The 144,179-nt window shown below is 41.8% G+C and overlaps 1 protein-coding gene across 9 annotated transcripts; it reads right to left on the reverse strand.

Moving 5' to 3' along the window:
- Positions 1-36,027: 36,027 nt before the first annotated feature.
- On the reverse strand, positions 36,028-120,220 carry NDFIP2 (Nedd4 family interacting protein 2). Of its 9 annotated transcripts, none has more exons than XM_045011108.1 (10): positions 120,106-120,220; positions 79,676-79,762; positions 75,142-75,295; positions 73,065-73,198; positions 71,954-72,013; positions 68,352-68,439; positions 48,675-48,799; positions 45,242-45,308; positions 39,792-39,897; positions 36,028-37,815 (listed from the first exon to the last, which is right to left on the reverse strand). In XM_045011108.1, exons 2-9 carry the CDS (start codon positions 79,718-79,720, stop codon positions 39,794-39,796), a joined length of 777 nt encoding a protein of 258 aa, XP_044867043.1. In that variant the 5' UTR covers positions 79,721-79,762; positions 120,106-120,220; the 3' UTR covers positions 36,028-37,815; positions 39,792-39,793. The 9 variants fall into 9 exon arrangements, with proteins under 9 accessions (XP_044867043.1, XP_044867024.1, XP_044867017.1 ...); XM_045011089.1 differs by lacking the exon at positions 120,106-120,220 and adding an exon at positions 115,735-115,782; XM_045011082.1 differs by lacking the exon at positions 120,106-120,220 and adding an exon at positions 107,831-108,087.
- Positions 120,221-144,179: the final 23,959 nt, after the last annotated feature.

The following is a 144,179-nucleotide window of genomic DNA, read 5'->3' on the forward strand; positions in this document are numbered from 1 at the left end:
CGGTCCCCAACCTTTTCATCTGGCGGGCGCCAGACAAAGGACCGTGGCGGCGGTGCAGCATCCGCCGAAATGCCGCCGAATTTCTGAGGCGTTTCGCAGGCGACGCCTCTCGATGACGCCACTTGCCGCCGACAGAAATTCGGCACAGAAATTCGGCAGCATTTCGGCGGATGCTCCACCACCGGCCAGGACGCGGGCACATTTAGATGCCCCTGCGGGCACCATGGCACCCACGGGCACCGCGTTGGGGACCCCTGACTTGAGGGGTGTTAAGGGACAATACCAGGACTATTAACTTAAGAGATTTTGCCTCCTGTGCAGTTAACCTACAAAACTGGTTTGAACCAGGACATGAAGAGGGCCACACTCACAGGAAATTTTAAAAAACCATGGCAGGTTTAAAAAAGAACTTTCACTCAAGGGGCGGGGGGAGAGGGGAGTGTTTGGGGAAAACTAGACAGACACAGAGACCTGACAAGGGTGACTGCAGAAGCTGGGATTGCCAAGGTTATATTTGCCAACTTCAAGATGAAAAATCATGAGCTGAACCCCCAAAATCATGAGATTAATAAAAACATGATTTTTTGGCCAAAGACTATACTTTTTATTATAATGTTTGAACTCCTCTGTGCACGCATGTGTGAGAGAGAGAGAGAGAGAAAGAGAGACTTATGCCCACTCTCCCAAATGTATTAGGTAGGATTATTTTGGCCCCCTGCTGAAGGAGTTCTCAACCCCGCAATCTACCCATCCCCTGCTCATCAATTAATTCTGCCTCCATCCAACCCCTGCCTCCATTTAGCCCCTCAATTTAGCCCTCCAGCAGCCCCAATTCCACCCCAACACAGCACCCATCAGTTCAGCCCCCCAGTCTCCCTTCTGCTCCTGCTGGGGTGCTTCAGTAAGGTGACCAGACAGCAAATGTAAAAAAATCAGGACGGGGTGGGGGATAATAGGAGCCTATATAAGAAAAAGACCCAAAAATCAGGACTGTCCCTATAAAATCGGGACATCTGGTCACCCTATTCTTCAGCCTCCTTTCAAGCCTGGAGTGACTACAGCAGGATCTTTTCTCCTCCTCTCCAGACTGGAGGAGGCATCTCCAAGGGCTCTTTGCACCCGGCTCTGTCCCTTCCCAAAACTGGATGTTACAGGGAGTGGGGGAAGAGCAGAATCATCATGTCCCCATTGATCCCATGAAGGGAAGGGAAGGGAAGGGAAAGGAGGAGTGGAAACAGCCTAAGCTGACGTGTGTCTAACTTTGCCCTGGTCCACACTATGAGTTTAGGTCGAATTTAGCAGCATTAGATTGATTTAACCCTGCATCCCTCCACACGACAAAGCCATTATTTTCAATTTAAAGGGCTGTTAAAATCGATTTCTCTGTTACCTTGCTGTGAGCTATCTTCAGCCTCCCTGACAAGAGGATTAGCGCTGAAATCAACATCGCCGGGTTGAATTTGGGGTAGTGTGGTCGCAATTTGACCCGGCAAGGTCACTCCATTGTGACCGTTCTGGACAGCGCTCTCAACTCCGATGCACTGGCCAGGTAGACAGGAAAAGGCCCAGGAACTGCAGCTGCAGGTGAGTGCAGATCTCATCAACAGAGGTGACCACGATGGAGTCCCAGAATTGCAAAAGAGCTCCAGCATGGACCGAACGGGAGGTACAGGATCTGATTGCTGTATGAGGAGACAAATCCATGCTATCAGAACTCTGTTCCAAAAGACGAAATGCCCCAACATTTGAAAAAAATCTCAAAGGGCATGAAGGACAGAGGCTATAACAGGGACCCGCAGCAGTGCCGCGTGAAACTTAAGGAGCTGAGGCAAGCCTACCAAAAAAACAGAGGCAAACGGCCACTCCAGGTCAGAGCCCCAGACATGCCACTTCTATGATGAGCTGCATGCCATTCTAGGTGGTGCAGCCACCACTACCTCATCCCTGTGCTTTGACTCCATCAATGGAGTAGCACGCAACAGAGATGCGGGTTTTGGGGATGAAGAAGATAAGGAGGAGGCTGAAGATAGCTCACAGCAAGGTAGCAGAGAAACCGTTTTCCCCGACAGCCAGGAACTGTTTCTCACCCTGGACCTGGAGCGAGTACCACCCAAACCCACCCAAGGCTGCCTCCAGGACCTGCCAGGCAGAGAAGGGACCTCTGGTGAGTGTACCTTTGTAAATATTATACATGGTTTAAAAGCAAGCGTGTTTAAGGATTAATTTGCCCTGACATTCGTGGCCAGTACAGCTACTGGAAAAGTCTATTAACGTGTCTGGGGCTGGAGCGGAAATCCTCCAGGGACATCTCCATAAAGCTCTCCTGGATGTACTCCCAAAGCCTTTGCAAAAGGTTTCTGGGGAGGGCAGCCTTATTCCATCTTCCATAGTAGGACATTTTACCACGTGAGGCCAGTAGCACGTAGTTTGGAATCATTGCATATCAAAGCATGGCAGCATATAGTCCCAGTGTTTGCTGGCATTCAAACAGCATCCGTTCTTTATCCCTCTGTGTTATCCTCAGGAGAGTGATATCATTCCTGGTCACCTGGTTAGAATCATAGAATATCAGGGTTGGAAGGGAGCTCAGGAGGTCATCTAATCCAACCCCCTGCTCAAAGCAGAACCAATCCCCAGCTTTTTTTTTTGTGCCACCAGATCCCTAAATGGTCCTCTCAAGGATTGAACTCACAACCCAGGGTTTAGCAGACCAATGCTCAAAGCACTGAGCTATCCCTCCTCCCACATTGCCTGTTCCTGCTGGGCTGTTTGCCTATGGCTGAACAGAAATGTTCCCCACTGTTAGCCATGCGGATGGGGGAGGGATGAAGCAACCATCCCAGAAAATAGGGGGCGGGAGGGAGTTAGTTGGGTTTGTGCTGCATGTTAACCCGAAAACCACAATCCCTCCTTTTAAATGGCCAACCCAACGGCTGCTTGGTATGGGAAATGAGGGCGCTGCTGTTTGAAACCATTCCCACATGTTATGAAGGTTAAAGAAGCCAAAAGACTGTATCTTACCATGGCTGCCTGCAAGCCAAAGTCTGTTGCCCGGCCCTGCGTGAATGATCTCTCACACCAAACCGGCATACCCTCAATAAGAGGCAAAATGTGACCTTGTACCAAAAGCACATGTGCTATGTAATGTTAACAGCGAGGTTTATCGGGAAAGAGAGTCTTTTTAACTACCACTCTCCCTTTTTTTCCATCCACCAGCTGCAAATGTTTCAGTGCTCACACTATCTTCTCCTTCCCAAAGGCTAGCGAAGATTAGAAGGCGCAAAAAACACATTCGCAATGAAATGTTCTCTGAGCTCATGCAGTCCTCCCACACTGAAAGAGCCCAGCAAAATGCGTGGAGGCAGACAATGTCAGAGTCCAGGAAAGCACAATATGAACACAAGGACAGGTGGCGGGCTGAAGATAATAAGTGGCAGGCTGAAGATGATAGGTGGCTTCAGGTTGGTGACAGAAGGCAAGAGGCAATGCTGAGGCTACTGGAGGAACAAATTGATATGCTCTGGCATATGGTTGAGGTTCAGGAAAGGCAGCTTGCGCACAGACCGCCACTACAGCCCCTGTATAACCAACCGCTCTCCTTCCCAAGTTCCATAGCCGCCTCATGCAGACACCCAAGAACGCGGTTGGGGGGGCCTCCGGACACCCAACTACTCCACCCCAGAGGACTGCCCAAGCAACAGAAAGCTGGCATTCAATAAGTTTTAAAGTGCAGCGTGGCCTTGTCCTACCCTCTCCCCCACCCATCCCAGGCTACCTTGGCAGTTATCCCCCTATCTGTGTGATGAATTAATAAAGAATGCATGAATGTAAAGCAACAATTACTCTATTGCCTCTGCAAGCAGTGATCGAAGGGAGGAGGGAAGGGTGGTTAGCTTACAGGGAAGTAGAGTGAACGAAGGGCGGGAGGGGGTTCATCAAGGAGAAACAAACAGAACTTTCACACCGTAGCCTGGCTAGTCATGAAACTGGTTTTCAAAGCTTCTTTGACGTGCAGCGCACCCTCCTGTACTCTGCTAACTGCCCTGGTGTCTGGCTGTGCGTAATCAGCAGCCAGGCGATTTGCCACAACCTCCCACCCTGCCATAAACATCTCCCCCTTACTCTCACAGATATTGGGGAGCACACAGCAAGCGGTAATAACAATGGGAATATTGGTTTTGGTGAGGTCTATCCAAGTCAGTAAACTTTGCCAGCACGCTTTTAAACATCCAAATGCACATTCTACCACCATTCTGCATTTGCTCAGCCTAGAGTTGAACAGCTCCTGACTACTGTCCAGGCTGCCTGTGTATGGCTTCATGAGCCATGGCATTAAGGGGTAGGCTGGGTCCCCAAGGATAACTATAGGCATTTTAACATCCTCAACGGTATCTTCTGGTCTGGGAAGAAAGTCCCTTGCTGCAGCTTTTGAAACAGACCAGAGTTCCTGTAGATGCGAGTGTCATGTACCTTTCCCAGCCATCTCACGCTGATGTTGGTGAAACATCCCTTGTGATCCACCAGTGCTTGCAGCACCATTGAAAAGTACCACTTTCTGTTTATGTACTCGTTGGCTTGGTACTCCGGTGCCAAGATAGGGATATGGGTTCCATCTATCGCCCCACCACAGTTAGGGAATCCCATTGCAGCAAAGCCATCCACTATGACCTGCACATTTCCCAGAGTCACTACCCTTGATATCAGCTGCTCTTTGATTGCGTTGGCTACTTGGATCACAGCAGCCCCCACAGTAGATTTGCCCACTCCAAATTGATGCCCGACTGACCAGTAGCTGTCTGGCGTTGCAAGCTTCCACAGGGCTATCGCCACTCGCTTGTGAACTGTGAGGGCTGCTCTCATCTCGGTATTCCTGCTCTTCAGGGCAGGGGAAAGCAAGTCAAAGTTCCATGAAAGTGCCCTTACGCATGCAAACATTTTGCAGCCACTGGGAATCGTCCTAGACATGCAACACTATGTGGTCCCACCAGTCTGTGCTTGTTTCCTGGTCTCAGAATCGGCGTTCCACGGCATGAACCTGCCCCATTAACACCATGATGTCCAAATTGCCAGGGCCTGTACTTTGAGAGAAGTCTGTGTCCATGTCCTCATCACTCATCACTGCGCTGCTGTCGCCTCCTCACCTGGTTTTGCTTTTGCAGATTCTGGTCCTGCATATACTGCAGGATAATCCATGTGGTGTTTACAGTGCTCATAATTGCGGCAGTGATCTGAGCAGGCTCCATGCTTGCGGTGCTATGGCGTCTGCACTGAAAAAGGGCAAGAAACGATTATCTGCTGTTGCTCTGACGGAGGGAGGGGTGACTGACAACATGGCTTACCGGGTTGTCACACAGAATGGCCCCCCTCAAGGATTAAACTCACAACCCTGGGTTTAGCAGACCAGTGCTCAAACCACTGAGCTATCCCTCCCCCCACTATTCACAGAGGGAGGAAGGGAGGGGGGAACAAATGAATACAGAACAAATCTGGTCTCTTTATTGTTTTGATCCACTCCATCTCTCTTATACATCTTAGGCTCGCAGCAGACGATGTCATCTCCTGGCTGCTTGCCAGAATACAGTGCAGTACGACTGCTGGCCATCGTCTTCTCCCATTTATGTCCAGGCGCCCCCAGCCGACCTCACCGAGGCCAGTCAGAAGTACACGTGTCTGCCCAGGTGCCCCCGACCGACCTCACCGAGGTCGGCTAAAAGAGCACCCAGGAGACAACGACGATGACTACCAATCATAACGCACCGTCTGCTGCCAAAAGGCAATGAGCTGCTGCTGTGTAGCAATGCAGTACCACGTCTGGCAGCAATCAGGAGACATACGGTGATAGTGAACTGAGCAGGCTCCAGGCTTGCCGTGGTATGTTGTCTGCACGGGTAACCCAGGAAAAAAGGTGAGAAAGGATTTATTGCCGTTGCTTTCATGGAGGGAGGAGCGGGGCTGATGACATTTACCCAGAACCACCTGCAACAATGTTTTTGCCCCATCAGGCTTTGGGAGCTCAACCCAGAATTCCAATGGGCAGCGGAGACTCTGGGAACTGTGGGATGGCTACCCACAGCTACTCACAGTGCAATGCTCCAGAAGTCGATGCTAGCCTTAGTACTACGGACGCACACCGCCCAGTTAATGGTCTTAAGTGGGGACACACACAATCGACTGTATAAAATCGATTTCTAAAAAATTGACTTTTATAAATTCGACCTAATTTTGTAGTGTAGACATACCCTAACTCTCTCCTCCCCTCCTGTGAGAATGACTTCAGGTCACTTGCTGAGAGGCGGGAAAGAGAACCTTGTATCTAAGCAGCTCTGATTGGTTGCTCAGCCCTAGGAGACTGCTTAATAGGGCAGACAGCCATTCACTGGAGGGCTAGAGCTTCTCAGGTCACTTGTGAAAACAATATTGGAGCTGTCAACACTCAAGTTATCAGCAGGGGAGGACAAACCTTTAGTTCAGACAGATGTGTATTGACTGTTTTAAAATCCTTTTTCTCAAAATGCTTTGATCCTACTGTTAAATAAACAATACTTTGGTTTGAGAAAGCTGTCTGGTCACTATACACACCACTGGCCACACTCCACAAAAGGGAAGAGATGCAGATGCCTGCACTCAGTCCGATCTGCTGGGGAAGCAAGATTGATATACTTGAAAGATATTGTAGTCCAGGGATTGGTCTAGGAGTGGGAGAATTCCACATCAGGAGAGGTAAAAGCACGAGGTCTGACACCTGAGGGGATCCATTCAAAGAGACCACAAAGAAAACGTAGGCAAAGCTGCCCTGTAACTGTGACACAGGGCCCAACCAAGATCTGGGTACCATTGTTCTATATAAGCCTAGCAAAAGACACACCTTGCCTCAAATTACTCACAATCTAAATAGACAGGACAGAAAAAGAAAAAGAGGAAGTGACTTGCCCATGATCAGACAGCAGGTTAGTGGCAGAACCAGGAATAAAACCCAGGTGTTCTCACTCTCAGGTGCCTTATCCAGTGGTCCACACAGCCTCTCCCCAGATGAAAAGTAAAATATTAATGATATCCTAAATATAGAAATATAGAAAACCATTACACAACCATTTGAGGGCTGCAAAATGAATTATTTAGGTTCATATGTTCCTGTGGTTCATGTGCAGCTTATTTCTAAATTATGCTCAATGTTTCCATACCTGTACCATAAGATGGGCCCCCAAATCAAACCTAGAGATGATGATGCCACTATAGACTATCTGAAAAAACAAAATCTAATGGAGGTGTGGCCTAAGGGAAAGAGGAAGGCATGATGGGAAAACAAATACTATGCAACATTTGATGCCCTATATGAAACCCACCATAATATACAAGTTAGGCTCACCTTAGGCTACCGATGTAAGTCAAGGGTGGCCCCCATAACAGTACTACCTCCCCGCAGAGAAGTTAAGAATAGAAAAGACTGTTTCTTACCTCTCTGTGCAGCAAAGAACCAGTTCAACCTATTGCTACGGGCCTTTTCTGAGTTACTTCTTAGGCATAGGATATTGGGTTAATAGGTACCTCCAAGAATGCTTCACTTAATGGTATGGAACCCTGGGGACAATGTAGGCAGAAACTCCACAGAGTAGGCTAAAGTTCTCCTATGTCTGTTTTGACCTCAGTTAACCTTCTTTCTGACTCATTCTGTGAAAACCTATTTTCAGATGCAATGGAGACAGAATACGCTTCTGAACAAAGCCGAGAAAGCTCTGTAGAAAACAAGGGTGAGCAGGGAGATCTTACAGCTCTGTAGCGAGTCGGTGTGGCTCCCCTCCCGCCAGCCGGAGAGTTGAGCCCCGACCAACAGCTTACAAGCTCTTAAGACCAAACTATTGGTTGTATCCTTGTGCCTGACATGTAGTGAGGGAAAACTACACCTCTACCCTGATATAACGCTGTCCTCGAGAGCCAAAAAAATCTTACTGCATTATAGGTGAAACCGTGTTATATCAAACTTGCTTTGATCCACCGGAGTGCACAGCCCCGCCTCTCCCCAGAGCGCTGCTTTACCGCGTTATATCCAAATTCATGTTATATCGGGTCACGTTATATTGGGGTAGAGGTGTATATGATCAAATAGCTCTGGGTAAAACAGAAGAGAAAAGATCCCAGAAGCTCTTCAGGAGCAGATGAAAGGAAAATATCTGTACTATCCATCTCACTAATACCTTCACATAATTAGATTACTGTTTACTGCTGGATTCCCAACATTCATTACTCATTAAAGAAAAAGAGAGAGTGGACTAGAGAGAGAAATACTCACCCTTGCTCTGACCCCTTTATATTGAGTAGAAGGGCCATGTTTTTAAACTTCAGCAACAGAATTCAAAGAGAATAGCTTTCCAGCAGAGTACAGCAGACAGCAGCTTCCAGTGATTAAGACACTGCTCTAGTAAGACTTGGGATAAAATTTTCAAAAGCACCTTCAAAAGTGTTACTCTCACATCTCAGTCACTATAACATCCTTTTTTCTGGGTTTGACAAATGCAATTTTTACCCACTTATATCCATTCAGAATACTGCTGCAAAGATCATCTTCCAAGCCCATCGCTTTGATCACATCACCCTCTCTTTGCATCCTTCCAAAGATAAGCTACTTTTCTTCACGGCCACAATGGGTCAGACCAAAGCTCCATCTAGCCCAGTACCCTGTCTTCCAACAATGGCCAATGCCAGGTGCCTCAGAGGGAATGAACAGAACAGGTAATAACCAAGTGATCCATCCCCTGTTTCCCATTCCCAGCTTCTGGCAAACAGAAGTTTCATGGCCTATCATCTCCCATTCAGTATTGAAACATCAGCTCCTGCCTCCAATCAGCCCATGATATCAGATTATATTGTCCACTTGATACGTTTTCAAATAAACACCTTCCTGCTTTATTCTATGCTGCCCCTCACACCTGGGACAAGCTCCCCACAAAACAAACTCATTATCAACCTTCTAAACCCTGCTTTGCCATGAGACCTACAAAAACACTGACAATGGCTAAGCTGCTGGTATGCTGAGACCACAGCCTACCATGTTGTCCATTCCATCCTTGTACCACCTTGTTTGTCTATATCCATACGTTGTCTCTTATCTTATACTTAGGTTGGAAGCTCTTTGAGGCCAGCACAGCACCCAGCACAATGGAGTACTCGTCCACAACTAGGGGTCTTATATACTATGCAAATAATAATAAAAAAATAGTAACAACCATTTGTAGTTCACTATAACCAAACTATATACGGTCAGATGAGCTTCTTCCTGCTGCAAAGTCACTGCAGCTCTGGGTCAGCCACAGGTCTGCTCCTACCCTGAATAATTACATTCAGAGCTGTGCAGAGAATGGAAGTTCTGTTTTATGAAGGATTCTGAGACTGAGATTTCAAAATTTGGCTTCATTCTGAATTGGATCAAAACCCTAACATTTCTAAGTTCTCTGAAAAAATTTTCAAACAAATTTTCATTTTAACTTTATTTTGTGTTTTAATACAAAATTTAAAAAACTCAAAACAGTCCTATCAAAAGAAACAAAACGTTTCATTTCAAAAAATGTCAAAATGAGACATTGTCAGAGCTTTCCCTCCTTCACCCCCCACCCCCCAAGTTTTCTTCTGAAATGAAATTCCAGCAAAATCGTCCTGTTTTGATTTTAACAGACCCAGGCATTCCAATGGAATATGGATCCACTGAAGTTTCTCCAAGCGCTACTTAAAATAATAAAACTCTCCTTTCCCCCACTATAAGAAACCACGAAGACCAAACTCCAGCAAAATATGACATTCCTACTTATAGATAACTAAAGTAATACAGTACAGGAAATAGTGACTCAGTCTTTGCTTCAGACAGGTACAATCCTTGCAATATTTCTATAAATCTGGATTCCCCTTCCCCTAAGTGTGGTACACAGTCTCACATTCCAGCAAGTGTTAAGTTTACAGAGAAGTCTGAGGAGAATGGGAGAGTCATACAGACAATTGACACTCAAGGGGCTGTCCTTCATGAATGACACCCAAAGTCTGATTGATTTTTGAAGATGTAAAAACATCCATTTGGGATATACACAAATAGCCCTCAAAGCTGGGGGAAAAAAAAGAGAGAGAGAGAGAAGGAAGGAAGGAAGGAAAAAAGAAAAAATTTTCTTCCAGCTGGTAGCTGACCCTCCATGAAATGTCTGCACCTACTGCAGGTGTATCTGTGGTTCCAGGATCGGACTCCTGAGTCATCTCAGGATCCATATGTAAACCTGTGATAGAGATCATCCTCAAATCGAGGGACTTTCTGAATAAGTTTCCCAGACCTGAAAAAGACCTCTGTGTAACTCAAAATTTTGTCTCTCTCACTAACAGAAGTTGGTCTTCACCCACCTTGTTTCTCTAATATTCAAAAGAACGCTTTTTGGTGCAACCTCCCATTCTAGTCTGGCACTGAGAGCAGTAATGCCCCTCGACACAGCCATACCCAAAAGCTAAGGCTGAAGTCATTCCAGCATGCTTATTTGACCTCTCAACTGGCAGCACAGATCACTTTCTGATAGCATAAGGAGCTAAAATCTAAGGGTATGCATTGTGTAGATCCAAAATTAATTCTAGAACTCTGCTATTCAGTTTCAGCACAATGCAACTGGTATCGTTCTTTAAACTTAAGGCAATAAACACTCCCCGATAAAAACAAAAAAACAAAAAAAAGGAAAGAGCTGCAGGATTAAAAAAAGAATGCAGGCAGAAGTTCAGCAAGAGAGTGGGGGCTATCCAGTTTATTGTGCTGAATGCAGCATGTATGATTACCTGACTTATGGATGGGTTGCATGTGTGCGCATTCAGTGCAAGGAGCTCCTGGCCCTCAGACTGCACACAGGCTTTGGAGTCCAGAGTGGCTGAACTGGAGGAGCTTACAGTGACAGAGAGATAAATAGATGAGACTTTCCGGGACACAGCAGAACGGTCCCACCCATCCTCACCCCCATCTGACAACTTCTGTGCTGTTGAAGAGGATGAAATTCTCAGGGAAGGAGAACATCAAACTGGAGCAGAGGGAAATGATCCCATAATTGGGACCTTCCTTCCAGATGATGTCATGATATCCTCTTGCACGGAGGATACGTCTCTGGGGAAGGGAACTCCAGTTATTGGGAATTGGATTCGATCTTAGAAACATAGATAGCTGGGGTTGCAATGACCAGGAGAACCACATGGTGACTTGCCTGCCGAGTGCAAAGGTTGCAGATATCTTGAGCCATCTAGACAGACTTATGTGTCGTGCTGGGGAGGAGCCAGTGGTCATAGTACAAGTAGGTTTATTAGGAACTGGGAAACCTTTTGGGAAAGGGGGAGCCAATATAGGAAGGATGGGCTCTACCTACAGCAAAATGGAACAGTATTGCTAGCACGTAAAATTAAAATGGTCATAGAGCCGTTTTTAAATGAAGGGTTGGGGAAAAGCTGACAGGTGCAGAAGAGCACATGCTTCTGACAGAGACATCCCTTAGGGGAGGATCTATTAATGAAGTTTTTCTATATTGTAGTAAGGATGAGAGGATGGAAGATAAAATACAGGTAGGATCTGATGAGAAAGTCAAATGAAAGTGTTCCATTCAATTACATCACATAATGGCAGACAACTAAAAAAATGACATTTTAAGTGCTTATATACAAATGTTTGATGTTTAAATACTAAGATGGGTGAACTAGAGCAGTGGTTCTCAAACTAGGGCCACCGCTTGTTCAGGGAAAGCCCCTGGCAGACCGGGACAGTTTGTTTACCTGCCACGTCTGCAGGTTCAGCCGATAGCGGCTCCCACTGGCTGCAATTCGCCGCTCCAGGACAATGGGGGCTGCGGGAAACAGCGCAGGCCAAGGGATGTGCTGTCTGCCCTTCCTATAGCCCCCATTGGCCTGGAGCGGCGAACTGTGGCCAGTGGGAGCCGCTATCGGCCGAACCTGCAGATGCAGCAGGTAAACAAATTGTCCCGATCCGCATGGGGCTTTCCCTGAACAAGCGGCAGCCCTAGTTTGAGAACCACTGAACTAAAGTGCCTCATATTAAATGAGGATATTCATATAAGAGGCATCACAGAAACTCAATGGAATGAGGATAATCAATGGGACACAGTAATACCAGGGTACAAAATATATCGGAAGGACAGAATGGGACGTATTGGCGGCAGGGGGTTGGGGGGGAGTGGCACTATATGTGAAAAAGCGTAGAGTCACCCGAAGTAAAAATCTTAAATAAACCATGCTGTACTATAGAATATCTATGTATAGTAATTCCATGCTTGAATAATAAGAATATAGCAGCAGGGATATACTACCGACCACCTGACCAGGTTAATGATAGTAACTGTGAAATGCTCAGGGAGATTAGGGAGGCTATAAAAATAAACAAATAATAATGGGGGATTTCAACTATCCCCATACTGACTGGGTATGTCACCTCAGAACAGGATTCAGAGACAAAGTTTCTTGACACCTTAAATGACTGCTTCTTGGAGCAGCTAGTCCTGGAACCCTCAAGAGGAGAGGCAATTCTTGATTTAGTGCTAAGTAGAGCACAGAATCTGGGCCAAGAGGTGAATATAGCTGAACCACTTGGTAATAGTGATCATAACATAATAAAATTTAACATCCCGGGGTGGGGGAAGGGGGCGGGAAGACACCAAAGCAGCCCACCAGAGTAACATTTATTTTCAGAAAGAGGAACTATACAAAAATGAGGAAGTTAGATAAACAGAAATTAAAAGGTGCAGTGCCAAAAGTGAAATCTCTGCAAGCTACATGGAAACTTTTTAAAGGCACCACAATAGAGACTCAGTTTAAATGCATACACCAAATTAAAAAACATAGTAAGAGAACCAAAAAAGAGCCACCATGGCTAAACAACAAAGTAAAAGAAGCAGTTACAGGCAAAAAGGCATCCTTTAAAAATGGAAGTTAAATCCTAGTGAGGAAAATAGAAAGGAGCATAAACTCTAGCAAGTGAAGTGCTAAAATGTAATTATGAAGGTCAAAAAAGAATTTGAAGAACAGCTACCCAAAGACACAAAAAGTAACTTTTTTTTTAAAGTACATCAGAACCAGGAAGCCTGCTACACCATCAGTGCAACGGATGATTGAGATGCTAAAGGAGCCCTCAAAGACAATAAGGCCATTGCGGAGAAAATAAATTAATTCTTTGCATCAGTCTTCATACCTGAGCATGAGAGGGAGATTTCCAAACCTGAGCCATTCTTTTTAGGTGACAAATCTGAGGAACTGTCCCAGATTGAGGTGTGATTAGAGGAAGTTTTGGAACAAATTGATAAATTAAAGAGTAATAAGTCACCAGATGAGATGGTATTTACCGTAGAATTCTGAAGGAATTCAAATGTGAATTTGCAGAACTAATAACTGTGGTATTATTTAAATCAGCTTCTGTACCAGATGATTGGAGGATAACCAATGTGATGCCAATTTTTTTTAAAAAAGCTTCTAGAAGTGATCCCAGCAATTACAGGCTGGTAAGCCTAACTTAAGTACCAGTCAAATTGGTTGAAACTATAATAAAGAACAGAATTATCAGATACATAGAAGAACATGATTTGTTGGGGAAGAATCAATATGGTTTTTGTAAAGGGAAATCATACCTCACCAAACTACTAGAATTCTTGGAGGTCAACAAGCATGTGGACAAGGGTGATCCAATGGATATAGTGTACTTAGATTTTTCAGAAAGCTTTTGACAAAGTCCCTCACCAAAGGCTCTTAAGCAAGGTAAGCTGTCATGGGATAAGAGGGAAGGTCCTCTCATGGATCAGAAACTGGTTAAAAGATAGGAAACAAAGGGTAGGAATAAATGGCCAGTTTTCAAAATGGAAAGAGGTAAATAGTGATGTCCCCCAGGGATCTGTACTGGGACCAGTACTGTTCAGCATATTCATAAATGATCTGGAAAAAGGGGTAAACCGAGAAATAGTAACATTTGCAGATGATACAAAACTACTCAATAGTTAAGTTCAAAGCAGACTGTGAAGAGTTACAAATGGATCTCACACAACAGGGTGAGAGGGCAACAAAATGGCAGATTAAATTCAATGTTGATAAATGCAAAGTCATGCACATTGGAAAACATAATCCCCACTATATATATAAAATAATGGGGTCTAAATTAGCCGTTACCACTCAGGAAAGAATTTGGAGTCACTGTGGATAGTTCTCTGAAAATATCCATTCGATGTGCAGCAGCAGTCAAAAAAGCTAACAGAACATTGGGAATCATTAGAAAGGGGATAGATAAGACGACAGAAAATATCATATTGCTTCTATATAAATCCATTGCATGCCCACGCATGCAGATCTGATCATCCAACCTCAAAAAAGATATATTGGAACTGGAAAAAGGTACAGAGAAGGGCAACAACAAAAAATAAAAAATGGGGGTCTGGAACAGCTTCCATATGAGGAGAGATTAATAAGTCTGGCACTTTTCAGGGTGTAAAAGAGACAACTAAGGGGGGATATGATAGAGGCCTATAAAATCATGACCGACGTGGAGAAATTAAATAAGGAAGTGTTATTTACTTCTCATAACACAAGAACTAGGGGTCACCAAATGAAATTAATAGGCAGCAGATTTAAAACAAACAAAAGGAAGCATTTCTTCACACAACCATCAAGTCAATCTGTGGAACTCTTTGCAAGAGGATGTTGTGCAGGCAAAAACTATAACAGGGTTCAAAAAAGAGCTACATAAGTTCATGGAGGATAAGTCTATCAATGGCTGTTAGCCAGGATGGACGGGGATGTAAAACCACTCTCTGAAGTGTCCCTAGCCTCTGTTTGCCAGATGCTGGGAATGGGCAACAGGGGATGGATCACTTTCCTCAGATCATGGAAGATCATCATGTCTGCATGGTAAATTTTGATCTCCATCTTTAGACAAATATTATGCTTCATCCATGCTCATTTCTTTTGTCTGATGAAAGAAAGACTTTTTAGCATAAACAACCAACTTCCTGGCCAGTTGTTACATGACTGGATAACTTGTTCCTGAGAAGTTCAGATTTAAAAATGTTATTAAAGTAAATGTTTGAAATGAAATACACACAGGTTGAGAGGGAAGGTACTGTACATCTGGGGTCAAGCTTGGGTCATGGGGGGTTACAGATATCGTTTGCAAGGATGAAAAGATACATATCGCATAACCAGTATAGACCCAGATTGGGGTGCAAGGGTTTTTAAAGTGTCAGTGAATAAGTGGGCTCGGGTACGCCACCCATGGAATGAATAAGGAGTCCAAGTCGATATCGGTGTAGCAGGTAAGTACATAGGTGGGGTTCGTCCCTTGGTCTGTCAGGGAAGGAAGTGTGTTATTTCCCTGGTCGGCTGTCTCGGTTACTCGGTGTGGTATTGGCGGTGTCCGGTGATGTGTTCAGCATAAATGTCTCTGAACCACCTAATGGTGTCAGACACCATGAGCTGTCTCATGAGCCGAGCATAGCGTCGACCGACCCCACATGCTCTCAGAACTGGCTCGTTGCGGGAGTCCCACGAGCCCAAGGCTCCCACGATCAGGGTGTGTACCTGGACTTGGTAGCCCTGGGCTCTCAGGGTCTCGGCCAGCGGGGCATACTTCGACTCCTTCCATGCTCGGGCCTCGTGGAAGGCTGGTGACCGGTTTTCGAAAGGCACCGTGATGTCTACCAGGAGGGCCACCTTCTTTTCTGCGTCCGTCACGGCGATGTTGGGTCGCAGTCAGCTGTCTGTCCCGGGGATGGTGGAGTCGACGGTGATCTTCCCCAGGGACGGTGGGATGGCTTTCACTAGCCGGTTCTGGATGGCGTTGTGGTGCCGCCAAGCTCCGGAGTGCTGCTTGCATCCACACAGGACGTGCAGTGCTTGTCCCAGTTGCCATGGCAGATGGCTCCGTTGAGGGGAATGTGGAGAGCCAAGTAAAATTGTAGATTAGACAGATACACACTGGAATCATGAGTAAGTTTGTTTATAGTAATATTAAGTCCACTGGTGCTGGTTGGTGCAACATTTCAGTTTTCCCCTCCAAGTCTGCATCATTTTATTGAGGCTTCAAAGTGGTGTATGCTTACTTAACTTGTGCTAGATGTAGGCCAAATGAGAGCCCAGTTGTTGGCAAACAGGAGTTACACTCAAGGCTTTGTGTATTCCATGAGTCCCCAAAATTCACCCCTTGCTGTAGAACTATGCTCCAGAACCTCAGATTACATTGAAAACAACGTTGTTTTTCTAGCCTTTCTGGTGGCAAAGAGAAGCTTGAAAACATGAACTTGGTGTAAAATTACTGCAGTGATGTCTGCCTGTGCCTGCAAACATCCTGAAACAATAGCTCAGACATATGAACTGCTCCACTCAGCTCCTTCAGGGTCACAGCGGGTCTGTGATTCTACAACCATGACATTTGGCATTTTTCCAAGATCACAAGGAATTCACCAATTTGCTGCAGGTAGTTCACAATATTTAATTTTCAATCTCCCTTTCTCACGTGGAAATGCCTGCAGCTGCCTCTCACTCTCTAGCTTTTCCCACAAGTGATTACACTGTGTGCTCCCTGCATTGTTTCATGGAGCCAGGCAATAGGTGTCTGAGGAACCAAAGCTCGTCTCCAGCTTGTAACCAGTGAGTGGAGGAAGCCAGAAGTATAGGCTGGCCAGCTGAGGCCCAGGGTGCTGGGGAGAAGAGCTACTGAAGCCAACAACAAGTTTCCCCACATGAAGGGAAAGAGCGTCTGAGCTGTTCTGTCTGGACAACATCACTGCTCCCTCCTGGGGAGCCTGAACCATTGGAGAACAGTGAGGGGAAAAAAACATCCACAGTAGAAAGCATTGTTGCAAAAAAGACATCAAGGAATTATGTCCCATGAGTTTTTTTAGCTATAAGCCATAGCTGTGACTGCTTCTGTGGGAGGGAAGATGGTTACAAAAAGGTCAAGGTGATGAAATAATGGTGTTGTATAATTTAGTTCATGCAGCAGAATGCGGTCTCATCATGTCATGGACTGTACAGGCCTCTGCTCATGGTAAATTTTGCTCTGACTTTGGAAGCCTGGAAAGTTGCCATCAGTTCTCACTTGACAAAAACTCATTTTACCTTTTTCATTTATTATAAGCTGTTTTCAAGTTGCGTTGGCTCAAAATGTGTACAGGAAGCAACAGTTAATTTCTCCAGCCAGCTAATGCTGACAACATATGGAAGAAGGGTCTGCCGGGCCAGCTCTATAAATCTAGCTTTGTCCCCTTCGTTTTCTCACTGAGCCTCCACTCTATTACCTCATGTTCCTGCAGAGAACTTCACGAAGGCTTTTGACAGCAAAGCTCCAGAAGACCTTACCTGAATCCAAATACATGCACACAGCAGGACAGAAAGGGTCTGAAAAGGCTGAGTCTTTCCCCCTCTAATCCCCAGATTATTGATAAACCTCATCTTTCTTTGCAGTTTTATATAAACGTTGACAAAGTTGTTGGGGTTTCCTTTATTTTTTTTTTTATTTGTGGGTGCAGACCTTCTTGTTCATGACAGTAAGGGACTGTTGGTACTGGCTAGAGCCAGAAATGCTGTGGGGAGGTATTGTGCAAGCTTCCTCACAGCTCTGCCAATTGACCTCAATTCTTGACCTGCAAAATCTCAGCTATTCATGACCTGTGCCAAATTATGCAGTGGTTTTGAGAGGCACACAACTAAACCAGCAAACTCTTACTGACATATGACCAAACTAGTATTTGAACTCAAGTTTCAAGGTGACAGACAGCTACACAAACCCCGGCATTACATAGCGACCAAAAAGTTGGCATCTTAGGGCCAAACTTTCAAAAACTGAATCTAATTTTGTGCCTGAAGTCAACTGCTGAAGGAATATTCAGACACAATCAACTGTGCGTGCAAATCATCATTTAATACACCCAGAATAAATATTTTTATATCGTACTTCCTGAACTGCTGGTGTACACACAGGGCTGCTGACTGGAGGGAACTAGATACTAAGACAGTGTCTCAGTGGATATTTAAAACAGGCACTTTACTCTCGTTGTGTAAGTAGAACCTCAAGGCAAGTCTGGATGTCTTCTTCCCTATTTCCTGTCCATGATATCAAAGCACTTACCGGTAATTGTAAGCACTTGTGCAGCGATGCTCTTCTTGCAATATTTGATGGAGTGCCATAAGATATGTTGGCTGTTCCATTCGAAACTACTTCTACCAGAGAGACTAACAAATTTATCTGGGCATAAGCCCACGAAAGCTTATGCCCAAATAAATTTGTTAGTCTCTAAGATACCACAAGTACTCATTCTTTTTGCTAACATGGCTATCACTCTGAAACCTACTTCTACCATGTTTTCCTGCATAGCCTGAAACCAGGGCAACTCAACTATTTTTTTTTAAAAGTCATTTTTTATCCATTATTCGTCTTTATTTTTAATTTATGGTCCACAATACCCATTTAAGCAATTAATATACTACCTCTGAAGAATGTAAGTGTACAGTAAACAGTACCACAGGTAAAGAGCCTTTTCTTTGTATGGACAAACTAAAAAAAAAGTTTCCTATGTTTGCAGCAAGAAAAAAAAACGCTGTTTTTAAACATTGTTATCCCTATCAAGATGAACACTAGTGCTTTCCTTTTAAAGAACACATTCCATCTCCAAATCCATTGCTCTTTTAGTTCCAGGAGTCACTAGCACCTTTAAAAAAAAAAAAAAAGGAATCAAGCACTGAAAGAAAACACTGTACTCTATGAATGCTGCTTTATCGTTATCAACAATTGCACAGGGCCCAGCATTTAGCAAGAGCTATTTACTTTCAGCCTAAAAACTTCCACATAGACTGAAGCAGACAGCACACACATCATCAGGATCAATACAATGTGCCTAATTTGCTGCACAGTGAGAGCAAAGTGCAGAAATGCTGTGGACAGCTGTTGTCAGCACTATATTTCATTGCTGTTAAGTTTACTTTATGCTATTCCTGCCTTGGTCATGTTCCAGCCAGAGGGGAAAGAGAGGAAAGGGAGGTTACAAAACAAAAGGCATTAGAAGTTCCATATCAACTCTTATTTGCCAATCCGGAAAAGAGTTTCGCAAATAGGTCACTCATTAAAAGTTTATATAGCTGAATTCAGGAAGGCCACCTCTAAGTTGAACAACCGTAAAGAAAAAAGGGTTTTATTGAGCCTTCTGGGTGGGCACAACCATCAGGCAGAATCCAAAGCTTACATAAAACATTACCTTTCAGATACTTATCTAGCCACTCAGTAAGCATTCAGTTATTATTTACCCTTATGCAAACAACTCAGTAATCATTTTTGTTCCTCTTTACAGAAACCTTAAGTAGTAAAACTTGGCTACAATATTAAACAAGTCACCTTCATGCTGCTTCTTACCAATAAGGGAATGTTATAAAGCAACCTGAAAAACAAAGGAAGGATCCTAACAAATTAGGCCCCAATCCTACACACACTTACCCTTGTGCTTAACTCTACGCACACAAGTAGTTTCACTGACATCAATAAAAGCTAAGCATGCGTGTAAGTGTTTGCAGGATGGGGGCCTTAGAATTTGTGAAACTAGATATACAGTCTCACACTGGAATTTGAAACTTTCCCTATTTGAAAACAATCAGCACACAAGTTACTCTACATACTCTCCAAAACAATGGCCCCAGTATTAGTGCTGCCCCACTGACTTCAATGGGGCTATGACAAATTTACACCACCTAACATTCTACTCCAAGAATACTGGTTAGGAATTGATGCCACAGAAAAAGATTTGGGGCCTGATAGTAGATAACATGCCTATCAATCTAGACTGCACAATGTGCATCTCCTGCTACCTGACTTGCGTTTTGCAAACTTAATGGTTTTGGAGGTTTTGAAATATTCTCTAACCCTGGTTCCCATACCATACTGACCTTTGTGGAGTACGGCTTGACATCTCTCCCTGCTTTATGACAGTATTAGTCGTTTCTGTCTTCATGCTCCTTGACCTTGGTCTCATTTCACATACAAGATTAAAATGTTCAGATTTAGTCATTACAATACACAAAAGCATCTGAAGAAATACCTTCAAGAAATCTCTCTTTTATTAGTGCTGGTTGTATTCAACTTGATATTGAATTGGCTCCCAGTAGCTCAGAGAGACGGGTTTAAAAGTTTTATTGTTACCTATTTAATGCATGTATGGCCTTGCTCCAGGATTACCTGCCTGAACTTGCAACTGAGTAAATTCACAGAATAAATTCACAATAAGTAGACAAGGGTCTGAAAAAAGACCCCCAAAACACATGCAAAAACTAGTTTTACTAGTAACAAACAGAACATTTCATACCTTCCTAAACCTTGTCCATACACTGTTCACTAATATTTTCAGAGCAATCCTTTTTCAATAGGATTCAGCAATCCCTATATGACAAGCTGCATGTTAGGACTCATCACTGGCAGAGCCCTTGCCTTTTTTTGCAGTGAGATTAATTCAGGAATCTAAGGGACCTGCGGCATCACAAAGACTTGGATCATTTTAGATCTTAAATTTATCCAGCAAGTGAGCAATAACAGTTAACACACGCGATTAAATAAAAAAAAATTAATTGCGAATAAAAAAAATGTATCGCAATTAAACAATAGAACACCAATAAAAATTTATTAAATATTTTTGGATTTTTTTTCTACATTTTCAAATATAATGATTTCTATTACAACACAGCATACAAAGTGTACAGTGCTCACTTTATATTATTTTCTATTACAAATATTTGCACTGTAAAAATGATAAACAAAAGAAATAGTATTATTCAATTCACCTCATACACATATTGTAGTGCAATCTCTTTGTCATGAAAGTGTAACTTACAAATGTAGATTTTTGTGTTACATAACTGCACTCAAACAAAATAATGTAAAACATTAGAGCCTACAAGTCCACTCAGTCCTACATCTTGTTCAAGTTTGTTTACATTTACAGAAGATACTGCTGCCTGCTTCTTATTTACAATGTACCCTGAGAGTGAGAACAGGAGTTCGCATGGCACTTTTGTAGCCAGCATTGCAAGGTATTTACATGCCAGATATGCTAAACATGTGTACCCTTTCATGCTTTGACCACCATTCCAGAGGACATGGTTCCATGCTGATGATACACATTAATTAAATTTGTGACTGAACTCCTTGGGGGAGAACGGTATGTCTTCTGTTTTACCCACATTCTGCCATATATTTCATGCTATAGCAGTCTCAGATGATGACTCAGCATATGTTGTTCATTTTAAGAACATTTTCACTGCAGATTTCACAAAATGCAAAGAAGGTACCAATGTGAGATTTCTAAAAATAGCCATAGCACTCGACCCAACATTTAAGAATCTGAAGTGCTGTCCAAAATATGAGAGGGACAAGGTGTGGAGCATGCTTCAGAAGTCTTAAAAGAGCAACACTCAGATGTGGAAACTACAAAACCTGAACAAAACAAAACAAAAAGATCAACCTTCTGCTGTGGCATCTGACTCAGATGATGAAAATGAACATGCATCTGTCCACAGTCCTTTGGATTGTTATCGAGCAGAACCAGTCATCAGCATGGACACATGTCCTTTGGAATGGTGGTTGAAGCATGAAGGGACATATGAATTTTTAACACATCCGGCCCGCAAATATCTTGCGTTGCCAGCTACAACAGTGCCATGTGAACACCTGTTTTCACATTCAGGTGCAGGGGCAGCTCCAGCGCGTGCCTGGGGCGGCAAGCCACGGAGGGGAGCTCTGCCGGTCGCCACGAGGGCAGCAGGCAGGTTGCCTTCAGCGGCATGCCTGCAGAGGGTCCGCTGGTCCCGCGGCTTCAGCAGACCTCCCGCAGGCTGCCGCCGAATTCGCGGGACCGGGGACCTCCCGCAGGCAAGCCGCCGAAGGCAGCCTGCCTTCCTGCCGTGCTTGGGTGGCAAAATGCCTAGAGCCACCCCTGTAGCTGGCAACGCAAGATATTTGCGGGCCGGATGTGTTAAAGATTCATTGTAAACAAGAAGTGGGCAGCATTATCTCCTGAAAATTGTAACCAAACTTGTTTGAGCAATTAGCTGAAGAAGGACTGAGTGGACTGGTAGGCTCTAAAGTTTTACATTGTTTTAATTTTGAAAGCAGTTTTTTTTTAATATAATTCTACATTTGTAAGTTCAACTTTCATGATAAATAGATTGCACTACAGTATTCACATTAGGTGAATTGAAATATACTATTTCTTTTGTTTTTTACAGTGCAAATATTTGTAATCAAAATTATAAAGTGAGCACTGTACACTTTGTATTCTGTTATAATTGAAATCAATATATTTGAAAATGTAGAAAACATCCACAAATATTTAAATAAATGGTATTCTATTACCGTTTAGCAGTGTGATTAATCACGATTAATGTTTTTAATCGCTTGGCAGCCCTAATTACAAATATCATCCAAAAATTGGGTAGGAGTCTTATGAGATTGTAAATTCTTAGCAGAATCTGAGCATCGGAGCAGTTATCAGTGGTTCACAGTCAAGCTAGTAAATGACAGTAAATTAACACAACTATGACATAGTTGGCATCATGGAAATTTGGTGGGGATAATATGCATGACTGAAATATTGGTACAGAAGGGTACAGCTTGCTCAGGAAGGACAGACAGGGAAAAAAGGGAGAAGGTGTTGCCTTACCAGGAAGAAGAGGTGGATGAGGCTTTTTTTAAAAACTAACGAAGCACAGGACATGGTGGTGATGGGGGACTTCAACTACCCAGGTATCTGTTGGGAAAATAACACAAAAGGGCACAGATTATCCAACAAGTTCTTGGAATGTATTGGAGACAATTTTTTATTTCAGAAAGCTACTGGTGGGGAGGCTGTTCTAGATTTGATTTTGACAAATAGGGAAGAACTGGTTGAGAATTTGAATGTGGAAAGCAACTTGGGTGAAAGTGAATTAAGGGCACAAGAGTAAACTATCCCACTGTGTAGGAAAGATAGGAAGTATGGCAAGAGACCACGCTGGCTTATCCAGGAGATCTTCAATGTTCTAAAACTCAAAATACAAATACATAAGAAGCAAGGGAAAGACCAAGGAGATAGTAGGCCTGTTATTCAAAGAAAGACAATAACAGAAAATGAAGTAGGTTTGTTTCAGCTTAAAATAGGGAAAGAACAAGTCAAAAATTACTTAAGGTATGTCTACACTACCCATTGGATCGGCAGGCAGTGATCAATCCAGCAGGCTACGTTATTCACGTAGTTGAAGTTGCGTAACTTAAATCAATTCTCCCCACCCCCCAAGTGTAGACCAGGCCTTAGACAAGTTAGATGTATTCAAATCACCAGGACCTGATGAAATGCATCCTAGAATACTCAAGGAGCTGACTGCGGAGATATCTGAGCCATTAGCAATTATCTTTGAAAAGTCATGGAAGACGGGAGACATTCCAGAAGACTGGAAAAGGGCAAATATAGTGCCCATCTATAAAAAGGGAAATAAGGACAACCCGAGGAATTACAGATCAGTCAGCTTAATTTCTGTACCTGGAAAGATAATGGAGCAAATAATTAAGAAATCAATTTTCAAACACCTAGAAGATAATCCTAGAAAATAATAAGGTGATAAGTAACAGTCAGCATGAATTTGTCAAGAACAAATCGTGTCAAGCCAACCTGATAGCTTTCTTTGACAGGGTAACAAGCCTTGTGGATGGGGGGGGAGGAGTAGATGTGGTATATCTTGACTTTAGTAGGGCTTTTGATACTGTCTCATAAACAAACTAGGGAAATACAACCTAGATGAAGCTACTATAAGGTGGGTGCATAACCAGTTGGAAAATCATTCCCAGAGAGTAGTTATTAGTGGTTCACAGTAATGCTGGAAGGCATAATGAGTGGAGTCCTGCAGGGATCAGTTCTGGGTCCACTTCTGTTCAATATCTTCAATTATTTACATAATGATATACAGAGTACACTTATAAAGTTTACGGATGATACTAAGCTGGGAGGGGTTACAAGTGCTTTGGAAGATAGGATTAAAATTCAAAATGATCTGAACAAACTGGAGAAATGGTCTGAAGTAAATAGAATGAAATTCAATAAGGACAAATGCAAAGTACTCAACTTAGGAAGGAACAATCAGTTGCACACATACAAAATGGGAAATGACAGCCCAGGAAGGAGTACTGTGGAAAAGGGATCTGGGGGTCATAGTGGACCACAAGCTAAATATAAGGCAACAGGGTAACACTGTTGCAAAAAAAAGCAAACATTCTGCAAGAGGTCCCCGGTCCCACAGATTCGGTGGCTTCGGCATACCCGCCGCCGAATCCTCGTACCGGCGGACCTCCCGCAGGCGCGCTGCTGAACACTGCCTGACTGCCGCCCTCGCAGGGACCGGCAGGGCACCTCCCACGGCTTGCCACCCCAGGTACACGCTCGGAGTGCTGGTGCCTGGAGCCGCCGCTGATTCTGGGATGTATTAGCAGGAGTGTTGTAAGCAAGATACAAGTAGTAACTCTTTCATCTATTCTGTGCTGATTAGGCCTCAATTGGAATCGTGTCAAGTTTTGAGTACCACATTTCAAGAAAGATGTGGACAAATTGGAGAAAGTCCAGAGACGAGCCACAAAAATGATTAAAAGTCTAGAAAACATGATCTATGAGGGAAGATTGAAAAAATTGGTTTGTTTAGTCTGGAAAAGAGAAGACAGAGAGGACATGATAACAATTTTCAAGTACATAAAAGGTTGTTACAAGGAGAAGGGAGAAGAATTGTTGTTCTTAACCTCTGAGGACAGGTCAAGAAATGGGCTTAAATTGTAGCAAAGGAGGTTTAGGTTGGACATTAGGAAAAACTTCCTAGCTGTCAAGATAGTTAAACCCTGGAATAAATTGCCTACGGAGGTTGTGGAATCTCCATCATTGGAGATTTTAAGAGCAGGTTAAATAAAAACCTGTCAGGGATGGTCTAGATAATACTTAATTCTGCCTTGAATGAAGGGGACTGGACTAGAAGACTTCGAGGTCCCTTCAAATCCTGTGATTCAGGTTCACAGGGGAGATTTAGACATCCAAGTCCAACATTTAGGTACTTCTGGTACTCACAAAGCCACTGGCTCAGCTGCTATCTAACCTTGTAGGCACCTAAAGACATGTTAGCATTTGGTGTGATAGAGGATAGGACATTGAACAGAGCACCTTGGAGGGAGAGGACTCAGAGTGGACCCTATTGGATGTAGGGTGACCAGATGTCCCGATTGTATAAGGACAATCCCGATATTTGAGGCTTTGTCTTCTATGGCTGCCTATTACCCTCCACCCCAATCCCGATTTTTCGCACTTGCTCTCTGGTCCCCGTAATTGGATGGGATTAACAAAAGGAAGATGAGAACTAGTATCTAGAAGCCCCAAAGTAAGATCAGGGACCGATTATGCTAAATATTGTACAAGACACAAATGCTTTGCTGCAAAAAGAGCTTTTAGCCTAAATAGTGAAGACCTAAAAATGGTGGAAGAAAGGGAGTATTATTATTCCCATTTTAGAGATGGGGAAGAGAGGCAGAGAGAGATCACATGACCTGTTGAAGTTCACACAGGAAGTCTGGAAATGAACCCAGATTTCCTAAGCCCCCGTCTTGAGTCAGACAAAGGCCTCTCTCTCAGAAGCTAGTTTAGGCCTTTGTTTTCAGTTTTTACTGATTTTCACCTGAATTTTGGACCAGTTACATACATGAAAATGCTGATTATGTTATGAAAATCCAATACTTTACATTACATACATGTGTGTATGTCAATAATAAATCAGTCCAAGTGCAAATGTGAGGCTGTATGCTAAGATAAGGCAACGTAGTGGAAGATACACACATACATGTACTATTATGTACAATCCATGAAATAAACCATGCTTAGTCACAGTTTTAATTGCGCTGTAAAAGAATAATAAAATACCACTTATTTAAATATTTTTGGATGTTGAGGGGAAGCATGTGTGTAGGAGAGACTGTTTTGGGAAAGTGGGTGAGAGAGACGTGTGTGTGTAGCATGTAGGAGAGAGAGTGTGTAGTGGGGGAAGTGCATGTCAGCATACTGCCTCTTTAAACAGAGCACTTACTAGCCTGAAGGCTTGTTCAGACAGCAGCAGCCACCAGCAGCTCCCACTCCTGACCCACCGGCAGCAGCAGAGACAGGCTCCCTGTCCCTCCACCCCAGCTCAGTGGAGATCGGTCACATAGGCAGGGGATGGAGACACCCTGACATCGGCCCCCACCTCCCTCCAGCAGACAGGAGACTCCTGGTCCCAAGCAGCTTGGCCAGGAGCAGCTCCAAGTGGGGGGGGGGGGGGAGAGAGAGGGGTAAGAGCAGCAGTGGCTGCAGAGGGCAGCAGAGCAGCTGGGGGGTGGGGAAGGAAGGGCACCCCTGGTCCTGAGGCACCCCAGGCCTTGGCCTAGCCCTACCCAACCCTGCTCCTGAGCCAGCAGCAGACAGAGGAGAACACTTCAATCTCTCTGGACACTCAATAACAGACTTAAAAGTGGCAATTCTTCAACAAAAAAACTTCAAAAAACAGACTCCAATGAGAAACTGCAGAACTGGAATTAATTTACAAACTAGACACCATCAAATCAGGCCTGAATAAAGACTGGGAGTGGATGGGTCACCACAAAAACTAAAAACTAATTTACCCATGCTATTTCCCCCCTACTGTTACTCACACCTTCTTGTCAACTGTTTGAAATGGGCCACCCTGATTACCACTACAAAAGTGATTTTTCCTCCAATTGATAATGGCTCACTTCCATTTTAATTGAATTGTCTCATTAGAACTGACCCCCCACTTGATAAGGCAACTTCCATCTTTTCATGTACTGTGTACATATAGTCTGCCTACTGTATTTTCCACTCCATGCATCTGATGAAGTGGGTTTTAGCCCACAAAAGCTTATGCTCAAATAAATTTGTTTGTCTCTAAGGTGCACAAGGACTCGTCGTTGTTTCTGCTGATACAGACTAAACACTGCTACCCCTCTGAAACCTGTCACTTTGCTAATATAGTTATACTTGGCTATCTATACCAGCAGAGGCAACGTATGGGGGAACATACGGGATCATGTGCCACCCAGATTTGCTGCTTGGCTCATATGAAGCATGCTCAGTAACACTGCTGAAGCCAGCTGCCTTCACTCTGCCGCCTCACTATCCGCAGGCCTGGGTCATCTCTGTATACTAACAAATGCTTTCTAGTGTAGACAAAGCCTCAGAGTACTGGGCAACAAATGGGAGGCCTCCTTCAGTGTCCAGAACAAAGGGCAAGGTTGTTTCATAGCTGGTCTCCAGCAAGTCAAAATTACTGCTAGTTATTTATTTTGCACACTTCTCTGATACAAAATAGTGGAAAATAAACTAAAAGCAATATCTAAGGTTTGCAATACCCTAACATATTCAGGATGCGTAATGTGACAAACTTAACACTACATGAGAAACAATGTGCCAAATAGGGACCTGATGTAATTCCACCAGGTCTGAATTTGGTCCCTTAACTGAGCTTCCTGAATACCTATACTGGGATTTCTCAACCACGGCATTACATTAACATTACAAAAGTACGTATTAAATGAAAAAGTCCAAATGTCATGGACTTCATTAAACAGTGTTACAGTGCTGAGCGCCAACCTAAGAAACCTAGAGTATCCATTCAAAATATCTATCTAACCAGCGAATTTGAACACTTGACTCTCTAGCATGCTAACGGCAAAAGTGACACTACTTCAAAAACGCAGGGAAATAGAATGTTAGCTAGCTAGTAACAAGATAATTATTTATAAATGCAAATTCTAGATCGCATTGAATCACAGACCCAGACCATGTTCTGAAATAGTTTATGACTTAGAACAGACTTTATTCTAAATTTACAACAAATACATGTCTTTGGGTTATCAATGAGATGCACAATGACTTTGAAAAGCAAGAAGTATACAGAAAATGAACACATTGGTCCAAATTCAGCAGTACTGTATTACCACTGATTTAACTGGAGTTACATAAGGGATGAATTTGACCCAGGCAAAATAATTAGCTCCACCTCTCTTCATTCATATAGATCGGAGTGGGCAAAATACAGCCTGGATCTGGTCTAACATTTCTGTCCAGCCTGCCAGGCTCTTTGGCTGCCCCCTCGCGATCTCCGGGCTGGTAAAAGTCCCCCGTGGCCCCAAGTTGCTCCCAGCAGTGGTCGACTACTGCTAGCATGTCTCTGCATGCCCTTGGGGAAGGGGGGGTGAGAGGAAGGTTAGGCAGGTCCATGCACTGCCCCCACCCCTAACACCATCTTCACAGCTCCCATTGGCCAGAAATTGGCCAATGGGAGCTGCGGGGGTGGTGCTTGCGGGCAAGAGCAGCGCACAGAGACCCGCTATCCCCCTGCCCCTAAGGGACACGCGGAGACATGCCAGCAGCAGTGCAGCTGCTTCCAGGAGCAGCGTGGGGCCATGGCATACAGGCAGCCTGCTTAAGTCCTGCTGCCACCAGCTGGAAGCCCCCTGTGGTAAGCACCTCCCCGCCAGAGTCTGCACATCGCACCCCCTTGTGCACCCCAACCTCCTGGCCCAGGTCAGAACCCACTCCTGCACCCAAATTCCCTCCCAGACCTCGCATCCCCTCCATTAATATAGTAGAAATGTGCAGCCCATGATGACCAACCAAAATTCATGGAGTGGACCCCTCTGTGAAAATTATTGCCCACCCCTGATGTAATTATAAAATAAATCTGCACATTGTTTCCTGCAATTTTCTTAGAAGCTTATTCTCAAATGCAAGGGTAAATAAGTTAAAGAAAAAACCTTGGAAGACAAAACTGAGCTGCAGACTGATCCCACAGACATTCCCATGAGTTGTTTTACAATAGTTAAGCAGTGACTTCTTCCAATAGATGCCCCAGAAAGGCCTGCCAACTTAACTCTGCAACACCCAGACACCACTGATAGAAAAATATAATACACACGTCAGAATATGGATTGTGAAGCTGCCAAGAACAATACAGTGGCTGCAGCAGCGGCTGACTGATACTACAGCAGACAGAAGGAAGAAGGGGAGCACATTTAACAAAGCGAGCAACGGGAAGATGCCAAATGAGTATTGCAGATGAATGTGTATGTGTGCCAATTTGCTTTATAGCTGTGTTATTTTTAAACTGAACAAATTATGCCAGCAGCAGTCCACATCTTATGAGACCACATCTGGATATTTGCAAATCACAGAATGATACCAATCTACAAAACTATAAGCAAGAGGGACATCCATCTGAGTAGTCATGTATAATGAGGAAGCAACGAGTAACTGCTCATTTGTTTAAGGGTCCCACCCAAAACAAACAGGTCTTTAGCCCACAGGAAAAGAAAAATGAACAACAAAGACAGGCAGACAGAAGAAGAGGTACAAGGTTGCTATATCCAACCAAAAATATTTTAAAATGTGGTCTTTAATCAAGTATCCATTTTCATTTTAATGAAGAGATGGGTATTAACTAGAGCTGTAAAGCCATTAAAAGTTAATCACAATTAATCACACTATTAAACAATAAAAATACCATTTATTTAAATATTTTGGGATGTTTTCTACATTTTCAAACATATTGATTTCAATTACAAGGTGTACAGTGCTCACTTGATATTTATTTTTGATTACTAGTATTTGCACTGTAAAAAATAAAATAGTATTTTTCAAATCACCCAATACAAATACTGTAGTGCAATCTCTATCATGAAGGTTGAACTTACTAATGTAGAATTATATACAAAAAATGGCATTCAAAAATAAAACTATATACAATTTTAGAGCCTCCAAGTCCACTCAGTCCTACTTCTTGTTCAGCGAATCATTCAAACACGTTTGCTTACATTTGCAGGAGATAATGTGGCCTGCTTCTTGTTTACAATGTAACCTGAAAGTGAGAAGAGGCACTCTCATGACACTGTTGTAGCCGGCGTCACAGATATTCACGTGCCAGATGCGTTAAAGATTCATATGTCCCTTGATGCTTCAACCACCATTTCAGAGGACATGCATCCATGCTGATGACTGGTTCTGCTCAATAACAATCCAGTATGGACCAATGCATGCTCATTTTCATTATCCACCAACAGAAGGTTTTCTTTCTTTCTTGATAGCTCATCTCAATTGATTAGACTTTTCCTGTTATGCATACTTCCACCTTTTCATGTTCTCTGTATGTATAAATGTCTCCTGTCTGTGTGTTCCATTCTATGCATCTGAAGAAGTGAGCTATAGCTCACGAAAGCTCATGCTAAAATAAATTTGTTAGTCTTTAAGGTGCCACAAGTACTACTGTTCTTTCTTTTTTAGTGGTTCCGGTTCTGTAGTTTCCGTATTGGAGTGGTAGAGGGGTAGTTTCTGTATTGGAGTGTTGTTCTTTTAAGAATTCCAAAAGTATGCTTCACACCTCATTTCTCTCAGATTTTGGAAGGCACTTCAGATTCTTAAACCTTAGGTCAAGTGCAGTAGTTATCTTTAGAAGTCTCCATTGGTACCTTCTTTGCATTTTGTCAAATCTGCAGTGAAAGTCTTTTTAAAATGAACAAGTCATTGTCCGAGACTTCTATAACATGAAATATGTGATAGAATATATAGAGCATCATTAGCATAATAGCATGTCCTCTGGAATGGTGACTGAAGCATGAAGGAGCATATGAATCTTTAGTGCATCTGGCACCTAAATATCTTGCAACACCGGCTACAACAGTGTCATGCAAATCCCTGTTCTCACTTTTTGGTGCTGTAAATAAGAAGAGGCCAGCATTAACTCCTGTGAATGTACACAAACTTGTTTGTCTTAGTGATTGGCTGAACAAGGAAGTAGGATTGAGTGGACTTGTAGGCTCTAAAGTTTTATATTGCTGTTTGAGTGCAGTTGTGTAACCAAAAAATTCTACATTTGTAAGTTGCACTTTCGCAGCAAAAGAGATTGCACTGCAGTACTTGTATGAGGTGAACTGAAAAATACTATTTCTTTTATCATTTTTACAGTGCAAATATTTGTAATGAAAATATACACTTTGATTTCAAGTACAACACAGAATACAATATATGAAAATGTAGAACATCCAAAATATTTAATAAATTTTAATTGGCATTCTATTAACAGTGTGATTAAAACAGATTTTTTTTAAACCCTATTTTTTTGACTTAATAGTGTGTTACCTGTGATTAATCGACAGCCCTAATATTAACCACTGCTGCGCAGCCTTTGCTATTTGTAATAGTTTAAAATCTCACTGGTAACTAGTTTGCTAGTCTAGAAAGAGGTTACACACAAGGAGCACAAGATACAGAAAAGGAGTATGAGATAGAACAATTAAACAGTGACATTCTTGTGTGATATCAGAAGGCATGAGGTTGACCAGGCAGTGGAAGCAAAGGAAAACCCACCCAAACCATAATTCTCAAGCCAGTACTGACTTGCAGTATTGTGTGGTAACTTAGGCCTGGTCTACACTAGGCGTTTAAACCAAATTTAGCAGCGTTAAACTGATTTAACCCTGCACCCGTCCACACAATGAGGCCCTTTATATCGATATAAAGGGCTCTTTAAACTGGTTTCTGTACTCCTCCCCGACGAGAGGAGTAGTGCTGAAATCAGTATTGCCATGTCGGATTAGGGTTAGTGTGGCCGCAAATCGACGGTATTGGCCTCCAGGCGGTATCCCACAGTGCATCACTGTGACCGCTCTGGAAAGCGATCTGAACTTGGATGCACTGGCCAGGTAGACAAGAAAAGCCCCGCGAAGTTTTGAATTTCATTTCCTGTTTGCTGAGTGGGGAGCTCTGATCAGCCCGGGTGGCGATGCAGTCCCAAATACAAAAAGAGCTCCAAAATGGACCGTACGGGAAATACTGGATCTGATCGCTGTATGGGGAGACAAATCTGTTCTATCAGAGCTCCGTTACAGAAGACGAAATGACAAAGCATTTGAAAAAATCTCCTGGCTATGATAGACAGAGGCCACAGCACAGTGCTGCGTGAGAAGCATAACGGAAAGCCAAAGAATCAAATGGACGCTCAGTCTCCGGAAAGCACTTGCATTCTTGACTGGGCTCCAAATGCCTGAAGGGTCAAAAACATTTTCCCGGGTGTTTCAGGGTGTATGTCGTCAATTTACACACTTCCCCCCACCGCCCGAAAGAAAAGGGAAAAAAATCATTTCTCGCCTTTTTTCAATGTCACCTTATGTCTACTGCATGCTGCTGGTAGACGGGGTGCCGCAGCGCTAAACCGCAGCATCCTCTCCCCTCCCCTCCCTGGTGGCAGACGGTACAGTGCAAAAGGACTGATAGCCGTCCTCGTCATCATCCTGTGAGTGCTCCTGGCTGCCCTCGGTGAGGTCGGCCGGGGGCGCCTGAATCCTGGTCATTCCCAGCAGATGGTACAGAACAGCTGGTAACTGTCCTCATCATAGCAACTGGGGGCTGAGCACCATCAGCCTCTCCCCCCACCCTTTCATGTGTAAAGAAAAGATTCTGTACTGCCTGGACTACCGTAGCAACTGGAGGCTTCCTCCCCGTCATTTTATCTCACTAAAGCCTGTGTTCCTTATTCCTGCATTCTTTATTACTTCATCACACAAATGGGGGGACACTGCCACGGTAGCCCAGGAGGGTTGGGGGAGGAGGGAAGCAATGGGTGGGGTTGTTGCAGGGGCACTCCCTAGAATGGCATGCAGCTCATCATTTCTGCGGGATCTCTGAAGCTCTGACACAGGGCGGCTGTGCTCTCTGGTTCTCTAGTACACTTGCCCCATATTCTAGGCTGGACTGACTATTTTTAGACAAAAGATAGGAAGGGAATGACTCGGGGAGTCATTCCCAGTTTTGCCTATGCGCCCCCGGCCGACCTCAGCGAGGCCAGCCAGAGCACCCATGATAGCAGCAGACGGTACAGAACAACTGATAACCATCATCTCATCGCCAATTTACAATGGCAGACGGTGCAATATGACTGGTAACCATCTCTGCTATCTTGCAAAGGCAAATGAATGCTGCTGTGTAGCAGTGCAGTACCGCGTCTGTCAGCAGCATCCAGTACACACATGGTGACGGTGACAAAAGTCAAAACGGGCTCCATGATTGCCATGCTATGGCGTCTGCCAGGGCAATCCAGGGGAAAAGGGCGCAAAATTGTCAGCCGTTGCTTTCCCGGAGGAAGGATTGAGTGACAACATTTACCCAGAATCACCCGCGACACTGTTTTTGCATTGGGATTTCAACCCAGAATTCCAATGGGCAGGGGAGACTGCAGGAACTATGGGATAGCTACCCACAGTGCAACGCTCCGGAAATTGATGCTAGCCTCGGTACATGGACACACACCACCGAATTAATGTGCTTAGTGTGGCCACGTGCACGCGACTTTATACAATCGGTTTTACAAAACCGGTTTATGTAAAATCGGAATAATCCCGTAGTGTAGACATACCCTTACAGATGTAACAATCCTAGGAGGTGCAGAATGGCAACCACACAGTGGCTATGTGTAAAATTTCCACTTGTTCAAAAGTCACTGGTTTGAGCGAGTTCCCTTTATAAATAAGGATCTATGCATAAAGAACAATACCAGTGTTAGTAAAAACAAATCAAACTGGTGGGAAAATGTTTAACTGCAACCACTGTACTACACCTATCCATGTACCATCACACAAATTATGTTTGAAAATACCTGCATGGATACAAGCCTGACATTGCTAGCTGACAACTGCTTTCTGTTGGTATTATAGAACAGAGATCCATTCGACTAGCTGTCAAGCCAGGAATAGATATATTAGTTCTTGACTAATATTTAAAATGGTTTAACTTTCTATTGTGAAAAATACATAAACATGTGACAAGAGCTTCCTAGATTATTTTGTGGAGTAATAAAGTCTGTTACACTTTAGGTCAAAAGAAACATACAATAATAAAAATAAAAAATAAAAATCAGATTGTGGACCAGAGTTCATTTGTGTGAAGGGTTTCCCCCTTAAAAGCTTAGGTAAGATTTTCAGTAGTAGATGCAAGTTAAAATTAAGCTCCCAAATACATATGTAGCCCTCTAAGTAAGTAGTCTGCTTTTCAAGTGTGCTGATGGACCTAGGAGACTAACTTTAGCTGCCCATATTTAGTATTAGCGTAAATATGTATTAAAACCAAATCAGCTAGAAATTGGTAAAAAACACACACCAATCCAGCCATTTATAAATATGAAAACAATGCAGCAGAGTGGCTGACAGTGAGTAGGCTCCTTCTGTAGTTCCGTTATCAGAACACCCTAAGTATTATCCAAGGCATATATGCCATATGGCTAAAATTCTCTCTACTCCGAACTTCAAGGGTGGGGAAAACTGTCTGGGTCAGTAGGGGAAAGAAAACACTGGTGCACCTGTAAGCATTGCTCCCCTCCCCTTTCACTCCTTGTGGGAGCTCAGCTTTGTTATGGGCATCTGGGGCACTGGGGGTTCCTAATGAACTGGCTGGATGGAAGGGCACATCAGAAGCCCACTGGTTCCCATGCATCCAGGAGGATGATTGTGTTTCTGTAAGCCCTTTCCCCTGCTTGGGGACCATTCTGCAGTGGAGAGCAATAGCTACCATCCTTCCACCCTTTGGGATTAGTTGTTTCTGGTCCTTACAGTGGGCACCATACTAGTTGCTTTTGGCCTGGAAAGAATACTTCCCTCACTGCCTGATTGGCCTGCAGCAACCCAGGACCCAGTGGCTAGGGTCCTGGGTAAAGTTCATGTTCTGGCAATCTGGTAGATGTCCAGAACAAGTCTGGTTCCTCGATAAACCGGAACTGGATTAGGGGAGAGCATCTCTAAAAGAATGTGGAGAATGGGGCTAAGGTTCTTTATGACTGGTAGGAGAGGTCAACCCCTCTTCCCCCACCTCATTAACCTGCATACATGGGAATGGCAGTACGGGGTCCCAGCAACAGCAGTGGGACCATCTTAATTGGGTTGAGGAGGATGGGTGAAGGGAGCCCTCACCAGGTGGTTCGGATTACAAAAGGATGATCTGCATCAGACAAGTTATTGCCAGATGCATTAATAAACTGTGGCCTAGCTGAACCACATTCCTGGTGTCCTGGACAAAGGAAACAGGCAAGAAGAAAGCTATATAAATAGGGTTTGTGCAAGTTACTCAAAAAATTTGTGTTTTTTTCCTCAAAATGTCAAAGCTCTATTCTGCATTCATACAACTGTTTACAGTCAACCTCACTCTATTAGTTTGTTTTCCAACTTTAAAGCACAAAGCAAATCTGGCCAAATTTCTCCAAACCATGGAGGCAGCTGCTCCTACCCAAGTTCACAGGAAATAGCAAGAAAAGTACACAGCATTTAACACATCTGGAAGAGATTGCATAGTCTTTGAAAATATTGTCCTAATTCCTTTCCTCCTGCTGATGAGATTTCAGGATACTAACATGCTACATCATCTATAGAGGATTAGATAACATGTAGGCTTTAACTCTTCCAATTCTTTTTGTCAGAACAAAGGAGAAATGTTTCAAGCTAGCCCAAAAATAACAAACATTCTGATTCAGAAGAAAGAATACTGTGAAATCTACTGGTGTAAACAGAGAAATGAACTGGAAGGTTGATACTTAACTTAGGAAAATTGGTATTTACTGTACTAGGTGACCAAGGTAAATTTAAAACGGAAATCAGCATTACGTGCTTTTCATGTTTGTACTAAGTAGTGAAAAGAAATGTCAATATAGTAGTTTTAAGTAATAAAGCATGGAATGAAGGGGAGAATAAGTATAGAAGGCTGGGATTTGTACTCATTTAGCCAGAAATTTACTTGTAATTACATGCTAAATGACATGCGTGAATACAACAAATGTGTAATTCTCTAATGTAAGGTGCAAAATCCAAAAGCAAACATCATAATTAGCAAAACAAAACGTAATGTCTGATTTGCTCTCTCTCATAAGGACAATGAATGCAAAAAAATACAGATGAAATTCAAAGGGAAATGCAAGTCAGCTATTAAACATAATGAATTTTATTTTATTTTTTTCAGGAAAGGCTGGAAAGAAGAGTTTTCCCCTGAAGTGTTAGTCCATGATCATTTATCTTTTATGTAGTTTTGAAAGATTAAGAATAATGAGCAATGTGACCAGTTTACATATGCATTTTTTAAAACATTCAGTATAGATACAAAATTGAATATAGCACTAACTTAAGACAACATAAATCTCATTCTTTTAATGTTAGCATTAAAGCAAAGCTCCAATACAAAAAAGAAAATAAAATGTTTTTCAAAGAAGCAAAATGTATTGATTACTGGTTGTAACTGAGATTCCAGTTGTAGTAAAGAATTAAGAGGTCTATTCTCCCATTGCGTCAGAATCATAAGTCTCACAGACATTAGTGGTAGTTATGTATGTGTATGAACAGGAGAATGCACCCTTCTAGAGATGATATATTTTAGAGTAATACCACTACTTTTAAGTAAATACTATCCAGAGCCCATTGTTCCTATTTTTGCTAGTACAGCCTTAACAAATAAAAACACCCATGAAGGAAAAAAAAGTTATTTCCAAAGTGACAATAAAAATTTACTCATCAGCTTCATTCTTATGTAACATTGGAGTATTTATTCTAAACAAGCATGGTAAGACAGCTATAAAAGCCCTTTTGAGAAATTTAAATAAAACAGATTGTGTTTATATAACACAAATCTTAAGTAAGATGATCAATGTTACAAACCAAGGAACGAATCTGCAATTGCACCTATGCAGAAGCAGAGGCCCAACTACATGGATCCAATTACAGAATCAGGCCTGATGTCCCAATACTTGCTTGTGAAAGCAGCGCTGTCCCTTTTAATGGGACTTTCCATACGAGTAAGGGTTTTCAGGATCAGGCCCAAATTAGTTATTCAAATCATACTGTGAGAAAACTAAATTGTTCAGATGGACATTTAAAGCTTTTGCCCTCTTTTAGAATTACCCAAAATAAAATTATACTTTAACATCCAAATTAGCAAAAAAATAGCATGTATACATATTGTCCATATTAAGATTAAACAAAATTTACAGTGAATGAGAAAATACTGTGGTTACAAATATATTTTGACATAATTCCTAAGAAGCAATCTAAACAGTAATCTATGCATAGTTATTTACATAGGAGCTAGAAGGGCTATTTCATTTTTAAATCAATTGATATTTTGGTCAGAGTTTGATAAAAGCCGATCAATAGAGGTTTATAATAATCAGAAGCTGCAAGTTTTAGTAAACTTTATAACAAATAGGTTGCATGTTGCACAATCATTAGATGAACCTAAATTATATATATAAAAAAAACCCTATAAGTCTGACCTGGTTAATCTGAATCATTTACTGTATCCCATTTTTACTTTCAATTTAACTTCAGGTCAACAAGACAATGGTACATACATGCTATGAGACAACCCGTCACTTAAATCTTTCACAAACAACAAACACAGATTAACCAAGTCTGACTGTACTTAAGCTCTATAATTAGACTGTATGTATGGTTTGTTCTCATTTCAATCCTATCCTTTAGTTAGCACATATTCAAATGTGCAAAAACAAAGGCAATACTTAATATAAATATTTACTAGAATGAACAGAACTGGCACTTAAGCAAAAACCACCCTGTCATTCATTTTAGAAGCTGTATCTTTTCTTCACAAATTTGTCTTCTGTTTTTAGTAGTCCTCCAAGTTAATAAGATAGAAGGTTACTGATCATCTGGAAATTTCACATTGGTAAAGGAAAGGAATGTCTGGTTGATGCAGTCTGGAGATAAAGAAAGAATCATACTTCAGTTCATCAGACTGATTACCTGTAAGTAACACTGATAATTGAGTTAAGATTTACAGCAGGGGGTGAGGGGAGCAGTTTCTTCTGTTATCCTGATTTGGAGAGTAAGTGACAGGATTAAAAAAACCAACCCTTAACTTTCAAAAATATTCTATAGTTTTTCTCTTGAAAGATGTGTGTATCATGATATTTTAGAGTTGTTAACATTGACAGGTAAGTAACTTTCTGTCCAGTACAATTATTCCTTATATTAAATTAATAAAATTCATTCATTTATGCTTGTTGGCATTTGCTTTGAGTGTATTATTTCAATTTAATACTTAAAACATTTGAACAAATATAAACTCTCTCCAGCTCTTGAAGAGCATTTTCCCCCCCCCACAGTCCTCACTGTGATGAGGTCAGAAGTCTGGGGACCAACCGAGCACCCATTGAAGTCAATGAGTTGACGTCGGCGGATGCTGCATAAATCCCGTCTTCCATCCTATACCAGATTTCAATCCATCACCAAACCATCAAAGTTTCTCCTAGTTCTTCCTCAAAGCCACTGTGTTCAGATACAATGTATGCAGTTAATTTTTAGTACCCCTGAGTTTTAAAAGTTTTATGCCTGCACATATATTTTATTCATCACCCTAACTTAATTATTTAGGAAATAGATACTAGAGGTTTTCATGCAGCGTTTACTGAACTTTTCCTTACTATGTAGGAGGTCACTGTACTGCTCAGAAAATGAAAGATGTTATTGCTATGAAAAGAATAAAATACTGGAGTGTGGACACCACTAACTTAGGCTGATCTTTAAACGCCATATATTTCTTTATTATTAAGAGTTTACCTTACTGCATAGTTTTGACAAAATGGCACAAAGTAAAAACACAGTACATTGCAATTTCGCGCACTTAGATTTATTTCTTGATCAAGATCTGTAAAACACAGCACAAGTAATTATTTCCCATATTTTATCTGTAGGTGTCTAAGTGGATGTCACCATCTTAAATAAAAGACCCAACATTTCTAGACTAAGTGTCTCAGTTTTTATTCCCCCAGACTTCCAATACTGTGTTGCTGGTTACTTCATACTGATCCTGCGGCCAATCTTGAAAAAAAAGTTAAGAAAAATCATCTTTATTAAGTTAAATATAGTTTCTAAATGAAATCAAATTAAAAACCAATACCAAACATTTCAAGTTGTTCATGAAATAAGGAAAATGCTACAATAGTTACTTATGGACATGAAGATAGTATTTAGTAATGCTAAAGGCAAAGGAGTCTCCCTGTAAAAGATCTACCTAATGGATAAAAAGTCTACAGGAGCATAAAAGTGGGCATGTGTCAAACTGATTAGTCAGCTAACTTAAGGTTATACAGAGTACACTGTGAGATACATAATAAAAATCATGGCTCGCAACTGGCTTAAAACAGTCATGTACAGAGTCAATCATGTCAATCAAATTTAATATTGAGATCACCAGTAAGGAAGCATTGATCTGACTGATGAGCCAAATCAGTTCACATTTGCTAATGCCTCTATCCTGACTAGCTGTAGATTGATTATGCAAGATGAACAATTTTCACTTTAATTTCTAAGTTTGTTTTAGTTTTAGAATCCTAGTTTCAAAAGAAAACAATAGTTTGACTTTCAAAATGTAAAGTTATAAAAAGCATCATACTTCTGAAGTACTTTCAGAAGACATGGCACAATTCTATTTTTGCTGACCAAGATTTAATGTTCCTTGAAATAAATCTTGATTTCAGCTTCTTTGTGCTCAGCATTTATCTCTAGAGCAGTGGTTCTCAACCTATTTACCATTGTGGGCCACATGCAATACTACCTGTATGGCCCCAGGGATGTCATGTGGGCTGCAGCTGTGTGCTGATTGGGCCGCAGGTTGAGAACCACTGCTCTAGAGACGCAAGTTTTAATATTAAATATTTACAAAAATGCTTACCTCTAATACAAGAAGAAAAATCTTGTTCTATGAGCAGCTGCCATGCTTTCAGACATGTTTCTGACTTTAAGGTAATTGACAAACCCTCGGAAGAACAGGAGGAGACCTGAAAATATTTAAAATACACATCATGAGAAGTGCTAAGGTACTTAGATTATTAGCTGCATTAAAATAATGCAAGAAGTCAGTATTATTTGTATAACCCTGATCTTCCACAAATCAACTCATGAGCTGAGAGTCTCAAATTTAGTGTCTCGGCCCATTATATCTAGATATACAGATTATATAAATATGATAGTTCTAACATCAGGAAAGAATTTAAAATGAATTTCAGGGTTTTAGATTACTAACCATGTAAAGTATCAACATACAAAACAACTTTTTTCCAAGTACACAGAATGTTTGCAATACAATTTTACAGCATTGCTCTATGTTTCTTCCTTTTTTTTTTTAAATATAGCTTTTAACTCAGAACAATAAAACTGCTGCTGTATCAGAAGACCATCTGAATTCTAAAACATAACCAGAAATATATAGATGATGTAGGAGAGTAAATGTACTTCCAGCCAAATAAATAAATAAAATGCTCTAGCAGGAAGATACTAAATGGCAGTAGCTGACTGCTTGATGTTTGGACAGGTGAAGTTTTTTGGCTGGCTAGAAGAAGAGGCAGAGTGTTGACTGATTAACACAAGATTTGTTGAGCATTAGTTGTAAAGACATTTTTCGGTGCAAGTCATTTAGAAATTAACACCACACTTTCTCTAAATTATTAGAGCTGAAAGATGAGGGAGTTACTTATAACAGTAGGTACAAACTGGTCAGGTGGAAGTTATTTTTCAAGTTTCAATGCATAATTAGATTAACTCACTTTCATATGATGTTGATGACAATTTAGCAATTCAATGATAGACTGGACATTTTTTGACTAAAAAGACTATCAAGGAGTATAAGGCAGGTAGTATGGCCTAGGGGATAAACTATACTGGGACTCAGAAAACCTTGGTTCTATTCCCAGCTCTGCTACTGCCCTGCTGGGTGACCTTGGGCAACTCACTTTACCGCCCTGTGCTTCAATTTCCCCATCTGTAAGATGTGGATAATGATATAAAGGAGATAAATAAAACATTTTGAAATCTACTGATGAAAGGGGCTATTTAAGAGCTAGGTGGTATTATTTATTATTATTACAGTAAATACTGAAAAAAAATAGTTGTAGAAGGTACATCACACTTCATGATTCTGGTTTTAAAGCAATCTCTACCTTTTAGGCATTAAGAGGACACTAATACAACATCTGCCGATTGTGAGGGTTTTGTTTTTTTTTTGCACTTTCTGGCCATTGTCAGAGATAATATAATGGACTAGATGGATTCTGGGTCTGATCTAGCACAGCAACTCCTATGTTCAAGTTGACGGTGCCCCTTTAGGGCTAGCAAGCTTCTTTTAGAATACTGAAAAATTAATTTTACCAGCCCATGTGTACATTTCTCACTAGTACAGCTAAGCTTATATAGAGCAACTCTACACTATAAAATTAAGTCAACCTAAATTACGTCGACATACAGCCAGCAAGGTAATCCAATCTATTTTACACATCCACACTATGCCTTGTGTTAGTGGTGCACATTCTCACCAGGAATGTTTGTACCAATTTAACTGCTAGTGTTGGGCATTGTGGGAGTGTTTCTGAAAGGCATCAGTCGATGTAAGCAACACGGTGTCTACACTAACACTGTGTCGACACAAACTACATCAACTTAAGCGCTATGTCTCTTGCAGAGGTGGAGTTATTACGTTGGTGTTGTGGGAGAGTTACATTGGTCGGAGCTACATTTAGTGTAGTAGATGCTTACAGAGTTAAGTCGACATAAGCTGCCTTAGGTCAACCCTAACTCTGTAGTATAGACCAGACCATAATTAGAGCTGTATGCTCATCTGAGGACTGAATATTTTACATTTGTCTTGAAGTTTATATACCAATGGATCCCAAACTTTTGTGTTAGTCAAAACCACTTCTTGCTCTGGGAATGGCACACTTTCTCCCCTCCCCTGTATACCAACAGGCTATGTCCCAAAACAGTTACTGTAATTGCCCTGCTTTTGTTCATTCCCCCCTCCCCCACTATCCATGCCTAGGACTTCTGTTTCCTTCTCACTGATTTCTTTCCTGTGGTTCCACCCCCTCCCCGCCAAACCAATGAACTCTTGCTTTTTGTTGTGTAGAAATCACCCTACTAAAAAAAGTAAACTCATTCACCCAGCCACCACCAAATGGTGCTAGGGGCTAGGGAAAGTTTTGCAGATTGTTGACTTTGAGAGTAGAGTAATGTGAATAACTTGTTTTTTGGTTCACTGGCAGTTCCAAAAACCTCTGGAAAAAATTAATTTCAGAACAACCCAAATCCAAAGTTTTCCTGAGTGTTCAGCAAATAGAAAAAAAGTTTAGGGTCAAATTAAACATTTGTTTGACCTGAAATTAAATGTTTCATTTCTGGGCATTTTTAACCCTTTAAAACAAAAAGGAAATTTGGAAACAAAGGGCTAAATTCACAAGGGAACATTTACAAGACTGAGTAGGTAGAGATGCCCTCCACATGCCTAATAATGAATCAGGGCACCCACCTGGGATGTGGAAGATCCAGATTCAAATTCCCATTCTAGAGCAAGGATTTGAACCCAAGTCTCCCACCTTCCGGGTGAGTGCCCTAACCACCAGACTATTCTGTGGTGGTGTCTCTCTCTCCCATTGCAGCTGTTCTGCTTTGTATAAACTAAGTATTCATTCGAGCAGGGATTGGAACCTTGGTGTCTCCCCACCAATCCCTAAAGCGTGTACCTTGTTAACTGAACTAAAAACAATCATTCTCACTTAATCTTTCTGGTCCAATGAACATTTATTTTTTTTTCAACTGAAACAATTCACCAAAATCAACATGAATTCTTGAAATATTTCGGTTGATATGGATTCTGCATTTTTCGGTGAAAAAAAGTTTTAGTCAAAACATTTCACCCAGCTCTACCTAAGATTAGGTCATATGTTTTTGTGACTAAGTTGAATGCTGTGGGAACAGAGAAGTGAAGTTTAGACTGGCATTCTACTGCATGAACCTGCAACCATGAACACAAACTGCTTCCATGTCCAGCTGTGAGGGTTGTGCAAGAACAGGAAGGGAGGGCAGATGGCTTTCAAGGAGCCACAACTGAAAGCTCTTTTTTGCACAGCATGTATATTGAGCAGCAGATCCAAGCTCAATCAACGTTCTGCATTTCTCCCAATTGGGAAACGTAGCCAGCAGTGAATATTTGGGGGGGCGGGGGGGAGGGGGAAGTGGTTTGAAGTGAAACAAAGCAATTCTTTAAAAAAAATTAGTATTCTTTTTTTCCAGTGTGTTTACTTTGTGTATTTGACAGTACTTCGTGAGCAGCCAGTCTGACTCTTTTGTGGGTAGTACACCCTTCTCTCCAGACCCTAAAAAAAGAGAAGTATGCATGGAGCAGACGTCTAAACCATGAAAAAAAGAGAAGGGAGATGAGTGAGCCTGAGCATGTTTGATGGTGCTACTCAAAGTATTGTCCAAAAGATCCTTCTGAATATAAGCAGGACAGCAGAAAAACTTTCAGTTGTTTTTCCTTTTTTTAAAAGGATTTTAAAAGAAAAGGACAGATCATGCCCTTTAAATGGTGTTCCAACCAGAAAGTTTTGTTTTTTTTAAAGTAGTAATAAATAAATAAAGTAAAAATAAAAATAAAAATGTCTATGTCCCTTCAAGCTCACAGTATTCTTTTCCATGTTCTGTTAAGAGTCTCTACTTGACAAAAATTACAGGGTCAGAATGCAGTCAATGTAATACATAGCCCAAGATATTAAAAGACTGTAATTTTAAAATATTCACAAAAATTAATGTTTGGACTGACATAGCTATCTTTAGAAAGTGTGAATTCTAATTATTCAATACATCTAAATGCCAGGTAGTGCCTTTCATCCCAAAAGGATTCCAAAAAATATTATAAATTAAGGCCAACATTTTCAAACTTGAGACTTTAGTTAAGCTTCTTAATTTGTATCTGGCATCTAAACAAAAGTGGCCTGATTTTTTTTTTGGTGGACGTCCTGAGTACCCACAAGATGTTACTGAAATTAATGGGAGCTGCAGGTGCACAGAACCTCTGAAAAGCACCCTCCTCTTATATAGGTGGAAAAGATGAGTTAAAAGTCCTTACTTTAGGAACCCACATTTAAAATTTTTGACCTAAAATTATTTTATGTGTGTGCAAGGAATCATTTCATCCACTGCTGAAATGCAGTCACCTCTGGCATAAAACATTAAAGCTATTTAAAGACCTGTTGCTAAGAGATTTTCAGCAACTGCAATTCCCATTGATTTCTGGCCCCAACAGCACACCGCAACAGAACAAAAGCAAGTTGAGGATAAAAAGTGAAGAATACCCCTCACAGCTAACAAAGTGAAAGGGGAAATGTTAAGTTGCTAGAGTGTTCCAAGGATCTTTAATGATCATAAACAGTCAATATCTGGGTTCTACATCTCGCCCAACAGCGCAAGGCCCCTAACATACTGTTGCTGGGTCCCTTACATCTCAGAGGAAAGAGTGCCACCTACTGATTCAGCAACATCACATTTTAATGCATTTCTCCAGTTTGAAAATGGCAGGAATTAAAATAAATTAATGGTATAGACTGAACTCTCACATAAGGAAAAAGCTACAGTGGTAGTAAGTTTATACAGCATAATTATTTAACTAAAGCAGAGACAAAGGAGCAAAAATTAGAAATCTATGAAAACTTCTCAAAAGTCTGTTTAGCTTCATGCTCAAGAACAAACAGACTGAACGAAAGTACTGTGATCAAAAAGCATGACGCCTTCCCCCCTTGCCTGACTGAGTAATGATTAATGTAATATGCATTTCAAAGGCAAAAAAAAGGATACTTTAATGACTCAGACTGATTTTGGACAGTAGTATCTGTCATATCCCTTAAAATCTTCTGAGAACTTTAATGACTGAATATGTACAAGTTACACATGTAGATATTGAAAATTAACGCCTATAGCTACCATGTTTAATTTAAGTTTATAGTTTTAACTGTGTAACTCTATACTCTTATCAGCCATGTTTGTTTATTTTTGTTTTAAAACACAAAAGTTACAAATCACAGACATCTGCATAATTATAATATTTCCAGCATAGAACTCTGAACTGAAGATCAATAGAGCAATCAGAAATTCACACAGGAATAGGACGGCAACCAAGACTTTGGTGAAAGCAATGGGAAAAAAGTACAAAAGAAGATTTTTAATAGATGGAGAAAAAAAAACACAGCTTTCTAGTATTTACTGTAATGTTTTGATTTTTTAAACATATACCCAACTCATCTTTAAGAAATTCTCCATCAAAATAAGATTTGTTTTGAATTATAAAAAAAAACTTACCAAGTACAAGAAATATCCACCAAAGCCAGTACTGTCCATTGAAATATCCAGTAAAGTAGTCTGAGAACTAAAACAGACAAGGATTAACCACAGTAATACACAATATAAATTACATTTAATATTTTAAATGCATCTAGGACAAAAGAAAAAACAGTGAACTAGCACATTTAAATATAAAAAATTGCATTGGAATTATAGAAAAGCAAATGAGTATTTTGAGAAGCTGTAAAATATACAAATAGCTTCAGTGTTGTGTTTTTCAACCAAAGGATTTTCAAGCTCTCGTGAAAAAAATATCATATTACCCATTTGAATCATCTGACATTTTCTATTATAATGAATACTGTCAGCTCTTTCAATGTCTGCCATCCCAAACACACTACAGCAGCCTGCTGCTTTAGATATTAACACTAAAAGCCACATTAGTTTAATCTTATCAGACAGGGATGTTCTGCTGACCCTTCAAAAGAAGAGCTTTTGACCTTCTGTACACCCCCTACTGTTAATCGCTGCCAAGAATACCAGTTCCATAAAGACCCCCAACTCATTAAAAAGTCTTTTCATTTTCAAACTAGATGCTCCAGCATTCAGTTCCCAGCAGTGAACTGAACACAGCTAAATGAACCTTGAAGTGGCATTTCAACTGTTCCTGTTAGTGACTATGGTAGACAGTCTTGTCCTCTCTGTGATGTGGAAATATGAACAGGCAGCTGGAGGGCAGGGTGTGATGGTATTGGAGACCAGTATCTTTTCCTTTACCAGACTGCATGCTTCACTGATAAAAAAGGCTAATCAAATGCCTCCAGAGCTTACTTCAGATCTCTCCAACTCTAACTCTTACTTCCAACTCTAACTCTTCTCTAAAAATTATTAAAACGAACAAAAATAATTTGTTTAGTTGTAGTTCAATAATTTTCTGTACATTTCCTGTCCTACCACTACTCAGCATGTTGTGACAATATGCATCAAGAGTTTGCCTATATAGTCATTTCCAGCACATTTTGTAAAATAGCTAATTAATGTTTAAGTCCAGACATCACTTATACTAAAATGAAGATGTGCTTAGATCCTCACTTGAAGTAAATCAATGGAGTTCTATAGATTTAGATGAGTGAGGTTTTAGTTTATGATTTTCATTAATATTTTTTTCAGAGTAAAAATAATTTTCATTCTTTAAAGTTAATTACAAAAGGTTTCTGTTTCTAACAGCATTCACTCACTCCAAGAAAAAGCATAAAAAAAAAATCAAGGGAAGAGTCAGTCAGTGTTGGAATTGGGCGTTGATAACTGAAACCGTTATAGAAGTGTCTCAAATCCATATCTCATTGATTCCTAGATGGTTAGCATCAGTTGCTTCAGACACACAGAATCATACAAATGCAGGTTGGAAGGGACCTTAGGAGGTCACAAATCCAACCCTCTGCACTGAGGCAGGACCAAGTAAACAGACCATCCATATGCAAGAAACCCAATAGTAGGCTTATTTTGAATAGTCTCAGGAGATCCTCCTAATTTCTAACAAGGGTGAGATTCTGAAACACACACACACACCATCCTGGCCTTTGTACACTAGGTAAAAAGGACCAAAGCAGCGTAAAAGGACTCAAAGTCCCGAATCAGCAAAGAGAAAATTCCCCTGGCACAGAAAGTGAGGGAACAGCTATAGGCTGTCTTTCTCAGAAGCCGCTCACAAGTACTGGAGAGGAGGCATGGCTGGGAGGGGTAGGACATATTAGGGAGAGGCCACAGCATATAGTGCTACAGAGATTCTTGGCAATGATGCTGCATTCAAGGCAGCCAAATAAGGTTGTCATAAATTAGACAATCCTCCAGGGCTGAATTACATCAATAGCTGCTGCAGCCCCTGGAACAGCCCAGAACTGGGAGGGCACAAAAGATGGCTTAATGCCTTAGCCTCCACCTTCCTTGGATTGGGCTGAAAGTTCTGTGCTGTGCCTCTAAAGAGGTGCTGCAGTTTCACAGATTCATAGAGTTCTGTGAATCTATGAATTCACAGAACTGACTTAAGCCCAGAATTGACTATTAGGTCATCTAGGTCTGCCCTGCATATCACAAAATATTAAATTGCTCCCAGTTAACCCTGCATCAAGCCTGGTAACTTGTGCTGTGCTAAAGCGTATCTCCTAGAACGGCATCCAGAGAAGACATCAAGAGAAGGAGAATCTCCCATTTCCTTTGGTAGTTTGCTCCAGTGGTGAATAATCCTCACTGTTAAAAACGTGCCTTTTTTCTATTTTAAATTTGTCTGGCTTCAGTTTCCAGCTTCTTGTAGTGGGAAAAGGCATAACATTAGAAAGACCTTTCATAGGTGTCATTTTCTCCCCATGAAGATATTTATACACTAATCAAGGTACTTCTCCATCTTCTTTTTGATAAACTAAAGAGATTGAGCTCTAAGTCTCTCATGGTAAGGCATTTTCTCCAGTCCATAAATCATTTTTTGCAGCTCTTTTTTGCACACACTTGAATTTTTCAAAATCCTTTTAAAAAATGTTAACAGAACTGGATACAGTATTCCAGTATCATTCTAGCTATTCTTGTTATCCACATAAAACATCCAAATCTTTTTTGAATCTTGACAAATTCTTGGCTTCAACAGCATGGTAATGAGTTCCATAGTTTTTTTTTTTTTTTTTTTTTTAAGTGTTCGTTTAATTTTAAATTTTTCACTTTTCAGTTTCATTTAATGCCTCCTTGTTCTTGTATTACCTCCTCTTTATTATTCATTATTTTATATACTTTACCATATTGTCTCCTCTTAGTCTATTCTCTTCTAATATAAATAATCCATGGGGAAAATCTAAAAAGACAGACGTATAAGCAAGTATCCTAGTGGGAAAACAAAGGTCTGCCAGTGGAGTCACTGTGTTGACAGATTTGGGGAATGTCACAGAAAACAGAAATGGAGCTATTCTGAAAGGGGACAGATGCCTTAAGATGCCTTCACCTCCCAAAAGATTAAAGGAGGCCCTGAACCATTTTTAAAAGTCCTCTATTATATTCTACATAGGCTCTTGTACAGATAGATTTGATGGCAGACAAGAACCTAAACTTATTATGCACCTTTACACAAAAAATCAAATAATCTTTCACAGTTGAATCCTTTTTGACAGAAATAGACACGTAACAAGGTAAAACTATTACAGCAGATAAAAAGTAACAACATTCAGGAATCTACATATTAGAAGACAGTAAAAGCTGTTAAGGGAATTAAAACAATCCAGTTCACTGACAAAATGTTGCAATTTCCACATTAGTAAATATTTATTGCATTAACTTAAAATATTAGAACATCTAATAAAAGTCAATACATCAGTTTAAACTGTATTTAAAGAAACTAGACACCATGAATCATTTTTTCTAGTTTCATTCCGTAAAGACATAGGCACAAAATATCCATCAAGAACCTTACCCGTACAATGAGAATCCATTTGATCAGCGAAAGGCCAAATCCACAGATTGCACCATACCTTCCTGCTATGGTGTTAGTTATACAGAAGGATAAACAAAATCCAATCCAGTTGAAAATAAATGCCACTAAGACCAAGAGAAACAGTAGTTGTGTTAGTGACAGTTCACTCGTTTAGCCATATAAAATATAACTAATTTACTTTAATGTACTAATAAGCAAGATTATTGATCCCTATTACTATTTCAGATAATAAATTGTATCCTTCAGAAATTTAGGTGTATATACACATCTTAAAAAGTACACTAGTTAATATCCATCAACCAGCTATTTTAAAACAGAGAAGAAAACCAAATAAAAGTAGATTCCCTCTTTAAAAAAGTGTTATATCCTCCACAGAACTTTGACTGGAAGCTATAGAACCACAGGAATGATCAAATAAGCACTATGAATTAGATAAATACATGAAGCGATACATGTGTCTTAATCTTGCTACGCTTTTCATAGCTCTAACAATAAGGAAAATGCAATTACAAACACTTGAGTGATTCTATGCAGAGATTTGCCTAGTCTGGATAAAAAATTATATTTATTTTGCACTATAAATTGATAAGATGAAAAAAGATCTATTGGGAGGCTGACATTACAAAAACAGGACTCTGATCACCATGATTTGGTATCAATGAAATCTGATACCAGGACTTGGTGGTATAATACAATCTGCAATATATTATTCAGGTAAAGGGGATACATTTTGATAACATCTCTCATTTTCATGGGAAGTCAAACAAATACCACTGTGCTTAAAATTTTCCATACTGCTCTCACTAACAGACCAATCTCATTCTTCATACAAGTTCTCAATGATTGGCCTTTTACATTTTTAGCAGCAGTCAGCAAGTGAGAATGATCGTGTCTGTGCGGACATCAGCTTGTATGTGATGGACAAAGTGCACGAATTCTCAGTAAAATGGTCTCCAAGCCGTGGGAGTAACTGGAAGCTTTTTGCGTTTTTCTTTTCTTAAAGAGACCAGAACACTTAGAGAGGAGTAGGACAAGAAAGATTAAAGAGTTCTGGAGTGGATGAGACAATAGGAAACTGAAGAGATCAAAGGGTATTGGCTACACTGCAGTTGAGAGCATAATTTCCGAGCCTGGTAGACAGATACATGCAACCTCTGCTCAAGCTTGTGTGTGAAAAAGAACAGTGCGGATGCTGCAGCATAAGCTATTTGCCTGAGTACAAACCTGCCTAAGTCCATGGGTACGTACCTGGGTGGGTAGCCTGTGTCACTGCCTGCACTGCAGCATCCTTGTAACTATTTTAGCATGTTAGTGCAAACAAAGGTAGTACATATCTGTCTACCTGGGCTGGGAGGCATGGCCCTATCTGCAGCACAGACATTCTGTGTCTTATTTCCTGATTCATCAACCACCTGGGAGACACTACAGAGGCTAAGTTGGTCTGCCAGAATGCTTGATTAGCTTAAAGAAAGGGAGATCAGTAAAATCTCCTTACAAATATCTAGCTGTAAGCTTCAATGACTTAGCCATACAGGGCTGATGTGAGCTGCAGGGGCGGCTCTAGAAATTCCGCCACCCCCAAGCAGGGCGGCGCGCTGCGCCGCTCGCACCGCCCTTCCCCGGTCCCGCGGCCAGGGCAGGAGTGTCTGTGGACGGTCCCGTGGTCCCGCGGCTCCGGCAGAGCATCCGCAGGCATGCCTGCGGGAGCTCCGTCCGAGCCCCGGGACCAGCGCACCCGCCGCAGTCATGCCTGTGGGAGCTCAAGGGGAGCCGCGGGAAGAGGGGAGCCTCCGCAGTCATGTCTGCGGCAGGGCCGCTCCTCCTGGGGCTCCGGTGGACCTCCCGCAGGCATGACTGCGGAAGGTCCGCCGGAGCCAAATGCCGCCCTGCCCTGACAATGCCGCCCCACGCGCCTGCTTGGCGCACTGGGGTCTGGAGCCGGCCCTGGTGAGCTGAGTTTGTCCCCTCCTGATTACTGTCTAGTACATTTATATTCCAAAGGGAGCTGTCTTTCAGTAGTCAGAATTTCTAGCTATAAATGAAATCCAGTGTAAAACAATATTCTTTTCACTGTAACTTAGCTGACTGGAGCTACAGTTAATGTTCGTCAGAAAAGCAGCACTTCAAATGCTTGGTTTCTGGATATTTGAATACACTGGAGGTAATTGCATATGTTTTTTTCCCTACTTTTAGTCCCCCCAACACCAATGTTCGAGATATACAGTAGCCCAAGATCCAGGAAGGGTCTGTGATCTCGGCCCGCCCTTTCCATAAGGCAGGTCCTTGCACCCCCAGTCCAGGGTTAGATTAAGGTCTCTGTGCTCAGGAGTCCCTGCCTTCCCCAACACTAAGACCCCTCAGGGGGCTCTTTCCCTCTCCAGTCCTCTCAATATTTGCTCCTCCTCCCCTCAAACAGATTCAGTGGCAAAACTGACTCCTGTCCCGTAAGGGTTAAAGCAACCTCCTGCATAGGGACAACAGGCAAGGAGTACTCTCTGCCCTGAACAGGTCATGGTCACAAGGCAAAGCTGAGTTGATGAGCTGCAGGTGCTATCTTTGTTAAAGACAATCCTTTCAAGCATTTGCTGTGACGTACGTTACAATTGCAAAGTTACAATTGCAGTAACTTCATTGGCAGGACAGAGTAAAAACACATCAGGGTGACTCTTCCCCACAGAATCCCCTAGGGCAATAAAGGGGTACAGCTAGAAGAGCAGGTCTGGGCCATGTGCTAGACAGTGGGAAACAGCTGCCCATTATGCTGTTCAATGGGAATGTCTGTTATGGGTACTGACCAGAGACGTGCCAAGCCCCACTGTCAAGGGACCAGCTCTCCCCACCAGCACAACAGGCCCCATTGGCACCTCCTTGCCGCATCACAGTACTGATGTGGGTCCATGACAGTATCTAGACAGGCAAAAGTTGATAAAGCAGCTACTGCTCTTCTGACATGCTCCTTCTCACAAGGCCTTGGGCTCCAGGAACACTGCCCAGGTGTTCCTGCATTGGGTGCTCTCACTGAAAAATCAATTAACTCTACAATACAGACCACACCTCTTTCAGTTAGTTCAGCTACTCTTTCACTAACGTACTTATATCCTGCTTTCTTTATAGACTGGTGACATTCATTTTAGCACTATATCATTTGTGCAGTCAATCTCGCTAGTTTGCTGCTATTTGTACTCTGAACACAATTGTGAAACACAAAAGGTGCTTTACAAAATAAAATTAATACTTTTGACACTCACTCTTACAACTACATTGATCAAAGCCCTTTTACTTTATTACTCTTTCTTGAAAAGAATAGGTTTTTCAATGGGAGGAGTTATTTAGACAGCAAATTATTTGGTATTAAGTGCAGACTCTTGCACTCAATAGTGAACAATAATAATTAAATAGCACTTCTATAGTATAGTACGATAGAGCTAGATATCAGTACATCTTGGAATTCTTAAGCATTTTTTAAAAAAACTGGTCTAAAGAATTGTATAAAAATCTCTCCAAGGAAAATAGTTTAACTGACAAAAAATAAATATCAAAAGTTGTGGATGTTCTACTTCAAAAATAAAGAGCTTACTTTCAAGCTATTACAAACTTCTGTGCACTCACTTGCGAAAACTCAAGTGAAACTTAAGTATGACAAAAATTTCCCTTCTTGATATAGAATTGCCTAAACATTTTGAAGGGAAAATGACAGAAGTTCAAAGTTATTTTATCAAACATGCATCAAGGTTAAAGAATCTCGCAAGCATACCAATAAGGGGAGGGGGGGGACATACCCTTAGTTTTATTATATAAAGCACTCTTGTTATCTACTGTAGTGGAACCTATTTATCATTACATTTTGTTTACTTTATATGTGAAATGCACACATGAAGTGAAATTGAATTCAACCCAGAAATCTGTCCTGAAAGCCCTCAAGTCTTTACCAAGGTTATAACAAGGCTGTGGAAACAGTTTTCAATGTACGTGATTACCATTTAAAAACTTGCAAGTTCAAAAACAAAACAAAAACACACCACACCACCAAACTTATTTTTGCACACAAAGCCCTATCCTGATTAGAGGCAGTGTTCAGCATTAATTTCCTGACTAAGTGCAATTTTTTTTTAAACCTTTGTAGTCTTCACTTCTTGCCAGTTTTCATTTCTAAATAACATTCCTCCTAGACTCCAGATAATATGAAATTTTCAAGTAAGTATCATAAGATGGATTTCTGAAGTTCAGCAACATCTGTTGCCTTTCTTCCACTAATTCTGTAGTTTGATTTAAAAAAAGATTAAGTTTTTCTGGCATTACTAGTGCTATATAAAGCCCATGCTGTTTCTCACTTACAGTTTAGTTACCCTCTAGGGTTGTACCTCCCAACTGCCATGTCTTGCATAAAGAGGATTGTGCACAGATTTAAGTTGATGGGAAAGATGGAATTACTCTACCCTCTGCCAACCTGGGGACAGGTTGCAATGCAGCCCCTCTTTGGTCCTCTATATAGAATACACTATCTTGTGGGCTAGGAGGCACCACTGTGTAAGGGACAAAAAGGAGTTCTAGGTTCTTCGCTCTCATTAGAAGGATGTTTCAAAATATGATTGAAGCCTATTAGCAGAGCAGCTGTCACCGCTGCGGCTCATACTGTACTGTACCATGGAAAGATTTCAGTCTCCAAGACTGTCCATCCAAGATTTGCCAAAAAACACTACCACTTCACTCAGTATTCAAACAGCTGAATATACCTTAAGAACTCAGAGTCAGCAACATAAGTTGCCACATTTAAAAAAACCTTTACAAGTAACATCTCTCTGGCACTCAAGAAAAATTATGAAGAAACTTTTTTGCCACTTCCTATTATGATCCTATTTGGGTCAAACATGGCCTTCTGTGTCCTTAAGGGCTTGGGAACAGGACAACTTCACTGAGAAGAACTGCATGCAACAGAGGATGCACAAGGTTTTAAAAAAAAAAAAAAAAAGTCATAAGCCTCAAAGTGTCAGCAGTTAAAATACCACTAATATTTTCAGTGCCAAAGGAGCTCTACTCTACTCCCTTTCCATTCTGTTCTACACCGATTGTTATACTATCCCCACCACCATCTGAGTCTCTTTTAGCAGTACACTAAATCACCAGACTAACATCTAATACATGTTTATTCTCCCCCTCAGACCCTCTTCCGGGGGGGAAATTGTGGGTTTCGTTTTTTGGTTTGGTAGGATTTGTTTTTTGTTTTTTAAATTGCACAGGCTCAAATCTCAATATCAAAATTGACAGAAGAGAGAAGTGTGATGGATTCTGGCAGCGAAACCGCCCACAAGAAGCTGGAACTTGTATTTATCAATACTAATAAAACTCCTCTTTTGCTCTTTAGAAAGTTTGGCTGTTGATCTGAGAAACTGAGGCTCAGAAGCTCCTAAATTCATAACAAAGGCAATGTAGTTGCTCTCTCTAATATAGATTTTCTGAGAGAATCAAGCAAGAGTAATATTTGCAAGCATTAGTGGTATGATTATCCCTCACATCTTTAAAACAGCTTTGATGACAACTTAACTTTTATCTATGTTGGGGGACACATTCTGAAGAAAAAAATCTAATACATCAAAGAAAACTAAAAATTAAAAAACAATTCAATGATTTGAACTGCAAAAACATTAACTACTTAAAGAACCAACAGTAATATCAACCATTGAAATGTTAAGCTTTAAAAGAATATACACAAGCACAATCTAAATGGCAATAACATTTCTAGAGTAGAACACAAGAAGTGAGATTAAGTGATACACAACTGCAGAACACTTATAAATATTTATACCTTTAGTGCATATTCAGGAGCTTGTATCCAGGGCTCCAAGTCTACTTGGAAAATTATTTGGATTCATATTCAGATGAGTATACATAATCCAAAAAGTCATGATTTATAAAGAAATGCATACTGACTTTATAAAGATTGGTCAGACAAAATTTACAGAAATGACAGGGATACTGTCATTTGCTGATGGTACAAGGTCAGGAAGCATTGATGACCATGAAACCTGGAGTAACAGAAATGGACTGAAATTCAAATAGCATAAAGTGCAAGATCATGCACTTAGTGCCTAATAATCTCTGCTACTAGCTGGGGGCTCATCAGTTGGAAGTAACAGGAGAAGACTTGGGGTACTGGTCGATCATAGGATGTCAATGAGTCACCAATGGGATGCAGCTGCAAAAGAGGCAAAACGTGATCTGGAACAGCCTTCCACTAGAAGCTGTGCAGACAAACAACGTAAATACTTTTAAGAAAGATGAACAAATTTATGAACAGGGTCATATCACTGGGTTGCTTGCAATGACATGACACCTGGTTCCGCAGCACTAAAATCTTGTGCTTCAGGGCTTCAGCCAGTCAGCTACAGGGCAAGGAAGGGGTTCCAATCCCTACTGCCAGTATATTCTGCTTTTTGTTGTTGTTTGTTTTGGTCTCCTTACTCTGAAGGATGCTGGATGAGTGCTCTGAAGTGGCACCAGTTTCCCCCACCCCACATGTTCAGGGTCTAACTGATCACTATATGTGGGACTGGCAGTGACCATGGAACGTTTTCGCCTTCTTCTTGCAGCATGGAATTCAGATAGTTGACCCCCATTATCTGGGTATATCTCAATTAATTCCTGCCATCGCAGGGGGCTCAGGCATTGGCGCACCTGGGTCCTGCCTAGTCTCTTAATTGAGCATACAATATTTTAGTCTCCTTTGGGCTGTAACACTTTGGTCTAGTTTTGTTTGTTGGGTTTAGTGAGGGTTTAGGGTGGTTTTGGTGGCCTGTAATACACAGGAGGTCAGACTAGATGATCTAGGGGTCTTCTCTCCTGGCCTTAAACTATTACTTTAGCTAAGGTCTCTGCAGCAGTTTTAAAGCCATTTTTCCCCAAAATAGTTTTTGGCTATTTATAAAACATGAAAAAAAAAACTATTAATGTGTAATTGTCTACTAAACTTGCACTATTAAAAAAAGATTCAAAGAAAACTTTTTGTATTAATGTTTAAAACTAGTCTGTAAGTAGAGTAAGAACACCATTAGACTTCAGAGTAATATGCTGAAATTACCCATAAAGCAAGGGGCAAGGCAACCCTCAACTGACTTCAAGACATAGCTGCATGTTAATGTCCTCTGAACTTGCAGTTCTCTATCCCTCACACTCCTGCAGACACGGCCTCTGTGACATTAAAGTTAAGTACAGACTGCCTGTCTTATTCGAATTTCTTGGCTTTTGTTAAAGTCATGCTCTCAGAATTAAACATTTTTTAATTTACCTGCAATGACAACACTGGAATCCGTTTTTTTAAAACAGCAGCAGCAGCCTCCAAGGAGCATGATGCATCACTACAATGCACATGTGCTTCATTCAACATTGAAGAGCTGAAGCAAAACTAAAGATGCCTTCCTGCATATCTGACATTTAAAGTTTTATTTTAGCCAATTCACATGTCAATATGCCCATTGTTAATACATACAAATGTGTTATTCCAGTATTTACATCCAAGAGTTGATACTTGGCAGGTGTATACATTAACTTTTTATACTGTTTAAATTTTTGAATAATAGATACTTATCTATTTATTCTAAAGATAAAGAACAGCTAAAACTTTCACTTAAAGCTCCTACAAAATTAACACCTACCAAAGTCTTTGGATTTCAAAATGAAGACTAAAAAAAAAATATTCCACTCTACTATTGAACACCTGATATATTAGTGCTCAATTCCAAGCCCAGACTCATAAAATTATAGTAGTATAATAATGAGCCATCCTAAGAGGATTCTCACAAAAATGGGCAATGGGTTAAGATTGCCATTTCTATCTGCATCTTTCTTTGAAATAGTACATTAGTAGACATTTATATTAGAGGGGGGCCAGATGTTTAGGTTAAATAGTGATGCGTTAACCTATGAGCCAAGGTCCAGGCTAAAAGTATCAAGGGATCACATCCGCAGACCAAAGAGAAAAGGGATATCAGCAATTTTTCATGAAGTTGTTTCATTTTCATTTTACTCTTCTGTGTATACTTCAGTATCCTATACAAAAATCCTTGCTGTATAAAGAGACTATAAAATTGCTCAAGGAGAAATGAGCACATGAAAATACACCATTACTCAGATTCTCAACCATTCCTTCTCATTATTACTGTACTAAATAATGTAGGGGCCAAAATTAGGACAAAGAAGTCTTCCAAGCAACTACAGCAGGGTGGGAGAACTGGTAAAGAAACAGATCAGACAGGTTTCCCTTGAAAAAACAAAACAAAAGGAAGTTACTTACCCTCCCATAACAGCTGTTCTTCGAGATACGTTACACATGTCCATTCCACTGCAAGTGCGTGCATACTCCAATTGACGGTTCTCAGAAAATTTTTCCTTTAGTGGTACCAGTTGGAGTGGCTCAAGCACCCTCTGGTGCCTTGTGCACAGAGCTCAGGCATAAAGGGTGGAGCCATCTACAATCCCCCGCCCCTCAGTTCCTTCCTAGTGGAAGACGCCAATAGAAAGGGGAAGGTGGGCAGGTTGTAGAATGGACACATACAACATCTCCAACAGTTACAGAAAGGTTAGTAACAGTTTCTTTTTTGAGTGACTGAACATGTCCATTCTACTATAAGGAGCTGCTCACAAGCAGTTCCAACTGGAAGTGGGTTCAGAGTATATTTTAAAGAGGGACTGGAGAACCATTGGTCCAAATTTAGCACCATTTCTAGGTCGCTGAGAGGTAGTGTAGTGAAAGCCAAAACATGACATGATGACCAGGTTGCCGCTTCATCAATGTCCAGAACGCTGGCCAAAAAAGTCATGGAGGTTGCTTGGGACCTAGTTGATTGACCCAACGGTAGCTGGCAGATTCATGTTAGCCAACTTGTAACTGAAAAGTTCAACTGGATATCCAAGAAGAAATCCAGTGAGTGGAAACAGGACTGGCCTGCATTCTGTCCACAAATGCAATGAACAATTGAGTTGAAGACATAAAAGGTTTAGTCCATTCCAGATAGAACACTAAAGCTCTTCGAACATCCAGAGTATGCAGTTTCTCCTCCCCCGTATTATCACGAGTCTTTGGAAAGAAGGTCATTAAGAAAATTGCTTAGTTAATGTGAAAAGTGGAGACCACTTTCATAAGAAATCTTGGGTGATGACAAAACAGACTTCTCTGCATAGAAAATCATATATGCCGGATCTGATATTAGCATCCTCAACTCCACCACTCTCCTGGATGACATTGTTAGGATATAGATATTCAGGTCTGTCTGGAAAGGCCTATACTTTAAGAATTTAGGTGCATTCTTATCACTTAGCTAGTTATAGAGGTATAAAAGAAACAATCAAAATCACTGTCTGTCTGTGTAATGGCCTTCTCTTACTGTGACAGTGTAAGGCCTGGTTCTTAGGCTAAGGCCTTTAGCTAAGCAGCAGAGGCCAGCCATAAGCTGGGAAGTGTATGCTCACATCCTCACATTCCAAACCAGTCACATTGAAATAAGGTGCTATTGGGCTGTTACGAATACAATCCTGTCCTGATATTTCTATCACCGCCAGAGAAAGGGAAGAGCCTAGAAGATGTAAAAGGAAACTTAGTTTGATAGCATCCTGTCTGAAAAGAACTCACCTATCAATAGCTAGGATGTGAAATCCTCATTTCTGTATTGTTCTGTCACTGTAGTCTCCACTTCCCTATTGTTTGTCTGTATAATCTCTGGTTCTGTGATTGTTTCTGCCTGCTGTATAATTCATTTTGTTGGGTGTAAACCAATTAAGGTGGTGGGATATAACTGGTTAAATAACCATGTTACAATATGTTAGGATTGGTTAGTTAAATTTCAGTAAAATGATTGGTTATGGTATAGCTAAGCAGAGCTCAAGTTTTACTATATAGTCTGCAGTCAATCAGGAAGTAAGGGGGAAATAGGAACAAGGACTGGGGATGGGGGTGGGGGAATTGGGATCATGTTTTGCTAAAGAGGAGAAATGGGAACAGGGGATGGGAACAGGGACACGGGCAAGGCTCTGTGGTGTCAGAGCTGGGAAGGGGGACACTAAGGAAGGAAACTGGAATTATGCTTGCTGGAAGTTCACCCCAATAAACCTCAAATTGTTTGCGCCTTTGGACTTCGGGTATTGTTGCTCTCTGTTCATGTGAGAAGGACCAGGGAAGTGAGAGGGTGAAGGAATAAGCCCCCTAACAGACATAATGGCTATTAAAAATGTCAGCTTCATCAAAAGGTGCAACAGATAGGTCACTGTGGGAGGGAAGGGTGGGGGAGGGGAGCGGGGAAGAGAGACGCCCATCAGCTTTGTTAAGACTAGATTCAGGCTCCATAAAGGAATGGGGTTCTATACCTGTGGAAATAGTCAGTCCAAACTCTTGAAAAATCTTACAGTCATTGGGTTGGAAAAGAACGGTTATCAACAGGTGGACGAAATGCTGATATAGCCTCTAGATGTCGACCAAGCTAACTGCCAATCCTTGATATTTTAGAGACAGAAGATAGTACAGCACATGCTGAATAGAAGCAAGAACCAGGCAAACCCCTTCCAGTCTGGACCAGACTGAAAATCTGTTCCATTTAGCCAGATTCTAGTTGATGATTTTCCACTATTCGGCAGCACATCTTGAACTTCTCTAGTGCAGGACTTCTCTGCTAAAGGTTAAACACACAGATTCCAGGTTGTCAGATGGAGGGCCTGACGACTGGGGTGGAGGTAATGACCACAAATCTGTGAAATCAAGTCTGTGTGAAGCAGGAGTGACAATGGTGGACTGATGGAAAAGTCCAAGAACTCTGAAAAACAATGCTGATGGGCCATACCAAAATCATCAGTATAACATGGGTCTTGTCCTGCTTGACCTGGCACAGAGCTCTGCGCAGAAAGGGGGAGGAAGAAGCGTACAGTAGAACCCCTGACCACTGCAGTGGAAAAATATCCATTAATTAACCTGCCCAGAAGCAAAACTAATGATGTTTTCTGTTGTCTTCTTGTAAACAGATCCACTTGGGGTGTTCCAGAGCTGGAAAATGGACCTTACTACATCTGGGTGAAGGGACCACTCGTCGTGATAAACAACATGCTAAGGCAATCTGCAAGCCTATTCTGAGCCCCTGGGAGGTGGGCTGCTTTCAAAACTATAGAGCTGGCAATGCGGACAAAACAGAATAACTTTGGGGCAAAGTAATGAGGACTGGACATCCCACCATCCATCTGTTTACATAAAATATGACCATGGTATTGTCAGTCAGCACCAACATGTTCCTTCTCTGCATCAGCAAAAGGGACACCATGCAAACTAATCAGATAGCTACACAAATATCAGGGAGTTGAGACACAAATCTGGAAGAGACCAGAAACCTTGCATCTGCAGGGATCCCAATTGAGCTTCCCATCCCAGGTCCGAGACATCTGTGACTAAGGTAAAAGATAGTTGAGACAAGATAGAGGGAAATTCCTCAGACATGGGCCAGATCCATCCTCCAATCTAAGGCAGATTGGATTCAATTTGGTATGTGCACTAACATGTCTATGTGGTGCCTCATTGATGAGTGCACCTCAGCCAACCAGCCTTGCAGAAGTCTGAAATGCAGTCTGGCGTAATGGACTACTTAAGTGCACTCTGACATGTTACTGAGTAGCCCTGAACAGTTTCTCATTGTGGTGAGCGGATGAGCCTTTAAGTCTACAATAAAGCTCGGCGTTGTATGAAGCCTCACCTGAGGTAGGAAAGCTCTGGCCATTGTCGAGTCCAGGACTGTGCCATAGGGAGGAAATGGTGGGAAGCATCTTACAGGCCTGAGCTCCAGAAAGTTGATATGTAGGGCAGACTCCTTGGTGGACCATGTGCCCTGGACAGTGTGGTCCTGTGTGATGCATCCAAAACTATTGTGAAAATGGGAGAGAGGTGGCCGAAGGGAACTCCTGAGCATACCTTGTTCAGATTCTTCCACTAGTTGAGAGAAATTAGCACATGGCTGAGGACAGAGAGCAACTTGTTCAGAGTGTCTCTGTTAAGGGTATAAACTATCCTGAAAGCAGAGTAAATGTAAACAGGCACGAACAGTTACAAAAGCTCATGCTGCCATGTGCCTGAGGAACGAATTGGCAGTGCCTGCAGGCATGAATTGGCAGTGACCCATAGGCTCATTTGGACTCATGCAACAAAAAGAGTCCCCCCGACACACACTCTTGAAAGATATTCCTCAATGTCTAGACAGAGACCATTCGTAGTTAAAGAAGAAAGGTCTGCTGAGGCAATTTGCTAGCTGGTTCTGAGTCCTGGGAAGGCAAGATGCCCCTAGATTGACAGAGTGATTGACACAGAGCTCCCACAGGCTGATTGCTTCCTGGTTGGGGTGGGAGACAGAAGAATGCACATGACCCCCTGCCTGTTTATGGAGAACATAGCAGTCATATTGTCCATGAGGATCGAAATAGATGTGTGTGTCAGGTCGGGTAGAAATGCCTGGCAGGCCCTGAGCTCCCTGACATTGATGTGCAGGAAGAGCTCTTCTTGGAGTTCAAAGACCTAGAGATCTGAGGGACACCAAGTGGGCTCCCCAGCCAAGGGCTGATGTGTTGCTTACCAGAGACAAGGATGGCTAGGGTTTTGAGAAGGCTACACCTGCACATACCATGTGGCTGTGCAGCCATCATGTCAGCAACTCTAGGACCTGTACCAGAACCATGAGCACAGAGGTCAGGTGATGGCAAGACAAGGAGTAGACTGTGGCTAGCCAGGCTTGTAGAGGTCAGAGTCTTAGTCTTGCATGTTGCACTATGTATGTGCATGACTCCACGTAACCTATAAGGCTCTGGCACTTTTGCACAATCATCCAATGACTTTGGAGAGATCTTATCAGGGATACAAACAAGAGGAACCATTTGTCCAGAAGTAGAGCCCTTGCTTGCATCAAGTCAAGTACTGCCCCCATGAACTCTATCCTTTGAACAGGAATCACAGAGGACTGCTGGACATGTTTTTTCTTGGGCACTGGGGAAGATGATCGATGCCAGGAGACCTAAGATGGAGGAGCGCTCTGCATGAAGGTCAAGGCACTTGGTGCCGACTCCGAACACAGCTCTGAGGCCAGACTAAGGGATGCCTCCACAAGGAGGACCTTCCAAAAAAAAATTAAAAAAAAAATCGAGCAACTCACTCCTTCTGAGTCCGGGACTTGAACTCCTTGCAAATTTGGCAGTGGACTTTCTTATGAGCTTTCCCTAAGCACTTGAGACAGACCAAGTGCAGGTCGCCCAAAGGCATAGACTTATTGTATGAAGCGCAAGGCCTGAACCCCAGTGACCAAGGCAAGCCTCAGCACCAGGACAGTGGACAGCTCCACTATCTAAGAGCGGAGGAGCCCAAACTATATAGAACTACTAAAACTCCACTAATAACTAAAAACTATAACAACTATTTACACTAAAATTGACAGAAAATCCACTAAGAGAAGCATTGCCTAGGCAACGAGGGTGCCAGCAGCCGTCATGGGCAGTAAGGAGGAACTGAAGGGGCGTGGGCTCGGCAGGGCCCTTTATACAGATGCTGTGAGTATGTAACACCAGGGGGTGCTAGAGCAGACCCAAAGGATATGCTAACTATGCTAGGGACGCACACACACCTACACTGGAATGGACACATGCAATCACTCGAAGAAGATTATTATTCACCATTGGCGAAGCTGTGTGAGGACGGTAGAGAATTCAAGGGAGAAGCCTATACTGATAGGGTCCTAAAAATGGATGGAACAGCCCAATGTTATAACCTCCAAAATCCATTTGCTGGAGGTAATTTGATGATCCCCAAAAGTGAGAGGATTGAGAGGGCACGGATGTACAGCATCAGATCTGGATAATGGAGATATTTGTGGTCAGAATGAAAACTTTGTAGATGAAGGCTGTTGCATCAAATTCAGGTGCAATGATCAAGAACTTACACTTCTGCATTCTGAATTTTTTTTGTTTTAGGTGGCTCCAGCATCCTATGGTAGAGATGGGAAACTGAGCTGTCTGAAACCAAACTAAATCTCCTTGTTTACAGGCCTAAATATGCCCAACCACCAAAAGGTGGCCCTATACTCCTTCAACAAATGCAGGAAATCATTGTGGACTTGAATAAGTTAAGACAATCACGGGGGAGGTCCTCTACAGTGTTCTGGACTTCATGTGGAAATCCTGAAGACTGCAGCCACAACGCTGGACACAGAACTACAGCTGTGAAGACAGCGTGGGCTGCTGTGTTGCAGAATCAAGAGAAGCTCCCAAAGATGTCCTTGCAAGAAATTTTCCCTCTGTGATGAGAGCGTGAAGATGTTCCCTCTGCTTTTGAAGGAGATGTTCAATAAAGGAATTAAATTTTGAATAGTTAATGTAGTTATGGTTTGTCAATAACCTGGCAATTAGCAATTTTGCATTGCAGGGTGGCAGACAACTAACTTTTGCAACCAAAGTCTTTGCACTTTTGGCTTTTATCATTTGGGACTGTGGATTCATTACTGAATCCACAACTAAGGAGTTTGGGGCAAAATGGGAAGGTAGTCTGAACCACTAGCCAAAATGTAGTACTGTGTCTGCTCTCTCAGCTGTTCAGGGAGCCAGTGGTGGGGCGGGGGGGGAGGTGTCTCCCAAATTGTCTTGGCAGGCTCTAACAAAACTTGGTTTACCGGAAGGGCTACTTGTGTTGAAGATGGTGTGTGAAGAACAACCAGCAATGTGTGCTGAGTCTCCGGTAATCCTTCTAATGACATATGAAGAGCATCTGCTACTCTTTGTATCAACTCCTGAAATTATTTCAAGTCACCTATGGAACAGAGATGGCATAACAACTTAATCTTGGGAGGATGATGAAATAATAGTCTCTGGGGCTGCCTCTATCAGCTCTCCTTCTTGACCCTCAACCTTCTCCTCCAGTGGTGTAGATTGTTCTGGGGGAATGGAGGGAATCGACTGAGTGCTGACACTGGCATTTCCTGCGACCTTGGAGAACTGTTGTTGATAAACAGCCCAAGGGTCCTAATAGGGCCATAGAGGAGCAACAACGGAACTGGAGAGGCATCCAGGACTGATTGTACCAAAGAGGGTGCTGAGCACATAGAGGTCTCCCAAGCCTACAAGTACCCCTCAATGAAGCAAATTCAGGAGAGGGTGGTCTAGGTAGGAATCTTAAGAGCCTTGAACAAAATCAGAGTCTGAAGAGCTCTCATCCACACAGTTTCATGGAGGCACAAGGGAGGAATGATGGTTTGTCTCTTTGTGTGCATGGGTACTGGGGAATCAGGTAGTATTCCCTGGGTGGGAAGGACAGCTCAGTGGTTTGAGCATTGGCCTGCTAAACCCAGGGTTGAAAGTTCAATCCTTGAGGGGGCCACTTAGGGATCTGGGGCAAAATCAGTACTTGGTCCTGCTAGTGAAGGCAGCGGGCTGGGCTTAATGACCTTTCAGGGTCCCTTCCAGCTCTATGAGATAGGTATATCTCCATATTTTTACCCGTCACTTGTGAGGTAATGGAGGTTGCAGTACTGGGGGTCTGACAGAGATCAATAAAGGAGACAAGTTCATTGAAGACAAGCAAATCCCTGGAAAACCTAAACTCCTGCAGCACTGGGTGCAGTTGTGTGCGGGTTCGCAAAATGTTACAGGGGTTCTCGGGGAAAAAAATCCTTAATGGTGGACAGAGTTGTCCCTAGGAACTCCAGGGCCAGCAGCCCAGAGCCCCTGGACTTCCAAGAGCTAAGCAGATGAAAGCAAGCATAATCGATCACACTGAAATTTAAACTTCAAGATTCCTTATAAGAAATGCAAAGGGAGGTGAATATTTTTTGCTGTTTTTAAAATTAAATAGGCAGCTAGTGTTGTTCTTCATAATCATTTTAAGAACAAGTTTAAGCTTTGTTGTAACGAGCATTGTTTGCTTGGACTGTTCAAGATTTGAATGCTTGTGTAGGAGGAACTGTGAGTTGGCTTCTTAAATCCCATCATGCTATTTCACCTCTGATACTCCTTGATGAAACCTATGACCCTTATATTATAACAGGCTTATTCAAAGTGATACAAGCGACGAAAGTGAGATCTTGGAAGAGTGTTGCTGTTTTCATAATGTAATAAAAATACTGTCACGATAAATAATTAATAATACATAGTGTGTAATCAGCCATGTCCTAAAAACCAATTTTATATTTCCAAGATCACTGCTTTTCTAATTTATACTCAGGTAAAGGAGAAAAATCCCTGGAAATATTCATTTTTAGGAGGGGGTTTGCGAGACTGGACATTTTAATGAAAGGGGTTCACGGGTTGTTAAAGTTTGGGAACCACTGCTCTAGGCAGAAGTCTTTCCCATGTCATCTGTAGGTCTCCCAGAGGCTGATGGGGAACAATGGTCGCTTGGAAGCCACTGTACTGGGTGAGGTGGGGGATGTGGTCTCCAGGGCTGGATCGGACACTGGACAAAGGGAGCGTCTCATCATAAGGAGATGAAGTTAATCTCCCTGCCCCCTCTGGAGCAGCTCTTAAAACTAAAGCAGATTTTGCACTATGAAAGCATGTGTGAATCCCTGAAGACAGGAGACAGTGCAAGGTGCCATCGCTAACCGGGAAGAATTCCCAGCAAATGAGGCAATGTTAGAAGCTTGGGGACTTAGGCATGCCCCCAAATAAAAACAGGTTTCTTCAAACAGGGGTTTACCCTATACTGGGGGGGCATGGCGGTAGGAGGCAAAAGCCTCAAGCAATGGAAAAAAGACCCCCCAAAAGAAACAAAACACTAACAAACTAAGAGAAAAGCTATTATAAAAAGAAAATATTAAGAACAAGTACTGAGTACTATGCACATTCCATCTTTGGCAAGCATGGTTGAGAAGGAACTCAGGGCAGTTCAGCTATCGCAGTTCTAAATACCGTCAGTACAGGCCAAGAGGATGCCTGAGGTGCATGGGCAGACCAAACAAGTACTGCTGCCAAAAAACTCTGATTGAAGGCACATGGGGTGCACGTGCACCTCAAGTGGAGCACCCACAGGGACACTACTCGAACAAGAACTAGCCACTCTTCTTAAGCTCTCGGATACCAGAAATACACACTTAAGAACAATTAGGAATATCTCCCTTGACATCCCCACAATTTCTACCATGTGCCATAAAGCCTCATTGCATGACACTTTTTTCTTGTTATTCATTTATACTCCTTAAGCTCAGCATTTCCCTTTACAACTATGTCCAAATATCGGTAGAAACGTGGCATAATCTGGTCTGATGGATTAATTTATTGTTCCAAACTACTGCCATGTTCTTCAACATTACTAATCCTGGCTCTCTCTCATATTTATTCATTTCTATCCTTATACTATCTGATTTTTGGATAATCTATTTGAATGTGGAATTCAACGCATAACCAGTCTACATTAAGATGTGATCCTAAAGAGGGCTCAGCTAAAGACACGTACAATTTTGCTATATATTTTGGATGAAAAAAATCAATTAAATGATTAAAAGTAAAAATATTGAACATAATTTATGTCCAGATTTGCTGTTCAGCTACAATGCTTCTGAAACAAATATTTTACAGCATAAAAAGATGCTACTGAACTCCCATGTCTAATTTTTTACATGAATCATAGGCAGATAATGTCAGCGACAGCTTCTACTAAAGATGTATTTACTATTCATTCTGCTGTCATTTTTATCTATATGAATCACTATTTTACTCCTACAATGTACCACTTCCAGCACATGCTGTTTTTTATATTTCTATGAGGAAACATGTTTGCTTATATAGAACTCTAGACTATATGGTGGGGTTTGTTTTTTTTTTAAATAAAAGTACCAGCCCTCAGGTCCCTCCCCCCCATTCGTAAAATACAGTCATGGCCACTAGATGGCTTGAAAACCTGACTTTCAATGCAATTTAGAGTTTTACCACTAGATGGTAGGTACAGATCATAAACTGATTCTTAACACCAGCTTGACAGTAAAAGTTTGTCTGATTCTCTCTCACTTGGGCTAAAACAAGTTTAGATAATGAATGACCTCTTTGCTGTTTTACACAATTAAAACTAAAAGCGGCAAATCTGGTTTTAGGGGACCTTTGGTTTCAAAAATCACAATGTAATGCTGGAAGCTAGGTCAGTCAGTCATAGGGTCTGTTTACACCACACACTCCTTTCAGCAGTGTGTACAGCACATGCACTACACAAACTCAGCAATAGCAGTACAGATGGTAAGGCAATGCTTAGGCAAATGGAGTAAGGACACATCTGAACCCTACTCACTCAAGCAGTGTCTCCACATCAACTCTATTTTTAGCAGTGTAGTTTCCTCACTGCTCAAACAGCTCTCCACTGCCGAGCCTTTCCTTGCTGCCTCTCCTCACCAGGGCCTTTCACAGAAGCATGTAGCTACACAGTGCAGCGTGAACACTACCTACTTTTCACTGTGGTGTGTACCAAAACATACCCTACACACCATTGCCACTGATGTGCAGTGTAGACATAGCAACAGAAAATGAGTTATGCCCCTCTTAGGGCAAACCACAAGAAAATGTACTGTAGGGAATAAGTCAGAATTATCTAGTTTTACATACCCCAAGGAATGGGGACAGTTCTCCAAGCTCTTACAGATCTCACCCTCTGGAAAGTGTGTAGTTTTTATTTCCATGCTGAAGTACCTCTTTCATTATTTCACCCCATTTCTCTTTAACATAGCCACTTGCAGAACTTCAAATAATTTCCTTCTTCCCTGTTGGTGTTTAAATCCAAGCGCTGGCTCCGTAGCTCCCATTGGCTAGGAGGTGGCACCTGTGGGCAGAGGCAGTTGCCTAGCCATGCCTCCACCTAGGAGCAGCAGGGACAGGTTGCCACTTACAGGGAGCTGCCCAAGGTGAGCAATGCCCGGATCTGGCACCCCCTTCCGCATCCCATCTCACATCCAAACTCCTTCCCTCTTACTTAACCAGAATTTTTCCACTCACCTGCACCCCACCATTCCCCTAACATGCCAGATAAAGCTTTTACTGTATATCTGATAGAAAATAAATGGTGCACAGCACACAGTTTCAGTGAATGTAAGTGCTAAGGCAGTGTTGGTGGCAATCCAAAGATTATCTGGAGACAGTGTTTTACATTATTAAACTGATTATAATTTAGAAAGTTATATTTTACATATCTAAATTAGTTCAACCTGAAAAAAAATTAATACTATGTGGTCTGAACAAATCCCTCCATAGCTGTTCAGTCTGTAGGCCACCCATATAAGTGTATTACAGGTAGATTTTCAGGTAGAAGAGTAATTAATCACATTTCTGCCATCCAGATTTTTTAATTCAGGTTAGCAGTTCTGCAGCTGTTAGAACTTTATGATGCGGTCCACCGTATAATCTTGATATTCCTGAGGCTATCAACTGAGGATTTGTTCAGACCTATCTGTGGTAGGTGCAAGTTAGTTTTAACACCATTCTCAGAAGTGACTGAAAAAACACAACATACTTGCTTTTTCTGAGTAACAGGTACTGTTTTACATCTGTATACAAGTAAAAAGATTCCATTTGTTACACTGTGTTCATGCAATTTACTGTGGCTATCTTTCATATTCCGCTGGTCCAGTGGAAATCTAAACTATACAATACACCTCAAAGATCTAGGATGCAAAAATAACTTACTGAAAAATGCCAACATGAAGATGCCATCATTGCCAACTCTAAGTTGATCTGCATCACTGAAGTCATCCCGAGGTGGATATTCTTCTTCCTGAATTTATAGGTTGGAGATATTTCAGTGAAGGACAGTTAACTTTAGGCTAACGCACCATCTTGTAGATTTAAACTATTAATTGTGTTTTTCATAACAGACTCACATTTGTTGACAAATCTACATAAATGAACCTCAAAAGAACAAAATACTATTAAATCTATTAAGCTATAGACAAATGAAGTTTATTGCTTTACTATGATAAAGCCCAGTTATCAATGAAACTCAAATCAACTTCCGAGAAAGAAACTGGACCACGTACATTGGAATTGATTTATTCAATTTAAATTGAGCTACAGACCATTTGAGAGAAAAAGTTATGTTCAACACCTAGCAGAAAAAAAAATCCATCCTCAATGTAATTCCACTATCTTCAGTAGTTGAGTTATACTGTGGATGAATTTAGCCCAATGTATTTTAACATACCCTGTTCATGTACTCAGTGTAAACAGAAGAAAACAATTGCAATGTACTTGCCAACCAAATATGTAGACATAATAGCTAATGTCCATTGTCACTGTTTGTGCTATTTATCCTCATATAACAGGTAACTACTTTCTTCCAACTTGAGAGGATACCACTAAGTTGTCAAGGAATTCACATTTTGTATGTTGACTAATATTCACCATATTAGAAATATTTGACATTTTTACTAAAGTTCAAAGGATCATCACATTTTCAGAACCACAAAATTCACAGAGGTTTCTGTATTTTGTTTTTAAGTAAAATGTCATCTTTCATCACAACATACTTTATAAACTATACACAAGGATGTCTACTGTAGAGACATTTTAAAATAATTCCCATAGCTATGACCACCATTTTAGCTCCTTATTTGTAAACAGTTTTTATGTAACGACAGTTCAATCACATTTAAATACTTTTGGTGAAGACTGGATTTTAAGGGTCTACTGGAAGCCTCAGATCCTAGCACTAGCAATAAGTTTGTATTTGTACAGCTTGTGCAACCTACAAAAATCTAAGACATTAAGATATTTATCTATATGCAAGAGCTAGAAAGTATTTCAATTCATCTTTTTAAAGTGAGATCTTCATACAGTTTTCAGTTGTTGGGTTAGAAGAGGGGACAACTTACATAAGAACATTTTACATTACCGAAGTAGACTAAACTAAGAAGTTCCAGCTTTTAAGCTTCCAAATTTAAGTATTTGGAATAAGAAAAGTCAGTTTAATATAGCACACAGTGAAGTACCTAGTTTCTTAAGATGCTAAACTTGCAGGCTTACATAGTCCCAAATTCAGACATTTATATACACACTTTTTAAAATAATCTAAGTTTAAATAAAATGATTTAAATATAAATGCACTATACCACTAAACATATCCAATCAAACCTATGTAGTACACATTTTATATTAGAGCTGTGATTTTTTTCTGACAAAAAAATTTTTTTTTCAGGCCCTAACTACACTACATTAGGGCTTCCCGATATACATTTTGGGAAATTCTAGCATGAACTACTGTCATGAGCACAAAATAAGCTACTGGTACAGTAATGATTGTCATCCTAGACAATCTCACATGTGGTAGCACACTTCAAAATAAATATCAAAGCAAATCAAAAGCTTCACTAACATGGTGCCACCAGAGGGCACAGTTTAGAACTTTGCAACTCAACATGTGCCTGCACCCAACAAGAGCCAATTACAAGCACAGTACAGTACAGTGAGGTGTAGATGGGCAGGAATGGGGCATTCAGCTGCTGCTGCACCCACCCCGTGGGCAAGAGGCAGCTAGAGTCCCCACCAAGCAGAGAGCAAAAGAGATGGTAGTGCTGACAGATTCCGGGTGGGTGGGAAATCCAGGTTGGGATTCAAAATATGGCCCTAGCAGACCTCTAGCACAACTGTAAACCAGTTCTCAGGATAAGCATTACCGTTTATTTTCTAACTTCTTTAAGAAGTCAAGTCACAGACAAGGAGACACCTACAAGATAATGATTCACAAAATTCCTCAGTCATGTTAAAACACTGAAATCCCTAATCCTTGTTTTGCTTTAATGATTTAAACGTCTCATCTCAATCTTCGATTTTGATAAGAGATAAGATGTATACGTAGTTTAGCATTTGTCTTGCCTACACATAGAATTGTAGGTGTCATGAAAGTTAGAGAAATATATTAATTTAATTTGAGAATTATGAATTTACATGGCAAAAATGCAAAGTTGTAACTGACCAAAAAATAGTATACAACAGTCCTCGTTAAAGTACAGAAAATATACATATTTTAAAGCCACTTCATGCAACTTTGGGCACCCAAACACTGACTCTTTCATTATTACTTGACCTTATTCCAGGTCCAATCTCAAATACTAAACTAGAAACAGCAACTTTCACACACTAAAATTCTTATCCATACATGTGAAATCTGTATTATCTGTTTAGAGGAATTTTAATAGAAGGTTGGAAAATGTGTAATTAAGATTTGTACTTAAGGCTAAGTGCATAAAAGGTGAAAGCTAAAAATAATGATGCCATTGTTTAAAAGTGGCAAGACAGGCTTCCTCTTGCTGCAAATAGCATAATGGTCAGGAGAGAAAATATAAATTCCTGTAGCTTCTTAAATATTCTCCCCTCCACTCCCCCCACCCATCAGCCCTAATTTTATGTTAATATTTTAGTTAATCTACATTAAGGGAAAACCAGACAGAATACCAAACTAGCAAGATTTATTTGCTTATTTACTGTTTTTATCCACAACAAAATATAAACTTATAATTTTACAAATGAAGTAATATTTCAGAGGGGATGATCAAAAATACCTCCCGGATGCCGTTCTAACCTTTGCTTTGTATCTTCCATGACATCTAACTCTTTTTCAAGTGTGTTAAACTAACACTACATGATCTGTAGATAAGACAGCTGATTAATTCATCTGCTGTTAAAAATGAGTGCCCCCTTCCCTCCTGTTACCAGGTAAGTTATTACAAAAGGAAGGACAGATAACTGGGACAAATTTGCAAAAGGTGGTCAGCTTCACCCTGCACATGGTGAAGTGCCCACAGCCATAACACAGAATGATAATGTGTTAACCCTGGAGGGCTCAGCTGTTCTAGTTCATCATTTAGCATTAAGGCATTGCCTGGGAAATATCCCACCCTCTGACTTCACCACCTCAACCAAGCTTCACAATCAACAAGCTGTGTACAATATTAAATTGTTTGTTTAAAACTTATTCTTTTGTCTGGTGAGAAAAATTTCCCTGGAACCTATTTACATTAATTTTTATGGGGAAATTGGATTCCCTTAACATGGCTTTGCTTAAAGTCGCATTTTTCAGGAACATAACTACAGCATTAAGCGAGGCGTTACTGTACAGGGCAAACCTGTAAATTCAAATACACAGATTCTAAAATGGCACATATTTAGCATATGCAACAATTCTGAGATTTCAATGGTGATAAGATAATTCTGAAGTGGGTAAGGGAACCCATCATTGTTTACCAGCAGGAAAATTCACAGCAATTTCTAAACTAGATAGAACTGAACCATACCTCTGGTGGACTGAGGAATATTTCATCAAACAGACTCCTAGACTCCCTAAACTGGCCGTGCTAAGCATGTAAAACAAACATAAGACAAAACAACTAAAGAACAGTGTTAAGAGAAAGCCATTTATTACAGACCAACAAATCATTTAATTATTTTAAATATTCTGTTTTCACTTAAATGACTTTTTAAATGTCACTTAGTTTAGAATTTAAATATATCATGAAAACTAGGAAAGTGCAATTAGAATCTTTCAAAGGGAATGAATTAACAAGGGGAAACTTGGGGCTGGAGAGGGTGGAATAGCACATATACTGATATTATATAAAACAGATTACACACAAAAACGCTACATGAAAAAAAGACAGTAAGGTTGAAAAGTCAAGCACTCAAAAGTTAGGAAATACCATAATTAAGGTTGCCAGTGCAACATCGTCATCCTTAACACGCTAAAACAGGGGTCGGCAACCTCTGGCACACGGCTCGCCAGGGTAAGCACACTGGCAGGCCAGGCTGGTTTGTTTACCTGCTGTGTCCGCAGGTTCAGCTGATCGCGGCTCCCACTGGCCGCGGTTTGCTGTTCCAGGCCAGTGGGAGCTGCGATTGGCTGAACCTGCAGACACAGCAGGTAAACAAATTGGCCCGGCCAGCCAAGGTGCTTACTCTGGCGAGCCGCATGTCAGAGGTTGCCAACCCCTGCGCTAAAAGATCAAAAATATTGGTTTCAATTTGTCCATTTTTTCTTTGCCAACAATAAAAAGCAACATACCTCTCTGACTTAAGTTACCTCTTTGTTACCATCAGAAGCCATTCATAATATCACAGCACTATCCCAGGAATTGTAATTGTTAACTCAATGAATCTGCTTCCTCCCCTCCCTCCAGATATGTACTAGCTATAGAGTCAAAATCTAACAGAGAATGTGGCTTTTTAAAGTGTTTAGCAAACAGCTATATTTAGCATCCAAAAGACATCATTTGATAACACTGATTATAAAAAAAGGTTGAAGTGTGGGCCTAAATGCTTTTTAAAACACTACTTTAGAGTACTGTACATTATCAAAACCAACTTTGTTCACAGATTCCCCCAAAAGATTTTTAGAGATATTTCACTTACTCTTTGGGCAGCTTCTGCTGCAGCAGCTGCCAATGCTGCAGCTTTGGCTTTCTCTGCTTCATCATAAGTAGGAAGAGAGGTAGCTACACTATATGGAGGTGGTACAGGATAAAATTCATTATGTGTTTCTGTTTCTGTTAAAAACAAAAAATGAGATTAATGCTTTGTATCCTGGAAAAATATCAACAAGAACCATAGACTACAGCAATCTTAAAGAATGCACACTAAAGTAACAGCAAGGCTGGTGACATTTAAACTGCAGAGTCATTAATTTCAGTCTCTTTGTTCTACAGCAACTTGACCTATAAGTGTTTACAGACATTGTGAGAAGTTTTTTGAGTTTTTTATTTATTTATTTATTTAATGAACAGGAAAGAGTGAATCACAAATTTAAAGATGCCTAGTGCTGCAGCGCAAAAGTAATTAATTTAAAGTTTGACCTAGATACTGCAAAAGGGCGAAGAGTTTTGGAACTAAGATTACATTCCGCTGAAAAACAAATGCAAGTGTTCCACTCATATGCAAATTATTGTATCTGATGGTGGAAGAAGGGTGCAAAGAAACATCTTAAAAGAAGAGTTTCAGGTTCTTAGTGTTGAAAAAAGAAAAAAAAAAAAAAGAAAAAGAAATAAGTGAACTGAGGCCTATCCTGATCATGTCACATCTTATCAACTGCGGAGCCCTGCTGCAAACTGCAGCTGGTCTACCAAGGCAGGACAATTGCTTATTCTTGGAATGGCTCAATTTTGCTAAGTTAGTATGTAAAGTATTGCTTTTAAAAAAGTAATGAACAAATTTTGTTTAATGACATTTTACTTATATTCCAAAGTGTACAAAATATTAATACATTACAAAATCAAGCAATATTAATAAGTGTCTAGTAGTTGGCTTTCCTTTATACCCCGGCATCAGCATATAACAGGATTCTGCAGCTGATTAAATGATGCCAGCAGAGGTGCTTCTCTTGCAAATACTTCATATGTGTGGTGTGACAAAGTTCCTCCTCTACCTTGGTGGGTCCTGTGCTTATTGGCAGATTTGCTCACCTCGCAGATTTGCTTGCCTCACAGATTCACCCCGTGGGTTGGGAAACAGTCCAGAAACCTTTCCCTCTGGTAGAGGCCACAGTCCAGGTCAATTTCTCCTGTGTTTGATCAGGAGTTGGGAGGTTTGGGAGGAACCTGGGCCAGCCCTCAACTCAGGGTTCCAGCCCAGGGCCCTGTGGACTGCAGCTGTCTAGAGTGCCTCCTGGTACAGTTGCGCGACAGCTACAACTCCCTCGGCTACTTCCCCATGGCCTCCTCCCAACACCTTCTTTGTCCTCACCACCGGACCTTCCTCCTGATGTCTGATAACGCTTGTACTTCTCAGTCCTCCAGCAGTATGCCTACTCACTCTCAGCTTCTTTCACACCTCTTGCTCCCAGTTCCTCGCACGCACTTCCTCTCCTCTGGCTCCCTTTGGCCTGACTGGAGTGAGCCCTTTTAGAGCATCAGAGGGGCCTTAGAGTCAGGTGCTTAACAGCCTCACCTGACTCTTAGGTTAATTGGAGTCAGGTGTTCTCATTAGCCTGGAGCAGCCCCTGCTCTGGTCACTCAGGGAACAGAAAACTGCTTATCTAGTGGCCAGTATATCTCCTTTCTACTACTCTGCTGTTCCCAACTGGCCTGGGTCTATCACAGTGGACATTTATTCATGGTATTCACATGGGAAATGTATGCATTGTGGCCCTGATCCTGCAAACCTGGTGACTATTCTGAATAAGAGCCAAAGATTGACTGTGGAGTTAAAGTACACAGAACTTGAAGGGGGGAAAAAAAAACCAAAAAACCTAATACGCTACTTGCGCAGTCTGGTAATTTGGGCAGTCAGCACAATTCCAAAAATTGCCTGGGTTTTGGTTTAAAACACAGAAAAAGAGAAAAACATCTGTGAGTCACTTCTAATCAGGTAACAGTAAGCATGGGGAAAAAAACAGATGACATCATATGCCCCCAAATCAGTAGCTGCCTCACAATATCTGTACCTCTCCAGCGGTAATACTACCTAGAGCTGTTATCTAATAAAGGAAAGATACCTGAGGTTGCAGCTGCTTCTACAGCAATACTACAATAAGGTGGAGGAGAAACATCTGCTTCAGATAAAGCTGCTGGTTGAGAATTTTGTGCAGTCTCTGTAGAAGTGGATGGCTCCTCAATAGTTGATTCTGGAGGATCATCTTCATTGTGAAGCTTAAAAAACAAGACAAAAATTTCAAAAACACATTCAGGGAATTCTTTATATACAAGTCAAATGTTGACATTAACCCCTTCAGATGTTACCAAAGAATAGAAATTTAGCACTACTTTTAGGTTATTGTGTCAAGTATCAGAGGGGTAGCCGTGTTAGTCTGGTTCTGTAGAAGCAGCAAAGAATCCTGTGGCACCTTATAGACTAACAGACGTTTTGCAGCATGAGCTTTCGTGGGTGAATACCCACTTCTTCGGACTGCTTGCATCCGAAGAAGTGGGTATTCACCCACGAAAGCTCATGCTGCAAAACGTCTGTTAGTCTATAAGGTGCCACAGGATTCTTTGCTGCTTTTAGGTTATTGGAATAATTTAAAAACTTCTGCTAATAAATTCAGGGACTAAGCTAATATACCCAACAGTTAAGATTTAATAGACACAAGAGACTTATCAAAGTACTTCTAACAGCAACCTTTCTTAAGCAGTCACTTCAAAAGTACCTCAAGGTATTCAGTACAATTCCATTCTGTTTTAAAACCTCCTCTGCTATCAAACTGATTCTGATGCTTAAAATGGGTTTCACTGAAACGCAAAGCGTTTTTTAAAAAAGTATTGAAGATCCTAAACCATTAAAGAATACATGGTATCTATGTGTAGATGAACAAAATGAATCCATTTAAAAACAAAACAGATGAACAATTCTTACCCTTTCACTGTATTAATCCAAAGGCAGATAATACACCCTATTCTGTTTATAGAATTATCTGATATTTGTACCTATGCATATTCTGGTTTATGGTCTTCTCAATTCAAATTCTGCAACAGTCTAGATTCTTATTAAAGCCCCTGCCTCTACCAAGAATCTCTTTCCCACATACACTGCTACCTCAATATAACACGAATTTGGATATAACGCGGTAAAGCAGTGCTCCGGGGTGGGGTGGGGGGCAGGGCTGTGCACTCTCGTGGATCAAAGCAAGTTCAATATAACACAGTTTCACCTATAACAAACAGTAAGATTTTGTGGCTCCCAAAGACTGCGTTATATCGAGGTAGAGGTGTACTTTTATAATAATCAATTACGGTATAAATAGGATTTTTTTAAAGCTCTGTGTTTTAGAGATATTTTACAGTGAAGTATACAAGTAAACCTTCTATAGGAGAAGAATTTGGGTAGGCAAGTATACTGATTTAAAACAAAAATAAAAAAACCTTATTTGGCTATGATGCTGCACTAACACCCTTAAGTACATAAAATCCTTGTGGTTATTTGAGCCAAAACAAATATCCTTCAGAAAATGAAAATCCAACCTAACAAATTCAACATAAAGGAGCACAAGCCATGGCAGGTAGAAAGTACTGGTATTAGGAAGGCTAAAAGATTTGAAGATCAAAAAGCTAAGAAGATAAAACATATGAAATTAAGCATATGAAGACTAGTGGTTTCTTTGGATTAACAGAATTAAGGAAGATAAAGACATTACAGAAAAGATAAGTTATTTCTTTACATCAACCTTCATTATAAGAGATATTGGTGAGATACCGATCTCAGTCTTACTTTGAATAAAAAAGATAAAGTGCTATTGGAGACTGATATGTCAAAAGAGGAGGTTGTTGAATAAATTTGGTAAGGGATAACAAAGTCCCCAAACAGATGGCAAACATTTGGAGGAACTGTAAAGATCACCTAATATACCAGAGAGGACTGAAAAGTTGTAAATATTGTCCCAAAGCCTATCTTTTTTAAAAAGGTACTAGGAGATATTGTGGGAATTACAGACCCAAAAACTTAGTTCCACTGCAGATACATTGTTTGAAAAGAGAGTTACCAAGTAATTATAAAACACCTTGAGAAAAATAAGATAGCATAGTTTCTGTAAAGGAAACAGTTTCTCTTTAATCTACTAGAAATCTTTAAATGTTTCACAAAATACATTGTATTTTATCTGCTATTTGGACTTTCAAAAAAAAAAAGTCTTGGTCAAGAATCCCTCACAAGATGTTATTCAAGGAACTAAGTATGCATCAGAGGAGAGGTAAAAATACCATCAGGAAGTGGGTAAAACAGAAAATCAGTAGGAATAAATCATCAATTTTCATTATGACAAAGGGTTAATACTGGGGTACCACAAGGATAGATTCCAGAACCTGTAGTATCCTATTACTGATCCAGACGAGTGGATGAATGAACATTAATGTGAAAAATATACAGATGACACAAAACTATTTAGTTTAGTGAAGACTAGAGAAATCTCTGCGGAACTTCAGAATGACCTAACAATTTAGGTATATGGGTAGCAAACAAAGACAAAATTCGATTATGACTATCAAGACAAAGTGGAACAAAAAACAGACTGCACTAATGCAAACTGCTGGGTTCTGAATTAACTATAACTCTTCAGGAGAAACATTTGGGTGTTTTACTGGAGACAGCTCAAGTGTTGGAATGCAGAACACAGTATGTTTTATAGAAGCTGATGGTACACCTTCATTTGGATTATCATCTGCAGTTCTGGCCACCCTATATCAAAAAAGGAACAAAAATAGAAGAGGTCCAAAAGGGTGGCAAAGAAAGAGACAAGGAAAAACTCCCATATGAAGAGACTGAAAAGACTGCAGCTGTTTAGTGTAGTGAGGAGGCATAACAAAGGTATACAAAATAATTCTTTGATCATTCAACACTGTTACCTTCTCTTGTATTACAAAAGCAAGGGGTCATTCTATGAAACTGAAAAACACATAAATAAGCAATGACTATGGAACTCATTGCCACAAGATATGATGGAGGCCAGAGCTTAGTATGATCAAAAAGAACAGCCAGTTATGTTAGACAGAAAAATCAGAAGGGATATAACCACACCCACCCCCATGTTCCAAGACATGAACCAATCTTTAACTGATGACTATTAGGAAGAAGTCTAAGTCTACAGGTTTTTCCATGATCCTTCACCACAGGATTTCTTGGGCCTTCTCTGAAGCACCTGATGCTATCTTTGGCAGACACAGTATCCTCCTGGACTAAATGATCTGATATACCAATTCCTCTTTCAGCTACATCACTACATTCTGATAATGTTAGTATTAAATATCAGCTTTTCAAAAAATTACATCAAGATACTGCTTTAAAACATTCCATTAAGAGAAAACAGATTTTGTTTATTTTTGCCATCATAACAAGTGAATTGCTGCCAAGCAGTTATGAAGACTGTGCTAACCATTGTGTGTCAAGGAGTCTCCTATGACTAACTGAACAACTTGAGGAACAAACTCTCAGTTACCGGATTTTTCTCATGCATTTTAAATACAGGTTTCGAACAGTAATATAGTCCCCTCTTTTCATGTCTACAATTTTCTGTTAGTTAAAGGCAGCAGATAATAGAATATCTTTGTTTTCCTAACCTTACTTCAGTTTGCCATCTCTAGCACAAATCAATTTGCTTGACAGCAGTTAACTGACATTCTATGGCAAGTCACATACTTATCAAGATATCTTTACTGTTAAACAGAGTATGCCTCTATCAGCAGGTTTAGATTCCCTTGAATTGTTTATGCATGACTATATGATGCCTGATTTCCCATCCCCCTTTCAAAGCTGCCACATGCTGCCGGCTCAGGAGGCACCAAGGTCACACTGCATGAACTAATTCTTTGGATTTCTAAATGGATCTTGAGTTAGGTATACAGTCCAAATCATCCATTTCTATCACACACAATTTTTACACACAAATATTTCTTTTCCGAATAATTGTAAGTTATGTTAAAGAATTTGTACCTCAGACAACTTAAAATTATCAGCCATACTCAATTCCAGGACAGGCTGTTTTCAGTAGCAGAATCTGCAATTCGTTCAGTTCTTTTCGACCTTTTAGAATGAAAGGCACTATATAAAATGCATGATCGGACTATTACCTGTGATTTTCACACTTCACTTCTGATTACCATAGGGTGACCAGACGTCCCCATCAACTCAGGACTGTCCCAATCTTTATGCGTTTGTCCTATGTCCCGTCCCCATGTGTTCGGGATATTTTCTTCCTCTCATCCGGTCACCCTAGATTACCATAACCATGTGTCTTTAAAAAAGACAACACTGCATCGCCTTCTATAGTTTATTCCCTAACTGAAATACTCATTTTCTATTTGTGATACATCATTTCCATAGCAACCAGATGTGATGTCAAATCATGTATGACTTCAAATAGAAGATTAAACTCACAATATGGCATCTGCTTACTCCTGCAAAAGTCTTTGGAGTGGGGTGGTGAAGAAAGAAGAAATGGCTGCAGGTGGCCTGCTTTACCCCCCTCCCCCATTATATTTCTAAATCTAAATACAAATCAAAAAAATCTATATCGTATACTCTGTCTATACCTTTCATTTTACCTTCAGAAGGTTTTGTGTGTTTTGCATAAATCTCATTACTTGCATAAGTTGAGTCTGCCTCTCCTCTGTTGTAATGCTGACTGATTGCTGAAAGAACAACAACGCAGTTGAATAAGGATCTCATTCACATATGTCGAATTCTCAGCTTGTTGAGATAGTGGTGACATTTTGCTGATCTCTTTAAGCACAGTTACCCCATAACAGCCAAAAATGCAAAGTAACTATACAGGAGAATTCTTAGTGTTGAAAAAAGAAAAAAGAAAAAAAAAGAAAAAGAAATAAGTGAACTGAGGCCTATCCTCATTCGGCCTATCCACATTCGGCCCAGTTCATCCCTGTTACTTCACAAGAGCTGACAGTTACTACAGAGATGAATTTCGTCATTGACATTTACTGGTTTCCAGTCTCAACATATTTTTGCTATCTTCATAACTAATCATGCAGCCATACAGGATGTGGTTGTCACTTGTCATCCCTTTCCTCAAACTATCTGTTTCTATGTGATTTCAAACATTATTTTGCTGTTGTCATAATGTAATACTGTATTTTACCACCTTTGCTCATCTCATGGAGTAGTGGCTTAAAACTGGATTGGCCAACTCTTGCTGCATTTGGGCCACAATGAGCTACTAAATACAAACAATTAAAAGTAAGATATGGATAATGAGAATATCCTGTTACACTAGATAAATTTTATCTTAAGGGATACTGTGCCATAACAGCACCAACGACCTTCACATAGGAAATGCTTTATAAGAAATAATTCTCTTTCATGACAGTCACCAGAAAACAGTCTTTCCTAGAGTCTTTTGGGGCTCTTCAGTCTAGCAGACAAAGGTTTAATAAGATCTAATGGCTGGAAGTTGAAACTACACAAATTGAGACTAGAAATAAGGTGTATATTTTTAACAGAGAGAATAGTTAATCATACCATTTACTGATTCTCCATCACTGGCAACTTTTAAGTAAAGAATGGATTTGTTTTCAAGAAACATTGTAGTTCAAATAGGAAGTAATTCAGGGAGTTCTATGGCCTGTGTTATACAAAAGGTTAGAGCAGATGATCATAATTATCCCTTCTGCCCTTGAAATCTATGAAGCTCCACAGCAACAGCTGCCAACATCAACCAGACCAGCAACTATAGAATTGGGTTCATCTGTCCTGCCTTCTTCCTTGTGGACTCCCATGAGACCTTGACTGGGACCTAGATTCCTGCCTGCCATCAAGCACTGCCTCCTTTTACTATGGTATCACCCAGCACAGACAAACCTTCAGCTTCATGGTTTCAAGCACTATGGGTAACATCTAAACAAAAACTGGGACAGATTTCCCATCCTGGGCAGGCAGACAGATGCACTCAAGCCAGTGTGCTAAAAATAGCACTGTGGTCACAGCAGCAGTGGCTAACTACATACCCATGACATCAGGGGAGTTTGTACCCAGATGGCTCGCCTGAGCTGCCGCTTGTACCGCTATGGCCACAACGCTATTTTCAGCATACTGGCTGGAGCAGAGCTAGCATATCTGTCTACCCATGATGGGAAAAACCCTTCCAGCTGCAGTGTAGACTATCCCTAACTGACGGGAGTTAGGAAGAAACCTCCACCCTTGATAGTTTATTTTGTAACTGTCCAATGCACTTCCTTCCAAAACATCTAGTACTGTCTGTTAGAGACCCCCAGTCTGTTCTACTATGGCAAATTCTATATTCTCATAGTAGTTCTGTTACCAAAGAGAACAATCCAGTATCCAGGGATGTTGTTCTTGGACCTTTCCAAACCATTAAATACCCTACTAATATGCTAATCAAAGATCTTCTATAGCTAAAGCATTTCAACAAGTAAACCAAAGCACATCGGCTCCTGCCAAGTTGGCGCATTCACTGCTTTGTCTTTATGTATCATGCAACAAAACTATTACTAAATAAAAAGTTTTCAAAGCGTATTAAGATGTGTAAAACTGATACACAATCTTTTGGTTCTGGGAGCAGAACTACTACCTTCAAATGGTTGATGCAAGTTTTCCCCCTAATCCCCTCCCCCATTATTCTACAAGTATTTGCTATTACATATATCTGGATTTGGTATGCCTGTGCTGACAGTTTGTTTTTTAGATACTGCTCTGACAGAGAGTATCAGTAGTAGCCAGTACCATTATACCATCATAGGTGCAATGTCTACACAAGCAACGAAACAGAACAGAAAGCCAGTGCTGGTATTCTACAGCTGTGTAGAAATACCAAATGTGTCAGCTAAGTAAGTATTAGGTGCCATGGAAACTTATCTGTATAGACTCCAAAGGGATATTTGGCTGAATATGGTTGAAAGTGTGTTGCAACAAAAGCTTTTCTGCTGAAACTAGACTTCCATTAAGTAAATTCCACACAAACAATAGGTGTCACATTGTGATACCCTGTCCTAAAAATCCACAGGGTGTACTAGCACTTAGATAGGGAGAGAGACCATGAAAATAAATTTCAGACACACTCAAATAAGAAGACCCCAATGTCTGTGTGTCTAAAATTAAATTTATATCCGGCTTTATCCAACCATAAAAGGGGAGGGGAGAGAGAAAGTCAATATTTAGAAGTAAAGGCCATGTATACATTCCTTTCTTAAGGTTACTGACCGCTCCTCACAAATACTTTTGCATATTAACATTCAAAACGGATTTTCAGAAAACACTATTTCTAGTCTGAATGACAAGGGCAAATATCTTTAGTTACCATTATTTTTTCTTCTTTTCTAACTGTTCCCTTTCCTCTCCCTCACTTTACTCAGAATGTCTCTTCCCTAGCCATTATAGTTAGTCAATGTTAACTCTGGATTGACCAAAATTCCAATTTTCAAGTATCAAACATATCAATAAGTTGCTGGATATCTAGCAAGAAATTATATAATTGTCAAACCAATAACTATTATTTATTGCAAATTCACTCCAGAGACCATATAATCAATAAATCTGTCAGAGTCAAATAGTAAGAGACTATTTTTAATCATTTATATTAAAAAAGGCTGTTTGTGCTGTAACGTCTCATTTTCATCTGTCTGAAGAAATATTTCTGGTAAATTTGTGGAGTTATGCTGCAATTAAAAAAAGTTTGAAGTTAAAACAAGCTTGCTTAAAAAAAAAAAAAGCATTTTATGTTTTCCAGTTAACATAAAATTCACCACCTAATTGGAACTCAATGAGGGCATATGCCTTTGACAGGCAGAAAATCTGGATAAAATTAAGACAAATAATTATAAATACCAACTCATTTTAGATGCAGGAGTTCCACATTAAGAAATAATTATGTTTGCCAATAAGCATCTCTATGGTGCTGGGGTTCAAAGTTTCTCTTAGGCTATTACAAGTAAACTTTTGTAAAATCAAGTATCTTGGCGGGGGCGGCAAGACTTTTGTAAAATCCGGGAGATATGGTAGCTTAAGACTGGGAAACACACAGATGCTTTGGACTAAAAACAATTTTGAAAGAACTGGAGTTTGCAAGAGACAGGGTTTGTCTGTATGGGCTTCATTGGTAGCAAACTCTATAGTTAATATTGAGTTCCAGGTTCTATTTTAAACTCGACTTATTTTTCCCTAATCCAAATTAATTTGGGCTGAAGTTTTCAGTGTCTCATCTCAGCCAAAAAAATGAAATATTTATCAAGTTTCAGCAAAATTCCCAGAGATGGTGGGAAAAATACAGAGGAGACTTTTTTCCACATCATATAGGTGACCTTTTGCTTAAGACAATGAGGGATGATATCAAACATCAAATTTGATTTATTTCATATTCCTCACATAGGATGGAGAAAGAATCCAAGTCTGATTAAAGTTGGTTCATTATTTTAAAATTTCATACACACTTTAAAATGTGTAAGTCTGTACATGTACATTACAGCCTTTTCCATGCCTTTGGAGCAGGGACCTGAAATTGAGTCCCACACTTCCCAAATGACAGCCTTAAGCAGCGGGCTACTGGCTACTTTGGAGTGGCTCAAGTTTACAAAAATTTCATCAGAATGGAAACAAATGAAAAAACTTCAAAGTTTTTCACAACAGAATGTGTGTGTTTCCAGCCAGCCCAATTTAGAACCTATTCAGGATTTCCCATCGTTTGTATGTATTATCAAGATCTGAAAATTTACCTGACCCAAGAACTGTGCCTACTGGCCAGGATGAAAAATATCTAAGCAGTCACGACCCTTGCAATTTAAAGGAATAACATTGTGCACCATTTCTTCAGGGGTTTTCAAACTGGGGGTCGGGACCCCTCAGAAGGTTGTGAGGTTATTATATAGGGGAGTTGCGAGCTGTCAGCCTACACCCTAAATCCCGCTTTGCTTCCAGCATTTATAATGGTCTTAGATATATTAAAAAGTGTTTTTAATTTATAAGGGGGTTTGCACTCAGAGGCTTGCTATGTGAAAGGGGTCACCGGTACAAAAATTTGAGAACCACTGCTGCATAGCATTAAATAGAGTAACTATCAAAACTTTTTATTTAGTAACTTAAAAGTGTAACTTACTACATTTCTCATTTTTGTTATCCCCTCTTTTCCATCATGACTTCATTCCTCTATTCCTTTCTTTCCTGAAAGAAATCTTGGAATCTCTCCCTCTCTCTTTTCCTTAGTGTTTGTTTCTTCTTTTCTTTCTCTATCTCCACTTCTTTATAGCTGTCTTTCCCCACCTCCTTGTCTTACACTGTATTGTCTACTTCTGACCTATTTTTTTCTCTCCACTTTTCACTCTCAAATCTCTCAATACTTGACTTTTTAACTTATATACGATCTCTCTTCCACCTGTCCCCTCACATGCCTTCACATTCATCTACTCAAACATATGTATTGAATGTTTTACCACACTCCAAACAATCTGAAGACTAAACCTGCTAGTCTGTGAGAAATACAAAATATTGGAGTCTTTAGTCTCCAGCATCAGTCCCCACGTAAGACGTCAACTCCCCTCCCCTCTTAAGTTCCCTCTAAGCTGCACAGCCATGCAGCAAGCCATCAAGGGCCGTGCAGATGCACCTCTCCCCCAGCCTCGGGCTGCTGCGGTGAGAGAGGGTTGGGGGGGAGGGGGAAGTCCTCTCTCCCCGCTGCAGCCCCTGGGGCAGCCTGCACCCCAAACTCCTCATCCCTGGCCCTACCTCAGAGCCTGCACCCTCACCCCAAACCCCTTATCTCAGTCCCCGCCCCAGAGCCTGCACCCCCAGCCAGAGCCCTCCTCTCCCCACACTCCAACCCCCAGCACTAGCCTTGAGCCCCCTCCCATACACCCAAACTGCTGCTGCTGCCCCAGCACCTGCCCAGCTCAGGCAGCCCCTGAGGTAGCACCAGCTGCTGCAGAAGTCATGGAAAGTCTCAGAATCTGTGACTTCCATGACAGACACACAGCCTTAGACATCTGTAAACAATTCCGCCTTATGCTCTTCAGTGGATCATCTTTGCTGCCTAAAGGTTGGGTTCCCTGAGCAGAACTTCCTGCTACTCCCAACTCCAGCTTACAGCTACCATGTGTGCTCATATATAATGGTGGTTCTCAACCTATTTATCATTGTAAGCTGCATATACAGCTCTCTCTGGGTTATATGGGCAGGAGCCACACAATATATACACACTACCTGTATGCCAATGAGGTCACGTGAACCGCAGCTGTGTGCTGATTAGGCTGCAAGCGGCCCGTGGGCTGCAGGTTGAGAACCAATGATATATAAGAACACCTCATACATGCATGCACACAGCTCAAGTTTTTCCTAATCTTTTCATACCCAAACAGAGGAGGAATTGTTTTTATAAAATGGTCTGTAGATGTTTCAGTATACCCAAGTGGTGTGCCGAGTCTTCACTTATTCACTCCAATTTAAGGTTTTGCGTGCCGGTAATACATTTTAACATTTTTAGAAGGTCTCTCTAAGTCTAAACTATTGTTGTGTATAAAGTAAACAAGTTTTTTAAAATGTTCAAGAAGCTTCATTTAAAATTTAATTAAAATGCAGATCTTATCAGTTTAATGCAGTGGTTCTTAACCTGGGGCGCACGCACCCCCTGGGTATTTTGCCACCTAGGCAAAACTTCCACCTTGCACATCAGTTCATTGAGGGGCAAATCCTCAACAAGCCTTTATAGACCCCAGGGGCCAGCCATGCCCAGGGGCTGCTCCCCAGACCAGGTTCCCCGCCCCCTGAACTCCCCTGGAAGGTGCACAGCCCCCCGGCAAGCCCTCCCAACCCCACCCAGGTGGCCCCTGCCCTGAGTCCACTCATGGGCTTTGTCGGGTTTGGGCCACTGCAGCAGCTCAGCAGGGAGGAGCCACCTTCCGGAGGCACCAGAGAGCCAGAGTATCCCGCTTGCGGCAGCAGCGAGCCCCAGCCATGGAGGAGCCAGCGTGGTGCAGGGGGAGAGAAGCCCTGCAAAGGCAGTGGTGGCACCACTAGCAGGGAGCAGCTGCGCCCCTCCTGCCCAAGCTGCGCCCCCCCCCAGGGGCGCCTGCAGGCTGCAGTGGATGTATGTAGGTGCCAGCCCCCATGTGCCCCCCAGCTCCCCCCTCGCCTAAGGTTACCATATTTCAAACAAACAATCAAAATAGAGGGGAGAGCCCTGCCCTAGCGCCCATCCACTCCCTCCCACTTCCCACCCTGATTGCCCCAGTCAGACTCGCCCCCCAGCTCATTGTCTCCTGACTGCACCCTCCTGGAACCCCTGCCCCTAACTGCCCCCCCAGAACCCCACCCCCTACCTAAGCCTCCCTGCTCCTTGTCCTCTGACTGTCCCCTCCTGAAACCCTCCCACGCTAACTGCCCCCCAGGATCCTACCCCCACCTGTACCGACTGCCCGAACCCTTATGAACACCCCCGCCCCCAGACAGACTCCCGGGGACTCCCAGGCCCCATCCAACCACTCCCCGCCAGGACCCGCAGAACTCCCGACCCATCTAAACCCCCCCTGCTCCCTGACTGCCCCCCCAGGACTCCCCTTACCAGGCCCATGCCAGTGAGACACTGGCTCCATGTGGAGGCAAAACATGCTGCCGGGCTGCCGTGCACACAGCCCCTCTCCCGCCGAGTGCTGAGGCAGCGGGAGGGGGGGAGCTGCGGGAGGGGCAGCGGCGGCTCACACTCCCGGGAGCCGCAGAACCCGAGTGCGGTGAGGGGGGAAGTCAGGGGGCGCGCCTGCCCAGGCTGCGGCCCGGTGCCTCCCCCCCTGGAGGAGGCTCCTGCAGCACATGCATGCAGGCAGCGGGCCTCATGCACCCCCTGGCTCCCCCCTCGCCGCCCTCGGGGTCTGCCGCCGCCGTCCCTCCCTCAGTAGGCTCAGGGCCCCGTGCCCCGGCAGCTCACACTCCCGGGAGCAGCACAACCTGAGCACGGTGAGTGGGGAGCTGGGGGGCGCGCCTGCCACCAGTCTGGGGTCCCAGCCGCCGGCCCCACTTCACTCAGCCGGCCGCGCATGCTGAGTGGGGCTGGCAGTGAGGACCCTGGCTGGCAGCCGTGTGCCAGGCAAAAATCAGCTTGTGTGCCAAAGGTGGCACGCGTGCTGTAGGTTACCAACCCCTGGTATACACAGTAAGAAGGTGGACATTAGATATAAATTACATATGGGATAAAAATGTACTTGGATTTTTAAATTTGATATATTTAAAAATCCAAGTACATTTTTATCGTGTGTGTGTGTGTGTGTGTGTGTGTATTCATTCGCTTAAATCACATGCAAATTTATAACATTTAAATCTTAAGTTCTATTATTTAACATGCTAACTTAGAAATGAAAACTACTTATAGAAAAGGTACCTTCCTGAAGCTGCCTTGTGTATGCTTGCTGATGTACACAGAAATAACTGTATGAAGCTATTGCTTAAGGGGAAAAAGGCAAACTGAATTAGCTTCCACCATTCAATTTTCTGACTTTTCAATTACCTGTGTTTCTCGGTTCAGTCACAGGTAATTGACTACAGTTACACTGCATGTAGCTTTGTGAGTCTGCTGTGACCTGTACAAAGTACAGCCCTTTCCTAGATCAGAATAATTATATGCAACAGTGAGTCAAAGATGAGACTCCTCCTTAAAATAAATCTGAAATGAAGTGTGATGACATGGAAATACCTTTGAATAGTTTAAGATCTGATATGTAACCTAATAACTGAAATAGACTAACTTATTCTACTGCCCCAATATGTTTATTATTCACCTATAATGCTTGAATGCAACAGAGACTGTTTAGGGAGGCAAATCAATTGCTCCTCAGATAAGAATATCGCAGCACACACTTGAAAGACAACAGGTGAAACTACTGACTTTCACAATTCTATGTCCTGTCTCCAGCAAATAAACAAGTCTTAATATTTCCAGGCTGGGAGCCTGGAGATCAAAAGGATACTGAACAGCTAAAAGCCCTGACAAGAGGTGGGGTGACTGTCAGTTGCCAGGGGCTGGAAGTTGTCAGTGATCTCAGACAGCCACATGTCCTGCAGACATGTAAACAAGCCTGAGCCTTCTCCAGTTCCAGGGAACAGTAAGCCTTCGAAAGAAGCAAGCATACAGGCAGAGTATTTATTGTTTTAAAATGTTTTCGCTGAGATATTTTTGTTCTAAGTAAATAATATTTTACTTTAAAAAGGCTGTTTGGTCACTCGTTACCACTGTCATTGCTGCCGGAGGAAACAGATTTTAGGTGCTGGGCAAACGTCAGACCAGCCGAGGTAATCACAATTGATATCCAGAGGGCTACTCCCAGAACCCAGTACAAGAGTGGGGGAAATCACATGATTCTATCCTGAGAAAGGTGACAGCTAGCAGCCTGAGGAAGTGCACTCAAGGAGACCAAAAGCAGTCAGAGGTGTAGTTAGCCTAGGAACTGTGACAATCAGTAATGCTAGGAGTACACAGACTAATGGAAATAACTTTAGTAATGCCTATGCAATAATAAATGTTTGTGACGTTAACTTTAAAAGCCACATATCATTAGACCATTCAATAAGTTCAAAAAAGGCTTCATTTAAAATTAAATTATATTCAAGAACGGATTCCACGTTCCACAATGTTCTCATTTAGAAAAAAAAGTGTTGAGACACCAAAGAGCATATTAGAGACCTTTGAAATGCTCACCAATTTCTTAATTTTATACTAGGAACTATAGGACTAGAGTACACAACACTACAGTGAGCCCACCATTCAAGACATTTGGAGAAAAATACACTAGTGCCATGGGAACGCCTGTTCTTACCTTCAGGTGACATTGTAAACAAGAAGTAGGCAACAGTATCTCCCATAAATGTAAACAAACTTGTTTGTCTTAGCAAATGGCTGAACAAGAAATAGGACCGAGTGGACTTGTAGGCTCTAAAGTTTTACATAACTGTATTCAAAAACAAAACAATGCAACAAAAAATTCTACATTTGTAAGTTACACTTTCATGATAAAGGGATTGTAATACAGTACTTGTAGGAGGCGAATTGAAAAATACTATTACTTTAGTTTATCATTTTTACAGTGCAAATATTTGTAATAAAAATATAAAGTGAGCACTGTACACTTTGTATTGTATTGATTTCTATTACAACATTTCAAAATGTAGAAAAATACACAAAAATATTTAATAAATTTTCATTGATATTCAATTGCTTAAAATTGCAATTAATAGAGATTAATTTTAATCGAAATTAATTTGTTTTAGTTAACTGCAATTAATTGACAGCCCTAGTCAAAACATGAGTATTTCACTGCCCTGAAACATTAATTCCAGCATGTGATGATGACAGGCTCTGAACACTTAAGTGACTTAATACCTCCTTAGTACCATTTCTCTTTTCTTGCTAAACCCACGCTTAAATGATCTCTGTATTTTTTGGTAAAGGTTTTTAGGAAGTGAACATGCCAATTATTATTAAATATACTAATGACTGCCAAAACCCTGTTGTTAATCTGCTCTGGCACACTAAAAATTGTGACATATATTGTACATCAACCTTGCAAAAAGGTCACAAAATCTACTCATCCACCTTTTAGCACAGAAGAGAGACCAAATAGTATTTTTTTAAAAATGCCTGTCAAAAAAAGAAATTAATATACTTCTGAGTGAACAAGTAAAATTTTGCAAGAACGCTGCACATAAACTGTTGTTCAGTCTTAATCAGAACAAGGCTAATCGTTCCTTAAGTTCACTATATTTACTGTCACTCAATTTCTGTGACTAATCAATAGGACCACTAAAAGCTAAGATACTCATAAGGTTGGTAGAACAGGCCTTGGACAGGTAAGCATGGGGAGGGAAAGGAAGGGTTGTTTTTTTTGTTTGTTTTTTAAAGTGGTCTGCTGGCTTGACTTTTATTTTCCTTAAAATGCATTCACAAATTTTTAGTCTGATACAATTTCTCTAGTGGTATACTGCTCGCAGTAAGACCGTTATTCTATTTATGAGTCAATGTAGTATTATACTATTACAAATATTAATGGCATTACCTAATTATATTTAATATTTTTAGAAATATTTATTCATCAAATAAAAAAAAAGATGAGACAGGTCTCTGGCAACCTAAGATGACACAAAAAGAGAGGAATGGGACTGCAAACAGAAACAAACTGACAGATTTTTGCACATCTTGTTAGGTCCACAACATTCAAAGTTAGTGTTTTATTTTTCTAAATCAGAGAATCTTTGCCTGTCCCACAAAGACCTGCACGAAAGACTCTGCGATAGGGTGAGCTAAGACAGAGCAAGGGTCAAGCCACAGGATCCACTTTTACATGCATCCAGTGCCTAGTATTCCATGTAACTGGTGCAGAATAGATGCAAAAAACAAGATCAATTAAAACTAGCAAAAAGTCTTATGAAATCACTTTCTGCTTCCACTGTAAATCTTAAAGCAATTTATTGAGGTGTAGTCCCATTTCAGATATGGGATTAGTAAAGTAAATAGAAGTTAACTTATTTACCAATTTTCACACAAATCCACTAACCACAAATCCAACCAGAGAAGTCAAATTTGTGTCCATTTTCACATTTATGAAATGGAAATAGCAGCACTTATTTGTAGGTTTAGAAAGCACTTTATAAAGATGTGTACTAATAAGTAGCATCATTTTACAGGTGAGAGGAAAAGAGAAAAATTAAGTGACCTGCCCAAGCTTGCATGCACATGGTGAAGTGCAGCATTTAAAATGTGCAATCAATGACATTCACTACACAGCTAAGTTTGCTCACCCCACATGCACAACACAGCACACTTTCACTCATAAATATTGATTAGAAGGCCTGTTGATTTCACACCCAGTGATTATGCTTCCAGGCTTATTGACTATCAAACGCCTATTGCCAAGTTTTTCTAAAACAGTTTAAAAGTTCAGTACAGATTTAGGGGTAGAATGTGAAACTCCTAATTATTTGTCAGAAAATCATTGGAACTTGCACACCTAAATGACTTAGGCATTTCTAAGAATCTCACTTAAGGGCCTAACTTTAGACCTCTATTTTTTAAATTCTTGCCCTCAATCCCTGGTTTTCTCCCTCCAAATCTGGAAAACACACAGTTCATGACAGTTTGGATTTACATTGTGTTTTTTCAAAAGAGGATTTAAGAGCATTGCACCAGTGAGCACAAAGTAGCTGCCACATCTTTCAGATATCAAGGCCAAACGCAGAGATGCAATACTTTTTTGTTTGATACATTAGGGCATAATGGAGCAGACTTGGATCTACCACATCAGAAACCCTGGGTTTAGTCTCAATTCTCCCAAAAACTTCCTTTAACCGTGGGCTATCCTCAGTCATCTGCAAAGCATAAGTCACATTATATTTGTCTTAGAGGTGTGAGGTCTTGCTAAATATGGGCTGTGAACATTCAGCCTCATGAAACCCAGTTACATTTGTAACTAATGTTCTAGGCTCTGAGCCAGGAAAACACCTTTCTTTAAACTGCTGCAATTGCAGTTTCTTACCCCCACGCCATTTTGGTGGGGAAAGGAGCTGTGCAGAATCATTTTCCCTAGATTTTTTCTCTCAATGCTCTCTCCCTCAGGCATGAATGCAAGTCTCAAAACTAATGGTGCTTCTTTCACTCAGCACAGAGAAATGCACAGCTCTGCCCATGAACTTCCTATGGTTGGCTCTGCACATGTACACATGTCCCAAGAACCTCACTACCAACTGACAAGGGGGTTACAGCAATCTTCTGATTTTGGTATGTACATTCAAGTTCACCAAAGAATACCATGTGAAGTCTCAAATGAAATCCAGTGTGTTACTGGTTATTCATATTATTGTGAAACGTATGTACAAATACTATGTAAGGAATTTTTATATTATATAATGTGTGGTATATATATAATATTATATTATATATTATATTTTAACATGTGTGTGTGTGTATATATATATATATTAAAAAATATATATATTAAAAAAACACACAAAATATGACCTTAGCCTGTTTTAAGGCATTAGTCACCAGCAAAGGTGCCCAACAGGTTCTATCAGACAAGAAATGTCCATGCAAACTGAATATTGACTGATTCACAACATGCCTCGCATCACAAACCTTAACTGAACGCAAATGAAGAATTGTGGAGACTTCAAAAAGAATCAAACAGGAAGAAAAAAAAATCTGCAGGGGGAGAAAATCCTACCTGGTGGGTGCACTCCAAAGGTTTGCTTGACTATTTGGAGGTAAGACAAGACTCTGGCACCCTTCACTCGGGGGGGGGGGGGGGCTGACAGTGCTTTTGCTTCATGAAAATGGGGTCTCAACCAGGCATGGTTGAAAACAAGGAATTGGACTCTGTGATATTAACAAAATAAATATACCTAAGCCTGTAGTGGTAGCAAAGTGCTGGTCATGGGGTGAATCTTACAAGCTGGTGTATATTGTTACTTTGACACTAGCAGGCCTGATAATTCTGTGAGTGTTCAGGGGATAAGGGACTGGATGCTGTATGGAATGCTCCAACAAGGGGGTTGGTGCGTGTCTATCGCTACCAGTACGGGAAAAGTGAGCCTGGAAAGTAGCGCTGTGTGCTGCCAGAGGCTGGTGGTTTCAGCGAGCTGATCTACAGCAGGCAGAGACAAGACTGCTTCACACTAAGTGCAGGTTGTGATGAGGTGCCGCAGATTATTCAAAAGGTTCCGCCACAACCTAAAAACTGTCTCCTAGCCAAATTTCAAATCTACCACCTAAAGCTGGTGCAAAAATAGTTGCTTTTTAAAAAAAGCGGGAAAATAAGTTCTCGCCATCAAAAACATCTGATTTTGCATAAACAACACACACCCCAGGGATAAGAACCTATCTGCTAAATTTTAGCCCCAGGGATAGAATAGTGACAAAGTTTAAGCAGCTAAAAATGGAAACACCTGTGCAACCTTAACTGTAGGTGTCATTACATGCCCTGTGTATAAGATTCTTTGCTTTGACACACAATTCATTGATTTTTAATGTAAATGTCTATGAAAGGAGTTAAAAATAAAAGTATAATAAATGAGCCAATAATAAAAATGTTACATTACCTTAATTAAACCACCTTACTAGTAAGATGATAAAAGAAATTAAATTTGTTTCAAACACTCAAGATGACAAACGTATGATAGTCCTCTACGGTTCAATCAACTGAGAAGATGCGACATCTTGGAAAGCCCACAAGAGAAAATAACTTCTACGTGTTTATATAAATATACTAACAACTTCCAAGTATAGGCTAAGTAAGAGGATATTTTTTTCCCTCAAACACTGAGAATCACAATTACCAGAGCAAAAATGGTATTACTTGCCCAGAAAACAAGTAATGAGTGAAAAAAATGCAAAGACCCAGGATAAATCAATCAATGGTTTAAAAAAAAAAATCGCCTTTTTTTGAGGGAAAAACACAAAGATACATTATAGCTCAAAGATATCATCATGGAATAGGGATTATAAACTCTAATTCTATAATATGAGACAATATATTCACGTAATGTCTAAGAAAAGTTTTCTAAATGAGTTCCAGTAGTGTGTGGATTAGGGACCCAATCATATGGGCTTCCAGGGGCTTCTTTATAGAAAAATTAACCTAAATCTTCTAACTACCCAATGGGACTCGGTGCTCAGTCTAGAACAGTGGTTCTCAAAGCCGGTCCGCCGCTTGTTCAGGCAAAGCCCCGGGCGGGCCGGGCCGGTTTGTTTACCTGCCGCATCCGCAGGTTTGGCCAATCGCAGCTCCCACTTCCCACGGTTCACCGCTCCAGCCCACTGGGGGCTGCGGGAAGGGCGGTAGCACATCCCTCGGCCCACGCCGCTTCCCGCAGCCCCCATTGGCCTAGAGCAGCGAACCGCGGCCAGTGGGAGCCGCGATCAGCCGAACCTGTGGAAGCGGCAGGTAAACAAACCGGCCCGGCCCGCCAGGGGCTTTCCCAGAACAAGCGGCGGACCGGCTTTGAGAACCGCTAGTCTAGAAGATACCATCAGAGATACTTAGTTTTGCAGTTCTCAAACTGTGAATGTGTGTCTCCAGAGATAACATGCTCAGGAGGAAGCAGGGTTGAAGATGATGAGAGGAACATGTCTGAACATGCAGGATCTTCAGGTTGGTAAACTTTTTTATTTCATACTTCCTTCTTAAGGACTGCCTATCTTCCTTCTGGACTATCCTTGAATTCTCATGTTTGAGTAAAAAATATAGTAGTTACTCTATGGTACTATCATTTTAGATGCAGTTGTGATAAAAAATAAATAGCTGAAATAGGCAGATCTTCCTTTTACAATTTCACCTTTAAAGTAGTACTGAGTGTCAGTGAATGCAATGACTACTACTAAATGAGCAGTACGGTAATAATAATTAAATAACTGCACTGACTTATTTTGTTTAGGAGAATCCATCCTCAACATACAGGATTCTGAAGACTATCCACCTTCAAGATCACCATCACTTTATATAGTTTCAGAGTTATCTGCCAATGATAGCATTTCAGTCACATCATGTATGTCACATAGCCACAGTATATCACCTGTAGCAAAAAAAACTCCATCATCCAGAAATAACCATAGATAAGTTTGTGATAAGAAACAGCAGATTACGCACACACACACACACACGGTAACTGATGGAAAAATTGCCCCGTTTGTTTATTCAACACTCTCCTTTCCATATGATTGAAAACCCACACTTCATTAACATGGTTCAGTCATTAAGACCAGGATAAAGTCCATGCAACAGAGCAGCTGTCACAGGCAAATTGCTGGATAAATTGAGCACTGTGCAAAAAGGTCTAGAGCAGGGGTGGGCAAACTTTTTGGCCCGAGGGCCATATCTGGGTCTGGAAATTGTATGGTGAGCCATGAATGCTCATGGAATTGGGGGTTAGGGTGCAGGAAGGGGTGAGAGCTTTGGCTGGGGGTGCTGGTTCCAGGGTGGGGCTGGGGATGAGTTGGGGGTGCAGGAGAGTGCTTCAGGCTGGGACCAAGGAGTTCAGAGGGCGGGATGGGGATCAGGGCTGAGGCAGAGTGTTGGGCCTAATCTGATGACAGTTTGAACAAAATCGTGAAAAAATAAATACAGTAACTCCTCACTTAACGTTGTAGTTATGTTCTTGAAAAATGTGACTAAGTGAAACTTATGTTAAACGAATCCAATTTCGCCATAAAAATGCATGTAAATGGGGGGGGGGGGAGTTAGGTTCCAGGAATTTTTTTTTTTTTGGCCATACAGTACTCTAGTTGGGAGGTGCCCCCTCCTTTCCACACACAGACACGGCACAGCCCACTGGCATTGGAGACAATGAGGCAGGCAAGGAGGCTAAAGGTGCTGTAGGCTAGGAGAAACACATTGCGCAGCAGCAGCTTCCCCTACTCTGCAAGCACCAGGGGCAGGGGGCTCTACCCTCAGCCCATCCATGCCACTCCTTCCCCCAAGTCCCCACCCTTAACCCACCTCTTCTTCCCCTCCCTCCCCCTTAACTCTGCATGCCGCATCTCGCTCCTCCCTCCTGCCCACAGCAATCAGCTGGCTTGCGGTGTTCAGGAGGCAGGGGGGAAAAGCAGGACTCGGCATGCAAGTTCCCCCTTCCCTCCCCTGCCTCCTGAATACCGCAAGCCAACTGATTGCTGCGGGGAGGAGACAGGGGGGAGGTGCGCCGCATCCTCACTCCTCCCCATGACAATCATTTGGCTTGTGGCATTCGGGAGGCAAGGGAAGAAGGGGGAACCTGCATGCCGAGTCCTGCTTTTCCCCCCTGCCTCCTGAACACCGCAAACCAGCTGACTGCCGTGAGCAGGAGGAAAAGGGGTAAGGCACCGATCTGTGGGGTCTGCCAGCAGTTGGGAGGTGCTGTAGAGGGGGGCGTAGGTGAGCTGATGGGGGGGCTGCCAACTGTGGACAAAACAGGCAGCCAAACTACGTTATAGCGAAGCATTGCACAACTTTAAATGGAGCATGTTCTGTTGTTGAGCAAGGACATAGGATCGAAACAACATTAAGTGAGAGGACGTTAAGTGGGGAGTTACTGTAGATGGCATTGTCACAGTCAAAGTTCTGTAGCCTTGAACAAAATGCAGGGAAATAGCTGTTTTATTGCTGATGCTGTTGAAATTTGGAAGGAACTGAGTGAGATTGTGACTGGTTAGGTCACAGTGACCCCCTTGGGATTGCCACCTGATGTGCTGAGACTACCTCTGAGCCCGTTTTCCCTGCCAGCTTGTGACTTCAGTACCGTGTCTTGTTGAGCTAGACACGCAAGCCTGCTGCAAACACAGACCCAGGTCTGAACCACGTCCCCTAAAAGCTGCAGACTTAACTGAAAACAGCTTAAGAAGTACTCCTGTCTCTAGCACCCAGACACGCAGCTCCCAATGGGATCCAAACCCCAAATAAATCCATTTTACTCTGTATAAACCTTATACAGGGTAAACTCAAACTGTTCGCCCTATATAACACTGATAGAGAGATAGGCACAGCTGTTTGCTCCCCCAGGTATTAATTACTTGCTCTGGGTTAATTAATAAGCAAAAAGTGAGTTTATAAAATATAAAAAGTAGGATTTAAGTGGTTCCAAGTAATAACAAACAGAACAAAGTAAATTACCAAGCAAAATAAAACAAACACACTCAAGTCTAAGCCTGATACACTAAGAAACTGATTACAGATGAAACCTCACCCTCAAAAAATCATGTGTTAATTTCATTCTAGTAGGGCTGCTGTCCAGAATCTGGCTAATGACTGACACTGATTTAACTGTTCACTAACCTTGTAAGCAAAAAGCAGACTACTGAATTTTTTTTTTATTCTTTCACAGACTAGACTTCTTTCTAGTCTGGACCCAATCCTTTCCCCTGGTACAGTCCTTGTTCCGGCTCAGGTGGTAGCTAGGGGATTCCAGTCATGAGAAATCCCCTTTGTTCTGTTCCACCCCCTTTTATAGCTTTAGCACAAGGTGGGAATCTTTTGCCTCTCTGGGTCCGCACTCCTCCTTCTAAATGGAAAAGCACCAAGTTTAAGACCAGGTGACATGTCCTGTGAGACCCCAAGCCTTCATTCTTCCTGGCCTGACCCACAGGAAGACTTGCAAGTAAACAGAGCCGTCTACAGTCAATTGTCCTGGTTAATCAGAGCCATCAAGATTCAAAACCACCATTAATGGCCCACACTTTGCATAATTACAATAGGACCTCAGAGTTATAGTCCATATTTCTAGTTTCAGATACAATGATACTTCATCCTATTTGTCTGAATGTATCAGAGGGGCAGCCATGTTAGTCTGTATCCACAAAAACAATGAGGAGTCCAGTGGCAACTTAAAGACTAACAGATTTATTTGGGCATAAGCTTTCGTGGGTAAAAAACCCCTCTTCTTCAGATGCATGGAGTGAAAATTACAGATACAGGCATAAATATATATTGGCACATATAGAATGAACACACTCAGTAAATTATAAGCTTTGCATTGATACCTTACAAGAGACCTTTTTCATGAAGCATACGCCAGTTACATTATATTCATACTCATTAGCATATTTTCATAAAATCATATGGAGTGCAACATCACAGATCTTTTTAAAAAAAGGGGGGGGAGATAGCTCAGTGGTTTGAGCATTGGCCTGCTAAACCCAGGGTTGAGAGTTCAATCCTTGAGATGGCCATTTAGGGATTTGGGGATTGGTACTGCTTGAGCAGGGGGTGGGACTAGATGATCACTTGAGGTCCCTTCCAACCCTAATAATCTCTGATTCTATGAAGAAATATGCAATGACAGAAAATGAATGGGACAAGTACTATTCTCCAGCTCATTTTCGTGCAAATATTCTCAATACTCGGTATTAGGGTCAAACCTTAACTGATGAAGAAGAGGAGTTGGCTATGACATGGACATCCAGCAGTCATCCCTCCATAATGCCAACTATAATAAACTTCAGAGCTAAAGGTGAACCATTCAAGAAATATATGTTTGCAGATGAGGTTTTAAAGCAAGTCACACCAGTGAACTGGAGAAAGTCACTTCTGCACCTGGATTCAGAGACTGCTGAAGTGATAATCTCACTTTTAACAGCAGTAGCTTCTTCTGCCAGTGTAGAAAGAATATTCATTCCAAATTGAGAAATAGTTTGGGACCTGAAAAAGCAGGAAAGCTTGTTTTTCTTTTCCCGATTATGAACAAACAGGAAAATGAAGGTGAAGACGACTGAGTTAGCTGCAGAAGCCAATATTTTAAAGTTTCTCGTGTTCACTTGACTGACAGTCAATTTAATTTTTGTTTTTTAAATATTTCACTTAACTATTTTAATTAACAATTTAAAAATCAGGTTTGTTTTTGTTAAACTTGAATGTTTAACTACATTAAAAAATTAATATGCTTGGTTTTGTTAAAATATGTTTGCTGTTGAAGAAAAAAATCCAGAATACATAATGTTGTTGTTTCAGTTAAATAAAACAATTTAAATGTCTGGTGATGTTCTCCTCCTAATACAGCATGACAAGAAAATCCTCCAAATATTAAAGATTAACCTGTTGAACTGGAGCTAGTTTACCGCTCAATGATTTCATAAAATCTGCTTCAATTTCCTTTGGTAAATGAAATAAACAATCATTCATTTCTGATATAGCTGTAAAACTAATCTGAAAAGTTTTCAAACTAAACCACTTTAATAATGTATAGTGTGTACCTTCTAAAAATGAAACCTACATCTATCTCGGAGTTGTGAAGAATATATATTAAGGTTATAACCACCAACAAGAATGCACTTTTATGCAGAAATCCATGATTAAATTGAGTCTTCCTGACTAGTGATTTCAATCATGATTTAAATCAATTTGATTTCAATCAAATCCACCCTGCATAGAACCATTACCTTTGAAAAAATACTAATAATTGAGAAAATATATGGTATGTCACAAAGTTACACTTTACCCTTTTTAACCAACGGGTTTGCCAGTCAGTATTAAGAATACTTAATCACCAGAAAATAATTTGGAAGAAGAATAATTCAAGCCTTGACTATTTGACTATTATTCACTGGCGTTATTCTTTTAGGTGTATTCATACCTGACTGTGACATATTAGATTGTAAGCTGTGTGGGGCAGGAACTGTCTTTTTGTTCTGCATTTGTACATCTAGCACAAGGGATACTGGTCCATGACTGGGACTTCTAGGTGCTACGATAATACCAAAAATAAGGTATGATGCAAACATAAGAAAGTAGTTGACCTTATCTTTCACAATAACCCAAGGCACACATTGGCTTATTACTCAACAGATCAGCGATTCAAAAAGGAACTGGCGGTCAATGAGCACTTGCATTTCACAATAAAGTTTGGGGAACATGAAGGTGACAAACCCAGAACAGTGGAGGAACTCAGATTTATATTGCTCAATTTACTGGATTACTCAAAGTACAAGTCTACCACTCCATTTTGCCTGATCTGTCAGGTGTACATGGCCAAGCTAGACATATATTAGTTTACATTCGTGAAGTAATACAAGTTTACCACATACGTAAAAACCATGTACTTTATGTTTAGCTTCCAAATGAAATTATGTACAAATCCAAAAGTTAAACAATAGGTCAAACAGAATCTGCTGTTATATATATAATTTTTTTAAAAAAAACATTTAAAACAGCACCACCCTATCTGAGGTTATATCAAGAGGAAATTTGATAGCTATCTTCCTTGATTCACTAATGAGAGTGTCTTTTTCAATTTGTAGGGTAAAAAACTGATTAAAGTTACTCAAACAAAAGTGTACCTACTTGGGCCATTAAACAAAAAAATGCTTTTACCTGCAGCTGAAAGTATTGCCCATTCATGATTACATCAACTCACGTTCTCATTTTTAAAAAGTTACTCTCTCTATATTTCAGTGCAGTACTAAATTCCAGACTGAGCTAGTATGAAAGAGGCCTGTTCTTTGAGGCTACAACTCATCTCACTACATTAGTTCTTCTGTGCTATATAACATGGAGCTTAAGGGGGACAAAGCCTTGCACAAGCCCACTGCATTGAAGAAAATTTCAACCTTCAATGGACAGTGGATTTATACTCATTAAAAAGGTCAATATGACTGTCTTAGGCATTACAGTGATGACAGTGAAGGTGGTCACTGGGATGAGGCAATGTTTCATTGTTTTTAAACAGATGTTTAAAAGCAAAACACTATCTTCAATTTACGCTACAGTGGATGCTCAATAATAGCAACATATGGGTGCCCTTTTGTTATGTTGCTCTTAAGTGGCTATTGCTGTTATTGGGGGTGGGGGCGTCAATAACTCCACAGTAGGGAAAAGTGTTCCCAGAGGAAATGTTGCTCATAAGCAGTGGCTGCTCTTGCTTGTTTGCAGCAACACCATGTATCTACTGTATCACAATTGCTTCAATGGAAAAAAAAAGTCAGTGGAATATCATTATATAATTAGTTTGATCTATTCAGTGATACCAGTCATCAGAAGGTTCTCCAAGATTGACACAATCAGAATTTCTAATGTAAACAATACCAGTCTCTCTATATATCATAATGCAATAAAAAATGGAAAGCTAATATCTTTCTCTGACAGTCAAATTTTAGGCTCAGTGCCATGGGGAGCCGGGGTGAGGGGGAAAAAAAAAAAAAAAAAGAGGTGACTTGACTAAAGCTTTTTCCTAGTTTCCTGAGTAGGTTCACTTTCATTTGAGTGCATGCATGTGGACAACTGAAGCTGAACTGACTTTGATGTATTTTATTATTTCTAGCATGTGGTACTTTAATTAGTTGCAAATATAGCCAGAGTTTACACTGGATGCATGTTTTATAAACCAAAAACCCTACAAGCACTTAACATACTGTAATGATACAGAAAGATGCACAATTTCACAGAATGGAAAAGACGACTAAGAAAATTTAGCATGTGAAGAAGTTTGAAAGAAAGTTTGTTTAGATGGATATCACAAAATAACTGTGCATCACAATGTATAACCGCATGTAAAGCAAAAGAATATTTTTTATCTTTTAATGCTCTATGTATGGTGTTAGATTTTCTAAATTACACCTGCCTCTACTGTAACATCAAGAGGTCCAGACATGTACCTTGCAGAACAATGATCTTACATTTATACAATGACTTTAATCAAGATAGATAAGTTATTTAGAAAATGTAGAGAGTAATGAATGTGTCTACCACTAGGGTAAAACACTGCAATCTTCGGTAGCCTACACCCTGCATAGCATCCTGTACTTAGAGCCTGACATCACACAGACGTGACCTAGCAGCCAGAGCGTGATCCCTAATTCCCATATGTGGTTTTATGTGACTCAGAGATGGCAGACTGCAACAGGTTTTATAAGCTAAATGGGAAGTTCCTAATAGAGGGTTATGCTTTGGTTACATTTCCTGGCTTCTCACTGTGTGTGTTGCAAGTGGGAAGGAATGTTCATCAGGGACCACTGAACCTCATAACGGAGGGGTGCTTATGGGCAAGCAGGGGGTGTAACTGTACATGAACATGGTTGGTTTACTCATAGCTGAAGAGGAAGGCAGAATGAACCATATTACTTTGCCTTGGGTCCCACAATAACTTCATTCTGGATCTTATGGCAACTCTTCAGTAGTGAAAAAACATTGCTTGCCCAAAGTTAATCAAGGATCTTAGTCAAGTACTATGGGTAAAATTTTTATAGATTCCTTAAGAGACTTTAGCACTTGTGTCCCACTGACTTTCAATAGGACTTAGATACCTAAAGCACTCAGCTGCTTTTGAAAATTTTACCCTGGAATTTATTAGTAATGCAAAACAACGTATTTACTAAAAAGGCACAAACATGAAAGCTATCCCGAACTTTAAAACTTAATTGTTTACTAGTTTCTATAAGGGCTGGCCATTAATCGCAGTTTAATTGCACTGTTAATAAATTTCAATTGTTTTTCTGTTTGAATAATGTGGATGTTTTTCTACATTTTCATATATATTGTATTCTGTGTTGTAACTGAAATCAAAGTGTATATTATTTTTATTACAGATATTTGCACGGTAAAAAGGATCAATGAGAGATAGTATTTTTCAATTCACCTCATACAAGTACTGTAGTGCAATCTCTTGGTCATGAAAAATGTAACTTACAAATACTTATTTTTTGTTACATCACTGTACTCAGAAACAAAACAAAGTAAAAACTTCAGAGTCTACAGGCCTACTCAGTCCTACTTCTTGTTCAGCCAATCACTAAGATAAACAAGTTTGTTTACATTTACAGGAGATAATGCTGGCCTCGTCTTATTTACATCACCTAAAAGTGAGAACAGACGTTTCATGACACTGTTGTAGTCAGCATCACCAGGTATTTACTTGCCAGATGTGCTAAAGATTCATGTGTCCCTTCATTCTTCAGCCACCATTCCTGAGGACATGCTTCCATGCTGATGATGCTCATTAAAAAAAATAAATGCATTAATTAAAATTTGTGACTGAACTCCTGGGGGGAGAACTGTCCCCTGCTCTGTTTTACTCGCATTTTGCCATATAGTTCATGTTATAGCAGTCTTGGATGATGACCCAGCACATGTTGTTCGTTTTAAGAATATTTGCACTGCAGATTTCACAAAACGCAAAGATAGTACCAATGTGAGATTTCTAAAGAGTGCTACAGCACTCAACCCAAGTTTTAAGAACCTGAAGTACCTTCCAAAATCTGAGAGACGAGGCGTGAAGCATGCTTTCAGAAGTCTTAAAAGACCAACAATCTGATGCGAAACTACAGAACCCAACACACCAAAAAAGAAAATCAACCTTCTACTGGTGGCATCTGATTCAGATAATGAAAATGAACATGCATCTGTCTGCACTGCTTTGGATGTTATCGAGCAGAATCTGTCATCAGCATGGACGCATGTCCCCTGGAATGGCGGTTGAAGCATGAAGGGACATGAATCTTTAACACATCTGGCAAGTAAATACCTGGTGACACCAGCTACAACTGTGCCATGAGAATGCCTGTTCTCACTTTCAGTTGACATTGTAAACAAGAAGCGAGCAGTATTATCTCCTGCAAATGTAAACAAACTTGTTTGTCTGAGGCGTTGGCTACACTGGTGCTTTACAGCACTGCAACTTTCCTGCTCAGGGGTGTGAAAAAACACACACACACCCCCAAGTGCAGCAAGTTACAGCGCTGTAAAGCGTCAGTGTAAACAGTGCCCCAGCGCTGGGAGCGCGGCTCCCAGCGCTGTAAGCTAATCCCCTTGGGGAGGTGGAGTACCTGCAGCGCTGGGAGAGCTCTCTCCCAGTGCTGGCACCACGACCACACTCGCACTTCAAAGCGCTGCCGCGGCAGCACTCCCGCAGCAGCGCTTTGGAGTTTCGAGTGTAGCCAAGCCCTGAGTGATTGGCTGAACAAGAAGTAGGACTGAGTAGGCTTGCAGGCTCTAAAATTTTACGTTGTTTTATTTTTGAAAGCAGTTTTTTTATATAAATTGACATTTGTAAGTTCAACTTCATGATAAAGAGATTGCACTATAGTACTTGTATTAGGTGAATTGAAAAATACTATTTCTTTAGTTTTTTTACAGTGCAAATACTTGCAATCAAAAATATGAAGTGAACACTGTACACTTTGTATTCTGTGTTGTAATTTAAGTCAATATATTTGAAAAATGTAGAAAACATCCAAAAATATTTAAATGATATTTATTATGGTTTAATTGAGCCATGAATTTTTTTTTTAATTGCAGGATTCATGGCAATTAATTTTTTAATTGCTTGACAGCCCTAGCTTCTATATATTTGCAGTTAACGAATCTACTCTATTGCTACTGTTTTACTCCAATAGGGACCAACATGTCAAAAAAAAACAAAACCCCACACACACACTTTTCTGCAGACACGCTTGAATAAAAAATAAATAAATAAAAACAATTAGACACCAGGATAATACTATCCAAATTAAAGAAGAAAACGAGCATACAAATAAGAAGTTGTGGGTAAACTGATTGCTAAAGAAATTTCTCTCTGCTGTTACAATTCCACTAGGGTTAATGTCTCCCTTCAATTACCTGACAATGAACCAAGCAGGAAAAAGGAGACAAAGGGACGAAACAGGAAAGGGCATAGCAGCACTGTTCACGTTCATAATGAGATTTTAGAATTGTAAAGCACTTGAACCAATAAGACTTCAGTTTACAAGTTACTGAGGGGAAAAGAGGAAAGTATGAAAAAAAAAAAGGGTGACAATTAGCTGATGTCATATCCCCATAAGATGAGGATGACAAAATCCTACCCAATTGTTGGCATATATTGCAAGTTAAGCATATTATTCTCACTGTGACCTAATCCAAGTTCAGTCCACACAATTTTAATGTAAAAAAGTTTAATGAATAGCAAATATTGCTATAATTACAAAATTCATTTATGTAGTCATTTTCAGGTAATTTATGTGGTGAGCTATTAGAACTAAGTTTTGCCTTTATTTCAATTTCACTTGTCAGAACTCCACCCAAAATGGCACTCATCCAAAATTCTGGTCACCTTATTCATATTTAAAAAAATAAAAGGACATGCAAAACGAGTTGTATGTATGATGGAAGGAAGAAGCATTAATCATCTATCAAATGAATAATACAACTTCAAACTCCTACCATATGAATTAGACTTTCAACAACTTCCTCCCTCTGCCAATTCTGCTCAGATAGGCTTTACAGTATGCTGAGAAAATTATTTCAGACCTTCGAGCAATGGGGTATTTCAGAGGAAGGAGCCCATATGAAGAACTCTCTATCAGCAGCCCTCTCTCCTTTTTATAACGAGTTGGAACAAAATGCAAGACCTCTGTTGAATATAAAAAAGGCCATAGTGGGTCAAACCAAAGTAGCCAAGTAGCCTGTCTGACAGTGACCTATGCTAGACCAGTTAGTTCCCTTTGACACAATAGGGCAATCATCAAGTGATCCAATCCAACATCCAGTCCCAGCATCAAGGGCTTAAGGACATTCAGTGCAGGATATTGCACCCCGACCATCTTGGCTAATAGCCATTGATGGACCTATCCTCCATGAATTTATGTAATTTTTTTTAATCCAGGTATAGTTTTGGCCTTCACGACATCCACTGGCAACCAGTTCCACAGGTTGACACTGCATTGTGTAAAGACTTCCTTTTAGGAAGTCTATTAGGTTCATTGGGTAATCCCTGGTTCTTGTGTTTAATGAAGTGTTACCCTTCATGTTTCACTTTTTTCCATACCATTCGTAATTTTAGACCTCTATGATATACCCCCCTTAGTCCTTTCTTTTCCAAGAAGAATAGTCCCAGTCTTTTTAACCTCTCCTCATATGCATTGCAACTGTAGTAATACAGCAAAGAGAGAGACAGTTTCTCAGGTAGGCAGGTCCAAATGAGTTTAATGTTCTATAGGTCAAAGATAAAACCTTGAATTCTACCTGAAAACCAAGAGGCAGCCAGTGCAAATCAAAGAGCCTTGTTAACATAGTGCCTCTTGGTTGCAGTGTATGTAAGCAAGCAGGCTGCCACAATTTGGGCCATTTCGAATTCTTTAGAAAGATTTACGGTGTAGCCATGGAATACAATGCAATAATCCAGTCTTGACATGACAAAGGCATCAATCATGGAAGCAAGGCCTAAGTCAGAAAGAAATACACTGCAGGCAAAGTACAGGTGGTAAAAATGCTCCAGGATGCTGCTGCAGTGTGATATTCCAAGAGCAGATGGGGATCCAGCACTGTCCCCAGGTTAAGCAATCAAGTAACACATGAAAGACACCCCATCCATCAAAGAGAGAATTGACAACTACCCCATCTGTGGGTTCTGAACAAAGTTTTTTAGGACTGTAAAAATGTTCTCAAAACAAATATCTACATTTATTTTGGATTGCAAACAATGCAGTAGAAATGTTTATATCCAAATAGGTTCTGTGATCCAGAAAGACTAGGAAATGGACTAAATGTAAGTGAAAACGGACTAAAAGAACAGGAGTACTTGTGGCACCTTAGAGACTAACATTTATTTCAGCATAAGCTTTTGTGGGCTACAGCTCACTTCTTCGGATGCATAAAATGGAACACACAGAGAGAAGATATTTAATACATACAGAGAACATGAAAAGGTAGAAGTATGCATACCAACTGGAAGAGTCTAATCAATTGAGATGAGCTATCATCAGGAGGAGAAAAAACCTTCTATGGGTCATCTCAATTATCACTTAAAAGGTTTTTTTCCTCTTTGCTGACAATAACTCATCTCAACTGATTAGAATCTTCCTGTTGGTATGCATACTTCCACCTTTTCATGTTCTCTGTATGTATAAGTATCTCCTGTCTGTGTGTTCCATTCTATGCATCCGAAGAAGTGAGCTGTAGCCCACGAAAGCTTATGCTGAAATAAATGTTAGTCTCTAAGGTGCCACAAGTACTCCTGTTCTTTTTGGGGATACAGACTAACAAGGCTGCTACTTTGAAACCTGAAACTGACTAGTTTGTTTTCATTATTTACTTCTGAATGTGGACAACCAGTGAGTTAGTTAAAATTCACATTAATAAAATATAATTATTACATCACACAAAATTAACCTTTAACATTATGGTCCTTTAAAAATATGATTAAAAGACACAAAAAACAAGGAAGTTAATGGGTAACGCTAAAACTTCAGGCTTGCCTCTAACTCACTCTTGCGACTATTGCTGAGCCTACATTTTACAACTGTAATGTATGTGATGTTAAATATAGGTACTGGGACTGGAGACATAATACAATCAATTCAGGATGGAGTGTCACCATTGACAATGAACTGTTTTGGGGAAGGGAGAAACGACACAGTGAGAAAGGTATATTTCATCTAGAAGCAACTGAACGTGATTCTTTGAAAAACTGGATAATAGTTCTCCCAATAAGCCTATATACAAACAAATTATATTCCCAAAACAGGTAACTACAGATTACCCAGAAAAGGGGATTTAAGAAAAGAAACAGATTCACTCCCGCCCACATATGAAGGAAGGCCGGCCAGATTGGGGAAATTCCCCTGCCCCTCTTCATTTCCCTTCCATGTTTTCAATGCCGGGCAGATGTAAAGATAAATCATTAATTTGAGATTCACTCCTCCTGTGGATAAACCTTTGTCGAGCAATGATTGGAGACATCGGTCTGTGATTTAACTTTCAGAAGCGCTGAAGCCACCCTCTCTTCCCCCCAACTCTCCAAAAATAAGGCCGTTCAGGAGCCAGGAGGAGGGTGGCCGAGCCCAGTTGGGCGAGGACGACCTACGTGCCAGCCACTCGGCCGCCGGGGCACGAGAGGGGATCAAGGTTAAGCGCTGCGGAACCATTTCCCGAAGGCCTCCAAGCGTCCCACCCTCGCGGAAGCTGGGAAGTAGCCACCCCCGACCCCGATACAGCGGCCACAACAAGCCGGGCTCCCCGGCTCCCCTCCCCGCGTCCCGGCCGCGAAACAACACAGCACCGAACCTGCTGCCCCAGGCCGGCTCCTCCGTGACAGGCTCCCTGTGGACCCCCCTCCCCTCCGCCCCCAACATGGGGCGGAAGCTCCATGTCCCGCCACACCTGGGGCAGAGAGGCTCGGGCAGGATCCGCGCTCCCCGGCTCCGGCCACAGGCCCCCGCAGCCGGGGAAGCGGCCGCAGTGAGGCCCCCCGCGCCGGCCCCGCAGAGCCGCCTGGGTCGCGGCGGGGATCCCCGCGCGGCGGAAGGAGCCGGAGCCGGGCCGGTCACTCACCACTTGGTAGCGGCTGGCGGGCTGGTGGTGATCCATCCCGGCCGCCCGCGGACAGACAGTGGCGCGGCCCAAGCCCGGCTCCTCCGCGCGCGCGCGCGCCCACTCTCCCCTCGCGGCTACCGCCCTGGTTCCCTGCCGCAGCGGCCGGGCCCTGCCTTCCCCCTCCGGATGCGGCTGCCTCTGAACCCGAGCCGGCCTCCTCGCTCCGTCACCACCGCGCCGCCCCGCCTCGGACCCGCCTTCCGGGGGCGGGGCGCGACAGCCGCTTCCCTGCGGAGGAGCACGGCGCTGAGGGCGCCGCCCGTGACGCACATAATAATGGGGGGGTGCACGTCGGGTCTCAGCCCGTGTTACACACCTGTGCACCTCACACCCCTGTCCCCGGCCGGCCCCTCACACATCCTCTGTGCCCCTTCCGGTACCTTACACGTCCCTGTGCCCCCCGGGACTCGCCTTACACACACACACAACTGGGCCCCAGGCCAGCTCCCATTATAGGACTGATTTGTTTCCCTTAATGTCTCTAAAAGAAAGCACTGTTCCAGACATTTTAACTTTTACAACTTACCCCAGCGTAGGATTCTTCTGGGATGTCTGCTTTTAAAAATTAAAAAAAAAACCACAAGAGTTTTAAACTGATGTTTTGAAAATTGTATCTGAATTTCACTTTTGACATTTTTTCTAACCCTTTTGTAGGGCTGTCAAGCGATTAAAAAAATCGTGATTAACCACACTGTTAAACAATACTAAAATACCATCTATTTAAATATTTTTCTACATTTTCTACATTTTCAAATATAATTATCGGTATTTCAATTACAACACAGAATAAAAAGTGTACAGTGCTCACTTTATATTTATTTTTTATTACAAGTATTTGCACTGTAAAAAAAAATAGTATTTTTCAATTCACCTAATGCAAGTACTGTAGTACAAGCTCTTTATTGTGAAAGTTGAACTTACAAATGTAGAATTATGTATCTAAAAAACTGCATTCAAAAATAAAACAACATAAAATTTTAGAGCCTGCAAGTTCACTCAGTCCTACTTCTTGTTCAGCTAATCACTCAGACAAACAAGTTTGTTTACATTTGCAGGAGATAATGTTGCTTGCTTCTTGTTTACAATATCACGTGAAAGTGATGATGAGTTTGCCTTGATGGCTCTGTTCTGCTTAGCAACCCAGTTCAGCTTAGCAACTGATCAAGGCCTACTGAAAAATTTACTGGCTGGGGTAGATAGGCCAGCTGTGTGACCTTGCGAGATAAGAGAATGCTTGTAGATGCTGGGGAAAATGCTGGCAGACACTTTTTAAAGTAATTTGTATTTCATCGTATAAACCTCGGTTTATCAAGAGAAACAGTTGTTCTTTTTTCCTCTCTTGTATGCTGGGAACGTATAACTGGGAAGGTACAGTAATGACGTGATGTAAGTGATGACGCGACAGAGTAGCTAATAAAAACAGTGTGCATCTGCAGAGGGGAGGGGCTGGTTCTGTATGCAGTGAGATGGGCAGTTCTCTGTTGTATGGCATGCTACAATAAAGAACTTGATAGTTGGATTCTTGCTGGTCATTGCCTGTCTCTTTGCGGTCGGACAACGAAACCTGAGCTGTCTGGGATAAGAGAGATCCCTGACAGTGCTAAAGATTCATATGTCCCTTCATCCTTTAACCACCATTCCAGGGGACATGCATCCATGCTGATGACAGGTTCCACTCAATAACAATCCAAAGCAGTGCAGACCGACTCATGTTCGTTTTCATTATCTGAGTCAATGCCACCAGCAGAACATTGATTTTCTTTTTTGGTGGTTTGGGTTCTGTAGTTTCCGCATCGGAGTGTTGCTCTTTTAAGACTTCTGAAAGCATGCTCACACCTCGCCGCTCTCAGATTTTGGAAGGCACTTCAGATTCTTAAACCTTAGGTGGAGTGTAGTAGCTATCTTTAGAAATCTCACATTGGTACCTTCTTTGCGTTTTGTGAAATCTGCAGTGCAAGTGTTCTTAAAATGAACAACATGTACTGGGTCATCATCCGAGACTGCTATAACATGAAATATAAGGCAGAATGCAGGTAAAACAGAGCCAGAGACATACAATTCTCCCCTAAGGAGTTCAGTCACAAATTTAATTAACGCATTACTTTTTTAACTAGTGTCATGAGCATGGAAGCATGTCCTCAGGAATGGTGGTCAAAGCATGAAGGGGCATATGAATGTTTAGCATATCTGATATGTGAATAACTTACAACGCCAGCTACAAAAGTGCCATGCGAGTGCCTGTTCTCATTTTCTGGTGACATTGTAAATAAGAAGAGGGCAAGATTATCTCCTGTAAATGTAAACAAACTTATTTGTCTCCGCAATTGACCAGGGCTGCCCAGAGGATTCAGGGGGCCCAGGGCAAAGCAATTTCGGGGGCCCCTTCCATTAAAAAAAGTTGCAATACTATAGAATACTATATTCTCATGGGGGCCCCTGCGGGGCCTGGGGCCTCACTTGCCTCCCCCTCTGGGCGGCCCTGCAATTGACTGAACAAGAAGTAAGACTGAGTGGACTTGTAGGCGCTGAAGTTTTACAGTGTTTTGTTTTTGAGTGCAGTTATGTAACAAAAAAAAATCTGCTTTTGTAAATTGCAATTTCATGCCAAAGAGATTGCACTACAGTACTTGTATGAGGTGAATTGAAAAATACTATTTCTTTTGTTTATCATTTTTACAGTGCAAATATTTGTAATAAAAATAATAACTTCAGTTTCAATTACAACACACAATACAATGTATATGAAAATGTAGAAAAATTCAAAATACTTAATAATTTTCAATTGGTATTTTATTAACAGTGTGATTAAAAGTGCAATTAATCGCGATTAATTTTTTTGAATTAATCATGTGAGTTAATTGCGATTAATCGACAGTCGTACTCTTTTGGCTTCTTTATATCTCCAAAACATCATGGCCTAGAAACTCCAATATGGGGCCCAATTCTGCACACTGCTTCCACACATCGCTATTACTTCAGTGGGGCTCTGTGTGGTGGAAGGGTCCACTCAAGCATTGCTGCTTACAGGATCAGTTGGGGCTTTGTTGTGTTGGTCTTGCTGAGAAGTGACTTTTAGTATTCTTATTTTGGTTTTGCAGGAAGGAGGGGACAATGGAGCAGAACCAGGGAGTGTTTCCTGGGGAAATTCAAAAGTAATATATAAAAAGTTTGGATACATACACACACAGTATAAAATTTATATTAAAATGTCTGATACCCTAAGGCAGTGGTTTTCAAACTTTTTTTCTGGCAACCTATTTGAAGAAAATTGTTGATGCCCACGGCCCAACGGAGCTGGGATTGAGGAGTCTGGGCTGTGGGAGGGGCTCAAGGCTGGGGGTACAGGCTATGGGTTGGGCCCAGGGATGAAGTGTTTGGAGTGCAGAAGGGGGCTCTGGGTGTTACGGTGCACCTCATAAGGCTTTATGGAAATATGTTTATGAATGTATATATGACATAACTGGAATATGTTTTATGCTACATATGCCATGTAACATATCTCTGTAAAGGTTATAATCTACTGAGTCTATTCATCCTCTTTGTATGCATGTGTCACTGTTGTATTCAAAGTTATGAATATTGGCTGTGTACTTGCTTGATTTCTAAGTAGCCTCAGTAAAGCATTTGGTAAGCTTCTTGAGAAAGGAATGTGCAAATCAAGTGCCCAATCAAGAAATACTTAATGGACAATGAATCTTGGAAGGCTCCAATCAACATAAGAAGTCTACCTGAGGACGTTCAGGGTAGCATGTAAACAATGGCTGCTGCCTATAAAAACTGAGTCAGGCATGGACATGTGACTTGCCCATGTGACTCCAAAACTCCACCTTGGAGCTGGACTTTGCATAGGAGAGAGGAGGGGGTCTCCACCCACAAGCGAAAGTATATTTAAACCCCTGAGAGACTCCTCCATTTTGGCTTCAGCTTGCTAACGAGATAGCCTCTCCACTCCTAACGATATCTGAAAGAAACTGGAACAAAGGACAGTAACTACAGGGAGTATGAGTGATTGCTGGACCCAGACTAGAAGGAGACTAGTCTGTAAAAGGAAGCTTACTGGAATTCTTCTGAAAGTGAGGTTGGGGCAGAGGGTTGGGGCACGGGCTTACCTCAGGCGGCTCCCGGTCAGTGGCACAGCGGGCGTGCTTCCTGCCTGACCTGGCACCGCAAACCATGCTGCGCCCCGGAAGCGGCCAGCAGCAGGTCCGGCTTTTAGGCAGAGGCACGCAAGTGGCTCTGTGCAGCTGTCACCCGCAGGCACCCCACCACCAAGCAGCCAATGTGAATGCAGAGCTGGTGCTTGGTGCAGGGGCCGCATGCGGAGCCCTGTGGCTCCCCGCCTAGGAGCTGGATCTGCTGCTGGCTGCTTCTGGGGCACAGTGCGGTATCAGAACAGGTAGGGACTAGCCTGCCTTAGCCGAGCAGCACCACCAACGGGACTTTTAACAGCCCGGTTGGCAGTGCTGACCAGAGCCACCATGACCCAGTGCCTTACATTCCGACCCACAGTTTGAAAACCACTGCTCTGTGATAAGGCAGATAGGGAAAGGGATAATTAGAAGCTCATTGCATATATTTTTTGCACTTTTAAGGGACAAAGTTAAGTTTAGGTGGATGATATAAATAGGATGGAGTGAGAGACACCCATTGACTTCCAGGGGCTTTGGATCAAATCCTAATGGCGTTAGTCTTTTAGCTCTGTGCATTAGTACTGAAGTTCCTGAATTCAAACCTCACTGATGACTCATGAGTGGTGGCTGTTACACAACACAAAGAGCCAAATTAACCTCTGATGTAACTCCACTATATTCAAAATTAATTTAGGATGAAACAGGAGGAAATTATTCTAGTAGGTAACTGACTCAAATAACACAGTTGTCACTTATGCTATGGTATACTGAATTTTGGGCTATTTATTATTTGCTCAGAAGGAGAAGAGACTATAGCAAAGAGAGGAGAAAGAAGTACATCTTAAGTACATGGCTCACATAGATAGCCTGTACATTGAGTCACAACAAACCCTTTTCATATATACCATACTAAATAATTAAGCATATAGCCTATCTAGCTAGATGTTTCATAGTCATTAAATGAGATGGGCTAAGGAGTAACTCCAGTGAAGTATATTGAGTTATAGTAGGGATTAATTTGACCTACTAAGGTTTACACTCTGCTTAATGTTTACTGTGTTGACTTTTCTTCATTTTTACTGCATGCCAAAAAAACCCCACTTTGTTTCTCTTAAAGATAACTCTGTCACAAGTCATCACATCCAAATCTAGTTATCCTTTTGGTACCACAGAGGAAAGGAAATTGCACCTAAATTTCAGAGGATGCTGAGTCAAGAGTATGTACAAGTCATGTAATAACGAGTAATAAAAGGGCAAAAAGCATTCTGTATGATGCTGTGAGGATGTTGGCGAAGGTCACTGGGAACCTAGGAGCAAGGCTGCCAGACTAGGTTACAACATTTGTTTATTTTTATGGACACTATGAGGAATGCAGTACAAAAGACATGCCACTTCTCCAGATTGGATCCAAACTGTAGATGGCACTTGCTGCTCATAGAAACCAACCAAACAGACAACTGAGTATTATTATAAAGGATTTATGTTCTCAAAGTAGTATCTCTTACAGCTTTTTAATTAAGCCTCCATCACCATTGTACTACAAGCCATGTTTGTCAGGTGACATGGAAGGTTTTTTCCCCCCAGAGATTTCTTTTGTTTTGATTATTTTAAAAAAAACCAACTTGTTTTTAGCTAAGCTACAAAAGCAAGGAAAATTCAGAGTCAAAGCTTAAACTCCAGGCTGTTTCTTGGTAAATCACTTAACCTTTTGTATCCAACTACCATAACACATACTGTGTGGGTGTTTCCACTGCAAGAAGCAAGTTGACCAGTCATATGGTAAATGGCTTTTCAGTGTTTTAGCAGATCCACAGAGCTATTTCTCCCCTCTCCCTCCCAGAATGATTTTGTTGCTTCCCTACATATACCTCTAACCTCGATATAACGCTGTCCTCAGGAGCCAAAAAATCTTACCGTGTTATAGGTGAAACCATGTTATATTGAATTTGCTTTGATCCACCGGAGTGCGCAGCTCCCCCCACCCCCAGAGCACTGCTTTACCACGTTATATGCGAATTCGTGTTATATTGGGTCACATTACATTGGGGTAGAGGTGTAGTACCCCTTAGAACCATGGTTATAGTGGCACATTCTGAGACTCTGGACACAGCTATGCCAGACTGTCCAAGAGTGGTGTTTGGAGCATGGATTTTTCAGAAAATTGCCAGAGGAGAGGGACTGAATTATGGGGTGGAGCCAGAAGGACCTGTGGAACCAGTGAAGCTGTAAAGCTGATGTTTCCTAGCCCCACTGAAAAGTCACCACAGATTGCAATGGTTCAGCTCAACTTGTTTTTAAAGAACTTCAGCCAGATCCTCACCTAATGTAAATCAGTGTAGCTCCACTGAAGTTAATGTCGATACAATCACTTATACCATCTGAGGATCTGGTCCATAGGCCCAGGTACTGCAGCCAACCAGAACAATTAAGTCTTATCAAAACCCCTCCAGAGCTGATGTGGATGGATGCAAAGTGTTGCACAAGTGTTCCAACCATCTTTAACACCTTTGAAAAGATAGGGTTTCTGAACCTAATTCTAGTGAAATTAATTACCAGGTCTAAAACAGCTAATTCATCCTTTTCTTCATTAGTAATAACAATGTATTTATGTGATTGATCCTTAATCAATGCACTGTGCTTTTAAAGACTTCCAAACCGTTAGGCCTGGTCTACACTAGATAATTAGATATGTTTAAACAAAGTGTCAGGGGGCTGAAAAATCCACAGCCCTCAGCAGTATAATTAAGATGACTAAGTCCCCATTTAAATAGCACTGAATCAATGGAAGAATTCATCCACTGACCTAGCTACTACCTCTCAGGGAGGTGGATTACAGGAGAACCCTTCCTGTCGGCATAGGCGATGTCTTATACTGAAGCACTACAGTGGCATAGCTGCAGCAGCACAACAAAACAAACAACAAAAAAACAACAAAAAAAATTACTTTTCAATCTTTGGTCCTTTTGACATACTGAGCTCTTCCATTTTAAGGCTGTGCAGCTGGCTAGCCCAGCTAGTGCACGGATATCCTTAAAGGGTGAAAGGCAGTGTCATGTGATTCTGCCAAATTAGTTTTTATTTTCAAAATATTGTTGTGTCTATACCAGAGATTGGCAACCTTTGGCATGCGGCCCGCCAGGGTAGGGTAAGCACCCTGGCGGGCCAAGCCGGTTTGTTTACCTGCCGCGTCCGCAAGTTTGGCCGATTGCGGCTCCCACTGGCTGCGGTTCGCCGTCCCAAGCCAATGGGGCGGCGGGAAGTGGCAGCCAGCACATCCTTCGGCCCGCGCCGCTTCCCGCTGCCCGCATTGGCCTCGGACAGTGAACCGCGGCCAGTGGAAGCCGCGATCGGATGAACCTGAAGATATGGCAGGTAAACAAACTGGCCCAGCCCCCCATGGTGCTTATCCTGGCGAGCCGCATGCCAGAGGTTGCCGACCCCTGCACTAAAAGATCAAAAATATTTTTAAAGTGTTTAGCAAACAGCTGTATTTCAAAGAAATGCTCTACAGTTCTATAGCACTTCACATCTTCAGAATGCCTTGCAAATATCTAACTATATTTTAAAAGCTATTTAGCATCCAAAAGATATCACTCGATAGCAATTATTATAAAAAAAGGATGAAGTGTGGGCCTAAATGCTTTTTAAAACATTACTTTAGAGTACTGTACATTATCAAAATCAACTTCGTTTACAGATTCCCCCCAAAATTTTTAGAGATATTTCACGTACTCTTTGGGAAGAGTCTGCTGCAGCAGCTGCCATTCCTGCAGCTTTGGTTTTCGCTGCTTCATCATAAATAGGAAGAGAGGTAGCTACACTATATGGAGGTGGTATAGGGTAAAATTCATTGTGTTTCTGTTTCTGTTAAAAACAAAAAATGAGATACATGCTTTGTGTATCCCAGAAAAATACCAACAAGGACCATAGACTATAGCAATCTTAGCGGCAGGTAAACAAACTGGCCCAGCCTGCCAGAGGGCTTACCCTTGCAGGCTGCGTGCCAAAGGTTGCTGATCCCTGGTCTATATATCTCACCACCACTGTCTGGTTTATATGTTCCTTTGTTTTTGCTTTTTACTTTTACATGTTACAGCATGTCATGGGCTAGTCCCCTGCTAAGTCTTGTCACACCCTGAGTACAGACCACATCACTTCAGGTCTCCTTCACCATCACCATGTTTTATGTTGTTGTTGTTGTTGTTGCAGCAGGCCTCCTCCTGCAGTGCTATTTACAAGGCTCCACCAAATCCCCCAATTATGGGGTGGAGGAGCCAGCCAGCCTGCCAGTCCGCTGCCTGCCCGCATGCCCGTACCCTCCATTCTGACTCTTGACTTCCCCATTCCTTCCTCTGATTTTATCTGCTCCCAGCTGCTGGGGCTGGTTCTCCCGCTAATTAATCCCTGTGTTGAACTTGTAGCTGCACTTGTGAATAGGTCTTCCAATAGGGTCAAATTAACCTCTATTAGTGGGGATTTGAGTGACAGAGTGGGCCGAGGGACTTACTGGCCGCCACTTCCAGCAGCTCCCATTGGCCTGGAGCAGCGAACCGCAGCAAATTGGCCAGACCTGCGGACATGGCAGGTAAACAAACCGGCCCGACCTGCCAGAGGCTTTCGCTACACAAGCGGTGTCCCAAGTTTGGGAAATACTGGTCTAGATAATACTTAGTCTTGCCATGAGTGCAGAGGACTGGACTAGATAACCTCTCAAGGTCCTTTCCAGTCCTATGATTATTTTAGAACAGAATAAGGAGATTTTACTTTGCTTTTTGCTGGCAAGATTATTACTTTTGAACTTAGCTCTTACTCATTTGTTGGCATGTTTTTCTGTCTATTGATAGTAATAGTTATTGCAATTCAGTATTACTGTTAAGGGGTGTTTTGTTCTAAATGCAGTTGACTTAAGGACACCATTCTGGTGCCTTGCATATTGCTGTAGCAACAGAAATATACGGTGGAAACTTTTATAAGTGATGTCATTGATTCTGCAGAGAAACTAGATTGTAACAGGAAGTCGCCTCTAAAGAGAATGGTTATTTGCAAATTGGAAATGCATTGAAACCATCTGGGGTTTTCATTCTATTTCACTATTACTTAAAAAAAACCCTCACCTACATTAAAAGAAAGTTATAGTACCCAACTGAAGTGCTCAAAAGTTAGGAAATTCCAGTATTAAGTTTGCCTGTGCAACCTTAATTCAGCCCTCTTATGCAAATGCAGTATGATACAGTCCTTAATTCCATTATCATGTACTATTCCTTCCCAACAGCAAACCTGTCTTTGGTCACTACTGCTATGTCAATGGTGAGTAAAGAAAAATGTGCTAGCCTTAGAATCATAGAAGAATCATAGAAAATTAGGGTTGGAAGAGACCTCAGGAGGTCATCTAGTCCAACCCCCTGCTTAAAGCCTTATGTCTACACTTCCTTGTCTGTGTAAATTTAATTCAGATCTTTAATGCTGTTTTATCACAGTTCTTCTGAAATGGCTGGAGAGCAGAACTAAGTCCGTTCTCTCTCCTAATAAACAGAGAATACTACACTGTTGTTACCATTACAATATAAGTACCTAGAGAGAGCAAAAAGCAACACACACTTCTTCCTCCATCCCCAAACACTCAACGATCACAAAAATAAAGGCGAAAAAACATTCCGTTCTTCATAGCTTCATTTTGCATCCTAAGTAATACTGAAATTCAGACCTATTATACAAATACATAATACAACTGAGAAATAAATAAATTATTTGCTAGATCTATTTAACTAATTTACCCATGGAATGTTTTAAAGCAAGTCATGATTTCCCTGAAAGTACTTATTTGAATTTATTTGTTAAAATATTTTAACTTGAAATTTGAACTGTAGTAGCTACTGGCCATTGGTTATGTAAGTCTTGTATTGGTTCTGGTATCTGATTGGATCAACATAACTACTGTTATCAGGAAGGGGGCTTGAAGAAGCAACTGGGGCTTTGAATTTCTCAGGAAGAACAGATAAACAAGACTAGACTGTTTTAGAAAGTTTTATATTTAGTTCCCCCCTAGGCCATACAGACCTTGCCAGGGCCATCATTGCTAGGAAGCTGGAGTACTGTAAGATTTACTAGCAGGGTTTCAATTTAATTTCTCACCATATTTATGGAAAGAGAGAGAGAAAGGGAGCGAGAGAGAGACCCTAGCCGTATACCATCAGCACACAGTTTAAAGAAATCATTATAGAAGAACAGGAATGAGAAAGGTGTCTGCCAACAGATATGGCTAGGTTTCAGGAAGATGCAAGGAGCCAGTCCTCACATTAGCACCAATTACATTACATTACAGCCTGGCATTTCTGCAAGAAACAGCACAGCAAGGTCCCACAGGGAATTTGATGTTTTGCCAATTTCAGGGACTAGGCACCATTTTTGAGTCCACAGGACATAGTCTAGTTTGTCTAATCCAGTGTTTCCCAAACTTGGGATGCCGCTTGTGTAGGGAAAGCCCCTGGAGGGATGGGCTGGTTGGTTTACCAGCCCTGTCCACAGGTCTGGCCGATCGCAGCTCCCACTGGGCGTGGTTCGCCACTCCAGGCCAATGGGAGCTGCTGGAAGCGGCGCGGGCCGAGGGACATACTGGCTGCTGCTTTCAGCAGCTCCCATTGGCCTGGAGCAGGAAACCGCGGCCCGTGGGAGCAGGGGCAGCTCCAGGCACCAGCACGCCAAGCGCGTGCTTGGGGCGGCAAGCCACAGAGGACGCTCTGCCGGTTGCCGCGAGGGCGGCAGGCAGGTTGCCTTCGGCGGCATGCCTGCAGAGGGTCCGCTGGTCCCGCGGCTTTGGCGAATCTCCCGCAGGCGTGCCGCCGAATCCGCGGGACCGGGGACCTCCCGCAGGCAAGCCGCCAAAGGCAGCCTGCCTGCCGTGCTTGGGGCAGCAAAATACCTAGAGCCGCCCATGAGTGGGAGCCACGATCGGCCTGACCTGCGGACGCAGCAGGTAAACAAACCGGCCCAGCCCACCAGGGGCTTTCCCTACACAAGTGGTAGCCCAAGTTTGGGAAACACTGGTCTAATGAAAGGCTGAGGCAGATAATGTCAGTGTATTCTGGAGAAGAGGGTTCATCTGAGGATGGCATATTTCAGGGTTATTATACATGAGAAGGAAGAGCAAGTTGCTGTTGATGCAGAGTATCACAGAATGTTCTGTAAGTGGACAAGAAAAAGGGCTTAGCAGTAGTACAGTGCCTAGCATCTTGCTTCAACAGTGCAAAAAATGAAGTATGCATGCCATTGTAGAGATGGGAGAAGTTGGTAATGAACCAGTTGCTGCTGCAGACATGTATAAATACATGGATGGGCAAGTTTTAAATTTGCTATTCTTAAGACTAACATCTGAGTTTAAAACTTCTTTCTGCAAGCATTCATGTCAGTAAAACATGATTGCTAAGATGTTTGTGTCAAGCAAATACGAAAGGAGCACAAGCATAGACAAAGCAAATGTATTTTTAAATTTGAATAAATACACATGGAATATTTTTGCAGTGTTTTCCCAGATGTAGAATGTGGGGGGGAGAACTTATCTATACCAAAACCTAACCTGTCCACTTCTCCAGCATGTAGCATCATAGCAATAACATTAATATAAACTAGATTGCTGTAGATCCCTGCACAGACACTTCAATTTAGCTGACTACCTTTCTGCAATGAAATGTACAAGTCAGGCAGAGAGTCAGATACAAACAACCCCCATCCCCCAATGAAAATGGTTATTAACCTGTTCTATAACTGTTGTTTGAGATGTGTTGCACATCTCCATTTCATTCTTGGTGTTGGTGTGCCCAGTGCATGGCTATTGGAAAATTTTCCCCTCAATAGTACCTGTTGGGTAGCTAGAGTTCCCTCAGCTGTTGCTCGCTACTGTGCATGGGTATAAAGGGCAGAGCACAGCTGCCCCTATCCCCCATTCAGTTCCTTCTTGCTGTAACTCTGATAGAAAGGGGAAGGAGGATGGGTCGTTGAATGGAAATGTGCAACACACCTCGAAGAACAACCATTATGGAACAGGTTAGTAACAGTTTTTTTTTCTTTAAGTGATTGCACATGTGCATTCCACTCTTGGTGACTCACAAGCCAGAAGACTGGAGGCAGGATTGGAGTCCATTTCAATACAAATTGGAAAACAACTCATCTCACTCTAGCATCATCTCTGGAATCTTGAGCCATAAATTTGTGGGAGGCAAATTTGTGGACAGAGGACCGGGCTGCAACTCAACAAATGTCTGCAATTGGAACTTGTGACAGAAAGGCTGCCAAGGCCGATTGTGACCTCATTGAATGAGCTGTGACTCAGTTGGATGGAGCAACATTAACCAAGTCATAGCACATATGTATGCAGGAATGAGATCCAAGAAGACATTCTCTGGGTGGAGACTCATTGACCTCTTCTCTGTCTGTCACTGCTACAAACTGCTGGGAGGACTTACAAAAGGGACTGATTCTGTCCATGTAAAACATGAAGGCTCTTCACATGTCCAAGATATGCAAACGCTCTTCCTTCCTGGTTGTATGTGGGTTTGGCTAGAATGCAGGAAAATAAATTGGCTAATTGAAGTGGAAAGAGGAAACCATAAGACCATAAGAATGGCCATACTGGGTCAGATCACAGGTCCATCTAGCCCAGTATCCTGTCTTCCAACAGTGGCCAATGTCAGGTGCCCCACAGTTAATGAACAGAACAGGTAATCATCAAGTGATCCATCCCCTGTTGCCCATTTCCAGCTTCTGGCAAACAGAGGTTAGGGACACCATCCTGACTAATAGCCATTGATGGACTATTCTCCATGAACTTATCTAGTTCTTTTTTGAACCCTGTTATAGTCTTGACCTTCACAACATCCTCTGGCAAAGAGTTCCACTGGTTGACTGTGCATTGTGTGAAAAAATACTTCCTTTTGTTTGTTTTAAACCTGCTGCCTATTAATTTCAATTGGTGACCCCTAGTTCTTGTTATGAGAAGGAGTAAATAAAACTTCCTTATTTACTTTCTTCAAACCAGTCATGATTTTATAGACCTCTATCATATCCCCCTTGAGTCATTTCTTTTCCGAGCTGAAAAGTCCCAATCTTATTAATTGTTCCTCATATGGAAGCCGTTCCATACCCCTAATAATTTTTGTTGCCCTTTTCTGAACCTTTACCAATTCCAATATATCTTTTTTGAGATGGGGCGACCATATCAGTGGTTTGAGCATTGACCTGCTAAACCCATGGTTGTGAGTTCAGTCCCTGAGGGGGCCACTTAGAGATCTGGGGCAAAATCAGTATTTGGTCCTGCTAGTGAAGGTAGGGTGCTGGACTTGAGGACCTTTCAGGGTCCCTTCCAGTTCTATGAGATAGGTATATCTTCAGATCTGCATGCAGTATTCAAGATGTGGGCATACCATGGATTTATATAGAGGCAATGTGATATTTTCTTTTGTATTATCTATCCCTTTCTTAATGATTCCCAACCTTCTGTTCACTTTTTTGACTGCTGCTGCACATTGAGTGGATGTTTTCAGAAAATATCCACATTGACTCCCAAGATCTTTCTTGAGTGGTAACAGCTAATTTAGATACCCTCATTTTATATGTATATTTGGGATTATGTTTTCCAATGTGCATTACTTTTCATTTATCAACACTGAATTTCATCTGTCATTTTGTTGCCCATTCACCCAGTTTTGTGAGAAACTTTGGGATGAACTACAGATGAGGACACAGGTAAATCTTGTCCTTAAAGAAGATTGCATATAGAGTTCCCAACATTAATTCCCACATTAACGCTCCGTTACTTTTCTGGCTGAGGTAATGGATACTGAAAATGTCACTTTCACTGATAGATGCACAAGCAGGTAGCCAAAGGTTCAAATAGGGGACCCATAAGTCTTGGCAATGCTAAGTTTAGATCCCACAGGGGCATGGGGTCTTGCACTTGAGGGTATAATTTGACTAAGTCCGTTATGGATATGTTACTGGAGAAAATAGTGATTGTCCAATTTAGGATGGAACACTGAAATAGTAGCCAGATGTACTTTGATCGAACTAACTGCAAAGTGTTTCAGGTATAATAAGTTGTCCAAAATATGAAGAACTGGTTGGTGATACTCCATATTGGCAAGATGACTAGACGAAGAAATACCTCCATTTAGTAAGGTAAAGGCTTTCTACAGTTTAGCGGGACTTCTTAAATGACTTTCAAGCAAGCCTGCTCTCTAGTGTCTAGCCATGGAACATCCATGCAGTTAAGTGAAGGGTGGAGTAGGTGACTATGGTTGTGGGAGATTAGGGCTAAATCCAGTGAAAGTGAAATTGGAGGTTTCACCGACATTGATAGGAGAGTGGAGATCCAGTGCTGAAGGGCCCTTGCTTGGGCTATAAGTATAATTCTGGCTTGGTCCTGTCTCATCTTTTGCAATACCGTATAAATAAATGGGACTGGTGAAAAAGCAGAGGAACCTGCCTGACCACATCAGTAAAAATATATGTTCTGGAATCTGGGCTGTCACCCTGTAGGGAGCAGAACTGCTGATACTTTATGGGACTTTGTTGCAAGTAGGTCCACTTGAGAAACCCACCACCACCACTTTGGAAGACCCCACATATGGTGATTTGGAAATTATCTGCTCACATGGTCTACTGGATCATTCCATATGCCTGGCAGCTAAGATACTTCTAGATCTATTGAGTTAGCAATACAGAGTTTCCACTTCTTGAAAAAGTGAAGAAGAGGAGGCTTCCCCCTGCTTGGTGAGGTAAAACACTGCCACCAGGTTGTCTGTGAGGACTAGCTGGCTGTTTCTTCTCATCGCAATAGAAATACTTGGCACGCCAGTCTAACAGCTTTCAGTTCTCTGACACTGATGTGAAAGATCTCTGAGGAACACAGACCTACTTTTGTAAAGAACACAGGTGGGCTCCCCATCCCAGAGCTGAAGCCTCTGTCACTACCATGAGAATTGGCTGTGGGTGGGCAAACAAGAATGCCTACACATACATTGGCTGGAGCTGTCCACCATCTAGGGAGGTGAAGACATGGGAGGGCACTTTTACTACCTGTAGTAATTGATGCCAGCCAGCCCTGCAGAGTTCTGAGGTGCAGTCTGGGGTTTTGAACCACATAGGTGCAAGAGGCCATGTGACCCACAAACCTCAAACAGTTGAGTGCTGTTGTGACTGGGGAGCCTTGCAATCTATAATAATTAATTGAATTGCCTGTGTCAAGCTGACCTACAGTGGCTCAAAAGCATGAGTACCAACCTCAGGACAGATTTAATAAGCAAGGCACAGACCCCAAATTGGCTGAGAGTTCTATAGTTAGATTTCACCAACCTAGTATCAAGTGTGAATTCCTCAAGCACTGTAACAACCTATACATGGAGTCACAGCCACAGTAGCATACAGGTGTTTGCATCATTTTCCTTTTAACTAGGGTTTGTCCACATCTCCTGTGAGATGTCCTGATGTGATTCAATCTGCACCAATCTTTCCGATGTAAATCAAAATGTGGTGGTTCCTTGACAGGGTCAATGATGATCAATTTGTTTTGAGTGGTCAAAACGCTCCATCTGATTCTCCATTGAGCCTCAATGTCAAAGGTGCATGTAAGGGTCTTGATATGGTTCCATAGAGGGTTGCAGGATTTTAATCTTGTGTTTGGTGGGTTCTGCAGGTCATCGTGCACTGGGATCCTTGCGTTTGCATTGACATGGTTAAAAAAGCAAGATGTCTGAGCAGCTCTTCTAATTGTGGAGGATGGATGTGTGAAAGGACCAGGAGCCAGTCAACTGGAGTAGATTTAAGCGTTCCTGACACTATGCGCATAGCATTATTGAGTTGAGTGTCAAGGAATTTAGTGTGACCTGCTGTGAGACCATACTGGCGCACAATATTCAGCTGCAGAATATACCAAGCCAATTGTTGCAGTTTGTAAGGTCCGTGGACTGGAGCCCCATGATGTTGCGGCCAATTTTCTCTGAAACAACTGCTCAGTGTGAAGCAGCAGTCAAAAAAAGCTAACAGAATGGTAGAAATCATTGGGAAAGGGACAGGTAATAAAACAGAAAATATCATAATGCCACTACATAAATCCAAGGTACCCGGTCCATTGCAAACCTTATGGAATACTATGTATGGAAAGACTGCCATGAGTACTTGTAATTTAATGGATGAGTAATGAGCAGTCTGCTATTGGGCTCAAATAGGGGTCCCATTAAACCTAGTAGGACCGCATTAGGTCCCAGGAAGGAGCTGGCTCCCTGACAAGGGACAAAAGAAGTGTAAGACCCTTTAGAAACCTAGCAACAGTCAGGTGGTGGTTGAGGAACTGTAGCCTCAGATGGGGCAAGTGGGGAGGGTGATATGCTGATATGGCTGGCAAGTGAACTTGAACTGAGTTGATGGACAGTCCTGAGCATTTTCATGTCAGCAGATAATCAAAATAGGTGGAATTTGGGAGTCAGTGTTGCTCAGCCCAATTAAGAAATCTCTTACCCCTGGCAGCATGTGGTAGTCTGGTAGAATCTTCCTATGTCTGTCGTCCAGCCAGCACCCATGCTGTCAGATGTAGGGAGATTGGATCCAGATGTTTTCATTGTCCTGAGATATTAAGAGGTAGGGGTTCTAGAGTGCAAGCTGACAAGACCATCAGATCTGGACACCAAGCTGTCTTGGCCAGGCAGGTGTTATCATGATGATGGTCATCAAATCCTGTCTTATCTCTCTCAAGACAGATGGGAGAGTAAGCGTATATCATTCCTGGAGACCGTGGAATGAGGAATGCATCTCACAGGGATCCTGGGCTTAACCTTCCATCAAGCAGAACCGGAGGTATTTCTTGTTAATGTCTCTTGCAAACAGGCCTACTGATGGTTGACTTCAATCCTGAAAGATGTTTTGGATAATGGAATCCTTGATTGCCCACCTGTAGTCCATAGAAAATTGCCTGCCTAAATGATCTGCTAGGATATTTTGCAGCCCTGAGAGGTATAGTACTATGCGGGAGACTCACTGGCTGATGCACCAATTCCAGAATCGAACTGCCTCCTTGCATTGGAAGTGGGGGAGGGAGGAGACTGGACTCCTCCCTGTCTGTTTATATAAAACATGGTCATTATGTTGTCAGTCATGATTTGTCTGGTCAGTGCTTGAATCATTGGTAGAAATGCAATGTAGTCTCAGTGTATTGCCCTGAGATTTATTACATGTATGTGCTGTCAATTCTCGATGCAGGTTCATAGACCTTGTGCCTGGGGGCATCATAAACATGTGACCCCCATCATAAGAATGGTGCATCTGTCACTAACGTCTTGCTTGGAAGAGGTTAGGCGAATGATACACCCCTGCACTCTTGATTGGGATCCTTCTACCATTTCAATGACAAGAGAACCTCAGAGAGAACTTGCACTGACATGCCTACATGGTGTTTGTTTGGCAGGTACACAGACTTCAACTAGCTCTGCATGTAGTGAAGGTGACATCTGGCATGCTATGTGACACATATGCTGCAGCAGACTCAGGCACATTCTTACCATGGTGCATGGTTGTTTCTGTAAGGGTCTGTCCTGTGGCAGGTAGGTCTTGGCTGTGGTGGAGTCCAAAATGGCTCCTATGAATTCTATTCTCTGTGTAAGTGTTAAGGAGGATTTTGTTCTGAGTTTTAGGCTGAACTCAAAGAGTTGGAGAAATCAATGGATGGTATCCTGAACCTGATCTGATGACTTCCATCAAACCCAACCACTCGTCAAGGTCTGGATACATTATTCTTAGTTTTCAAGGGTAAGCTGCTACTATGCCACAATTAATAGAAGGCACAAAATAAATACTACAACCAAGGAGATGGGAATGAATCTAAGAGTGTTTTTGGTAAATGCCTAGTGCAACAGTTTATAAAGCATATTAGGTACCTTTTATTCTGTAACAATAATTAAACACTTTTTCAAATGTGGTTCATAAAATCAGGCTTATCAAGATAGACAGAAAGTCCAGAATTAAGATATCTGATGTATAGAGTTCACAGTATAAACAAATCTCATTGACTTCAATAAGAACTTATAATTATTTCTGCCTGGAAGATTCTAGAGAAGTCATAAATACACAGGAATGAACTTTTCCTCAAGCCCCATTTCTTTCCTGTGAATTTCTGCAGAATATAAGCAGATTTCCTGCAAAGCTCCCATCAACTTCAGTGGGAATAAAAAAACAGTCCTTAATTACAGAGAAAAATGTACTTTACAGCTCCCTTAAGGGGTGGCCTATTTTCCCTGGCTCCTGCACCAGAGCTACCACACTGTGTAGTGTTTTCCTGAAGCAGTGTCCTTGTCTACCTAGAGACCAGACTAGATAGATTCCATTTGATCAAAAAAAGGCACAATTTCTAAGGACATATTAGTATTTGATTTATCTTTTTAAAAAATACCCTTTTGTCTGAAGTTTGGAAACTAACAGTAATGTACATTTTCCTGTTTCCTGGTACAGAAACACATTGACTTTCACTCTTAATTCATTCCCCAAGTCATGCCATTATTTCCAGGGCCGGCTCTAGATTTTTTGCTGCTCCAAGCAAAAAAAATTTTTGTCTGCCCCCTGTCCCAGCCCTGGGCTCCCCACCACACCCTCCTGCTGCCCCAGCCCTGGGCTCTCCCCCTCACACACACCCCCTGCCACCCCAGCGCTGGGCTTCCCCCTTCCCCACCACCAGTGCCCTCCCCTGACCCCGCTGCCGCCCCAGCCCTGGGCTCCCCCCTTCCCCCCCACCAGTGCCCCCCCACACCTCCTGCTGCCACAGCCCTGGGCTCTCCCCCCACCCCACACCTGCACCCTCCTTCCGCCGCAGCCCTGGGTCACTGGTAACTCGCTCTCAGGGCGGGTCATTCAGCAGGAATTTTGCATGTGCACAAAACACAGACAGGATTGGTTCCCATATGGTTACAGAGCTGCAGTAAAGTGGAACAATTTTCAGCTTGTGTGATTGGAGGATATCTGAATGCATATTATAAGACTGTCCTCCATAAATGAGGAAAAGTTGAGGTGCTTTTATTATTCTTTTGTTCCACTCTTTCTTTGTATGGGGAATTTGCCAATGCAATATCACTGTCTTCCTTTTAAACAAACAAACAAACAAAAAAAGGCAACGGCTGTTGAAAATAGCAATTCCAGTCCTAAAAACCACTGGGAAGCATTTCTTGCTCAATTTTATCCTACTTTTTCTACAGCAAGTTACAGTGGATCAGTATATTTGATTTGGGAGAAATGAAGTAACAGCTGCCCAAACTGAGCTTGAGCACTCCTGAATTTTGAGGTGTTCAAATCTGGAAGGCAGGTGCTGAGGGGATGTGGGGGGGGAGGGCTGTGGGCTCCGCGGGGGAGCACGGCAGCATGTATGCAGTAGCGTGTCTGGAGCTGTGCGGAGCCAGACACGCTGGTCTGAGTGGCATGGTAAGGGGGCTGGGGGGTTGGAGAAGGGGTAGAGGGTTCTGGGGGGGGCAGTCAAGGGACAGGGAGCAGGGGGTGTTGGTGTCACTAGGCATAACCCTAGGTAACTCGGGAGGATGGAAGACCAAGAGTGTCAATGAAGCCCTCCTGCTCTAGGCCTAAGTGAACCAAAGCTCCCCCATGATGAACTTTAACCAACCTAAGTGGCTGCAAAACAGAATGTGTAACAGTTCAGTTATCAATTGGAACACAGCTCAAACTGGTCTCAAGATAACTGCAGAAGGAAAAATCACTAACGAGCTGCAGCTGCCAAGGTTGATGTAACTGCTACAGGGGGAAGGAGAGGGGGAGGAATCAGCTTGGGTATAAAAAAAGGGAAACTGCTTGTATCAGTGTGCTTGATTTGAGACGTGTTAGCCTCCTTGCACCCGCTTTGAGATCTCAAATAAACTTTGTCTGCTTCTCCACCCTGGTGTGTTCATTGGCGCGAAGCACACCGGGCAACGAACCCCGCTGTTGCCCCCTCGGGCCTTCTGTGCCGGCAACAGGGGGGTTAGATGGGTCAGAGATTCAGGGGGGCAGTCAGGGGACAGGCAGCAGTTGGATAGGCATGGGAGTCCCAGGGGTTTGTCAGGGGACAGGTAGGGGGTGGAGTCCTGGGGGGAAGTTGGGGGGGGTCTCAAGAGGGGGCAGTTGGGGACAAGGAGAAGGGAGGCTTAGATAGGGGCTGGGGTCCTGGGGGGCAGTTAGGGGCAGGGGTCCCGGGAGGGGGCAATCAGGGGACAAGGACCAGTGGTGCTTAGATAGGGGGTGGGGTCCTGTGGGGCAGTTAGGGGCAGGGGTCCCGGGAGGGGGCAATCAGGGGACAAGGACCAGTGGTGCTTAGATAGGGGTGGGGTCCTGGGGGTCAGTTAGGGGCAGGGGTCCTGGGAGGAGGTGATCAGGGGACAGGGAGCGGGGTGGGGGGTTGGATGGGTTGGGGTTTCTGTGGGGGGCAGTCGGAGGGAGTGGATGGTGGCAGGGTGGGGCTTCCCTCCCCCTGGAGTGTCCTGTTTTTTGAATGTTAAAATAGGGTCTCCCTACCACTCTCCACTCACAGCACGTTGCCGCATGAGGTCCCCCTCCTTCCTTTCCAGTTGGTAGTGGCCAAGGGAATGCTGGGAAATGTAGTTCTTTCCCTGCTCCAGGGCTGGCTCTATAGGCAGGGAGCTAACCAAGGAACTACAGCTCCCAGAGCCCCCTGTTGGTTCTCAGCTCCCATGCCGCCCCTGCAACTGGGCTTCCCCAAGCAGGTGCTTGCTTTGCTGGTGCCTAGAGCTGCCCCTGATTATTTCTGTCTGTTTCAGAAAGGTCTTTGATGTACAATAGAATAATAGCTTCATTTGTAGAGATAGTTACTTTCACAACAGCTGGATTTCCTACAGTTAATATATGTATTTGATCTTCAAGGACCAGATCATCAAACCTGCTCCAATTGCTTTGAGATGCATTAGTGGCACAAAATCATAAAGCCAGTGGCTACAGTCCCATGAGGATTTCCCCTATTTAGGGAGATCCTTGAGGGGCATAGAGTTACCATAGCACCAAATCCTCTCCCAGCACACACGGCATTTCCAGGATAAAGTGGGCATGGCTATCCGTACATCCTGGCTGCCAGAATGGCCCCTCTGCATCATTGGCATCTAGTTAGTCAGAAAGCTGCGCTATTTTTATGCTAGGATCCAGCCTTGCCTCAGACTCAGGGGAGAGTAAAGATGGCTTAATGCGATTCTCCCCTTCTTCTCGCCCCTGCCACCTCAGTAATTGCACTGCACACAGCTCAGCCAAATCACAGGAGCTGGGGCCAAGCAAAGTCAGTCATAACAGTTGTTATGTTTCTCCTTATTCTAATCATATTCCAAACCACGTGCATTTTCTATTTAACTGTCTGTATTGCTCAACACATCCATGTAACACCTTCCTGGTGATATAAATGAAAAGTTCATATTGGCAAGTAGCTCATTTGTGTACTGATAAATATAATCATTCACAGATTAGTAGACAATTTTAAAAGTACAGATCTCAGGCCTGGTCTACACTACAGGGTTAGGTCGAATTTAGCCGCGTTAGGTCGATTTAAAAATTAATGCGTCCACACAATCAACCCCGTTCCATCGACCTAAAGTGCTCTTAAATTGACTTCTGTACTCCTCCCCGGGGAGGGGAGTAGCGCTAAAATCGACTTTGCTGGGTCTAATTTGGGGTAGTGCGGATGCAAAACAACGGTATCGGCCTCCGGGAGCTATCCCAGAGTGCTCCATTGTGACTGCTCTGGACAGCACTTTGAACTCTGATGCATTAGCCAGGCACACAGGAAAAGCCCTGGGAACTTTTGAATTTCATTTCCTGTTTAGTCAGCGTGGTGAACTCAGCAGCACAGATGACTATGCAGTCCCCCCAGAATCATAGCGCATAGAATGTTTCTATGCTCCACTTATCATCTCTGTCCCTGAGGTTATTGCAGATTAGAAGGTGAAACATGACATGACACTCGCAATGTCCTTTTTTCTGAGCTCATGCAGTCCTCCCGCACTGATAGGGCACAGCTTAATGCATGGAGGCATTCAGTGGCAGAGGCTAGGAAAGAATTAAGTGAGCACAAAGAGTGGAGGCAGGATGCGATGCTGAGGCTAATGGGGGAGCAAACGGACACGATGAAGCATCTGTTGGAGCAGCAGGATAGCCAACAAGAGCACAGGCCCTCGCTGCATCCACTGTATAACTGCCTACCCTCCTCCCCATGTTCTATGGTGACCAGATGTCCTGATTTTATAGGGACAGTCCCAATTTTTGGGTCTTTTTCTTATATAGGCTCCTATTACTCCGTACCCCCATCCTGATCTTTCACATTTGCTGTCTGGTCACCTTACCATGTTCCATAGCCTCCTCATCCAGATGCCCAAGAACGCGGTGGGGGGGAGGCTCTGGACACCCAGCCACTCCACTCCAGAGGATGGCCCAACCAACAGAAGGCTGTCATTCAAACAGTTTGATTTTTAGTCTGGCTACAATAAGCAGTGTGGCCTTGTCCTTCCCTCCTCCCCCACCCCACCCGGGCTACCTTGTCCATTATCTCATATTTTTTTTAATTAATAAAGAGAATGCTTGGTTGCAAAGTAATAGTTACCTTATTTCAAAGGGAGGAGGATGGTTGGTTTACAGGGAATTAAAATCAACAAAGGGGATGGGTTTGCATCAAGGAGAAACACACACAACTGTCACACCAAAGTCTGGCCAGTCATGAAACTGGTTTTCAAAGCCTCTCTGATGCGCAGCGCACCTTGCTGTGCTCTTCTAATCGCCCTGGTGTCTGGCACGAAACAATTGTCTGCCGTTGCTTTCACGGAGGGAGGGGCGACTGACGACCTGTACTCAAAACCACCTGGGACAATGTTTTTGCCCCATCAGCCATTGGGAGCTTAACCCAGAATTCCAATGGGCGGCAGAGACTGCAGGAACTGTGGGATAGCTACCCACAGTGCACTGCTCCATAAGTCAATGCTAGGCATGGTAGTGAGGACGCACTCCACCGACTTAATGTGCTTAGTGTGGACATACGCAATTGACTGTATAAAATCAATTTCTAAAAATCGACTTCTATAAAATTGACCTAATTTCGTAGTGTATACATACCCTCACAACTGAAGAGGTTGGTTATATCTATCACAGAAAAAAAGTAAATCAAAGATGAAATGTAAGAACCATGACACCCTATCATTCAGGGCATAAATAAAGTACTAGATGGTGCCATGATTGCTTCTTGCATTGAATAATCTGCCATTGCAAGAGTGCTGTAGCAAATCATGGGTATTTTTCAAAGTTATACGTATAGCATCTTTTTAAGTAGGTTTCAACCCCACTTTACTAAAAGGTAGGCACAGACCGAAGGCAATATAATAGCAAGCTACAGACACCACTACAGCTCCAGAATGCTCTCCACCCCTGCTGGTTCTCTCCCCAACACAAAAGCCTCTTGTTCATGCGTTCTGTGGGGGACCAAGATTTGGGCTTAAGGCCCATGATATGCTTCCAGCAGTACCGTATACTGTATTCTAATTGGGGTCCAAACAAGTCTTAATGCAAACTAATAATTCATATGGAAAATAATCACACATATATGGCAATACAAGCTATTCATTTAAGGGCCATCTCAAATAATTACCTTAGGCGGTAATACTTAGGCATTGGCGGGATGACCTGTATGTACAGCAAACATTTCAAGAAGATTATATACCAGCTGCGGTCAGTTAATTTTTGTCTGTCAAAATACAAATATTGTCTGCTAGATTTAGAAACTGTTAAGGCTTTTTCCCCTTTAAATCTTATAATGAGATTTGTGGTTTTCTTCATGGTGAATAACACTGCATTGATTGCTGAAATAGCTTTTCCTTAGCAGACCACCAACTCAGAACCAGTAGCAGAGCCAGAGTAACATACTGACATGGAAGATTACATGAGCTTTAAGCTCTCATGGGATAAGAGGGAAAGTCCTTCCATGGACTGGTAACTGGTTAAAAGATAGGAAACAAAGGGTAGGAATAAATGGCCATTTTTCAGAAGGGAGAGAGGTAAATAGTGGTGTCCCCCAGGGGTATGTACTGGTACCAGTCCTATTCAACATATTCATAAATGATCTAGGAGAAAAAGGTAAACAGTGAGGTGGCAAAATTTGCAGATGATACAAAACTACACCTCTACCCCAATATAACGCTGTCCTCAGGAGCCAAAAAATCTTACCGTGTTATAGGTGAAACTGCATTATATCGAACTTGCTTTGATCCGCCGGAGCGTGCAGCCCCGCCCCCCGGAGCGCTGCTTTACCACGTTATATCCGAATTCGTGTTATATTGGGTCATGTTATATCAGGGTAGAGGTGTACTAAAGAGAGTTAAGTCCCAGGCAGACTGTGAAGAGCAACAAAAGAATCTCTCAAAATTAGGTGACTGGGCAATAAAATGGCAGATGAAATTCAATGTTGATAAATGCAAAGTAATGCACATTGGAAAACATAATCCAAAATATACATATAAAATGATGGGGTCTAAATTAGCTCTTACCACCCAGGAAAGATCTTGGGAGTCATTGTGGATATTCTCTGAAAACATCCACTCAATGTGCAGTGGCAGTCAAAAAAGTGAACAGAAAGTTGGGAATCATTAAGAAAGGGATAAATAATACGACAGAAAATATCACATTGCCTCTATATAAATCCATAGTATGCCCACATCTTGAATACTGCATACAGATATGGTCGCCCCATCTCAAAAAAGATATATTGGAATTGGTAAAGGTTCAGAAAAAGGCAACAAAAATTATTAGGGGTATGGAACAGCTTCCATATGAGGAATAATTAATAAGATTGGGACTTTTCAGCTCGGAAAAGAAACGACTAAGGGGGGATATGATAGAGGTCTATAAAACCATGACTGGCTTGGAGAAAGTAAATAAGGAAGTGTTATTTACTCCTTCTCATAACACAAGAACTAGGGATCACCAATTGAAATTAATAGGCAGCAGGTTTAAAACAAATAAAAGGAAGTATTTCTTCATACAACGCACAGTCAACCTGTGGAACTCCTTGCCAGGGGATGTAGTGAAGGCCAAGACTATAACAGGGTTAAAAAAAGAACTAGCTAAATTCATGGAGGATATGTCCATCAATGGCTATTAGCCAGGATGGGCAGAGATGGTGTCCTTAGCTTGTTTGCCAGAAGCTGGGAATGGATCACTTTATGATTATCTGTTCTGTTCATTAACTGTGGGGCACCTGACATTAGCCATTGTCAGAAGACAGGATACTGGGCTAGCTGGACCTTTGGTCTGACCCAGTATGGCCATTCTTATGTTCTTATGGTTATCTAAGTATCAAAAGGCAAAATTTGGCCCATACTGTTTACCAGTTACAAATATTTAAAAGGGAAGAAAAAAATTAATCAGTTGTAGGCTGAAAGCTGATGTTTCATCTTATATAGCTCAGTGGTTTGAGCATTGGCTTGCTAAACCCAGGGTTGTAAGTTCCTTCCTTGAGGGGGGCACTTAGGGATCTGGGGCAAAATCAGTACTTGGTCCTGCTAGTGAAGGCAGGGGGCTAGACTCAATGACCTTTTGGGGTCCCTTCCAATTCTATGAGATAGGTATATCTCCATTTATTATATTATACATATAAACTCTGAAAAAATACAGTACTGTATGCTGGAGCTGACAATCATAAGCAGAATCTTACTGTATTAATCAAAATGCATTAATTATGTAATAATGACCAACAGGAAAAGCATTTCCTGGAACTTAGTCATCAGCTGAAGGCCCAAGGTGATGCCAAGAGCTCTTAACCCCACAGATCTTAAATTACTTTTGAAGAGGAGCAGCACACACCATCAGCTAGCATGTGCTACAGTTAGTAACAAGCACATTAATTAGATGAGGACTGTCCACATACGCTGTCTTTTTCAAATGCAGCCACAGTGGCTGCATGAAGCCACCAGAGGCTTTTCGTGCTGCCACAGCCTCCTGGGCAGTGATTGATGGGGGCAAAGCTGTGGCCCCTCCTTTGGAGCCACAAATGCTGGAGTAGCAGGCAGCTGGTATAAGTTCCCTACCTTCCTGGAGGCAGTGGTGCTCAGGCTTTCAGCTTCAGCCCTGGGGTGGTGGGCAGTAGGCTCTGTCCCTTGACCATGGAGCTTTGGGCTCCAGTCTTGGGCTCAGCCCCCTTCCCCCATCGCCCCTGGCCCCCACTGGCTCCTCAGGCCCCAGCCGCACAGCGGCAGGCTCCACCCCCTGGCTGGAGGGCTTCAGGCTCTGGCCATGGGATCCAGCCCCAGCCCCCAGCTGTGCGTTGGCGACCAGTGGAGGTTCCTGGCTCATCCCACACCCCCATCAGCATTGGCTCCTGCTGCATCCTCCAAGCCTGGGTTTCGGCCATGTGCTGCATCTCCCAGCCTCACCACCTCACCTCCATTGCCCCAGGCCCCACTGCCTCCCCTTCCCTTCACCCCCCCATTGCACCTGGGCCCCGCTGCCTCCCCCATCCACCCCCCCAGGCACCCGCTGCCTCCCTCAGCCCCCCATCTAGCCCCCCATTGCCCCTGAACCCCACTGCCTCCCAGTCCCTACCCACCTTCCCATCCAGAGCTTAATCTGTCCCCCAGCTTGCCAGGGCTGAGTAAGTGCTGGTCTACACTACTGGGGCGGGGTCAATCTAAGTTACACAACTTCAGCCACTTGAATAACATAGCTGAAGTTGATGTACTTAGATCTACTTACCGTGGTGTCTTCACCGAGATGCTCTCCCGTTGATTCCCCTTGTGCTTCTCGTTAAAGTGGAGTACCAGAGTCGATGCTAGAGCGATCAGCAGTCGATTTATCGTGTCTATACGATAAATCGACCCACGTGTCTATACGATAAATCGACCCACGCTAGATCCATCACTGTCCATCAATCCGGCCGGTAGTGTAGACAAGCCCTAAGTCTGTTGTGAAAAGTGATATTTATATGATTGTTAATATAACTTTTCGCTGCCTCCCAGCTAGCTGACAAGTCTGCTGCTGTGAAAAGTGAAGCAGACTTACTAGCTAGCAAATCTAAAAAAAAGCAACCAAAAAAGCAAAAGAAACAACAACAAAAGCCAAGAACATGCAAAGCACCTTATTTGTTTCTATTCTATTTAGGTCCAGTAAAGAATAGAGACAACCATGCATTATTTTTATTATTGAGTCTACAAAAAACCACTACACAAATAAGTTACATTATCTGGACATGTGTATATATATGCATTTTTTTTTCTAAAGTCAATCTAAGTACATCGACTTCAGCTATGTTATTCAAGTAGCTGAAGCTGTGTAACTTAGATCGATCCCCTCCCCCCCAAGTAGTGTAGACCAGCACTTACTCACACTCTGAGGCCACCAAAACATTTCTTGTGAGACCCCCAGCAAGCAGATCTCCTGCTGCATCCTAAGGTGGTAATAGATCTCCCTCCCTGCCTAGTACTTTCTAAAATATTTAGGCCCAGGTTTTCAAAAGTAAGAACCTGAAGTTAGGCACTGAATCTATATTTTGTCTCCTAAGTGGCCAGATTTTCAGAAGGGCTGAACACCCAGAAATTTCCATTTACCTTATCACAGGGCAGGGCTTCTCCCAGGCTTTCAAGCACACTGTCACACCCACTCTATGTTTACTGTGCAAACATAAGCGAATAAAAACAAACAGAAACAGTCCTTCAGCTCACCTTTTGTCCTTGGGTTTCATGACCTCCCCACCCATGGGTTGCTAGTGATCCTGCTTCTTGCAGCTTCTCAGTCCCATCCAGCTCAATTCCCTTTCTGGAACAACAGCCCCAGGGCTATCTTCCTGGACACCTGGCCCCTTGCTCCAGGGACTCACTCAGACACAGAGTGTCCCTGTAACTCCTGCCCTCTGACAGGTCTTCACAGCCTCAGGTATAGCCCTGTCCCCTTTAATTAGCTCAGTTGGGCCCACCTGCTCTGACCCAGGGGAGCTGGGTCTGGTCTACTCATAGAGACCAGCTACACTGTGGTACACCTCATTGAGAGTCAGGTGTTCAACAGTTACAACAATCAAACAGGTCCCTAAATATGGATTTAGGAGCCTACTGTTTGGCTCCTCTTTTTCAAAAACATGGCCTAAACTTAAAATCCTACTTTGTTGCTCTACAGAGATGAGGGAGAAAATACCCTCCCAGCTGTCTCCCACATCCCCCACTGCACCTTCTGTGTTTTTTCACACCTCCCCCACTTGCCCAGGAGAGAGATGGAGCTGGTCCCCAGCATTTACTTCTGAAAAGTTATTATTTGATTGGCACATTGCTATAGATATGCTGTTCCATTTACAGTACTGATTTTTTTTTAACGTGCAGACTGTGATACCCTTACTCACATTAAGTGGTACCTTCCTCTACAGGTAGTCCATTGACTTAAATGTGACTACTAGGGCTGTTAAGCAATTAAAAAGATTAATCGCAATTAATCACATGATTAAAAAAGTTAATCATGATTAATCACACTGTTAATAACAGAATACCATTTATTTAAATATTTTTGGATGTTTTCTACATTTTCAAATATATTGGTTTCAATTACAACACAGAATACAAAGTGTACACTGCTCACTTTATATTTATTTTTAATACAAATATTTGCACTGTAAAAACAAAAGAAATAGTATATTTCAATTCACCTAATACAAGTACTATAGTGCAATCTCTTTATCATGAAAGTTGAACTTACAAATGTCAAATTATGTACAAAAAATAAATGCATTCAGAAATAAAACAATGTAAAATTTTAGAGCCTATAAGTCCACTCAGTCCTACTTCAGCCAATTGCTCAGACAAACAAGTTTGGTTACATTTGCAGGAGATAATGCTGCCCGCTTCTTGTTTACAATGTCACCTGAAAGTGAGAACAAGGGTTTGCATGGCACTGTTGTAACCAGCGTTGCAAGATATTTACGTGCCAGATGCGCTAAAGATTCATATGTCCCTTTATGCGTAAACCACCATTCCAGAGAATAAGCGTCCCTGCTGATGATGGGTTCTGCTCAATAATGATACAAATCAGAGCGGACTGATGCATGTTCATTTTCCTCATCTGAGTCAGATGCCACCAGCAGAAGGTTGATTTTTTTTTTGGTGGTTCAGGTTCTGTAGTTTCCTCATCGGAGTGTTGCTCTTTTAAGACTTCTGAAAACTTGCTCCCACACCTCTTCCCTCTCAGATTTTGAATGGCACTTCAGATTCTTAAATCTTCGGTCGAGTGCTGTAGCTATCTTTAGAAATCTCACATTGGTACCTTCTTAGTGTTTTGTGAAATCTGCACTGAAAATGTTCTTAAAATGAACAACATGTACTGGATCATCATCCGAGACTGCTAATACATGAAATATATGGCAGAACGTGAGTAAAACAGAGCAGGGGACATACAATTCTCCCCCAAGGAGTTCAGTCATAAATGTAATTAATGCATTTTTTTTTTAACGAACATCATCAGCATGGAAGCATGTCCTCTGGAATGGTGGCCGAAGCATGAAGGGGCATATGAATGTTTAGCATATCTGGCATGTAAATACTTTGCAACGCTGGCTACAAAAGTGCCATGCGAATGCCTGTTCTCACTCTCAGGTGAAATTGTAAGTAAGAAGCAGACAGCAGTATCTCCTGTAAATGTAAACAAACTGGTTTGTCTTAGCAATTGGCTGAATAAGAAGTAAGCCTGAGTGGACTTGTAGGCTCTAAAGTTTTACATTGTTTTGTTTTTGAGTGCAGTTATGTAACAAAAAAAATCCACATTTGTAAGTTACACTTTCACAATAGAGATTGCACCACAGTACTTGTATGAGGTGAATTGAAAAATACTATTTATTTTGTTTATTATTTTTTCAGTGCAAATATTTGTAATAAAAATAATATAAAGTGAGCACTGTACATGTTGTATTCTGTGTTGTAATAGAAATCAATATATTTAAAAATGTAGAAAAACATCCAAAAATATTTAATAAATTTCAATTGGTATTCTGTTGTTTAACAGTGCAATAAATCACGATTAATATTTTAATCGTGATTAATATTTTTGATCGCAGTTAATTGTTTAAAGTTAATCATGTGAGTTAACCGTCATTAATCGATACCTTAGTGACTACTCATGATGGAAGGTAGTAGTACTTGATCTTTTCCATACAGTGACCCTATGTTTCAAGATAAAAAATTTTGGGACTGCCCCTCTTCTCTCCCCATCTAGCTGTAATGAAAGAATGAGTGGCCACAATCTGAGAACTCACTGTGGAAGGTGTTATTCAATGTGAGTAGGGTATCACCATCTGGCCCAAAGTACTTAAACACCAATACAACTAATATGGATGTTTGACTATAGTCTCAATGTTCCATAGTGTGTGTGTGTGTATGTGCATGTACACACACACACACACACACAACCAGAGCATTATGGGAAAAATTCAACCCTGGTGTAAAAAGATGGAATTCTTTTAGTTTCAATGGCCTGATCTGATTTATCAGTAACACCTCAAATTGCTCAAGGCAAGAGAAAATATGCTTGAGAATTTAAAAATTGCTATCTTTATTATATTTATTTTATTTATGTTCTAATTTTCCTTAAAGATTCCAGTCACATAAATGGCCACTGAATAACAAGGAGAAAGTGGTGTGATATGGTCTCCTTTAAAAACGGTGACACTTATTATTAATGTTTCTAGTTCAGATTTGGATTGTTTGACCATTCTATGGTGAAAAATCTTTCATTAGATTATAGAAAGAAAGAAGGCAGGGAAGCCTGGTATAGCGCTGTTAGCTTTGATGTCATTTAAGGGCAGAAGGTCCATTTAGGTGAGCACTCCCAGCAGTAACACCTGGATTATATGAAAGGGCAACTCAGTAAACTGAATGCTCCAAACTTTAGTACGATACTTTAAATAACAATGGCTAGGAGTCTGATTACTTATTCAAATGTGTCTTTTAAAGATATGTAGTCTGTTTTAAAAATAATAATAAAAACAAATTCATTCAGATTTCAAATTAGATTGTATCTGTAAGTAGGAGTAATATTAAGACCATCTGAGAAGAGAACAGTAATTTATCTGTATCTGAGTCTGCAGTTGTATGGTCCTCTGAAAAAGGCTGCAGAAGATCAGGACAAATATAATTATTTTAAACCTGAAGATTTAAACCTAAATTATTCTAAACCTGAACCATTTAATAAAAAACAAGTTTCTGAACTGTCTGTTGGGATGCAGGCCAATAAGATTTATAAAAGGAGACCCAATTCCTTCTGACTCTTCAGCAATAGTATATTTTTCAATTTAACTTCTTCCTATGATGATATTGCTTAGAGGCTGGGACTATCCAGATAAGATCTTGAACATTGAATATCTAGGCTTTATAAGATTCCAAAACAGAGAGCACCTAAATGGGCAACAATATCTAAGGCTTATGCACCAATCTCCTCCGTAAGTGAGAAGACATATTTCCCTGTTGAGAGCGTAGCATGACTCAGGAATCCTGCTGACAAAAAAATCGACACAGTTTTAAGGAGAAGCTTTCAAGCATCTGGCACAACTATTAGAGTTGTTACCTGTAGTGCTTACATCTCACTAGCCCTAATTGCTTGACTGCATCAACTGGGCAAAATGGCTTAGGGCTTGGCTACACTTGCAAGTTGCAGCGCTGGTAGAGGCTTTCCAGCGCTGCAATTAGTAACTGTCCACACCTGCAAGGCACATCCAGCGCTGCAACTCCCTAGCTGCAGCGCTGGCTGTACACCTGGCCAGGTTGGGGTGTAGCGATTGCAGCGCTGGTGATCCAGCGCTGCTCATCAAGTGTGGACACACACCAGCGCTTTTATTGGCCTCCAGGGAATAAGGAGATATCCCAGAATGCTTTAAACTAAATTACTCCCTTTGTTTTGTTATGCAGCCTCTCTTTGTTTTGTTGTGAACCTCCGGAGCTCCCCGTTTCTACCGGAGCTGCTTATCAGCTCCTGTTTGCTGTGATCAATCTGTGAACAATCAAATGAGATCCTCCTCCCTGTTGTGAATGAGCTCTGTGGAGCTCCTCCGTTGCTGCTGCTATCTAAAAAACAAACACAGCTCCTGTTTGCTGTGATCATCTGTACCTGGCTGTAAACAATCAAATGAGAGGCAGGCAGGGAAACAGCGGGGAGTCGTGTTGCCTGAATGCTGTTTGCAATTAAGAGTTAAGACTAAGGGGTCGGAAAAATGTTCTGATTTTTCAAGTCAGGAAGCTAACACACAGTGTTGGCTCCAAAAATCCACTCTCTCTTTCCCCCCGCTCCCTGTCACACTAGACCCCACTCCACCCCCCTCTTTTGAAAAGCACGTTGCGGCCACTTGAATGCTGGGATAGCTGTCCATAATGCATCACTCCCAACAGCGCTGGAAATGCTGCAAATGTGGCTACACACCAGCGCTGGTAGCTGTGAGTGTGGCCACACACCAGCGCTGCTCCTACACAGCTGGATGACCAGCGCTGCAAACTGTAAGTGTAGCCAAGCCCTTAAATAAGAAGTCAGGAAACATTTTATGTATTTTTCATTCTCCACTTCACAGTAGTTAATCTAATGCCTGACATGATACATAGGGCTAAATTCCTCGCATGTATTACTTTGTCAAAATAAATAGAGTTGTACCAGAAATTAAATTTGCCCACAGTATAATAATGTTTATATTGAGGTAGTGCCCAGAGGCTCTATGCAAGTCAATGAGACTGCTCGCATGAGTAAGGAGTTCTCATGAGAGTTAGAACTGGTGAAAACTGGCTCCTATTTGCATGTCCCCAAAAAGCACAGAAGGTTTCACTAGATGTAAAATGTTGAACACATTAATTCTGAAATCCCATTTCAAATAAGAGTGTCTGAAACCAATAAAAATAATAATACAATCAACAACATTTGGTTCAAGTGGGAACCATCACAAATAGATCCACAGAATTCTCACTTACATGTATCTATTTATTCTTTTTTCAAGAAATATCCGAGGCTTGTAATCTCCAGAATGCATTTTTAATACCAGTTTTTACCATTTGGGTGAGCCATAACTCCAAGTATATCCACAAAGGCAATGATATAATTTAGAGAACAGAAAAGGCACAGAATTCAATATTTAGAGATAATGGGCCAAATTTCATCCCTGGAGTAACTCCAATGACTTCCATTTCAGCACTGTGTAGCCTGATTTGGGGTGTGTTAGTAATGTTGATTCAATTTATCCACTTCATTTAATTTTATTTAATTAATTAACAGTATTAATAATATTAATAATAATGATTATGGATATTAATTAGTGTGGGTTTCGGCTCGCCAATTTATTTGATCAGAAGATAAAAGTTCGTCCTGAATCAGGCTTCACAGAGGTTATAAAAGGACCTTCAGGGGTATGACAGGAAGCAAATGGTAAAACAGTTAGAATTACAGAGTTACAATTATATTACTGTTATTCAAGAGATACATATGATAATACAATATTATGTGCTACAAACGTTGGTTAATACTCACACTCTGTTTTAATAACCTTGTGTTGGAAGATACGGGACCATGTCTGTGGCAGTTCCGTTTTCACACCTCTGGCAGAGGAAGCTAATGCAGAGCTGTTAAAGCTGTTTACACTCTAATTTAACTGAATAAGCCTTAAACTAAAATAAAACATAGGGAAACCAAGCTTAGCCTAGTCCCTTAAACTTACAGTTTGAAAAGAAATAAAGTTTGAACTTTAGCGTCCACAAGATGGGGACCTGCATGGACTCCTCTAAACTAAAATCCCAGTTTAGATCTGGTAAAGCTGCCACCAAGTAGAGATTCCAGTGTCTAGTACACTCCCTGTTCCCCCAAAACTTTCCCTGGGAACACAGATCCAAACTCCTTGAATCACAACACAAAGGGAATTAAACCATTCCCCCACCTTCCTCCCCCTCCCCTAGTCGTTGGGAGAGAGACCTTGATTCACACTCCTTGAATCAAAACAAAGAGGGATTCACTTTTTCCCCCTCCCCTTCCCCTGAAAATCCAAACAAGGGAAGAAATCAATCAGTTTCTAAAAAGAAAAGGATTTTATTAAAAGAAAGAAAGAAAGAAAGTACACTAGCTCTGTAACACCAGGATGAAAAAATATACAGGGTCTAACTTATAAAACTGGAGAGACTTCCCTCCCCCTTTTCTCAGAATAATCAAAGTAACAGCAAACAGAAATAAAGATATTTCTCCAGCAAACTCACAATTGCAAATGCAGAAATTAATTATAAGACTAATCCGCCTTTCTAATACTTACTATACTGAATAGTAGAAAATACTTCAGGAAAACTGGGAGAGCTTGAAGATATGTCTGGCCTCTCTTAGATCCAAAGAGAGAACAAAGACCCAACAAAGAACACAGACAAAGACTTCCCTCCACAGAGATTTGAAATTATCTTGTCCCTTGATTGGTTCTCTGGTCAGGTGTTCATCAGGTTACTGAGCTTGTTAACCCTTTACAGGTAAAAGAGACCTTAACCCTTAACTATCTGTTTATGACACGCCCCCCAAATCGCAGACAGTGGGGGAACCACACTGGCGGTGATTTCTTCCTAGAACTTTAAAATAAACAGATTAATAAAACACATTCACCATTACATATACTACTAAGTATGTAAACAACAAGATTTTTCACATTTCAAGAACACTTTTTAACCATTTGATTTTGGGAAACTTTTATGAGTGAGTGTATCAGCTACTTTGATCTGTTGCCGCTGTAGACGTTCCAGGGTGGTGGAGAGGTTCACCTCCTCCACGCTACCATCACTTTTCCCTTTGTAGTAGACACCTTTAGGCCACTCAGCGTCGTCTCCTCCCTGGGCTGTAAACTGACAAACCTGTAAGTTCCTGGAATAAAATGGCCTTAGAGAGTTAACGTGGTACACCTTAGGCTTTAAGGGAGAATTAGGAAATGCTATGAGGTAGTAAACAGCTCCCAGACGCTCCTGAACCGTGAATGGTCCTTCCCATGACGCTTTCATCTTATGGGCCTGTTGCGCCTTGAAGACCATAACCTGGTCTCCTACTTTGAAGGAACGCTCTCTGGTATGTCTATCATACCAGGCCTTTTGTTCAGTTTGAGCATCCTTTAGGTTTTCTTTAGCAAGGGCTAAAGAGTGTCGGAGGGTGCTTTGTAGGTTGCTTACAAAGTCCAGAATGTTAGTTCCTGGAGAAGGCGTAAACCCCTCTCATTGCTGCTTCACCAACTGTAATGGCCCCTTAACCTCATGGCCATACACAAGCTCGAATGGTGAGAACCCTAAACTGGGATGTGGTACAGCCCTGTAGGCAAACAGCAACTGCTGCAACACTAGATTCCAATTATTGGAGTGTTCATTTACGAATTTACGGATCATGGCCCCCAAAGTTTCATTAAACCTTTCCACCAGGCCATTGGTTTGGTGGTGATACGGGGTGGCAACCAAGTGATTCACCCCATGAGCTTCCCACAGGTCTTTCATGGCCTCTGACAGGAAATTTGTTCCCGAATTTGTAAGAATGTCGGAGGGCCAACCGACCCTGGCAAAAATGTCAGTTAAGGCCTGGCACACAGTGGTAGCCCTGGTGTTGCTTAGAGCTACTGCTTCCGGCCATCTGGTAGCAAAGTCCACAAAAATCAGTATGTATTGTTTTCCTCTGGGGGTCTTCTTTGGGAAAGGACCCATAATATCCACAGCTACTCGCTGAAATGGGACCTCAATTATGGGGAGTGGCTGGAGAGGGGCCTTGACCTGGTCTTGGGGCTTTCCTACTTTTTGGCATACCTCACAAGACTGGACATAATTGGCAACGTCCTTGCCCATCCCCTCCCAGTGGAAGGACTTCCCCAACCTGTCCTTGGTTCTGTTCACCCCCAGAATGACCACTGGGATGATCATGGGCCAAGCTTAAGAGCTTTTCCCGGTACTTAGTTGGAACTACGAACTGTTTTTGAGGATGCCAGCCTTCCTGGTGTCCACCAGAAAGAATCTCCTTATATAAAAGTTCTTGTTCTACAACAAACCGGTTTTGGTTAGAAGAGCTGAGAGGCGGTGGGTTGCTCCGTGCCGCCGCCCAAGCTTTCTTAAGGCTGTCATCTGCTTCCTGCTCAGTCTGGAACTGTTCCCTTGAGGCTGGAGACACCAGTTCCTCCATAGACTGTG

The sequence above is a fragment of the Mauremys mutica genome, chromosome 1 (genome assembly GCF_020497125.1).
Source record: "Mauremys mutica isolate MM-2020 ecotype Southern chromosome 1, ASM2049712v1, whole genome shotgun sequence".
Classification (NCBI taxonomy): domain Eukaryota; kingdom Metazoa; phylum Chordata; order Testudines; family Geoemydidae; genus Mauremys; species Mauremys mutica.

Coding starts and splice junctions, on each gene's coding strand:
- NDFIP2 (XM_045011064.1), bottom strand. CDS start 107,647: ATGGAGCTTCCGCCCCATGTTGGGGGCGGAGGGGAGGGGGGTCCACAG. Junction 75,296..79,675: donor ACACACAAAACCTTCTGAAG/GTAAAATGAAAG, acceptor TTGTTTTTTAAG/CTTCACAATGAAGATGATCC. Junction 72,014..73,064: donor CAGCAGAAGCTGCCCAAAGA/GTAAGTGAAATA, acceptor TTACATGCTTAG/CACGGCCAGTTTAGGGAGTC.